Source organism: Bos taurus, chromosome 5 (genome assembly GCF_002263795.3).
Source record: "Bos taurus isolate L1 Dominette 01449 registration number 42190680 breed Hereford chromosome 5, ARS-UCD2.0, whole genome shotgun sequence".
Taxonomy (NCBI): domain Eukaryota; kingdom Metazoa; phylum Chordata; class Mammalia; order Artiodactyla; family Bovidae; genus Bos; species Bos taurus.
In genome coordinates this window covers 113,411,772-113,515,466 of record NC_037332.1, presented here as the reverse complement: position 1 = coordinate 113,515,466, position 103,695 = coordinate 113,411,772, and the positions used below count along the sequence as shown (strand labels likewise).

Here is a 103,695-nt window from a genome sequence, read left to right as displayed (position 1 = left end):
GTGCTTATCTTTATGGTTACTTTCTATTTCTGACGAGGGATCCTTGTCCTCTACTAGTGATGACATAGTTTCTTTTTTAAGGAAAAAATCAGTCAGTTCAGTTGCTCACTCGTGTCCGACTCTTTGCGACCCCATGAACCACAGCACGCCAGGCCTCCCTGTCTATCACAACTCCCAGAGTCCACCCAAACCCACATACATCGAGTCGATGATGCCATCCAACCATCTCATCCTCTGTCATCTCCTTCTCCTCCTGCCCTCAATCTTTCCCAGCATCAGAGTCTTTTCCAATGAGTCAGCTCTTCGCATAAAGTGGCCAAAGTATTGGAGTTTCAGCTTTAGCATCATTCCTTCCAATGAACATCCAGGACTGATCTCCTTTAGAATGGACTGGTTGGATCTCCTTGCAGTCCAAGGGACTCTCAAGAGTCTTCTCCAACACCACAGTTCAAAGGCATCAATTCTTCAGCGCTCAGCTTTCTTTATAGTCCAACTCTCACATCCATACATGACCACTGGGAAAACCATAGCTTTGATTATATGGACCTTTGTTGACAAAGTAATGTCTCTGCTTTTTTTAACATGCTGTCTAGGTTGGTCATAACTTTCCTTCCAAGGAGTAAGTGTCTTTTAATTTCATGGCTGCAATCACCATCTGCAGTGATTTTGGAGTCCCCAAAAATAAAGTCTGACACTGTTTCCACTGTTTCCCCATCTATATCCCATGAAGGAAAAAAGCGAATGGATTTAAGGACTTAACAGAGGAGGTGGGGCTCAGGGGAGCAAGCCTGTCACCACCCCTGGGACGGCTGGCATTTGGGAAATGCAAGGCGTGCTCTTCTGAGCCTCCCAACCACCAGGTAGCTGGTATTGCCCCCTGCACAGATGAGGAAACTGAGGCCAGGAGCAGGGAAGTGACCATGAAAGTGAAAGCCCTTTGGGTGGGAATGTGCTTCCCTGGCCTCTCAGAGCCTGGGCCCCTTCTCATGGGGCCAGGAGCCTACACCTTGGCTGATACCTCGGCTTGGGGGCTGGGATGGCAAAGCCCTGGGGCGTCGAGGGCCTGAGGAGCAGTTCTGTTACCAAAGCGCTGGGCTCCTGAGAGGTACCCCCTGGTGGAGGAGGGAGCACAGACCCACAGGAGGGGTGTGTCCCACAGGGGATGTGTGTGTGTCATTGTCTCCACGCTGCAGCAGGGGAAACGGACTCCAGCCTGGCCATGCGGCCAGTGCATGGAGGGGGCGGGCCTTGAACCCGGGTCTGTTGGACGCCAGACCTGAGTTCTTCCCTGTGCCCAAGTCCCAGCTGTACTGAGGCTCTGAATCCTGGAGACCATGTCCTGGGGCACCTACACCCCTGGGGTCTCTCTGGACTCATTTCTAAATTTTTTCTAAATTTTATTTCGTTATTTATTTATTTTTGGTTGGGCTGCGCACGGGCTTTCTCTAGTTGTGGCGAGTGGGGTCTGCTCTTCATTGCGGTGCACGGGCTTCTCAAAACGGTGGCCTGGGCTCCAGGTTTAGCAGGCTTCAGTAGCTGCAGCGCTTGGGCTCAGTAGTTGTGGCACACAGGCTTAGTTAGGTGGGATCCTCCCAGACCAGGAATCGAACCCGTGCCCTCTGCACTGGCAGGCAGATTCTTAACCACTGGACCACCAGGAAAGCCTGGACTCATTTCTTTATGCCCTGCTTGTCCCCACGAGCTTGGGGCCAGACCCAGAAGCATAAAAGAGCCCCGACAGCCAGTCCACACACCAGCCGTGGGGCCACTTCTGCCCTGCTGTGGGCATGTCATGGCCCCCGGGAAACGGGGCTGTTAACTCTGTCTGTAGCCCACCCAGGGCTGCAGTGTGGGCCCAGGGGCGTGGCAGGCAAGCTGAGACTGAAACCCGGCCTTCACCGAGCTCCTCCCCTCTCCCGGACCCTGGGTCTCTCCCGTCCATCTCCCCACACAGCATGCCATCATGTGGTCAGGCTCCCTCTTCTCCCTGGTGGGACGGCGATGGTCAGTTAGTGAAGGAGCTCATGGACTCAGAGGCGCATGCGTGCCTCAAGCAGCTTGCCTTAACTGCTGTGAGTGGACATTCCCTCGGAATTTGCTGATGAGGACCCCAGACGTCTCTGGAGGTTGAAGCTGCTGCCTGGAGACAGGATCTTGCTTTTGCCCTAACCCACCCTCACCAGGTGGGGCTTCCCTGGTGACTCCATGGTCAAGAATCTGCCTGCCAGTGGAGGAGATGCGGGTTCAATCCCTGGGTCAGGAAAGTCCCCTGGAGAAGGAAACGATAACCCATTCCAGTATTCTTGTCTGGGAAATCCCACGGACAGAGGTGCCTGGCGGGCTATAGTCCATGGGGCTGCAAAAGGGTCAGACACGACTGAGCAACTATACAATAACCCCCACCAGGCAATATCTGGGACTTTCAGGCTCGGCTCCCAGGGAGAGCTCGAATCTTCAGAGATTTGAGAAGCCATCCAAGTGCAGAATTAAGCAGTCACTTCACCCACCTAATTTGCAGGGTTTTGGGGGTTTTTGGCTGCACCATGCAGCATGCAGTATCTTCATTCCCCAAGCAGGGTTCGAACCCAGGCCCTCTGCAGTGGAAGCATGGAGTCTTAACCACCAGGCCAGGAGGGAGGTTCCCGTCCTGCAGAAACTTTTTAAGCAAGTTGTCTTTATCAAACTTTTCCATGGGATTCAAGTTTGTTTCCACAGAAACCCCCACAATTCTGTTAGCCCTCAAGTCTCAGCAGCTTGTGTAACACTGAATTTCTTGAAAGGTTACAGTAGAAAGGACGCAACAGGCACAAACCGGTTTGGGGACAAACATCCTGGAGCTGGCTCAGCTGGGGGTGACCTGGGGAGGCGCACAGCAAGGCTCCTGCAGGCTTGGAGGGACAGGTTTGTCAGAGAAGCGAGCAGGTTGGGCCTGTTTCGTGTTGGCTCTTCAAGCCCAGATACCCTGATAGTCCCCACTCCTTTTCTATGGGCCAAGTGAGCCCTCCAGTACCCCCCGACCCCTACACACACCAGGGCATCCACCCCACCGGAGCTGGGACTCATCCTTGTGGCTGCCACATTCTTATCGCACATCTGGTGAACAAAACTTCTGGGAATTGATAAGACGCCCCCTCACTGCCCCCCGTTCATTTCTTTAAAACTAAGGTCAGGACTGGGTGAAGCCAGAGAGGCTGTCTCCTCAGGCCCCAAAATGAAGGGGTGCACAAAAGCAGTGATTAAGACAACCCAGTTAACAGTGGGCAATTCCCTGTAGCTCACGTGGTAAAGAATCTGCCTGCAGTGCAAGAGACCCAGGTTCAGTCCCTGGGCTGGGAAGATTCTCTGGAGAAGGAAATGGCAACCCACTCCAGTATTCTTGTCCGGAGAATCCCATGGAGAGAGGAGCCTGGCGGGCTATAGTCTGTGGGGTTGCAAAGAGTCGAACACGACTGAGAAACTGACACCACCTAAAGCTCAACATTCAGAAAACGAAGATCATGGCATCCGGTCCCATCACTTCATGGGAAATAGATGGGGAAACAGTGGAAATAGTGTCAGACTTTCTTTTCCTGGGCTCCAAAATCACTACAGATGGTGACTGCAGCCATGAAATTAAAAGACGCTTACTTCTTGGAAGGAAAGTTATGACCAACCTAGATAGCATATTCAAAAGCAGAGAGGTTACTTTGCCAACAAAGGTCCGTCTAGTCAAGGCTATGGTTTTTCCAGTGGTCATGTATGGATGTGAGAGTGGGACTGTGAAGACAGCTGAGCGCCGAAGAATTGATGCTTTTGAACTGTGGTGTTGGAGAAGACTCTTGAGAGTCCCTTGGACTGCAAGGAGATCCAACTAGTCCATTCTGAAGGAGATCAGCCCTGGGATTTCTTTGGAAGGAATGATGCTAAAGCTGAAACTCCAGTACTTTGGCCACCTCATGCGAAGAGTTGACTCATTGGAAAAGACTCTGATGCTGGGAGGGATTAGGGGCAAGAGGAGAAGGGGACGACAGAGGATGAGATGGCTGGAAGGCATCACTGACTCGATGGACGTGAGTCTCAGTGAACTCCGGGAGTTGGTGATGGACAGGGAGGCCTGGAGTGCTGCGACTCATGGGGTCGCAAAGAGTCGGACGTGACTGAGCGACTGATCTGATCTGATAGGGTCTGAATGGACATTTCTCTGAGGTACACAGAAGTCCAACAAACATATAAAAAGATGCCCTTGAGACCATCAGCTCTTAGGGAAATACAAGTCAATACCCCATCATACCCACTAGCATGGCTATAATTGAAAAGACAGATGATAACAAGCATTGGTGAGAACATGGAAAAATTGGAACCCTCCTACACTGCTGGTGCTTATGGAAAATGGTGCAGCTGCTTTAGCAAACTGGTGGTTCCTCAGTAAGATACACATAGAATTATATGAGCCAGGAACTCCAGTCCTTGGTATGCCACCAGGGGAAATGAAAACATGCCCGCATAAAAATTTGTACACAAATCTGTACACAGATGCTGTTCATAGTAGCATTACTCATAATAGCCAATAAGTGGAAAACAGCCTGCTGCTGCTGAGTCACTTCAGTCATGTCCGACTCTGTGCGACCCCACAGACGGCAGCCCACCAGGATGCTCCGTCCCTGAGATTCTCCGGGCAAGAATATTGGAGTGGGTTGCCATTTCTTTCTCCAATGCACAAAAGTGAAAAGTGAAAGTGAGGTCTCTCAGTCATGTCCAATCCTTAGCGACCCAATGGACTGCAGCCTTCCAGGCTCCTCCATCATGGGACTCTGCAGGCAAGAGTACTGGAGTGGGGTGCCATTGCCTTCTCCAGAAAACAGCCTAAATATCCATAAATAGATGGATGGATAAATAAAGTATTTATCCATACAATGGAGTATCACGCAGCCAGATCTTGGCTTCTAATGCCATTCTCCAATAAAAGGAACCTGGTCTCCTTGGAGAAATGCCTGATCCTAGAACTAGGGCAGGGATTATACAGAATGTCTGGGCTTGTCTGGGCTTCCTGTGTAGCTCCTGTGTCGGTAAACCATCTGCCCGCAATGCGGGAGACCTGGGTTCAATTCTTGGGTAGGGAGGTTCCCCTGGAGAAGGAAATGGCAACTCACTCTGGTATTCTTGCCTGGAGAATGCCATGGACAGAGGAGCCTGGCAGGCTACATTTCATGGGATTGCAAGAGTCAGACACGCCTCAGCACTGAATTTCTTCTTTCTTATACAGAATGAGCCTGGAGCACTTTGTAATGCCAGAAACTACGGAAAGACTCACACACATACACAGATGTATACTGTGTTAAAGGGACACGGACCAACTAACTGAAAGAGCTCCCAGTAAGCAAAGGTTGAACAATCTGAAAGAAGATAAGAAAGGAAGAAAGGGAGGGAGGAAGTTTCAGATGAGGAATTGGGTGGGAAGAGCCTCGGTCGCCAGTCCTCGGAGGCTGCTGGTCACGTGTCTTCACAAATCAGCATGGGGGGCTGAAACCGAGCAGCTCTTTGCTTCTTCACCACCCTCGTGTGCCCAAGAGGCTTCTCTGGGGAGACTGCCTGGGCCCCAGTGGCCCATGTAACCGGGAGGACCCCTGCACTATGGCAATATAGCCCACCGGGAAGCAGGCGCAGTCAGAACCGTCTTGTCTTGCTGTGCAGGAACCCAGTGGAAGCGGGAGTGGACACCTAGCTCGACACCCAGTGTGGTCGCTCACCAAGCCCTGGGTCCCAGCGTGGGGCCGAGGTGGGGGTCTCTCCCAGAGAGGTGCCTTTCCCTAACTCACACAGGGCGTCCCATGGGCCAGCACTCGTGCTGGACGCAGACCCCTCGCCCTTCGCCTCTCCCCTCTTGGTGCAGCCCTGGGTCCATCTCTGCAGGCAGGGCTGGGAGTCTTCCCTCCTCCATGTGTCCTTAAGGAGCCCTGTGCATGCCGGCAACCCTCCCCCTGGCCCAGACTGCTGGCTTTCCGCTCTCCCGGCCTTTCTGCTGGGGCAGTGAGCACATGGAAAGGGAAGGAGAAAAATGCAGGGGAAATGAGAGAAAGCAGAGCCCAATCGACGTCTCGGGTCCTGTTTCTCCACACAGGCAAAGTGCCTGGCACCGGGGGCTGGCCCCCTTCCCCCTTGGTTTGCACGAAATCACAGTGGTCTTTGGTTTTTTAGTTTATTGATTGATTGTATTTGGCTGTGCTGGGTCTTTGCTGTTGTGTGTGGTCAGTCTCTAGTTGCGGCAAGCAGGGGCTACTCCACGCTGCAGTCTTCAGGCTTCTCATTCTGATGGCTTCTCTTGTTTCTGATCCTGGGATGTAGGTGCATAGGCTTCAGGAGTTGTGGCACATGGGCTTAGCATATGGGATCTTCGCGGATCAGAGATCAAACCCATGTCTCTTGCACTGGCAGTGGGTTCTTTACCGCTGAGCCACCAGGGAAGCCCAACAACAATAGTCTTTTAATTTGCTTACGGATGTGAAATTTGAGCAGGGCTTGTGGGGGGTGGCTCATCTGCTCCACAAGGTGTCAGCTGGGGTGCTTAATGGGGTGGGGGTTGGGGGGCGGGGGCTGGAGGTCCTGCTTCCAGGATGACACACTCACACGGCTGGCAAATTGGCAAATCGCTGTTGACTGTTGGCTGGGGAGCTCAGCTGAGCCGAGAGTCAGACCTCAGTTCTTCTCCACATGGACCTCTCTATGGACTGCTTGGGCTTCCTCACAGCAGGGAGGCTGGGTTTCAAGAGCTAGCTCCTGAGGGGTGGAGGAGGGGGGGAATACGTTGGAAGATTGGGACTGACAGAAACACACGATTATATATAAAATTTATAATTAATCAGGACCTACTGTATAACATAGGGAACTCAGTACTCTGTAATAGTCTACATAGGAAAAGAATCTAAAAAAAAGTGAACATACGTGTGCGCGTAACAGATTCACTTTGCTGTACACCTGAAACGAACACAAGGCTGTCAATCAACTATACCCGATAAGAATCTGAAAAGAGAGCAAGCATCCCAAGAGACGGGAAGTGGAAGCCACCAATCTCTTACGGTCTGGCCCCCACCAAAACGGCAGCATGTCACTCAGTCAACAGAGCTTCTGTTGGTCAAGAAGTCACAGAACCCAGATTCAAGGGGAGGGGACACACACTCCCATGTATCAGCGGATGGAAAGTCAAGAATTTACAGATACGTTTTAAAACTGCTTTAGGGCTGCCATGAGGATTAAGTCAAATCATGTAATCACGGTCTCAAAAGACCACTCCATGGATGACATTAAATACAAAGAAGGGGGGAAAAAGACCTTTATAGGGAGAAGCCTGGCAGACGTGGCTGGGCCAAGTGATCAAAGGTGGCCTTACAGTCAAGAAACAAACTCACATAATTGCTGCTTCCTAAAGGAGCCAAGCGCCCCTGGCCGCCTCAGGGCCTTTGCACTTGCTGTTCTCACTGTGTGGCATGCTCTTTCCCCCGTTATCCACAGGGCTTGCTTGTTGAATTCCTGCAGGTCTCTGCTTTAATAACATCACCTCTAGAAGGCCTCCCTGGCTCCTAAATAAAACAGCAACTCCCCCGCTACTACCTGTGTCCCTGTGACTCTGGTCTGCTGTTCCTTTTCCCAGTGAAGTCACATGTCTATTTTTAAAACTTATTTTTTATTTACTCTCCACCTACCCCCAATGCCAGCTCTTCCAAGGCACTTTTGTCTGTCTTGTTCACTGCTCCAGCACCTAGAATAGTGCCTGGAACAGAGAAGGGACTCAGTAAAGATACGGGGAATGAGGGAATTCCTGGTGGTCCAGTGGCCCAAAAGCTCCACGCTTTTGCTGCCGAAGGCACGGGTTCAATCTCTGATCGGGAACTAAGATCCTGTAAGCCACACAGCATAGCTCCCCCCACCCAAAAAAAGATATGAGAAATGAATGAATGAATGTCACCTCCTTGATGAGGTCTCCCTTGATTTCACTTATAAGTGAAAGACCCAGACCCGGGGTTCCTCCCTACTGTCCTCGGCTCGGGCCTTCTGTGTGTCTCTGGGGACGAAGCCTCATTCAGGTGTGATTCCTCAGCCTAGCGTTCAGCATAACATAAACACACAGGTAATGATGCTTCTAGTTTCCACCTGTCCATAGAGCTGGTTTTGTAATGCAGGTTGACACCTGACGTCTCGATTCATCTTTCCCATAGACTTTTGAGATGGGTGTGTCATCCCTGTTTACAGTTATGGCTTGGAGAGGGCTGCTGACTGGCTCAAGATCAGACAGCTGATTAGGAGCTGAGCCATGCCTAGAACCCATCTCCCGCTTCCCTGGAAGCAAAGAGTATGGAAATTACACCGTGGGAGCACCTCGGGAGGATCTTAGAATCAGCTGCACCAGAGGTTGTGACCCCAGCATCTGCAAGGCCTGTAGCTGGGAGCTGGTGTGGCAAGAGCCTCAGATTTGTCACAATAAGCCAGAAATCCTAACTTGGCAATTGACTCAAATGAAGCTTAAACCCAGAACAGACTCTGACGTGGGCAGGATGCCGACCTTCGGCCAACAATTTGCCACCTTTGCTCTATCGGATTCTGCTAGATTCTAGATAATCCCTCAGTTTATAGCCGATAAAACTGAGGCCCAGAAAGGAGAGGAATTTGCCCAAGGTCACACAGCAAGAATCAAGATTTGAAAATCTCTGTTCCGGAGAAGGCAAGCTTTGGAGGAAGTGACACAGACCCCCTCAACCCCTAGTCAGTCTCTGACCTTCTCTGGAAGGTGGTTCAGGCCAGCAGGGAGTAGGAAAACACACGCCTGATTCCAGGGGCAGGAGGCTGTGGGGAGAGCTGAGTTTCAGAAGCCAAGAGACTTGGGTTCAAACTCCATTCCCAGCCCTCGCCAGCCTTGTGACTGGGCCAGGCTCTTCCCTCTCCGAGCCACGGCCTCTCCTCTGTAAGATGGAGACCAGATGCCCTGATGACTCACTCTCAGGCTTGCTGGCCCAGAGGCGCTGACCAGATGCCACTGGCTCCATGGGGTTTGGGATCCTGCCGGCCGGGCCTGTGCTGTGAATACCTCTGGAGAACTTGGCGCGGTTGCTACAGCACACGCAGGGCACCAGTTCCTGTTGCATCAATGCTCCGGCTCCGCTGGCACGGGGACTGCACCAGAGCAGACCGTGTGGCTTCCAGAAAGGCCTCTGCGGGACAGGCTTGGTGACACCGGAGCCGCCCTCCGGTCCCAGCGCCCCCTCCCTGCTGAAGCCAGTTTGCAGCCTGAACAGGTGCTTAATTCTACCAGTTAGCCTCAGTCACTGGCTAAAAAGCGATTCCAGTCCCTGCTGCTCCTTCCATCTTTTAGACTGAGCGACTGAGCACGCACGTTGTCTTCGGATTGCAAAATGCGCAAGGAGATTAATAACATCAGCTCCCAACATATCATCTCACCAGTCTCTCCAGGCACTCACTCTGAGTGCAGGTAGGCGGGGGGTGAGAATGGTTCTGGTTGCATCCCCTCCTGCCTCCAGGAGCCAGGAGACACAGCCCTCCTCTCCCAGGGCCCTTAGGTCCAGCCAGCTCCTCCTATAGCAGAAATGTGGCGGGGGAACACTTTGGGCAGAAATGCCTCCTGGGCAGTCACTCCACAGTCCACCACCCGCCCTAGCTCTGTGCCCCTCCTTCCCTGCTGCAGGGCCACTCTCTCCTCCTTCTGAACTTCAGATTCTGGTCTCCACTGCCTCTCAGATTTTCCCCACCCCCTCCCAAAGTCCCCCCGAAACTTGCCCCCTCACATGCCAGGCCAGAAGCCTCCTGCCTACTCGCCCCAGCTGGGGGACCCCGGGCCCCATCAGTCCTGCCTCCTGAATGCTCTCTGCATCCGCTGACCACTGGCCTGAGCCTCACAGCATGTCGCCGGCCACCACAGTCTCCCCCGACTGGTCCCTGGCCTTTAGTTTTGCTCCCCTCTGCCCATGCTCCATAGTCAGAGAACTTTCTAGAACTGTTTGGCAATGGACCTCCAAGGTGTCATCCTTTCTTTCAAAGCTGTAGGCTACTATCAGAAGCGCAGCTCAGCCCAGCATTCAAGGCCCCCACTGACTTTACCTGCCTCATTTCCTACACGTGGTAACAAGTGCTATACATTTTTAAAATTTACGTATTTATTTTACCAAAATTTATGAGATCACCCTCTGCCCCTTTGGAAAATGCTTTCTTTTTTTTTTTTTTAAAAAAAAAGGAAAACAAATTTATCTGGCTTCCTTGGGTCTTAGTTACAGCAGGTGGGATCTTTCACTGCAGCGTGTGGACTGAGCAGCTGTGGCACGCAGGCTTGCTCCTTCACAGCATGCGGAATCTTAGTTCCCCGACCAGGGCCTGAACCTGCGTCCCCTGCATTTCAAGGCAGATTCCTAATCACTGGGCCACTGGGGAGGTTCCTAAAAGTGCTTTTGACTCTGACTTCTTCCTGGTGATATTCTTTCTTTCTTTTTAAACTGAGGTATAGTTGCTTTACAATGTTGTATTAGTTTCTCCTGTGTAACTAAGTGAGTGAGCTCTAAGTGCCACACATTATTTATTAATGTGGCCATTTCACCCAGCATGTGAAACCTTACTTCCCCAACCAGGGGTCAACCCATGCCCCCTGCAGTGGAAGCCTGGAGTTTTAACCACTGGACCATATGGGAAGTCCCATATGGGCCATACATTTAATTCCCCATACCCGGGTGAAAAAATTATTCACTGTTCCTCTGAAATTAAATTTGAACTGTGTCCCATATTTTACCTGGCAACCCTAATGTTAGTCCAAACACCCTGGACATCTTGAGGTTTTAGTTTAATTTTTTAAAATATAGGTATGTTTAAGTGTATAGGTATATATACATATGTTTAAGGATTCCCAGGTGGTGGTAGTGGTAAAGAACCCACCTGCCAATGCAGGAGACATAAGAGACTCGGGTTTGATCTCTGGGTTGGGAAGATCCCCTGGAGGAGGAAATGGCAACCCACTCCAGTATTCTTACCTGGGGAATCCCATGGATAGAGGAGCCTGGTGGGCTGCAGTCCATGGGGTCTCAAACGAGTCAGACACGACAGCGACTTTCACTTCATGTATAAGTGCAATATCTTGGAATACTTGAACCAAAAAATGACTCATCCTTTAACTGAAATTCAAATCTAATTGGCAGTCCTGAAATTTTATCTGCCAAATCTAACAACCTAGGTCCTACATAGGTAACAGAGACCAGGGGGGCTGGCAGGGGTTGGATAGTCCCAACCTGGATTCTGATGCTCTGCCCCACAGTTGGCCTGGAAGCCTCCTTTCCAGACTCCTGCCCTGGTCCATGGAACGGACAGGAGCCCAGAGACGCCTTGGGAGGAATTAATCCACAGCTTCCCCCTTCTCTCCTCTCTCTGGACCTAGTTTCCTCCTATATAAAAGGTTCCTCCTAAACAAAAAGAAACTCAGGGTTTCTCTGCCCTGTTCCCCCGCCTCTCCCAGGGATCTGAGACTTGAGTAGACAGGGGATTCTCATCCTACCCTGAAGGCAAACAGGCTTGTGAGAGTTTCTGTTCTTTGACTCACTGAAGGGCCTTGAGGAATGACTAAGACAAAGGTGCTTTTTTTCCCCCCGCAAAGTACCTTGTAAACCTGGCTTCCTGGCTCAGTGGTCAAGAATCCATATGCCAAGCAGGAGTCGTGGGTTCGATCCGTGGGTAGGGAAGATCCCCTAGAGGAGGAAATGGCAACCCACTCCAGTATTCTTGCCTGGAGAATCCCATGGACAGAGAAGCCTGATGGGCTACAGTCCATGGGGTCAAAAAGAGTCGGACATGATTTAGCGACTAAACGACAACCTTGTAAACCAATTAAACCACCTTAATGAGAATTGTTTCAGACAAAGATCATCAACGGATGCTAAAACCATTAGATGAAAGTTTGTTGAGAATTAGGACATTCACACGGTATCAAAGGAAAAGTAACTTTTACAATAGGGAGACCAGGCAGGCGCCAGCAGACCCGTCACCTGCCCTGTGATCCAATCTGTCCACTGATTAAAGGAGACTAAAGATACCTGCCAAATAAACTTGCCAAACCTGACCTGGGATTAGGGCCTGGGCCAGAAAAAACAATGGCTAGAAAGGACATTATGGAGCAACTGGGACGAGTGGAATGTAGACTGGAGATAAGATAACTGTGCTGTTTCAGTGTTACATTCCCTGAATTTGATGCTTGCATAGTGGTATGTAGGAGAATGGCCTCATTCTTGGGAGATGCATGGTGAATGGTTCAGAGGTGAAGGGCCATTTGTCTGCAACTAACTTTCCATGGTTCAGCCAAAGCAAACAGATAGATAGGGAAGAAAGAAGGAAGACGTCAAATGAGGTTGTTGTTGTCATTCAGTCGCTAAGCTGTGCCCAACTCTTTTGGACTCTGTGAGCTGTAGCACACCAGGCTCCTCTGTCCTCCACTATCTCCCAGGGTTCGCTCAAATTCATATCCATTGAGTCAGTGATGGCATCCAACCATCTTATCTGTCACGCCTTTCTTTTCCTGCCCTCAGTCTTTCTCAGCATCAGGATCTTTTCCACTGAGTCAGATCTTCGAATCAAGTGGCCAAAGTATTGGACTTTCAGCTTCAGCATCAGTCCTTCCAATGAACATTCAGGGTTGATTTCCTTTAGGGTGGACTGGTGTGATCTCCTTGCAGTCCAAGGGACCCCCAAGAGTCTTCTCCAGCACCACAATTTGAAAGCATTGATTCTTTGGCGATCAGTCTTCTTTACGGACCAACTCTCACATCCATACGTGACCACTGGAAAAAACAGTTGGTGAATCAGACAGTTCATCATACTGTTCTTGCAACTTCTCTGTACACTGGACATTTTCCCAAATACAAAGCCTGAAGAAGGACTTCCCTGGTGGCCCAATGGTTAAGGATCTGCCTGCCGACACAGGGGACAGGGGTTTGATCCCTGGTCCGGGAAGATTCCACGTGTCCCGGGGCAACTAGGCCAGCGTGCCACAACTACTGAAGCCAGCTTTCCCTTTGTGCTCCGCAGCAAGAGAAGCTGCTGCAGTGAAAAGCCTGCACACCACAGCGAACAGTAGCTCCCACTCACCTCAGCTAGACAAAGACCCAGTGCAGCCAAAACAAATAAATAAAACAAGATTTTTTAAAGCCTGAAGGAACGCCCACACAGAATATAATATCAGAAGTGGCCCTTTCCCAGAGAGAGAAAGGTCTTGGCCTGTGGTCACGTAGCGAATTGGCTGCTGAACCCGCCCCGCTGGGTCTGAGTCCCCAGAGTAAGGATGGGCCACCTAATCAATGTCACCCCTCGTTCTTCTCATCGCTCCTTCTCACTTGCCAACATTCTGTCACTGAGGCCACCCTACAGTCAAGCAAGAGGTGAACAGCCCCTTCGGAGTTTGGGGAGAAATTTACCCTGTAATCCTACAAAGAAACTGGGCCACAAGTCCCGCCTGCGAGGCCAGGCCTGGCATGCGGGTTACTTTCTAGAGAAGCCTTCAGATGTAAGCAGAAGTGAAATCCCCTTTTGCACTTTACAAATATAAGTGTGTCAGCGGGGTGAGGTGTAAACACAACAGGTTTTCCTGTGGTGAGAGTAAAATGCTTCAGTAATTTATATTGATTGTTATCTGGTTAGATGACATCACTGACTCAATGGATATAGGTTTGGGTGAACTCCGGGAGTTGGTAATGGACAGGGAGGCCTGGTGTGCTGTGGTTCACGGGGTCGCAAAGAGTCAGACACGACTGAGCAACTGAACTGAACTGATTGTGTAAATTTTATATATCAAAACAATTATGAAAAGGCTCAAAAAGATAAACAGGAAAAGAAATGGGCAGTTAATATGACCTTAAGAGAGGCAACAACAGCAATGATAACTTTAAGAGAAAAGCTATTTCCTTTTTGAGTCTACAAGTGCATATAGTAATTGAAGTGAGAATACAAGACAGAAAAAGAGATTCAATCTTAATTGTAAATCTGTAGGATTTTTGTTGTTGTTGGACTAGTGTCTATAGCTTTGATCTAAATAGGATTTAAGATTTGTTGATTTAATGCCATTTAGGTGATGAGTCTTTAGAAGAAAAGCCCTGTGGGAATTCTTCATGGCTTGTGAGAGAATGATTAAAAGGAGAAAGCCAACTCCAGATCAGATCAGTCGCTCAGTTGTGTCCGACTCTTTGCAACCCCATGAATCGCAGCACGCCAGGCCTCCCTGTCCATCACCAACTCCCAGAGTTCACTGAGACTCACATCCATCGAGTCAGTGATGCCATCCAGCCATCTCATCCTCTGTCGTCCCCTTCTCCTCCTGCCCCCAATCCCTCCCAGCATCAGAGTCTTTTCCAATGAGTCAACTCTTCGCATGAGGTGGCCAAAGTACTGGAGTTTCAGCTTTAGCATCATTCCTTTCAAAGAAATCCCAGGGCTGATCTCCTTCAGAATGGACTGGTTGGATCTCCTTGCAGTCCAAGGAACTCTCAAGAGTCTTCTCCAGCACCACAGTTCAAAAGCATCAATTCTTCGGTGCTCAGCCTTCTTCACAGTCCAACTCTCACATCCATACATGACCACAGGAAAAACCATACCCTCGACTAGCAGAGGTTGGGGGTGTGACCTGCTGCTCTCCTGGCCTCCGTAGAAGGTGGCTCTGGAGAGGGTACCTGTGCCGTGGGTAGCCTAGGAAGCACCTAGCACTGGGAACTTAGCGGCTGCACACGCTGATGTCAAGCTTTCCTATTTGTAATATGAAAACTGTGATTGTTAAAACTGAAAGAACTCCTAACTGATCTGCGGTGACATTCACCCTCATGTTCTACGGCAAGAGGCCTCTCTCCCCATCCTTCTCTCCATGCTGTGCCCAGTGTTCCCTTCTTCAAAATGATTGACTCATTCATTTATTTATTTTTGACTGTGCTGGGTCTTTGTTGCTGAATGCCGGCTTTCTCTGTTTGCGGGTGGTGTGGGTTTCTCACTGCAGTGGCTTCTCTTGTGGAGTACGGACTCTGGGCGTGTGGGCTTCAGTCGTTGCAGCACGCAGCCTCAGTAGTTGTAGCTCATGGGCTTCGTTGCTCCATCACATTATGGAATCTTCCCAGATCAGGGATTGAACCCGTGTACCCTGCATTGGCAGCCGAACTCCTAACCACTGGACCACCAGGGAAGTCCCAGTTTTCCCTTTCAAAACCAGCTGGTCACTCCCCCACCTGCCAAAATCCTCCAGTTAGTTAGTTAGTTAGTATTAGTTGCCCAGTCATGTCCGATTCTGTGTGATCCCATGGACTGTAACCCGCCAGGCTCCTCTGTCCATGGGATTTCCCAGGCAGGAATGCTGGAGTGGGTTGCCATTTCCTCCTCCAAAATCTTCCAGAGCCCCCCACAACCCCCTACATCCCAGTTCCCTCCACCTGGGTCCCCACATTGCTTCACCCTGACCTCACATCACACCAGTGGGAGGGACCTGGAGGTCCCACTGTATCAGCCCCTCTGGTCTTGCTGACCCTGCATCTGTCCACCTCTTCCCCAGGCTCTGCCCAGCTCCTTCTGCCAGGAAGGCCCACCTGTCCTCTGCCTGGGCAGCTCCACACTGCAGGAGCACACTGCCTGCCACAGGCTGCTGACCACAGTACCAGGAGCTCACGTTCCAGTCCAAGACCATTCCAGAAGAGCAAGGCTAGATAGCCCCGTGGGGCCAGCATGGGTTTATCCAGAACAGGTGCCCACTGCCTGTTTTTAAGTCACTCATTCAACAAGTATTTATTGAGCACCAACTATATGCGACTGGGCTTCCTAGGTGGCTCAGACGGTAAAGAATCTGCCTGCGATGTGGGAGACGTGGGTTCGATCCCTGGGTTAGGAAGATCCCCTGGAAAAGGGAATGACTACCCAGTCCAGCGTTCTTGCCTGGAGAATCCCTATGGACAGAGGAGCCTGGCGTGCTACAGTCCATGGAGGGTCACAAAGAGTCCGACAGGACTAAGCGGCTAACACAACCCTTTCACTTTTTTTCTGCCCGCCCCCCGCCTTCGCTACCATGTGCTCTGTGCTAGGCTCCAGGCATGCAGGCAGCCCAGAGTTCACTGTGATGGGCAGGCCACCCTTGAGGAAACACACAGGATGACTTCAGCTCAATGCTAAGTGCTGGGAAGACCACCAGGGGCGGCCTGAAGGGGGCGGGAGGGTCAGGGCAGGTCTTACTGAGGAGAGAACATCTGACCTGATGCCCAAGCAATAAGGCGGCACTGACCCTGAGGCAAGTGGGGATGGTCTTCCAGGGAGAGGGCAAGGCCTGGAGGTTGGGAGCCGGCCAGTTTGAGGAACGAGAAGGCCCAGGGGAGGCTCAGGGGCGCGATCAGAAGTCAGACCAAGCGGGGGCCTCCTCCTGCCAGCCTGGGAAGCCACAGAGTTTCCGGATTTTATTTTAGAGCCCAACAGTGCGGGGGGAGGGGGGCGGGGGGCGCCATCTTCTCCCCTTAGGGGACGGCCAACGAGGCCCAGAGACGCCAGCGTCCCACTGGAGGCCACACAGCGGGTCGGTGGGTGGGCTTTGGGGCGGGGGGCGGTAGCCAACAGCGCCGGCGGCCACGCGTTCCGCCGGCCCCTCTCCGGGTACCTTCTGGCGGCTGACGGAAGCGGGCGGGGCGGGGCCTGGAGGCCGGCCTCCCGCCCCCCGCGCGCCGCCACTGGGCCGGGCTCGGCGCGCCCCTCCTCCCGGCTGACGCGGCCGCGGGCGGGCCCGGAGCGCGGCGGTGTCGGCGGCGGAGCGAGCGCAGCGCGGCGCCAACATGGGGGCCCAGCTGAGCACGGTAGGCGGGGAGCGGGGCGCCGGCCGCCGCGGGCCGGGGGGCATCGCTGCGGACCGGAGCCGCGGGCGCCGGGCCTCCATCTCGGGCAGCGCCGACTGCGGCCGGCCTCGGGGGCGGGGCGGGGGGGCCCGGCTCGGACGTGGGACGCAGGACCCCACCCGGCCCCTCCCTGCCCGCCGCGCCCCGGCCGTCCCCTGGCGGCCGTGACTCAGGCACCGGGCTCCTGCCCTCCGGCCCGGCCCTCCCGGCCGAGGGGCGTCGCCCGGAGCCGGGGTTAGGGTGGCGGGGGTGGCCGAGCCTTCCGGGGGAGCCCCGCCCCTCTGCCCGGCCCAGGAGTGCGGGTGTGCGCGCCAGGGATGGGCGAGTGCAGGGTGGGGGCGGTGAAGGAGACTGGTGACCCCGCGTGTGAGTTCATGCGTGTGAACACGTGTGAAGTGTGAACGGGCGCTTCTGTGCGAGTGTGAGATGTGTGTGTGACCGGGGTGTGGGTGTGACGTGTGCATGTGCAACCGTGTGTTTAGGGGTGTGTTTAGGTTTTAGGGACGGTGAGTGTGCAGCTGTGCGGGAGTGTGAACAGGTGCGTACCTGCGAGTGTGTGCGTGTGGAGTGGGTGTGTGTGTGTGCACACGTGCAATGTTGCTGGATCACGGAGTGTTTTTTTTTTTTAACCACCCACCACCCCTGAGCCCTGTTCTGGGCTGCATGCTGGGCTCTAGTTTCTTTTAACCCATGAAACTGGCGAGGCCCCATTTTACAGACGAAGAAGATGCCGCCGGGGCCTTGGCCACCTGCCCGGCTGGCCGAGTCTGAACTCCAGGGCCGCAAAGTCCACTGTCACACTGGCATGTGGCCGGCCCAGGGCCGCCTCCTTTGGGCTTCCTCAGAAGCCGCAGTGGGGGTGGGTGGCCTGTGTTTCCCCTCCAGGCTGTGGCCAGGTCTGCCCCCCACACTCTGGTCCCTGGGGCCCGCTGGGGTCCTCTGGGAGCAGGAGGCCCAGAGCCTCTTGCCTGGCCTCCTCCCCGCCTCGCCCTCCGGCTCTCTGTGGCCCCCCCTTGGGTAGGAGGCAGAAAGCCCCTGGCCTGGCCAGTTTGCTCTGGGTGAGCGGCCCAGCCTGGGACTCAGGGCCCTTCAGACCGAGGGGCAGCTTTACTCAGGGCAAGCCTGGGGGCATCGCCCCAGCTCCGTGGAACGTCTTGACCGTGTTCCCAGAAATTGTCTTCCTTCCTTACCGCTCAGCCTTCTACCCCCCAGGCCAGACACCCCCCACCCCTTGCTGTTTTCCCACAGGGCTCCTCACCTTCTAGCCATCCACGTTGCCTGGATTTGTCTCTGTGTCCCTTCGATGAGCTTCCCTGGTGGCTCAGACAGTAAAGAATCCACCTGCAATGCAGGAGACCTGGGTTCCATCCCTGGGTCCGGAAGATCCTCTGGAGGAGGGAATGGCAACCCACTCCAGTATTCTGGCCTGGAGAATCCCATGGACAGAGAAGCCTGGTGGGCTGAAGTCCACGGGGTCGCACAGAGTCAGACATGACTGAGTGACTAAGCACGCACCCTGGGATGTGGCTGCTCAGTATTTTTACTGAGTAGCCAAGGACCCCCTGTAGCCCCTCCGTGAGGGACAGAGCCCCATCTGAGCGTCAGGAGACCTGTCCCAACTCCTGAGCCTCCTCTGTCCAAGGGGTGGTGGATGGTCCCTTCCTCGTGGGCCCTGCTGGGGTCCCCGCTTGGCCCAGAATACCCGGAGCAGACCCCAGCCCTGCCTCCAGGCACAGAGGCTCCACGCAGTCTGCCGGAGGCCCGCTCGGGCTTGGGGCGCCAGACTTTTTATCTGGGACGTGCAGGCCCTGCAAGAGGCCTCCTCCCACTCACGGAAGAGGGGTTAGCTCTGGACTCTGCCAGCCACCGGTGGGTACACGCTGGGGGGTTTAGCCGGTCGGCCCCAACCCTGATTCCCCTGCCCCCAGCACAGATGTGAGCGCTCAGTGGATCCGGACAGGCCGCCACCACAGGTAGAGTCCAAGGCTTTCTCCTGCCCCCAGCAGCCCTGTGCCTAGTCTGGTCCCAAACCCCCTGCCCCTGGGCAGCAGGGCTGGGTCTCCCTTGCAGAGGGCGGATCGGCTCTGCACCCGCCCCTCCTCCTGGGTTCCCTTCACCCCAAGCCTCGGGCCAGGAGCCCTTCGCTGCAGGACTTCCTCTGCACCCTCCCACTTCCTGAGAAGGGGGCTATGAGGGAGGTGGACGCTCAGATCCCAGCCGGATAGCTGGCGGGCAGGCAGCAGGCAGGTAAGCCTCAGCACAGGGGGCTGGCACCTGGGGAGGAACACGCCTGCCAGGTGGAGGTCCTGGCAGGTCCCTTTGCCCGCTGAGACCTGACCTGGGTAGAGAGGATGGCAGGGTCCCAGGGTCGGGGGGGGGGGGTGGAATTCCAGGGGGTGAGCAGCTGGCAGGGTGCCGCATGGGGTGGCAGGGCTACCCCGCCTCTCTGCTCTGTTGGGCAGGCTGGGGGCTCCCTGGAGACACCCTGGTGCCCCATTTTCCTCTCCCCGTCCTATGTTATCAGAGGCAGGGAAAGGCAGGTGGGTTCCGTTGGGGGGCAGAGTGTAACCTTTGAGGCACCAGGTCAAGGCCTGGGAGGCAGCTGTCCCCTAGCCCCCGGGGTGGCCGGGGGGAGGTGGTGTGTGTATATGCGTGTGCGCACATGTGTGTTCAGTGCACTGAGGAGCTGGGGTGGGGCCTTAGCCTCGTCCATCCTGTTTACTCTGCCCACTGTTTGCAAGGGTGGCAGGGCGTCCCAACCCCTTGTGGGTCTGGTAAAGCCTCCAGTTTCCCAGAGACAAAGCTTTGACCTTTCCACTGCACTCTTTTCTCTGCCAACTGTGCCCACTGGGCTTTGTGTCCTGAAGGACCAACTGACAGTGAGAGTCTGCCCACAGCTGCCACTTGGAAAGGAATTTGTGCAAAGCCCACCCCTGCTCTCTTCAGTGGCCACACTGTCCGCGGGGGCAGAGTTGTGGTCGCGGGGCTCAGTGTGCAGACCGAACTGGCTGCCAGTTCTCACCCTGCCTCAGTGTCCTCACTGAAGTAGGGTGGCCGTAGTGCCTGCGTGCTGGGCTCGAGGACCTGTGCTCACGCGGAGCAGCCGGGCAGAGGGACTGGAGGAAAGGCCGCTTATGTTTACCCATCAGTCCCAGGCCAGCTCCTTCCAGCAGCGGCTCCAGCCCCATGTCTGGGAGGCAGGTGTGTCCGCCAGGAATTCAGGATCCACCCATCTGGCCAATGCCTGGTGGAGGGCCGATTCCTGCCCTCCCCCTGGGGGCATCTGGTCTCTTGTCTTGGTTACTGAAACATTCGTATAAAGTAAGAGAAGTCAGAGAGACTGTGGGGTAGCCGCTGGTGCTTGTCCCCATGTGAATTAATCCACAGATATTTACCAAGTCTCTGCTCTGACTGCTGGAGATGAGACACCAGGGCCCTCGCGTCTCTGTGTCTGCCATTCTGCATTGTGATCGCGCGTGGGGAGCTGGCCCAGGCGTGTGAGCCCCAGGCTGGCATCCAGGGCATACGGAGCTGGTGCCTGGAATGTGCAAGTTCTGTGCGAGGGCCAAGGTCAGTGTTGAGGGCTCGCCTTCAGAGCTGTTGACGAATGAGCCTTTTTCACGGCTCAGCACCTACCCTGGGTTGGCATTTGGGGCAGGTGAAAGATTGGAGGAGAGAGACAGGGGATCCGGAGCGCAGACTCTACTCTGGGCCTTGCCAAGCCAATGAGGAAGGCAGCTGGCCCGTCACCCACGGCTGAGGGTCAGTGAGGAAACGCAGAGGAAGGTGCTTTGCAGACTGCACATCGAACTGCAGCTCAGGGGTGTATGTGAGTCGCTCAGTCGTGTCTGACTCTTTGTGACCCCATGGTCTGTAGCCCGCCAGGCTCCTCTGGTCCATGGAATTCTATAGGCAAGAATACTGGAGTGGGTTGCCATTTCCTTCTCCAGGGATCTTCCCAAACCAGGGATCGAACCCGGGTCCCCTGCATCACTGGCAGATCCTTTACCTGCCAGCCAGGGGTCTTAGTTATCAAACCTGGCTGTGCATGCACTGAAACAGCTGTGCTGGGAGGAAGGAAAACTCCAGGGAGCACAGCTCCACTTGGCTCTTAATGTCATTTAAGTTTATTTCCAGGGCTGCCGACAATAGTGATTTCCTGCAAATGTAACTTGGCTCAATTTTTTTCCTAAACAATGTTCCCGGTGGATATGCCTTCCCTGATAGACGTGGAAGGGGCCTGGAGCAGAGGAATCATCAGAGTGCCCCACCCTCATCCCCAGGGAGTTGGCAGAGGGCAATGGGGGCTCTGGAAGTCTGCTAAGGGCTTGATTAGCCAGGGAGGGGCCTGGCAGGTGAGATTTGAGGTTTGAGCTGGGCTCTTGGAAGCTAAATAGGAAAGGAATGTGCTGGTTGGATGAGGGAAGGGTGTGCAGAGGCCTGAAGCAAAAAAGGCTGGTGACAGGATGGTAGGGACCTTGAGCGTAGGCAGTGGGGAGCCACGTGGTGGGTGTTTGGGGGACGGGGGGAGCGGCCTGTTGCTTTGGGCTGCTGGGCCCTGGCTGCGGGAGGTGGGAGATGGGATTTCGGTGGAGCCGGGGATTTGGGCTGTGGGCTCCAGGGCATCTGTCTTGGGAGGCACCTCCAGAAGAACCAGACTACACAGGACTGGGTTTCATGGCGGTGAGCAAGTCACTTAACCTGTCTGAAAAATGGGGACAGCAGTCTCACTCGTTTTGAGCGTGGTCCCTTGAGGACAGACTTTGCTTATCCTTGACTGGATGATAGTCACGGTGCTGCAGCCTGGGACTGAAGTGAGGATTAGCTCAGAGGATTCACCGCCCACTCGTGGAGCAGTGCCAGCTTGGGGCCACGTGTGCTTTTGGGCCATGTGTGCGCATGGCCTTTTCCAGCCTTGATGCCCTCCCCGGCCTTAGGTGGGACCTTCCTGAGGAAGGCGCAGCCTGGAGAGGTGAAGATTCTCTCCTGAAGTCCTGAGCTGGGTCTCAGCCCCGGGTCTCCTGACCCTGGAGTCCTGGGCTGCCAACGGGCCTTTTTTCAATATTTATTTTATTCATTTATTTATTTGGCTGTGTCTGGTCTTAGTTGTGGCACATGGGATCTAGTTCCCCGACCAGGGATTGAACCTGGACCCCCAGCGTTGGGAGCGAGGAGTCTTAGCCACTGGACCGCCAGGGAAGTCCCCCCAATGGGCCCTAAATAAAATTCAGGGTGGGAGAAATAGCACATGGTGGTCGGGACATGGTAGGTGGTAGGTAAATGAGCAGGAGACCAGAGACCCTTTGTGAGGTCTGTGCAGGCCAGGGGTTGGGGGGTGTGTGCTGGGGTGTGTGCTGGGGCCAGCTCCCTCGGGCCTTCCCTTTACACCCGCTGATACAGACCAGGGGCCCCGTGGGATGAGGCCTTGGTTGCACGCAGCCTGGAGGCCCTGTCTGCCGGAGAGGCACGAGGCACTGTCGATGGTGTTCTGAGCCCCACAAAAGGCCTGTAACCAAAGCTGCAGCTGGGCAACTTGAAGCTGCTGGGCCGGTTTGGGGGGCAGGGCCAGGCCTGGTGTGGAATCCTGGTGCCTGTGTTCTTGCTTCGCTTGTGGTGGGGGCCCCATGAGGGTGGTAGAGAAAGCTCCTGTGTGTGTGTGTGTGTGTGTGTGTGTGTGTGTGTGTGTGTGTGCGTGCACGCACATGTGCCCACACTCCCCAGGTTATAGTCTGTGACCTCAGCCCCCTACCTCATCTCATGTCCCAGCTCCCCTGGGTGGTAGGCCAGTCAGTGGCCCTGACCTTCTTTCCATAGATAAGAACACCAAGGCTCAGAGAGGCCTCAGGTACTGGCAGGGCTTCCAGGAAGGGAGGGAGCATTGAGACTGGGCCTAGAGAGGGGAAGATCTTGTCAAGAGGTCTGCAGAGGAAGCAGAGAGGCCTCCCTGCAGGCAAGGAACTTGGCCCTGAGCTTCCTGGCAGCCAAGGAAAAGGGGGAACTTGCGTGGAAGAATATGCACGGTTGTCTACCGTGAGAACCAAGCTCAGGGAGGTACCCTAGGGAGGCCGAGTGAACAAGCTCTGAGACCGTTTCCTTGAGAACCAGTGTTTGGGGAGAACTTTGGGTTCTTGACCTCGCTGTTTGAACTGCTAGTGTGGACTGCCTTCTTCACTTTTAATTTTGAAATAATTTCAACCTTCCAGTAAGTTTGGAAGAGTGCATAAAAGAGCCCTTATATACTCTTCACCAAAATATACCAGATGTTAACATTGGTTGTATTTATCTTATTATTGTATGTGTGTATTTGTAACCGTTTGAGAGTAAATGACATTATGTTAATTCTTTGCTTCTAAATACTTGTGTCTGTCTCTTAAGAACAAGGACTTGCTTTTGCATAACTGCAAGATGGTGATCAAATCGGAAACATACAGTGCTATTGTCTAATCCATGGGCCTTAATGCATGTTCTGCCAGTTGTCTCAGGATTGTCCTTTACAGCTGTGTTCTCTTCCCCCCTGGCCCAGAATCAAATTCAAAACTGCCCATTGCATTTTTTCTGCAGTTTTTCTGTCCCTTTGGCCTCTGTACAGTAAGTCTCCTCCATACGAACCTTGTCCCTATTCCTCAGGGGAAGTGGCGGTTTTCCCAGCGACTCAGAACACAGAAACACAGGGGTATAGAGTTCATCCCTTACCCACGAACCTGTAAGTTGCAGACTTTCAAAGATGCGAACGTGTGTTCCATCCGCGTGAGGCGTGAATGAGAGCACACTGTCTTGCTCGCCCTCCGTCTCCTCTGCTGGCGGTGCTTCAGCTCCACCGTTTCCCACCTCTTCTCCCGCCTCCAGTCCGTGACTCTTCTTGTCGGTTGACTCAGTGCCAGGCCCTGTGTGCCAGCTGTTGTACTGGAACACTGTATTTATCAAGGCGCTCTCCTGTAAGATTTTAAGTGTTGTCTTTATTTTTTGTTTGTGTATCATTTGTGCGAGAAGTATTATAAGCCCAGTACAGTACCGTACAACATAGCCGATTGTGCGAGCTGGGTGCCTGTGTCAGACTTTCGAACAAATTGGACTTCACAAAAGCGCTCACGGGACGGAACTTGTTCGTCGGTAGGGGACTTCCCTGTCTTCATTTCCTCTGACTGCATATAAATTGTCACAAACTAGGTGGCACAAAGCAATGGAAATTCCTTCTCCCACACTCTGGAGGCCTGAAGTCTGAAATCGGGGTACTGGCAGGGCACGCTCTGGAGGTCGAGGGGAGGGTCCTTTGCTCTTTCATGCAGCCCTCTCCCCTGAATCTTCTCTCTCTGAGAAGGACGCTTGTCATGGGATTTGGGGCCTGCTGGCAGAATCCAAGAGGATCTCAAGTCCAGGTTTTTTCCTCCCGGTTAATTTATTTCAGCAGCACTGGGTCTTCATGCTGTGAGAGCTTTCTCTTGTCGCGGCGAGCGGGGGCTACTCTTCACTAGGGTGCCCGGTTTCTCACGCGGCGGCTTCTCTCGTTGTGGAGACGGGCTCTTGGGGTGTGTGTTTCCATAGTTGCGGTGCGGGGACTCCAGGAGGTGCGACATGTGGGATCTTAGTTCCCCGACCAGGGATTGAACCCCTGTCCCCTGCATCGGCAGGCGGATTCTCATCCACTGTACCACCAGGGAAGTCTTCCTTGGTTTAACTACAGCTGCAAAACCCCTTTTTCCATCCCCACGATCTGGGTGGACAGGTCTTTTGGGGGCCACCCTGCAACCCACCAGAGCCTCCTTTAATCTGGAACCCGTTCCTCAGCCTTCGTTTCTCGTGGCCTTGATATTTTTGAAGAGTCGTGCCAGTGGTCCCAGAGGACGGCCCCTCGGTGTTTCCTCGTGTTGGAGGTGGGTCCCAAAGAAGGCACGGGGCAGTGCCGGCCCCTCTCGCTCCATGTCAGGCGTTGTCTGGTGAGCCTGGCCCCTTTCCTATGCTGCTCGCTGGTCAGGGTGGGGTCTGCCAGGTTCTCTACTGCAGGGTTGGTCTGAGCAGTCTTGAGGCTGTTCTTGTCTTCTCCTTGGGTCTCGCTTGTGGTCTAGTTTGTGGAAGCTGCCCAGGACGCGACTTCCAGATGGCCCAGGGTAGCCGCTGCACCCATGTACGCGCCCAGTGAGGTCACAGGCCTGCTGGGGGACAGCCTGGGTTAGCCGCTTTCCATGGCTGAGTTCCGTCTTGACAACCAGGAAGTGTGTTTTCTGATCCCCATTTCACCAACAGAAGCAGGGCAGAGAGGCTCAGTGGTTTTGCTTCCCAGGGACAAACACAGCTAGAAAGAGCAGCAGGCTAGTTGTCTTTCTTTGCAAGGATGTCCTCCCCAGGTAAAACCTAAGCAGTTTTATCTGCCCATGTGATTTGAGTTTTCTCTGTCTTCAAAGTATCCAGACCACCTCTCAGGGTCTTTGTGAGGCTGAGAGCACGGGGCAGGGGTGCAGGGGGCTGGCGAGGAAGAGCCCCTTAGAGCCACATAGCAGGTTGAGCGTGATGTTGAGGGCGAGGACTGATGTTATAAGAGCGTGGCTGGGGAGGCAGGTGGACTAAGGCTTGAATTCCAGCCCCCCATCTGCCAGCTGTGTGCCTTTGGGTGAATTGCTTCGCCTCCCTGAGCCGTTCCCTTGTCTGTAAAGCGGCAGTGACGTCAGCACCTTCTTCAGGGTCGTCGTGAGGTTAACCCCCGTGTGGGGCTCGGCACGGTGCAGAGAGCTTCGGGGGACCTTGCAGATCACCTTTGTCCAGTTCAGTTCAGAGGAGGGGAAAGGACTCCACCAGGGTCACCCAGCCAGCAAGGAGCAGAGCTTCCCAGCGTCCAGCTCAGTGCCCTGGCTGCCCCTCACACCTGAAAGCAGAACCCCAGGGCTCAGGGGTTTGTCTGTAGAGAGCTAGGACTTGACATCACTTAATGCAGGGAGATTGACTCAAGGAGGGAGGAAGGGAGCACAGATACACAGTACTCAAGGTTAAGCACAGGTGCTTGGGAACTTTGTTCTGAGCTTCCTGGCAGCCATAGTGAAAAGGGGCTACATGCTCAGTTTCATAGCTTTCTTTGTCCCTGTTCCTCAGGGGAAATGGAGCTTTTCCAGTGACGTAGTAACACCCTGATGGGTTTCATGAGTTTGAGTTTTGTATTAATAGCGTCTCCCAGCTGGCACCAAGATGGAGCCAGGGTGGGGATGGTGATGAAGTGGGGAGAGGGTGTTCCTGGCAGAGGAGTGGTCCAGAGCTGTGGACCAACTGGTGTGTTTGGGGGAAGGGCAGGGGGCAGACCCTCCCCGGGGCCAAGCTGACCTCTTGGGTCTGCCCTGTCGTTTCAGTTGGGCCACGTGGTCCTCTCCCCAGTCTGGTTCCTGTACAGCCTGATCATGAAGCTGTTCCAGCGCTCCACCCCGGCCATCACGCTCGAGAATCCAGACATCAAGTACCCGCTGCGGCTGATTGACAAGGAGGTCAGTGCAGGGCCTGAGGGGTCCTGGGGCACGGGCACCTCTCTCTCCTTCTCGGCATCAGAGCATTTCATGGGCATCTACTGTGTACTTAGGGCATGGACCCTCATGAAGTAGATCCTATTATTTGCCCATTTTACAGATGGGGAAAGTGAGGTGATGTCCATTTCTAAGGTCTTCCCAGGTGGAGCTAGTGGTAAAGAACCTGCCTGCCAATATAGGAGACATAAGAGATGTGGGTTCAGTCCCCTGGAGGAGGTCCTGGCATCCGACTCCAGTATTCTTGCTTGGAGAATCCCATGGACAGAGAAACCTGGCGGGCTGCAGTCCATGGAGTCACAAAGAGTCGGACATGACTGAAGCAACTTGGCATGCATGCATGCATATCCATTTCTAAGGCTACCAGTAAATTACTGAGGGATTTGAACCCTCAGAGCAGGTTCTCTGAGCCACACTTACTATCCCACAGAAAATCAGAGTAGGAGGGATGCTGTAAGGATTTTTGGGTCCAGATACCCATTTAACAGATGTGAAAACAGAGGGCAAGAGAGGGTTAACTCGGGTCACATTGTGAGTTAGGGGTTGGGTTAGGACTCAGGCCTAGGCCTCGTGGTCATCCAAGGTGCTGCATCCCAGGGCCCCTTCCTTAAAGACAAGGTCTCCTCCCCTCTCCTTCCCTCACTCCCAGGCCCACCCACTCAGGGCCCCTAGAGTCCTGATTCCCTGCATGTTCCCGTGATCTCGACTGTGGCTGGGTCGGGCAGGCTCACTCCTGCCCTTCCCCTCTTGCCCTTCCCCCCTTTTTCAAACCTCCGATCGTAGTTTTGATTTAAAACCATCCTCTCCCCATCTTTGCCCAGACGCCCACCCTGTAGGGCCGCCTCCCTCCTCACCATCAAAGCCTCCCCCATGCTATTTCTGGCCACAGGCAGCTGCCTCAGAAGGGGTGTGGCAGGGAGGAACTGAGTCATGGGGCAGAGAAAGCCAGTCACCTGCTGCAAGCCTGAATCCCAGGCTCTGGTCTGTGCCCCGGGCTCCATGTTAGAGCTGGAGCGCCTGTGACCGTAATTGTACCAGGAGTTCTTCTTAGAAGTCGAAAACAAGAAAGAGGCCAAAAAAAAAAAAAGACCACTTCCCAGATGAGACCAGACTTATCCTTTCAATATATCCTGTACAGTTTCTTCCTACTAAAATGAAATCACAACGTTTTGAATCCTTTTCCTTTCATAAAGTTCTTTTTCCTTGTTTTTTTTTTACCACGTGGCTTGTGGGATCTTAGTTCCCGGACCAGGGATCGAACCCCAGCCACGGCAGTGAAAACCCAGAATTCTAACCCCTAGGCCACCAGGGAACGCCCTTGTTACTGTTCTTTAATTCCAGAAGTAATGTATGATTTACATGTGCTCACTGTAAAAATTGTACTTTTGTAAAAACACATATTTATATGTGCCCTGTTCTCAAGGTGTGAATGTTCCCCTTCCCTGCACCATGACCCCTGTGCAAGAGGGTCCCATTCATGGGTCATCACGAGCCTTTCCTGGTGTCACATTGGTTACGTACATGACGTGTGGACGTTCAGATGTGTGTATACTTAGTTTCTCTAATAACCTGATATTTTTACCTGGCTGTACAACATGGACTTCCCTGGTGGCTCAGACAGTAAAGAATCCGCCTGCAATGCAGGAGATGCAGGTTTGATCGCTGGGTCGGGAAGATCCCCTGGAGGAGGAAATGGCAACCCACTCCAGTATTCTTGCCTGGAGAATCCCCATGGACAGAGGAGCCTGGTGGGCTACAGTGCAGAGTCAGACGCGACTGAGCGACTAACGCTTTCACTTTCACACACAGCACAGACGCCTTTTCATGTCTAACCCAAAGCTGATTCATTCTGATTGACAGCTCTCTGGTATTTTGTCACAGGGATGTCCGCAGTGGACCCTCCAGGCCCCTTTGATTGAGCAGGTGGCGAGTGTCCTAGCAGTTACCCTCCCCCATTGTAGCCTCCTGGTGGCTTTGCAGGGTCAGCAGGTGGGCTTGCTCTGGCTACTTGCTATGGCACAAGGCAGGGTCCCAGCTGCCCGCCCTTCCCCTCTCCGAACGGGACTGGACCAGGTGCTGGGCAGGGTCGCCCTGAGCCCTTAGAGTCTCCTGCTCAGCTTGTCATGGCCAGCGGCTTCCTGGAAGCAGCGGCGTGCCACGCCCTCTCAGACGTTAGCCTGGTGACTCTTGCTGTCCTGGGCTAGAGGCTGTCGAACACAGTAGTCATCAGGGTCTTTGCCTCATTTCTGCTCTTCCTCCAAAAACGTCTGGCATGTGGATTTCTGACCTCGAACCCTAGGACTGCTTGATAATCCTGGAATCCACTTGCAGGAGGCCTTGGGCCTCTGTTTGCAGCTGGACTGTGGGGCAGAGAGACCCACCGGCCTCCAACAAGCCCTGCATCCTGAGTGGAGGCTGGGTGCCGTCTTTCCTGAGGTCCAGGCCTCCTGCCCCAGCTCGCTCACTCCAGTGATGCTCTGGCCCTTTGGAGGTCTCTTGACCCTCCCTGGGTGGTGGCACCGTCCCACTGGGCCTTGCCTCCTGTGAGCACGAGCACAAGTGCTGGGCTGCTGGCTGCCTGTCTTTCCAGTGGCCCCTCCACAGCCACCGCCCTGCAGCGCCTGGTGCAGGGGAGACCCCCAGGGGCCTTCTGGAGCCCAGTCAGAAGGACCGGGTTCACGTCCTAGCTCTGACACTGTGGGACACTTGCCTCCCTGGCCTCTGTTAAGACCAGCCCCCATCCTCAGCCCAGCCTTGGTCCTAAGCCGCCTCTGCCCCGCCCTGGAGCGGAAATGGCCTTTGCCCGTTGACCATGCCCTGGGTGCGCATGGCCATGTCCACCTCCCAGGCAGTGAGGCTGCCATGCCTCCTGCCCTGTGTAGCCCTGTCACAGTCATGCCATCCTGCCTTTTGGGGGCTTTTAGTTTAGTGGCTTCTAGAACCCCTCTCTCAAGTCCCAGCCCCAAGACTCACAGGAGCCTTGTCTCAGCCCTCCCCACTCTGTGGTCAGCCTCCAGGCTCTTCCTGCCACCCCAGGACAGGACACATCTCAAGCTATGGCAGAGGTGGTTCCTTCCCTCCTGCCCCTGGAAGCCCTGGAATTTTCTGGGCCATTTGGCAGCCTCCTTTTGGGATCTGGAGCTTGCTTCCTGCCCCAGCCACCTTGCTCTGTGGCCCTGGGCGGGTCACTGCCCTTCTCTGGGCCAACAAGAACAGAACACGTGCAGTGTGTGGCTGACCTCTGTGCCCTCACATACACACGTGTGTGCAGGGCATGTGCCACCTGTCAGTGTCATCTCTGGTGCTGGGGCAGGGTGGGGGCTCTGGGTCCTGTGGCCCCTCTGCCCTGGGTGTCGTCCAGCAGCTCAGCCTCCTTGCAGGTCATCAGCCATGACACGCGGCGGTTCCGCTTTGCACTGCCGTCGCCTGAGCACATCCTGGGCCTCCCTGTCGGTGAGTACAGCCCCGGCCCAGCCCACACGGAGCCAGCGCTGGGAAAGGGAGGTGGGGGGGCGGGGGAGTTTACATCTCAGTGAGAGCAGGGAGGGCTTCAAGGAGGAGGTATCAGCCATCCCAGGCCTTCGAGGATGAGTGTCACAGTGAGAGGGCAGAATGCTCCAGTGTCCCTGGCAGTGGCCCCAGCACGAGCAAAGGCAGAGAGCTGGGATGTGATGGAAGTCCCTGGGGTGGGGGGCGGTGAAGGGTACAGCAGGAGCCGGGGTCTGTTCAGGCTGTGGTGGGACGCAGGGAAGTGGGTTGACAAGATCCAGGGGACGCTGCGGGATGGTCCCGGGCCCAGACTCACCCCCGCCATCCTGCAGGCCAGCACATCTACCTCTCGGCTCGAATCGATGGGAACCTGGTTATTCGGCCCTACACGCCCGTCTCCAGCGATGACGACAAGGGCTTTGTGGACCTGGTCATCAAGGTGAGGCCTTGGGGCCACAGCTGGGTGGGGCGGGGGTGACCACATCGCAGCCCAGGCCTCCCCGGGGCCCACGTGCCCCAGAATCTGGCCTCTGAAGGCCCTGTGCTCTCTGAGCCTGGTCTCGGAGTGAGGGGCACCCTGTGGTTCTTAGCACAAGCCGAGCATGGGGGTCTCAGCAGAGGGCAGGGGGTGGGATTCAGGCTCAGTGTCTTCAAACCAGGACAGATGGTCTGCCGGAGAGGAAGCAGGCAGGCCCACCAGCTCACGCAGGGCCCGTCTTCCACTCGCAGACGGGGGAGGCCCGGGGAGCTGGGCGCCCGCTCACCCTTGAGAAGCACCCCACAGGCCCTCTGGGGGTGCAGTGTGGGGCTCATGGGTCCTTGTGTGGGCACTGGGGTGAGGGGCTCTCTGGGATCCCCCACCAGTCAGGGGGTGGGTGCACCCCACGGGGAAGACAGAGCCATTAGAAGCAACAGACCAGAGAGACACAGACAAGCCAGAAAGGATCTTAAAAAACAAGACGCTGGGCAGAAGGAGAAGTGACACTCTAACCCAGTACATTTTTGTGAAAATTAGAAACACAGGCTTTACAGCAGTGAGTCACTTTCTCTGATTACACACCCAAAAAGTGGGAACCTGCCAGAGCTGGTGGTGGGTGTGGGGTGTTAGACACCTTCCCCAGTCAAGGCCCAAACCACAACCCCCAGCCACAGCCACCCTGGCTCAGCATCCCCCTGGGGACCAGGCTTACTGTCCCAATGCTGCTGTGCGGGCCCCAGGCCCCCTCACTGGACCCCAGGATGGGGGATGGGGCAGAAACAGACCCCCGCTGGGCCGCAGCTTCAGCCCCGGGGGTTTCAGGGTCCCGGGCTGGGCGCTGGGTCTGTGAGGGCAGGAAGGGAGCTGGCCTGGCAGTCCTGGCTCTGGCCTGGGTCCCTTCTTTGCTCAGTGTCACTCAGGCCACACGCTGGGTGCCCAGCCCATCCGGCCTTGGGAGCCTGTTTTTGGCTGGAGAGTGGACACTGAACAGGTGGGCACACGCAGGTCAGTGTTTGTTCTGGGGACAGACACTGGAGCTGGGGCGGGGTGGTGACAGCTGTGCCCCCCACCTCGTCCCTCTGAGCAGGCAACTGTGAGGCGAGTAGGTGGAGATGGAGGGAGAGGACCCTCCCAGTGCAGAGGCCCTGGGGCCAGGAGGAGGCTTGAGGACTTGAGGGCCGAGAAGGGGAGAAGTCAGTGGGGCTGGGCAGAGCCTTGGAGGCCCTGCAGGGAGGGGCGCTTTGTCCAGAAGGAACGGGAAGGTGGTGGGGGTTCATGCATCTCTTCTTGCTGAACTCACCCCAGCCGGATGTGGAGGAGGTGTTGGGGCGGGGGGATTCAAGTAGAGGATGAAACGCTCACGAGGACCAGGTCCTTCCTGGCTTGGAGACCTCGTGGTCCCCTTGGTTCACCCTGGCTAAAGGTCAGAGCGCTGGCCTGGCACAGAGTGAGCTCTGCCCACTCTCCTCCCCGGCCCCAGACACACAGACATGTCGGCTGTCTTGCAGCCACGAGTTCTCCCCTCCACACCCCAGAGGCTCCAAGCCCTGTGAGGCCCCTGGCCTTGGCACACCCTGCCCTGCCCCCTCTCTGCCCACTCCTGCTTGCCCTTCAAGGCCCAGCACAGATGCCGCTCTGTCCTGGAGCTCCTCCTCTGTCTGCCCGTCTCTTTTTCGAGGGTTGTAGCTGCATCCCTTTTTCCCAAAGCTGAAATCCCAAAGGGCACAGAAAAGGGAGTTGTTCCAAGAGTGATGTTTTCATGGCAGCACAAAGCAGAAAGAACTGAACAGCCACCAGCAGGGCCCGCACTGGGCTGACAGCCGTGGGAATCTCCTGCCGGGAGGGGTCACAGACACGGGTCTTGGCAGAACATTACACTTCAGGCCCTCGGGTCGGCTGCCGTGGACACCAGGCTGGTGCTTTGCCCTCCAAGGGGACGTTACGGGGAAGGCAGGCCCCCGGGGGGGACGGGGCACAGACAGGTAAGTTCTGACGGGTGGGAGGAGCCCCGAGTGAGCAGGCCGCACGCAGCCGCAGAAGATCCCGGAGCTCACCCTGGCAGCCTGGGAACGGGGGCTGAGGATGGTGCGTGTGTCTCTCAGGTTTACTTCAAAGACACCCATCCCAAGTTTCCCGCTGGAGGGAAGATGTCCCAGTACCTGGAAAGCATGAAGATTGGCGACACCATTGAGTTCCGGGGCCCCAACGGGCTGCTGGTCTACCAGGGCAAAGGTGACCTGGGCTGGACTCCCCAGGGGCCCGGCGGGTGCGGAGGATGTTGGTACAGGTCCCGCCCCTGCTGCTGCCTGGAAGGGTGACTCCTGTAGGGCAGGCCACCTCCTCTCCGGGGCCTCATTTCCCCAGCTGTTAGGGATCAAGGTGGCCGGTGCAGGGGTTGTAGATCAGCTTTGGGGGGCACATCCAGCCCACAGAGTAGCTCTGTCAGGCTGAAAGCAAACCAGGGGAGGGCTGAGCTGGGGCCCTGTTTCTCCAGCTTCCTGCTGCTCTTGGCATTTGAGCTGGCCCTAGTCCCCCCGCTTCCCATCCCCTTCACCTGACTGGCTGGGGGGGTAAGGTGGTCGCCACACCCAAACCCTTGAGATGGGGCAGGATCTCCAGCCCGTCTGACCCCCAAGCATGGTGTGTTTGAGAACTGGGTCTCACCCCGTCTGCTCTCCCCAGGAAAGTTTGCCATCCGTCCAGACAAGAAGTCCGACCCTGTCATCAAGACGGTGAAATCTGTGGGCATGATTGCAGGAGGAACGGGTATGTGGACCTAGATCCCTGCCTGAGTCCCTGGTGGGCGGAGTTGTTGAGTCGGGGGCAGGGTGTGGGACACCACACAGGTTACGAGCGCCCGGGAGCTGCATGAGGTCAGGGTTGTCCTGGCACCTCCCCGGGCATCTGCCTGGTGCTGTATGTATGCAGCAGGCACTCACACAGCGTGTGGGGGTGGCTCATTTTGCAGGCATCACCCCAATGCTTCAGGTGATCCGCGCCATCATGAAGGACCCTGATGACCACACCGTGTGCCACCTGCTCTTTGCCAACCAGGTCAGTGGGTGGTCCTTAGGTCTGTATGCCCGAGGGTAGGGTGCTGGGTAGGCACTGCTCAGGGGTCTGCAAGGCACTGTGGAGATGCTCACGATGGCTGGAAGGTGTGTTGAGTGTTTTGTGCACAGCAGCCTTGCAGCAGCTGGTGAGGTTGGGCAGAGCTAGAGCGTCTGACCCGAGCAGGGCTGCTTGGTTGGGGGGGTAAGGCCCCTGGAGCACCCCCACACCGAGACTGGCTCCCCTGGCCGCTTCCTCGGCACCTCAGCACTCTCTCTACCGCACGTGGAATTTGGGACCCACCAGGGACGTGGGAAGAGCCTGAGGGTGCATCTGCACAGATGAGGTGCAGAGGACGCACCCGCACGAGGTCCCTGAGCTGGGGGTGTTGGGATCGGGTTTGGACCTGGGCTGTCTGGCTCCCGAGCACATGTCCTCCTCCCCACGCCTGCCGCTTGCCTGCCCACCCTGGCCTGCTGTGTGGCCTTGGACAGGTCATTCTCCCTCTCTGGGCTTCCCTGTCTCCCTGAGGAATGAGCCGATAAAGCCCGGTCATCACGAGGATCTCTCCAGGCTCAGCGTTTCATGACTGAATATGTGGATTTTGTAGTGAGGCCCCTTTGTGGGGAGGCTCAGACGGGACACCCCTTGCCTGTGTGGGGGCGCGTGCACCAGGCCCCCCACACCTCTCAGATACGGTTCAGGTCAGCCTGCCCTGGGTCCGTCTGGCCCAGGCTCTGCCCCGTCCATCTGCGAGGACGCTGAGCCCAGAGGGGAAAGGTTGGCCTGATGTCCCTGGACTCCCACACAGCTGCAGAAAACTGCCCTGAGGTCAACCAGCGCGGCCTTGACCAGGCCCAGGGGTGGGTGGACAGAGCCAGAAACGCCAGGCTGGCCGGTGGGGTGAGCGGGTGGGCTGCACTCGGCTTGGTGGTGCTGGGCAGTCTCCGTGGAGGCCTTCCGTCACCTGAAACGGCGTCATTTTGCCCGTCGGTGGGGGCAGTGGCTTCCGTCATCTGTTTCTGTATTTAGTCAGTGTGGTGTCACAAGTCACGTAGCCTCTGAAAGTTCCACTCCACGCTTGTGAGGGAGCGAGAGTGAAAAAAGTGCAAAAAAAAAAAAAATGTATTGTGTGAAAATTGTTCTGACCTCAGGGTCCCGCTGGAGGGTCTCAGGGACCCTGGGGTCCGCAGGGAACCCCACAGGGGGAACCACGGCTTTGCTCCAGTCGGGCTGTTGCCTCTCCCTCCTTCCCCATGTGCCGTGCATGCTTGGCTTGGACGGGGGCCGCAGCTGCTTCAATTCCCCATCTGCAGTGTAGGGTAACGGGGGCCCACCTCTCAGGACCCGTGTGAGGACTGAGGTGGCCTGGGACAGGAGCGCTTAACATCGCAGATGCGTGCGTTCTTCCTGGAGGCACCGGGTGGCCGGGAGTGGAGGCCGGTGGGGACCCAGGACGAGGAGGGAAGCCCCGCTTTCAGAAGGGCGTCAGGGAGACAATAAACAGCAGGGCAGCCTGGTTCTTGGGCAGGGAGACTGATGTTCTGAAGGCATCGGTTCTTCAGAAAGTAATACTCAGAAGTCCCAGTAGGATCATTTTTTTCCTTTTATGATATGACAAAATGATGCACTGTGGCCTGGAAGACAAAGTATACATGGGCAGCCAAGAAAATTTTGAAAAAGAAGAGAGACAAGGAAGAATACTAAGAAGTGTCAGTGATGAAAATAGCGCGGCTCTGGAGCCGCACGTGAGACCTGGGTTTACTGGACTAGCTGTGTTTCTGGGTAACACAGCGGGAAGTCTGGACTGTGCTGGAACATGCTAGATATGTGGCTGTTTACACTGAGGCTAGTTAAGATGAAATAAAATGAAAAGCTCCCTTTCCCAGTCTCACTAGGCACATGTTGTTGGTTCCATAGTCTCCTGTGACCAGTGGTTAGTTTCCCTCTTGGATAACACAGATCTAGAACATTCCCATCATTATAGAAGGCTCGGTTGAACAGCCCTAACCTAGAAGCAGACCTGAGTGTAAATGAGACTCTATATCTGATGCAGGTGACATGTCAAACCTGAGGAAATGAAAAGGAGTGTTGGGTTAGTTGCTGTGCACTTGGGAAAAGTGAAGTAGGTCCATACCTTACCTTATAGAAAAATGAAGTATGGGTTAAGGATATATGTGTGAAAAAGTGAAGCTTTAAAAGTAGAGGGCGAGCCTTTTTAAATACAAGAAGTATTACTGAATGAGTGAACAAAGATGGTCAGGCTAAGCAAGACACTGGAGGAGAGCCCGTCAAAGACTGATGGAGTCATCTGCTTAAAAATGAAAAGCTCCTCTGGGGAAAAAGTTCGCAAAGAGTCGGACACGACTGAGCGACTGAACTGAACTGAACTGATAAATAAGGTAGAAAGATAAACAACTGAGGATGAGACACATAATGTATCATCAATAAAAATATCCTTCATATAAAAAGTTTTTACAAACTAGTAAGAAAAAAATATGAGCAGACCAGTGACAAGCTTACTAATAATAAAAGATAAAACACAAGCTTTATTTTCCATCAATCTGATTGGCAAAGCGTAAATGAGTATTACCTAGTCCTGGTAGAGGTGTAGAGGGGTGAGTACCCCAGGACTCCCTGCTGGCGTGTGTGTTGGTTGTAACCTACGTGGGGAATAAAGCAGCGGCTTGTATTGAAGGCCCTAACTATGTGGAGTTGTCTGCCCTGGACTCCACTTCCTCAAGTTGATCCTAAGGAATTGACAGGGCTCTGAGGGTGGTCAGAGAGGTGTTCACAAAGGAGGATGTTCAGAGGATTTCCATGCCTCTCGTTGCCTGCCTGTCCCAGCGGGGGGCTCAGGAGAGGTCAGTGAGCGGGTGACCTTTGCTGGTTGACGGTGCTCTTTGTCCCTAGTTTCACAACAGTCCTATGAGTCAGTCGTGCCCTCACTGACCGGAGGAGCCAGATCTGAGTGACCTGAAAACATTCCAGGCAAATCTATGCTTAGGAATGGAAAGAGGGAACGTTTCTGGAGTAGATTGCTAACACTCCCTGGGGGTCTAGGAAGACTTCCTGGAGGAGGTGAAACAAGCTGAACTCTACAGGGTCGCATGGGGCTGGCTGAGTGAAGTCAGCAGGGTGAAGGTGGGGAGCTGCACGCCAAGCAGAGGGATTGGCGTGGGCAAGGTTGCGGGTTGTGTGATGTGGGGAGCTGCATCTATATTCCCTAAATTATGGACCTATTGATACATCCTGAGATGCCAGAGCATAAAAAGACTTGGACTTGCCCTGGAAGCTTTGCCAAGCGTGTGGCCCACGGGTGGGCGGGATGACCAGGGTCTCCAAGGGCAGTCCCTGTCGCTATCCCTCCTGACCACTGGGCCCTGTCCGCTCCCCCAGACCGAGAAGGACATCCTGCTGCGGCCCGAGCTGGAGGAACTGAGGAACGAGCACTCTGCACGCTTCAAGCTCTGGTACACGGTGGACAAAGCCCCTGAAGGTGAGTGTGCCTGGGTGGGTGGGCACGCTGGCCCATGCGTGCCTGTGCTGCAAGCCCTCTGCCAGGTGGAGCCTTCTGTCCACGAGGTCTCCCTTGGTCCAGCTCACGGTGGTCCTGTGAGAGGAGGGCAGTGAGGAAAGAGGGATCAGAGAGGGGAGGTAAGTGCCCCACAGTGCACAGCGAGAAAAGCCCAGAGCTGGGACTTGAACTCTTGTCCGCCTCTTATGGAGCCCTAGGCCTACCCCTGCCTGCACTGCTGGACATAGAAGACTGGCGTTCTCCCCTCGAGCTGGGGCCAGTGCTGGGGGCGACGGGTGATCGTTTCCACAGTGCAGTCACCAGCCCTGGGGGTCGGGCTGCACTGATGTACAGTTCCCTTCACTCTGCCTGTCCAGGTGTTTGGGCTGTTTGCCAAGGACTCATAGGAGGCAGGGACTGAAGGCTGCCCCAAAACTCGAAACAAGGCTGTCCTCTGGGAGCTAGACCCTGCTCCAGTCTCCTGCCAGCAAAAGGCCTGGCCGCACTGTTAGTTGGAGAAGGGCATGGCAACCCACTCCAGTATTCTTACCTGGAGAATCCCATGGACAGAGGAGCCTTGCCTGGGCTACAGTCCATGGGGTCGCAAAGAGTCAACAGAAAAAGACACGACTGAAGTGACTTAGCATGCATAGCATGCATGCAAGCACTGTCGTGGACACCGCCCTCTGGTGGTGGTACCTGGCAATGCCGAGCCCAAAGTGCCTCCTCCTAGGAACTGTTTTAAGAGGAACCAAGTAGCATGGCCCAGGAAGAGATACAGTTAGGTAGTTTTCTGGTATTTTACAGTTACGTTTATTATTACCCTGACCACGATTCGAGAGTAGCTGGCGGACTGCTGTACCATCAGGTATAAACTGGAAAAGGCCGATGTTGAACAAGAACAGGGTACCAGGCCAGCGTGGTGATTGTGGGGCTAGAGGAGTTGAGGGAGGGGCCCGCTGACCACGTTTCCACCACAGTCTCTTTCAGTATACACACAAGAGAAATACTTGCCTAAAAAAAATCTTGTAAAACAGATGTATCTTATACACCTGTACATTTCATATACTAGCAAATAGGGTTTAATCCCATGAAGTTTTTTACAAAGTACTTGGAGATCCGTTAATAAAATGTGATCTACCTGTCTATGTCCTGCCCCATTCCAGGGGGATTTTAGGCAGCTTATAGAGACTTACGGAGTGAGTCAGAGTGAAAGAAAAACACGGGCAGGCCCATAAAATAGAATCTAGAGTGAGGTTTGTACAGGAGCGTGGGCTGTGGTGCACCCTCCCAGCAGCCAATGTGAAAGGGGAGGTGTGGTCAGTGACTAAGCACAGTGCCGGTGAGGTAGAATATACCCCACTGCTCAGCACAGAGGAGGCTTCCTCATCCAGGACCAGCTGAGACCGACTTATCCCCCTCCCTCAGGGGACACCCCCCGTCCCTCCACCACCCCACCCCCGCCGTGGAGTGTACAGGGCATGACACAGGGAGCAGTGTCCATTTAGACAAGATCCCTCGGTGACCTCCGCGTGACCTTGGACTTCCGCAGCTGCGTTTCTATTGGTGTCAAAGGCTTTAGTGAGGTTCTTCCAAATTGTGAAGGACAGAGAGAAGCCAGATAATTGGGTGTTTGGAGCCAGAGGGACTCAGGGTGCAGGCCTGGTGGAGCCCTGCTCGTCTGATAGATGCAGTGATGCTCTGTCTGCTGCTCACGCTGCCGCGTGGCCCTCAGTTTACTGTTTCACCGGAGCAAAGCCAGAGGGCTGGCCTGGGTAAGCCCCCCACTCACTGGCTGGGGCTCAGGCTGGCCTGGGGTCAGGTGCCCACCATGGGATCAGGAGGTGGTTGATGGTAGCTTTTCAGAGGGGAGGGAGCAGGCAGCGGGTGGTGGGCATCAGGCAAGTCCCTCTGTTTGTCCCTCCGGGGTTGAGATCCTGCTGAGCTGCTCGGCACGGGTCATTTGAGAGCCTAGCATGTGCCCTCAGTCCCTAAGCAGTGTTTGTCCCGACTGACCGTTGAAGAACTGCGGAGCAAGGTGAGCTTCAGACCGGGTTGCTTCTCACGCGTCTGCAAAAGGGAGTCACGTTGTTGGGCAGTACAGGTGATGGGGGCAAGGAGCCATGTGCCAGGACTGGCTGGTCCCCATCCCTGAGCAGCCCCCATCAGCGGGTCAGTCCTGAGGGTCCGTGTGGGACTAGAGTCCTGCCAGCCCCGGGGCGTCAGGTTCTCACCATGGGCACCTGCAGTCACTGGGAGGAATAAAAGGCAGCTCTGGATCTCAGGTGAAACCTGGAGACACAACTGCGCGTGTGCATGTGCAAGACAGGGAGGCAAGCAGGACTTTGAGGAGGCTGCTGTTTTGAGGATCCTGCATCTGGAACCTCGGCCTGTGTCCTGGCCTCACTGTTTTCTGGCTCATTTCAGTTCAGTTGCTCAGTCGTGTCCGACTCTTTGTGACCCCATGGACTGCAGCACGCCAGGCCTCCCTGTCCATCACCAGCTCCTGGAGTTTACTCAAACTCATGTCCATTGAGTCAGTGATGCCATCCAACCATCTCATCCTCTGTCGTCCCCTTCTCCTCCCGCCTTCAATCTTTCCCAGCATCAGGGTCTTTTCCAGTGTGTCAGTTCTTCACATCAGGTGGCCAAAGTACTGGAGTTTCAGCTTTAGCATCAGTCCTTCCAAAGAATATTCAGGACTGATTTCCTTTAGGATGGACTGGTTGGATCTGCTTGCAGTCCAAGAGACTCTCAAGAGTTTCCTCCAACACCACTAATGCTTATTTGGGACACATTCCTTTGTTCATTATTTATTGAGCAACTACTCTGTGCTCGGCTGTCTAGGCACTGGGACTACAGCTGTGGACTAGAGATGGCTCCTTGTGGGCCAGCGCCCCATGGAGGGAAGAGTCAGGCAGTAGGCACGGGGCTGGTAGGTAGCAAGAAGAGGGGTGGGGGGTAGGCAGCATCACCCTGACCAGCCTGGCACTGAGCACTGGCTGGGGGGCCTCTGGGACCTGGGGTTAATGTCCCAGCCCTGTCCATGCCTCACTGTGTGACCTGAGACAATTCTGGGTCCTCTGGGCCTCAGTTTCCACACCTGTAAAATGGCATCAGTAAGCCCCGCCCTGTCCATCCACGAGGGTCACACAAGAGGCCAGTAGAAGTGAAAGGCTTTGCAAACTGTAAAGTATGGTTAGGGAACCTTGACAGGCTTGCATTTGTGAGCCAGGTGAGCCAGGCAAGGGGGCAGGGGATCAGAGCCAAGGTCTGCTCCATTCTTCCGTGTTTGTTGAAAGAAAGGAGGAATTCACAGGCACAGCAGCTTCGTCATAGAGGAGGGGGCGGTGGGCAGTTGGTGGTCAGTCACACGGCCACCCTCAGGCTCACCTGGTCTCCCGTCCTGCAGCCTGGGACTACAGCCAGGGCTTCGTGAACGAGGAGATGATCCGGGACCACCTGCCGCCCCCAGAGGAGGAACCGCTGGTGCTGATGTGTGGACCCCCACCCATGATCCAGTACGCCTGCCTGCCCAACCTGGACCGCGTGGGCCACCCCAAGGAGCGCTGCTTCGCCTTCTGATGGACGGGCCCTGCTGCCCGCTTTCACTGTACCCTGGCCACACCCACCCCTCCTGCCGCTGTTCATTAACACCACCCGCCCCACGTCTCCAGCTGCGGCCGGGTTCAGCCTGGCCTGCCCGTGCCTGGGAGGTCACCCCGCTGGGCTGGCCCCTGAGGGGCCCCTTTGGGAGCAGGTGTCTGTTACAGGTGGGCTGCTGTTGGCCACCTTTAAGACAGATTCCTGTCTAGGCCTCGCCGGAGATGTTCCTTCCCTCTCCGCCCCCTCCAGCATACACACTACTGGGTGGAGGCTGCCAGCACCATGCTCCCCAACCTCCCCAGAGCATCCCACACCTTGGAAATTAGCAGAAATGTACAGGCAACCCTTAGCTACAGGCCGCAGGCCCTCACCCCAGCTGCAGACCATCGCCTGCCGCCCCTGCCTGCTTTAGGGCCACGGCCAGGCTTCCACAGCTGACACTACATGGTAGCTGACACCAGTAAGTTCCCATGGCAGGGGCTGCTGGGGTGAGAGGTTGGCCAAACCACCCAGAGCCCAGCAGGTCCAGTCAGCAGGGAGGTGGGCTTGTCCCTGGGGCTGGTGTGGGAGGAGGGGGCTGGCCGAGGGCCCTTCCAGCTGGCACATGGGCTCTCCCAAAGCTTCAGCAAAAACACCCAAACATTCGGGCAGCTTTGGAAGTTCCAAGCAGTCCACCTCCCATCAACTGCCTTAGCGTCCCGGGCAGCCAGCCCTGATGGCAGAGCTGAGATGGTGTGCGTTTTATTCATCCGTCCCAGAGCACCCGTGCTGCCCCTGCCCCAGGTCAGGGAGATTTCGAGTAGAGCCCCTTGTTGGAAGGACATTCACAGTGGCCTCGACGTTGCCTTAGACACAGCGTGTTAGCCTCTTGCATATCGGCTTTTTCAGAGTCATTTATGAGCAAACAACATTGAAGTAAAACTTTGCTAGTTTGAACCCTTTGGAACTCCTGGAGGCTCTGTGACCTGCGTTGTTGGGGCAGGAGGGGGAAAGGGGCTGTGCAAGACCTGGCATTTATTTCTGAGGTTTGTTTGGGGAACTCCCTGGCTGTTCTTCCACTCCGTGCTTCCACTGCAGGGGGCACGGGTTCTGTTCCTGGTCAGGGAACTAAGATCCCACAGGCTCTGCAGCACGGCCAAAGAAAAAAAGAGAAAATTTGTGGCGAGTACAGAAAAATAGACACAGGAAAAGAAATAGTCACAGGAAAAGATATATATATGCAGTAAAAATAAAAACTATACCCAGGAAAATAGTGGACATCCAGAGGCAAACACGTAAAACTGAGATGAAACCACACGGTCCGCTGTGCGGCCGCAGCTCGCCTTAATGGCAGGTATGCTTTCCCTCTGTGGTCAGAAACGCCATAAGCCTGATGGATCATGGCTTTTTATGTAGCAGATCCCTGCTGTTGGACAGTAAGGCTGTCTCCAGTTTGCGGATTTTGTAAATCACAGTGGCTATCTTCAGCCTCCTCTCTGGTGGTTTCTTTTAGGATAGATTCCTGGAAAACAGTGTGGCCCCTGGGAGTTAAGCATCCCTCACACCCAGTCTTGCACAGATCATCTCTGCTGTGTCAGAAGGTGTGCCCAGTCCTAACTTCAGACAACCCCATGTGACCCAGTCTTTTCCACTGTATGCTCTCTGGACACCCTGAAAGAAGTAGGAAGAAGTTAGTAGCCCCCCTCTCCCACAGAGAGACTGAGGCTGAGGGCAGTGAGTGGTTTTCAGGGTGTGTGTGGGGGGGCTGCCCCAAGGTGAGGCAGGTGTCACCTTGTCCTGTGGAGGCTACAGGTAGAGAAGGGAGTTCCTTCATTCAGGGTCCAGGTAAAGAATGCCTGCAATGCAGGAGACCTGGATTTGATCCCTGGGTCAGGAAGATCCCCTGGAGAAGGGCATGGCAACTCACTCCACTATTCTTGCCTGGAGAATCCCATGGACAGAGGAGACTGGTGGGCTACAGTCCATGGGGTTGCAAAGAGTCCGACCAGATTCAGCAACTTCCACTTTAGGTGGCTCAGAGGTTAAAGTGTCTGCCTCCGATGCAGGAGACCCCGGTTCGATCCCTGGGTCGGGAAGATTCCCTGGAGAAGGAAAGGGCAACCCACTCCAGTATTCTTGCCTGGAGAATCTCATGGAAGGAGGAGCCTGGTAGGCTACAGTCCACGGGGTCACTAAGAGTCGGACACGACTGAGCGACTTAACCTTCACTTACTCTCCTGAAGTGAATTCACAGATGATAGATATCACCTACCCATACAGAACTTTTAGGAAGTCAATGCAAAGCTCCAACTATACTATAAAAGCAAAAAAAAAAAAAGTAAAGGGGGCGATCCAGTAGGTTAAGACTTAGTGCTTTCACTGCAGCGGGTAGAGTTTCATCTCTGGTCGGGGAACGAAGATCTCATATGCCGTTGGGCCATAAAAAAAAAAAACAAGGAATGTATAAAGTGATGCACATTTCAGCATGTCAGTGCTGGGCGCAGGCCCCGGAGGAAGCACCGGCCTGTGCCCAGACACGCTCCGCCCGGTGCAGTCTCGCCTTCCGGGCACTGCCTCCCCGGTGCGGTTCTCCCTGGCCCGGGCACAATCCTTGCTTAGTCTCCAAGCAGGACCCAGTACCTTTGGCTACAGCGCAGCTGCACTGCTGGTAATCCATGTGTGTTCTCACCGGGCAAAAAGTCCTGTGTATTCGTACAAGAAACGGAACGAAACCCCTGCCCAGAGAATCGTAACCCGCACCTCCAGCTCCGGGACGTCTCGGGCGTAGGAGGGCCAGCGGGACGCCCCACCCCGTGCACCCTTCACGTGACCGGATCCCCGCTGCCCGGGCCGCCAAGTGCGACCCCAGAGTTACGAAATCTTCCTAGTGGAGGGCTATCCCGCTCACTGTCAGATATGGTATCAGTTAAGGACCCTACTCTAGTGGTAGTTTAGGGGGGCGGCACCCAGTCTCGGCAGTGCAGAGGCGACCTGGATTTCCCCCCTCCGTCTGGAGCCCAATCTCAGACCCCCTCCGGCTTCAGCAGCTCGTTTTTCCACAGACCTTCCGACGCCGGATTTTTTTATTGTGTTGCGCTGCTCTGTCAAGAGTAACTAACTCCACTCGCGGGACTTAGAAAAGAATAACAGTAGTGACTCATAGGGCACTCAGTCCGTGCCTGGCACTGTGCTCAAGGCATTGCCTGTATTTTCCATTGATTGTGTGTGTTAATGTCTCAGTCGTGTCCGACTCTGCGACTCCATGGACTGAGGCCCACCAGCTCCTCTGTCCTTGGGATTCTCCGGGCAATAATACTGGAGTGGGTTGCCATGCCCTCCCCTTCCTCCAGGGGAGCTTCCCAACCCAGAGACTGAACCCGCGTCTCCGGCATTATACGCACATTCTTTACCATCTGAACCACAAGGGACCCGGGTTTCATTAACTGCTCAGATACGATTGACTACCCATCTCATGCCAGGGTCAGTGTAGGCGGTTCAACTAAAATGCAATTCCACATGTTGCACCCTTAGATCGCAAAAAGCCTGTGCTGTTTGCCCCACTTTCACAATACACACCAGGAAAACACAGGCACACACATACACAGGAAGGAAAAACGGCTGGCTTTTGAAGGTTATTCAGCTTGGAAATACGACACGTGACAGCGGGAACTGCTTGAGCCGGTGTGCTATATTCAAACACAAACAGCTAACGTTAAAAATATTAGCCGCTCACACAATGCCCTTTAAAAAACAGGAACAAATTGTTCACTACAAACTTAATCCACAACAAACACACTACCAATCATTAGTTTTTAATTTAACCCCGTGCATACACACCCAAACAATTCTATTTTTAAAAATATAAGTGGGACGGGCAGATCGCAACTCCCAGGCATCCCGCAAAGTAGGCGGGTCACCTTAGGGGCAACCTTTACCCGCTCAAAAATTCGTCTCACATTAGCAGTGAGGATTCGGGCGTCACCCCGAATCGTTATTTTCCTTACTCATAAGTTTAAGGCATAAAGACGTTCCTGGCTTACTTCCTAGGTAATGAATCCCATTCTCATTTGCAATACGGTGAGTATAAAAGTGGAACGTTAAAGCCCTTACTTTGTTCGTTGAAGGTTGCCTTATTCATTTCATTGTTTTATGTCGCTTTTCATTTTACTATTTTTCAGTTGCGAGAGAGGGGGAAAGGTAGGACCACAATATGCAGATAAGTAACCGGCTCGCAAAGGTTCACGGGGAGAGCCCCGCCCCTTCCGGTTCCTTTCTCCGTCTGAACTGTCGCGAGAGTTCATCTGGCGAACGCCGGAAGCCGCTAGTCGCTCCACAGCGACCTTAGGGGCGGGCTCGGAGGCTGAGGGAACCTAAGCTGCTCTCGGCTCGTTCGGCGGTGCAAGATGGCCGACATCTCTCTGGACGAGCTCATCCGAAAGCGAGGAGCTGCATCGAAGGGGCGGTGAGTGGCCTTTTCTCCCTTCGGGTTTCAGGGTCCTCGTCCTAGCGGGGCTTGGGGCGGAGAGGGGAGCGGCCCGGGAGCGACGCGGAGGGCCAGTCTGCGCCCGCCCCCTCCCTCAGCCGCGCTCCTCATTGGCCCGGCCGCCGCCGCCGCCGCGGGCCAGGTCGCCCGGCCGCCCACTGGCTGTGGGCGCCGTCGCTCCGGCTGGCCGGAGGAGGCTGGTGCGGCTGGCGCCGAGGAAGGGGCAGGCCTGCTGGGCTTGTGCGAGCGGCCCGCCGGGGGCGGAGCTGCGGGCGCGGACGGGACTCGCTGCCCCGCGGCCCGCCTGGCGTCCGGAGGGTCTCCCCGGCGCAGCCCCTCCTCCTCTGAGGAGACGGGCGCGGCGCCGAGGTCTCAGCGCGGCCTTCGAGTTAGGACGCCTGGAATTTCTCGGGGAAGTGACTTGCTAAGACTCTCCGGGTCTGTTCCTGCCGAAACCGCGACCCAAAGTCAGCCCTTTAAAATTTCCCAATCCTTCTCCCGGTTCCCCGCTCTTCACACTCGCGGCCCTTTGTGAGGCGTTTCAGGCTCTCGGGGGCGCTTTGCCGCCGGTGCGCGGTCCTGTCAGCCAGCTATTAATGTTTTCCAAATGAGGGGCTTGAGGTGGAATTTGCCCGCGGCCGAGGAGAGCTCAGAGCGGGGCCGGGCGCGCTCTGAGAGTTGGCCTCAGGCTTGGGCGAGACAAACTGGCGGGACGGGGCGGCAGGCCGGCCGTTTCTTGATGACTCGCAGAGAACCCCTGTTCTGTGTCGGGGTGAAGAGTCGCGGAGCTGGTTTGCCGTTCCGTGACCCAAACTTCCTCTGGACCCTCAAAATATTGGTAGTCATTTCCAGACTCTATAGGGGCTCCAGTTCATCTGTGTGAAAGAGATGGGAAACCTGGGCCAGTGGTTTTCTAGCACACGTTAGATTAGTTCACATGTCCTTGCGGAGAAGCCAGGCTGTAAAGAAGGATGTTGTTTTCTCCCGCAGTCGTTCACTCGGCAGATGTTTATTAATACTGCCTTGTGTGGTGGCTCGAAGATGGATTCTTTTCACTGTGTGAAAAGTATCCCTCACCCTCAACCTGTACACACAGATCCGCCACAACTGCTCCCGCCCCCGCCTCATTCCCCAGCCAGCCCTTCACGAGGTTTCTGGTTCATAATGGGCACGCAGCGTTAATTTTCTCTATCTTTGTTGTGGTTGTGTTGTGTGCTCAGTCGTGTGCGATTCTTGGCGACCCCACAGGACTGTAGCCGGCCAGGCTCCTCTGGTCCATGGGATTTTCCAGGCAAGAATATTGGTTTGTGTTGCTACTTCCTCCTCCAGGGGTTCTTCCCCACCCAGGGATCGAACTAGCATTTCTTGTGGCTTCTGCATCAGCCAGCAGGTTCTTTACCACTGCGCCACCTGGGAAGCCCTCTTTCAGGTCTACCCTCTAGTAACTGGCGGGGAATTGGTACTGGGTCCTCTGGTCACGTCTGAGCCCATCCAGGTTTCACAGAGTTGCTGAACAGTTGCTGGGGCAGCCAGCTTCCCACTACCTGGGCTTCCTGCAGGCACTCCCTTAGTTCCCGACTGCAGGCAGTCTGTACCTGCGGTTGATGTTGATGTGTGCAGTGTCTTGTGTTGGGCCTTGAATGGGACTGCAGGGAAGGGAGGATGTGTGGATCCACCACAAGAGCAGAGACTGCAGCCAGGCAGACCTGGTCCCTTGGCGGGCCCCATTGTGGGGTTCTGTGCTTTTGTGGCCTGATGACCTCTGATTTAGGCATTTTGCTCGTTTGTAATAATGGTTCCAGGTAGGTGGTTGAGAAGATTAAATATGAGGATGTAAGAGTGTATGTTTTAAACTGTACCAGATAGTAAGTGTTCAGTAGATGGCTTTAAAGGAATAGAAGCCCAAATCCCTCCTTTAGGGGACATAATAAGTAAGCATTGGGGTCCTAGAGTCAGACTGCCAAGTTTCAATCCCACTTGCCATATGAAACTTACTTAACCATGCCATGCCTCTCTTTTTTATCTGTAAAACGTGGGTAATATTTACTGGGTATTGTCAGGACTAAATGAATTAATGTATCTAAAGTACCTCAGAAAGCATCTAGTGGGTACTAAGTGCCCAGTAGATGTTAGCTCTCATCATTATTGTTAATGAAGGCTTTTAAGGAAAGAAGTAATATCCAGTCTTCAGTGTGAGAATATTGTGTTGCTATTTTGTAAAAATTGAATTGGGGGAAATGCAGGCAAAGAGACAGTGTGAAAGAAACTGGACCACATGCTGGGTTTGGATTAAACCTACTGGAAACTCCATTGTGCTCGCACAGCCAACAGAGAAAAACTAGATCGGGGGTGAGGGGGTTAGGGTTCTTGTCAAGAACTGTGAAAGGTCTGAACAGATGGTATTTCCTACAGTAAATAAATACTGTTCTACTTGCTTCTTAGAAGAAATCTCTTTACTGGCACCTTGGTGTAGTATAGGGATGTCACAGAGACAACTTTGTGCTTAATAATTTAGGAAGAGCCTATGACCATCTCAGAAAACTTCTTTTCTTAAAGGAAATAGCAAAGGACTGAGCCTCTGCAAGTGTAAATAACCCCTTCTCAAAAGTCGTGGAATGTGCTTTGTTCTTTAGAACAGCTATTCTGTTTTGTCTTCATTGTACTGTGTAAGTCAAGAAAGGTGTCATTACCATCATTATTATTTGGCCCTCAATTAATCATCAGAAAGTTCTTTGATTAACATGAGATTCAAGAAAGTGGGGAATTATTTTATGATACTTCATCCAGGCTGTGGTGAGGTGCTGTCCTTCCCCCAACACAGCATGTCTCTATTGGTTTCAGTTGTTCAAGACCCACAGATGAGTCTCCTCAGGTAGCACTGGGCACCAGCTGCAGTGTGGGCCTGCCTCTCTTGTCAGTTTCTTCCTTTGGATGTAATTGGTTAGTCAAGTCACCCTCCTCTTTGGTTTGCTTAGTTCAACTGTCAGAGGATAGCTGTCACTGCTTCCATGCAGGTAGATGATGACCGGCAGTCTTAGTGGGGAAGTTGGGCCTAGAGTGTGCTGGAGGTGAGTGGCTCTGAGCTAGATACAAATATGGAGAATCCTTGGAGCTGTGGGGAGAGGAGGTTAGGGAATTTTCCAGTTGAAACCAGGGCTCTGCTCCCATACTCTCTGCTGGTTTCCTATTGAAATAAGGTAAAAGAAATTAGACCTAAAACAAAGAGGAGGGAAATGAGTTGTTACATTAGCTTGGAAGAGAAGAACTATAATTTAAAATGAAACATCGGCACAAAGGTAAGGGGATCCTGTCTTGTTTTTCCTTGTGTCTCTAAAGCACATAGTTCAGAATTAACCCTCAGTAATTGTTAGAACTAAACTCTATTTTCTAAGATGACCTCAACACACACATTCTAACCCAGAGACCCCATGGGTTAAAATCCACTTTGAACAATTCAGGGTCCCTCCATATCCTTTGGACTGGACATCTGTCCAGAGCCAGGGGCCACTGTGCCCTCCACAGGCAGATCCAAGAGGGTGAGGCATTCTTAGCCCCAGACAGACCTTCCCTGATCATGTGTCTGCCAGGTTCCAGTGGAGGAGGGGTGCTGGGGGAGAGGGCTTAGGCTCCAGTAAGTGTCTGCTCTCTTGCCCATACTGCTCTTCCTAGGACCTGGTAGAGTACCTGGTGAGCGCCTGGAAGCAGTGCACAGTTGCACTGTTACAGGTATCATGAGGCAGGGCAGTAAAAACACTCCTCTCTCTCCCTCCCAAATGTTTACTGGGGCCAAAAACCCAGAATGTGTTCAGGAACATCAGATAGTCTGCAGTGGGAAGGGAGGCTGCAGTCTGTGGGAGACAGACTGGGGGTTCCACTGAGGGGTTGCACTTTTTTTAGGGAGTCCTTAGCAGTTATTGGAGCCAGGAGGGGAACAGAATTGGCTCAATGTTTTAGAGACCTGCTCCTAGCAGGAACGTTTACTTGAAAAGTTCCTGATGACTAATGCCTGCCATATAAGCAGTACCGCTGCCTGCTGGGATGAATAGCTGTCTTCTCACGCAGGGAGAGGAGCAGTGATTAGAAAAATCCTGAACACTGAAACCCCCCTAAAGCTGCTCATGAAAGGAGTTGAGAAGTGATGTAACCAGGGAACCGAATATATGTAATTGAGGGAAAGTAGCTTATTTAGGCTCCTACATCCACAACTGTATCACCTCCCTCCTGAAAATTTACCTTTTGTGCTCTTCAAGTAGATAAAAATAGCAGCATGGGCCATCATGGTGGCATTTCTTGCCAGACAAGGAGTATGGTGTATGGGTCTCTGGTGAGCCCACCATCCTTAGTGTGTGTGTGTTCACCCTCTGGTCACTAGAGGGTGCACTCTGTCCCTGGATGTAACTGGTGTTCTCATTTTTTTTCTTAGTTTGAGGACAGTATTCACCCTTCCTTAACTTTTCTAGTCTTGTTCGTTGTTTTTGACCCATGCTTGATTTATTGGTATTTTAACTAGGTGTGGTGGTGGTGGTGGTGGTTTTGTTGCTAAGTTGTGTCCAATTCTTGGGACCCCATGGACTGTAGCCCACCAGGCTCCTCTGTCCATTGGATTTCCCAGGCAAGAATACTGGAGTGGGTTGCCATTTCCTTTTCCAGGGGACCCAGGGATCCCCTGGGTTGTAGGTGGATTCTTTACCGACTGAGCCACCAGAGAAACCCTTAATTAGGTATCAGATCAGTCGCTCTGTCGTGTCCGACTCCTTGCGACCCCATGAATCGCAGCACGCCAGGCCTCCCTGTCCATCACCAACTCCCAGAGTTCACTCAGACTCACGTCCATCGAGTCAGTGATGCCATCTAGCCATCTCATCCTCTGTCGTCCCCATTCTCCTCTTGTCCCCAGTCCCTCCCAGCATCAGAGTCTTTTCCAATGAGTCAACTCTTCGCATGAGGTGGCCAAAGTACTGGAGTTTCAGCTTTAGCATCATCCCTTCCAAAGAAATCCCAGGGCTGATCTCCTTCAGAATGGACTGGTTGGATCTCCTTGCAGTCCAAGGGACTCTCAAGAGTCTTCTCCAACACCACACTTCAAAAGCATCAATTCTTCGGTGCTCAGCCTTCTTCACAGTCCAACTCTCACATCCATACGTGACCACAGGAAAAACCATAGCCTTGACTAGACGAACCTTTGTTGGCAAAGTAATGTCTCTGCTTTTGAATGTACTATCTAGGTTGGTCATAACTTTCCTTCCAAGGAGTAAGTGTCTTTTAATTTCATGGCTGCAGTCACCATCTGTAGTGATTTTGGAGCCCAGGAAAAGAAAGTCTGACACTGTTTCCCCATCTGTTTCCCATGAAGTGGTGGGACCGGATGCCATGATCTTCGTTTTCTGAATGTTGAGCTTTAAGCCAACTTTTTCATTCTCCACTTTCACTTTCTTCAAGAGGCTTTTGAGTTCCTCTTCACTTTCTGCCATAAGGGTGGTGTCATCTGCATATCTGAGGTTATTGAGATTTCTCCCGGCAATCTTGATTCCAGTTTGTGTTTCTTCCAGTCCAGCATTTCTCATGATGTACTCTGCATGTAAATTAAATAAACAGGGTGACAATATACAGCCTTGACGAACTCCTTTTCCTATTTGGAACCAGTCTGTTGTTCCATGTCCAGTTCTAACTGTTACTTCCTGACCTGCATACAGATTTCTCAAGAGGCAGGTCAGGTGGTCTGGTATTTCCATCTCTTTCAGAATTTTCCACAGTTTATTGTGATCCACACAGTCAAAGGCTTTGGCATAGTCAATAAAGCAGAAATAGATGTTTTTCCTGGAACTCTCTTGCTTTTTCTATGATCCATCAGATGTTGGCAATTTGATCTCTGGTTCCTCTGCCTTTTCTAAAACCAGCTTGAACATCAGGAAGTTCATGGTTCACATATTGCTGAAGCCTGGCTTGGAGAATTTTGAGCATTACTTTACTAGCGTGTGAGATGAGTGCAATTGTGTGGTAGTTTGAGCATTCTTTGGCATTGCCTTTCTTTGGGATTGGAATGAAAACTGACCTTTTCCAGTTCTGTGGCCACTGCTGAGTTTTCCAAATTTGCTGGCATATTGAGTGCAGCACTTTCACAGTATCATCTTTCAGGATTTGGAATAGCTCAACTGGAATTCCATCACCTCCACTAGCTTTGTTCGTAGTGATGCTTTCTAAGGCCCACTGGACTTCACATTCCAGGATGTCTGGCTCTAGGTCAGTGATCACACCATCGTGATTATCTGGGTCGTAAAGATCTTTTTTGTACGGTTCTTCTGTGTATTCTTGCCATCTCTTCTTAATATCTTCTGCTTCTGTTAGGTCCATACCATTTCTGTCCTTTATTGAGGTCATCTTTGCATGAAATGTTCCTTTGGTATGTCTGATTTTCTTGAAGAGATCCCTAGTCTTTCCCATTCTGTTGTTTTTAAAGCTCAAATCACATTATAGCTCTATAATTTGAAATAGTTATTCTCCTTGAATTTGTTTCCCCATCTATAAAATGTGGATAATCTAATTCTCAGAGTTGTGAGGGTTAAAGGAGGTGAGGCAAAGTTTATGGATCTGCAGTTAAGTGCTCAAAACGATTCGTTGAGAGTGCTTCCATTGTAAAATCTTTTCATAAACCGTAGTAGCCAGTTGCCCCTTATTTGGCCATGGTAGACATTGCTTATCAAGCACAAACTCCTGTGAATTCTCAGTACTGACATTTCAAACAGCCATTACAGTTTATCAGAGAAGGGAAATTGTTAAGGAATATGAGTAAATTAAGGTTGCAGAGACCTAATCTCCCTTGCTCCTCCTACTGCAAAGGTTTACTGTTCAGACCCAGTTGGAATGAACCAGAAAACTTTGAATCTGCCCCTTTCCTCATCTTTTGTCCAGGGATATGAATTTTGTTTTCAAGAATCTCATTGTTTCTTTAATTATTCAAAATAGTTGCTTTCAACAGCTTTTTCTTTTCCTTTGTTTCTTTTTTTTGGTAGTAATGTTTAATTGATTGGTGAAATTGGGTAACTAGATTTTTTGAAAGCATAATTTATGCCACGGGGTCTAGATTTGCCCAGTTTTATGGTGTGGTAAGATCATTTGGCCACCTGATGGAAAGAACTGACTCATTGAAAAAGACCCTGATGAAAAAAAAAAGAAAAGAAAAAGACCCTGATGCTGGGAAAGATTGAAGGCAGGAGGAGAAGGGGACAGCAGAGGGTGAGATGGTTGGATGGCATCACCAACTTGATGGACCTGAGTTTGAGCAAGCTCCAGGAGCTGGTGATGGACAGGAAGGCCTGGCGTGCTGCAGTCTATGCGGTCGCAGAGTGGGACGTGACTGAGCAACTGAACTGAACTGAAGATCATGGTGTATTACATGATAAGATCACCGCACCTCCTATAGTTATAAATATCAGGAGCCTGTGGTAGGGGTACCCTGGTGATGAGAGAAGACAGATGAAGATAGGAGATCTTCATTCAGGACCTGCTCACATTTGTATGTGGATGTGTCTGACCCCTCCTGTGTGGTGGACCTGGTCATCAGTGATGCCTTCGTTGTCAGCGTTTATGTAGCTTGGTTCCCTTTGTAATGTCCACTCAGTCAGAGACCAGCTGCTTTCTCTTCTAGAAGGCCTTTCCTGAAGTGCCTGCAGTTCAACAAGACCCTTGTGGGTCCACTTTTTGGGTAAGGACCAGAGGGGCCCCTGTGCCATGGCTCTGTGGGTGCCCTCTCTCAGCTGGGAGAGCAATTGGTGGCCAGGATCCTAGGGCACAGTTGAGGACTGCCTTTGCAGAGGCAGTCTTCTCTAGGAGAAGCCCTTCCAGGGCAGCCATCCTTTCTCCCATCTTAACTCCCCTGAGGCTTGGAGTAGGAAAGAGGGAAGCTTGAAATCTGTTATTGGAAAGACTGTGCTCTTTGATTTGGTTTCTCCCCTATAAGGTGGACCTGATGGCAGGTAATCTCAGAGATGGTGAGCCTAAAAGGAGAAGATAAGATAGAAGCCCTGTGGATCCCTGACAGAGCTCTTAGAGCCTTTGTCGTTCCCCTGGGGCATTATTGATGTGGAGGAGGAGACACAGGATCTACCCTCAGAAGCTCTTAGTCATGTGGGAGATGCAGGCTTGTAAAAATCTTTGTGATGCTGCATGGTAAGTGCTTTGATAGAAGCTTTGTCCAGTGTTTTGAGGGCTCCAAGAGCAAAGAAGCTGCAAGCTGTGGGCTGTTGGGGGTCCTTTCCATATTTGGAAAAGGTCCGTCTAGTCAAGGCTATGGTTTTTCCAGTGGTCATGTATGGATGTGAGAGTTGGACTGTGAAGAAAGCTGAGCGCCAAAGAATTGATGCTTTTGAACTGTGGTGTTAGAGAAGACTCTTGAGAGTCCCTTGGTCTGCAAGGAGATCCAACCAGTCCATCCTAAAGGAGATCAGTCCTGGGTGTTCTTTGGAAGGACTGATGCTAAAGCTGAAACTCCAGTACTTTGGCCACCTCATGTGAAGAGTTGACTCAATTGGAAAAGACTGATGCTGGGAGGGGCTGGGGGCAGGAGGAGAAGGGGACGCCAGAGGATGAGATGGCTGGATGGCATCATGGACTCAATGGACATGAGTTTCGGTGAACTCCAGGAGTTGGTGACGGACAGGGAAGCCTGGCGTGCTGCGATTCACGGGGTCGCAAAGAGTTGGACACAACTGAGCGACTGAACTGAACTGAGGATGTCCTTTGACACTACTCTTTCCAGAAATCTTGGAAGGCTGCCCATAGCCCACAGACCTTGGCCCTTCCTCTCCTAGAGTGGGAACATGCTGATTATTTGTTGATCTGTATGTCCCATCTGCTCCACCCCACCCCATAGTTTGGCATCCCGTTCCTCACTGTGCTCCTTTTGGTACCCAAGGCCTCTGCCTTCAGAGGGTTCCAGTGCTTGACGAGTGAGGAATTTCATCTGGAATGCTTTCCACTAACTCGGGTTTCATCTGGATGTGCATGTAAATGTTGATCCAAATCTTTTTCCCACGTTTTATGAGTAGACTTTCAGTAGTAGACCCTGGTCTGAACCGACAACCTGTTGCTTTTCTTTGATGGGCATCATCAACAGATACAGGGAGTTGAAAGCATTTTAAAAAACACCAAACAAATCTCAGTGGAGGCCTTACCTGCCATTTGGTCCTGGGGACAGGGCTTTGTTACAGAGTTTCTCCATAAATACCAAGGGCCCCTCTGTAGCTACAGTTTTCTGTGCTTACCACAGAGCATAGCCTCACTATTTCCCATGGCTTCACAGGCTACAAAGCCTAGGGTAGCCCAGTTCAGGGACGAATAGATGCTCCTGCTGCACACAGCTGTTTCCCTCTCCCTGACGGTGCTTACTGGTCTCCCTAAACACCTCATTCCTTTGGGCCTTGCTTTTTCTAGCACCTCAGTCTCCCAGAGACTACATGGGAAAACAGAGCAGGGATGCACAAGCAGTCCCACCCACCTTCAGCCTAATCTGATCGATTCTGTAAATGACCCCTTCCACTCTCCCACCTGTTTTTTGTGTAAACCCACTGGAAAGTACTTAAATCCTAAAGTAATTTGTCGATTTTCAAAGTAAAATGGTACTGTGCATCACTGCTTTAGGTCTGGCTCTGGCCTGTTAGAAGCAGCAGGTATTTTTCCGCTGTGCTTGGATAACAAGATGAAGGTCCAGATTTTCTTTTACTGGTGCTAGGAAGACTCACCTTTGGGTGTGCTTCTGCTCTTAGCAGAAGAGCTGAGAAAGTCTCGCTCCAGCTTCCAGCTGAGGAAGCATGAGGCAGTAGGAGAACCCAGAGGCTTGCCGGTGATGAAGAATGCCTCCTGGGAGGCTTGGGCTGTGATGTGGGACATGATGCAGGAACTTGTTTATTCAGCAGTTTTGCCTTAAACTCCAGGCCAGAGAGTCTCAGCACTGCTATCCTCCAGGATCACCTGTGGAGTGAAAAATGCATATGCCCAGGCCTTTACACAAATTTTGGACTCAGTAGCTCTGGAGTAGGGTTTGGAGAGCTGTATCTTTTTGTTTTCTTTCTTGCCTTTATTTTTTTAAAGAGAGAGCTGTATTTTTAAGAAGCTCCTTAGATGTTTCTGATACTGAGCCAGGTCTGAGCAACATTTACAAAGCACGGGGCTCTGAAACAGGAGTGATCCCCATCTGCCCCTTCCCTCCCAGTCCAAGGTGGGGAAAGAAAAGAACAACACAAACAGTCGTGATAATAGGCACAAAGGAGGGCTGTCTTGGAAGGATCAGAGAAGGTTTCCCAAGAAGGAGATGTTGCTTTGGGAGTCTGTGTCCCCAGGCAGGGCACCTGCCACAGGAGGAGTGTATGTGTGGCTGGAGGCTTGTGGTGGTGTGGGCAGGTGGGGTGAAGCAGAAGCCCGCAGACCCCCTGGAGGACTTTAAGGATTGTACTTGAAGGGCTCTTCTGTTTACTCTAAAGTCATTGAAGAGCCAACAAAGGAGCCCCAGAAGAGAATGGGGCTTATTTAATGGAGTTTTGTTCCTTTCCAATTTTAAGTTTCTGAACTTCATGTTTTTGTTGTGTCAGAGTGTAATAAATATATATTTGGTCTTTGTCCCTGGCATACAGTTTCTAAAACCCTTGGAATTTCCTGAGTGGTAAGGGCGTTAGGAGCATCTTTTGTTCTAATGAGGCAGCTCTCAGTGGGCCCCTGGATTGCTTCAGGACAGAGGCTGGCCTCCAGAAAGATGGAGGCCTGCTTAGCTTGTTGAAACTTGCAACTCCACCCCCACTCTCTGCCCTGGACCTCCAGGGAGAAAAGAGGATCTAGAGATTAAGCGATTATCATCTGTGGCCAGTGATTTAATCAATTATGCTAGGTAATAGAACCTCCATAGTCACCCTTATACAGTTGAGTTTGAAGAAATTTTGGGTTGATGAACATATCCATGTGCCAGGAGGGTGGTGTTACCATACCCTTTCTCCATACAGTGCCTTATACATCTCTTCTATTTGGCTGTTCTTGAGTTGTATCGTTTGTAATAAATTGGTAATAATAAGTAAAGTGTTTTCCAGAGTCCTGTGAGCTACCCTAGCAAATTATCTAACTTCAGGGGAGGGTTCTGTGAACGCTCCATTTTATAACCTTTGTCAAATGAACAGGAAGCCTAGGACTTGAAATTGTTCTCTGAAGTGAGGGCAGTTTTGTGGGACTGAGCCTTTAACCAGTGGAGTCTGTGCCAGCTCTAGGTAGGTAGTGTCAAAATTGGGCTGTCAGACACCCAGTTTGTATCTCGAGAGTTGGAGAATTTGTTGGCATGTGGAAAAATCCTACACATTTGAAGTCACAGTGTTATGAATAGAAACAGTTCAGGCAGTGGTTATTTTTCTTTTCTTCCAAGTCTTTATGTTTTTATTAGACCTCAGACTCCGAGACAGACCCATGTGTTGACTTTCTTGGTCCCAGCCCATTGGGGGTGTCTACCTGCCCTGGAGACATGAGACTGTCATAGGCCAGCTGGGCGCCCTTTGTTGATCATTGAACCTCTCTAAGCCTGTGTCTTCCACTGTAAAATGGGCATAATACTGCTTGCTTCACAGGGTGTTGAGAGGGCTGATGGAGAACAAGGAATGAAAGAATTTTGGAAACTAAAGTTAGTCTTTCGCTGTGTGGGTTTACGATATCTGGGAAATATTCTTATTTCATTTGGTATTGTTTAGAGGTTATTATCCATGATAGTGTCTCAAAACACCTGGTCTGGGGTGCAAAGCAGTCTTGCCTAATGATAGAAACCACCAGGCCCTCCTCCCTTTGTTTACCATGCAGACTTAAAAGGCATAAAACTGTGAAAGAAGTCTCTGTATAGACTGAATTGTTTCCTCTAAGAGGAAGCAGCTTTCTGGTTTCTCCAGGACCTCCTTTGTTCCCAGTATTACCACGACTCTACTACTACCACAGGCTACTGTTGATATCCAGATCTTCTTAATATTGCAGTTTTTATTTGCAGGCTCAATGCCAGACCAGGAGTGGGAGGTGTCCGATCGCGTGTTGGGATCCAACAGAGCCTTCTTAGCCAGCCAGCACGCACAGCCACCTTCCAGCAGAGGTTTGATGCCCGGCAGAAAATTGGCCTCTCAGATGCCCGCCTCAAGCTGGGAGTCAAGGATGCCCGGGAAAAGCTTTTGCAGAAAGATGCTCGGTTCCGGATCAAAGGGAAAGTGCAGGATGCCAGAGAGATGCTGAACTCGCGCAAGCAGCAGAGCACAGTGCCCCAGAAGCCCCACCAGGTTGCTGATGCCCGGGAGAAAATCAGCTTGAAGCGGAATTCCCCTGCTGCCTTCATGAGCCCACCCATTGGGACAGTGACCCCTGCTCTGAAGCTCACTAAAACCATCCAGGTAGGTTGAGACTCCTGCCAAAAACTCCTCGAAACCAGTAACAACTGTGGAATCAGGCAGAGACCAGGTGTGTTTAAGCAAAATGACAGTCCCCCCAACTGTTTGAAGAGTAACTATATGTGGAGGCAAGATATCATCTCAGTTTTGTGTAAAAGAAAATGGGTGGGGTGGTGGTGGGGATTTGTCCAGAGAAATTAAGTGACTTTCCAGGTGAAATAGTGGTAGAGGGAAGAGAGGAGAGGACAGACTAGTTGAGCTAGTGCTGTGTGCAGACACTGAATATTTATTCCTCATGCAACCCCAGTTATTACCACAGTTTATCAAAGGAGAATCTAAGTCTCAAAGATGTGAATCTTTGTGCACAGTTACACAGCTGGTCAGTGGACGCATCAGGATAGAAGCCCTGTCAGACCTGGCTCTTAGTGCAGAGTCCTGGCCACCTGCAGAGCCACTGCCCCAAAGGGAATAGAAACAGTATCATTTAATCTTCACAGCAACTTTGGTAATAGGAACTACTGAAGCAGTGAACATTTATTAAGCCAGGTTCATTGAGCCCTGCAGGTACATTGTTACATGATCTCTGGGATGATGAGTCTTCCTGTCGCTTTCCTGCTTTGCGAATGAGGCACTCTGTAGGACCTTTTACTACAGACCAAAACTGAATGCCCACCATATTAAAGTTCATTTATCCCCTACTTGTAGAGAACGCATGTAGGCCAAGTGGGATGAATTATGACCACTGGGTGTTTCTAGGTTCCACAGCAGAAGGCCATGGCACCAATTCATGCTCATCCTGCTGGAATGAGGATCAATGTCGTCAATAACCACCAGGCCAAACAGGTGGAGTGTGTGTGTGTGTGTGTGTGTGTGAGAGAGAGAGAGAGAGAGAGAGACTGCCCACAAGTGTGTGTTTTGATGTGATCTTCCAAGTGGATTAACTGAGGCCTGGCCCAGGGTTCCAATTTGAAGAGTTGGAGGTTGACACTTTGCAGTTTATGAGTTTTGAGAAGAAATTTCTTGAATGCATAGAAGCAGAGAGGCATGTTGAAAATCTTTTTATTTTTTTAAAGTAAAAGTAGTGTGTGCTTACTATAGAAAATTAGCAAAACAGAAAGATTGGGGGGGATGGGGGTAGTTCTTATACTATGGCTCTCCATAGTGAGCCCCTGTTGAAATTCTGCCCTGAATTCTTCCTGTGTTTTTCTTGTTTGTGTGTGTGTATATGTGAGAGAGATTATTATTTATTTAATGCAAAGCTGTAGTTGTGATTATGCTATTATCCAGTTTCATATTGTTCTGTTTTCACTTTATAACTCAAGCATTTTTCTGTGGTTCACATTTACTGTAAACATTTTAATAACTGCTTGATCCATTGAGTAGACATTTAGTTGACTTCAACCATTTTCCTGTAATTTTCACTGTTAGACATCCTTCTATGAACATCTTGGAGGATAAAGCTCTTTCTACAGTTTGAGTTTATTTCTATAGACCAGATTACCCGGCACAGACTTTCTAAGCCAAAGGATATAAACAGGCATTTTAGGGATCCTTAATAGATATTGCCCACTTGTAGAAAGGTACTTCTGATGTACCTGAAATTTCACAGCTTTTTCATTTGGCTCTTACGGGCAGGGAGCCTGCCAGAACTGAGCCCCAGTCACCCAGGCCAGTTTGCCCAGGCACTCCACATGTACATACTTCTCCCTACGCCTTGCTTAATTACTCCAGCTCTCATCTCCCTGCTGTCCTTATTCCAAATGTCTGCTGAGAGCCTGCATGCTACATTAGCATGTATTTTTTTATTTTCAGAATTTATACGACCTGGATGATGATGACGATGTTATAGCTCCCATTCCTACTAAACAGATGAAATTTGCAGCCTCAGGCAGCTTTCTCCACCACATGGTATGTCATCTTACATTCTTCTTAACACTCTGTGTGTGTCTGATCAGGTGCATGGGAGATGTGGTGGAGAGTAGGATCTTTCAATTCAGAGATATTTCCTTATTTGGGTCCTAAGATTATTAGAACCGGAACTAATCCAGCCCCTGGTTTTTATAAATACTGAGGCTTAGCATGTCAGCGGACTTGTTCAAGATCCAACAGACAGTGAAGTGCAGACTTTAGTTCCCAACTGCTGTGTTTGGAGACTTCAGGGGAAATGTGAGTGATCCCACAGGACAGAATCACATTTTATTTCCTTTAGGGCAGGACATTCTGCTGGTTCCCTTCCTTCCGTGGTCATCAGCTCTGGCCCCATCCTTGAGTCTGGATTCCATTGGTTGATGTGTTAGCAAGAATAAACTGAACCTTTCCTGAAAGCTCCACCAGGTGCCGCCTGCGTGGAGGGAAAGTTTGATGGATGTTCTGCCATGCAGAGAAGGAAAGAAAGCGGTATATCTGGGAACATCAGGGAGCTCTGCACTGCTTGGCTCAGTGCATGGAACCAAATCACACATAGGAGGCGAGAGGGTACCCACGCTAAAGACATGGGTACCCATGCCTTTATTTGGTCTTCAGCCACCCAAAGACTCAGTTTTAGTCACTGCACTGAATATGTGGACCAATTTCTTGGTTACCCTTGAAGCTCTTAACTTTGAAATGTGAAGCTGAATGATGCCAGTTTGTTACAAAGGGGCTGAGCCTTTCTAGTCATTAGAGTGTTTGTGTCTGTTACCAGGGCGGCTGTCAGCTAACTGTTAGTTAGTGGCTAACCCTAATTGGAAAAATCTGTTTATATTAACTTACTTAAAAATGAGTTCCCTCTCTCCCCACCCTGTGAGATGGGTACTGTTACTACCCCTATTATATGGACTAGGAGTTAGACACAGAGAGGTTAAATAAATCTGCTCAGCTTGTAAGTAGTGGATCTAGGATTTAAGCCTCAGCAATCTGGCTCCCAGGCCACATTTTAACCACTGCACTCTGCTGGCTCTTGAAACTCGGGAAACAGCTTGAGAAGTGTGGGATCCACACTGAGTCACCTGGGTTGGGAGAAGCTGGTGAATTAACTCTGTTCCATCATCTGTCTCTCTGGCCGCTGCATTCCTCCTTTCTCCATGAATCAATGCCTGGTAGACTGTCCTCAGTCAGCAAGACCACTAACCGCTTCTGCCTCACACATTTTTTTTCTCCAGATACATTAAAACCAGGCACTTCGCTGGTTTATATTTCTAAAGGATCACTTCCCCAGTTAAGGGTAGCAGGGGAGGGAGGGAGGGAACGGTTTCTGCTGATTTGCACGTGCTGACTCTGCTAGCCTGCACCTGACCATCTGGGAGCTGCAAAGGTGAGCTACTTGTGGTTCCTCTATATGACTAGAACAGGTACCAAAAAGCGGGGGTCTGGGCCTTCTTCAGAGTAACTTCCTAGTCCCAGCCAGCCCATGGTGATAGAAGCATATCTGGGAATGAACTTGACTCCAAGCTTTTGGACTCTAACTCCATATTGTAGGTTTTTATCAAATCTAAATGGTATGACTGAGCTGTGGCTTCTGTTCGGGAACTGCCTGGATGCTTCTTGCCAAGGGCTCCCTACATTGGAACGTGGCTTCTGTGAGCACGTGTGCAGTCTACTTTTTTCTCCTCCTGTCCCTTCCCTGGCAGCTGGTATCTTTCTGGCTTTAGATCAGTAATGGAACTGGGGAGGTAGGAGGCCTTGAGATTGGGGGTCGTCAGTCACCTAGGGTATCTGGGTCCCTGGCTTCTCAGATTGCTGTCTGCCTCTTTGTTTAGGCCGGGGTGAGCAGTTCCAAGCTGTCCATGTCCAAGGCCCTTCCTCTCACCAAAGTGGTTCAGAATGATGCGTACACTGCTCCTGCTCTCTCCTCCTCTGTTCGGACAAAAGCCTTGACCAACATGTCCCGGACGTTGGTGAACAAGGAGGAGCCCCCCAAAGAGCTGCCGCCTGCAGAGGTAAGGTGAAGGCGAAGGAGAAGTGTTCACACTAGTCAAGAGTTAACCTGAGCTGGGTGGGCAGTGTGCATCTCGTTGGGTCCTCATAGTGCCTCTGGGAGGTAGGTGTTGCCACCTCTGTCTTACAAATGAGCAAACCAAGATCCAGTAGACCCCGCCCTCAGAGAGCCCACAGGCAAGCCAGTAGGGAAACAGAGCTGCAGATAGAGCACTGTGTCTGCCACAGCACAGGGCTGCCAGGAGCACCGATGAAAGAGCCTCTCATTCCACCGGGGATACAGGAAGGCTTTAAGGAGAAAGTGCCATTTGAGCCGGATGGTTCTTGAAACACGAGTGGCATTCTGTGCAGAGGTTCAGGCCTGGAAGGGCCTGGAATATTTGGGAAACATGAGAAGTTCCATTCCTTAGCATAAGTTGACTGGGACATGATTAGAGGGGCCCAGCTGTGGTAGGAAACTCTCCATAGAGGTTTCCTCTGGGCCTTCCTGGTCGTTTGCTGAAATGAGTTCTGCCGTTTGAGCACAGCTGTTGTCTGGTAACGTTTTGTTCTCTGGTAACTTCTGGTAACGTTCTTCTATCTGTGGCAGCCTGTCCTCAGCCCTTTGGAAGGCACCAAGATGACCGTGAATAATCTGCACCCTCGAGTCACCGAGGAGGACATTGTTGTGAGTACTGTGGCCTGCCAGAATTTCAGATCTCAAGCCACTTCTGTTCCAAGGGTCCCCAAGACCACCCCCAGGTTAGCTGATTGTCTAAGAGGACTCACAGGGCTTAGCATAGAGTTGTGTCCAGGCTGAGATGCATTACAGGATGCAAAGCAAAATCAGCAGAGGGAGACAACTTGTGGAGGAAAAGCTAGAGGATAGCAGACTCAAACTTCTGGAGTCCTCTCCTAGGGGAGTCACACAGGATGCACTTACTCCCCCAGCAGTCAGTTGTAAAGACCAGGGAAGCTCATTAGAGACTCAGTCCCCAGAGTTTTTCTCAGGGACTAATCACATATGCACCGTCTGCCTGCCACATACCAAAATTCCAGACACAGAAGGAAATCAAGTGTTTGGCAGGAAGCACATTGTTGGCACAATTTAGTTGCAAGTTGCCACTCTTACCAGTTATGGTGATGAGCGCCCTCCCAGAATCCAAGATCCCAAACGTGAGCTAAGGGTCAACTTTGGAAGCAGGACTTCCAAAGGAGAACAGGCAGGCCAGATATGTTAACCCTTTTTCCTCATAGCCTGTAAACCAGAGCCAGAGGAATTCCCTGGTGGCCAGTGGTTAGGACTCGGCATTTTCACTGCTGGGGCCTGGGTTCAATCCCTGCTTGGAGAACTAAGATCCCACATACTGCACAGCATGGCCTAAAGTAGATCTTTAAAAACAATAATAATAAAATTAGGATCACACTTAGTATTCAGTTTTGTGTCTTGGTTTTGATATGTACCATTTTCCCTTTTATTGTTGGAAATCTTTTCAACGACGTTTTCACAGATCTTCCCTTTGTCCTCATTACAACCTTGTGAAGGCAGTTGCAGGTGAAGAAATGGTGTGGTTGTTAGTTAGCCTTTGCAGTCTGTGTCCATACTGTGTTCCCTCTCTGACTTCAGTCTCTTCATCTGAGAAGTGAGGGATGGGAGTAAAGGATGATGACGACACGTGTACAAAGCACTGCCTTGAAAATGGTTTCAGTTGAAACCCCTCAATCTTGCCAACCAGGATAATTGGTCACCCTGCATTGAACTGCAGAATTTTGTTTCTGATTCCCGGGTGATATATTAACCACTCTTTGTCCATCCATGTGGACATCCACTGGAGTCCTACATGTCCATCCATTTTCATGACACAGCACTCTTGACAGAAATACCATATTCCATAACTATTACCCTTGTTGAGGAAGTGGGCACTGAGGCAGGAGGACTTTGGGGGTGACTTGGAGTCATAGGGATCACAAGGCCCAGCACAACTCGTCCATCTGGCCCCAGATTGAGGCTTCTGGATGTCCCAGGAATACTACCTGACATGGAGCCTTCCTGAAATCTTGGCTGCTTGGCATGTTCAATCAGAGTGAAGCCACCTGTCAACCCAGAGCCCTGTCTGAAATGTGTGAATTGCAGGCAGGGAGAACAACAACCTGAAATTCTTTCCCAACCCAAGCCCTCTTGCTTTTCATAGGAGCTTTTTTGTGTTTGTGGAGCCCTGAAGCGTGCTCGGCTGGTCCATCCTGGGGTAGCAGAGGTGGTGTTTGTAAAAAAGGACGATGCCATCACCGCGTATAAGAAGTACAACAACCGGTGTCTGGATGGTAAGTCAGAGAAAGCAGCCTCCTCACCTCGATGCTCCTCGCCGCTCACAGCAGGCCTTCGGGGGAAGCCCTCCTCTGGGACGAGTGGGTAGACATCTACCTAGTGCTTTAAACTCTCCAGGGCTTCCTGTGTACTAAGAATAAGCAGTGATGTTTTGTTTTCAATTGAAGTGTGGTTGATTTACAATGTTGTGTTAGTTTCAGATATACAGCACAGTGATTCAGTTATATATATCTTCTTTTTCAGATTCTTATCCCTTAAAGGTCATTACAAAATACTGAGAATAGTTCCCTGTGCTATACTATGCAGTAGATCCCTTGTTGGTTATCGCAGCCTTTGCCTTTTGATTGTATTATTTAATCCATTTACATACATTTTATGTGGCCTTTTTGCATTGTATAAGTATTTTTTAGTGTAGCATTTTAGTTCCTTTAATGATTTTTTCCACTATATTTTTTGAGTCACTTTCTTTTCTTAATAGTTGCTCAAGGATTTATAGTATATATTGTAGGTTATCAGAGTCTATTTCACATTAATATTAATGTAGCCACAATGAAATTTAGAAATGTTACTCCAATAAGGCTCTATTCCCACTTTCCCCTTTTTTTGTGCTGTTATTGTTATACTTACTACATAAAATGCAAAGTGGGAGTCTGGTACTTGTAAGGTTAATCTTTCATGGACAAAGTAGAAATCTGAACATACGCTTTCAAATTTTTTTTCACTTAATTTTGTACCATAAGCATTTCCCCTTTCTACTTGCTTCACAACCAGTCTGGGTTGTTACATGCTGTGTGTACTTTCTCCCTTACTTTGATTCTGATCTCCTCCTGCACAAAGCAGGGTCTGTTGCCAGTTTGCTTCTTGACACTGTCATTACCGAAGTTTCATGGACCTCATAACCCTCATAGTCTCTGGGCTTTGCTGACACCTGACAGCCCCAGCCTTAGCTGTGAAGCCAGAGCTGCCAGCGGTGGGTGCTTTGACTCCTGATAACAAAAGTGGCAGTCCCTGTCCTTCCATGAGGAGCTGAGGGCTCATGACAGAGCTTTTTCTTTCTTGGTTTTTCAGGGCAACCAATGAAGTGCAACCTCCACATGAATGGGAACGTTATCACCTCAGACCAGCCCATCCTGCTGTAAGTTCCAAAGGCAGAGGTGCTGGGGACCATGTGGGGCTTTTCTGCTCGCTTACTGGGCATGATCATCTCTCTGTTCTGAGGAGACACATGCTTGCATCACAGCTCCATTCCATTTCCTCTGCTCTGAGAGCAGCCAGCCGACTAGGAGGCTTAAATTTGTACAGAGTGGGTTGTTATATCATTTCTACAGGAGATTGACCCCACAGGGGCTAACTTAACTTCATTCCCTGCCTTATAATTTAGAAAGTGGAGAGCAGGCTGGTTGTGTCTCTGTTTGCATGATTGGGTGTGCATCTTCAGATGAGCAGAAAACCCCCCTCCTCATGATTGACTCTGATGGGGATTGTGCTGGGTGCTCCGCCTTATTTTGTTACACACCCAGTGTACATGCCTGGCCCAGGACTGAGGACTTTTTGAAGCCTGAGATGCAGAAAATGTCTAGATTGATATGTAAAAGGAGGTCCTTTTGAGGAGGAGACAGAGACCCAGGGAGAATATTAGGCTTGCCAACATGGGTGTAGTGAGGGGCAGGCCTGTAATAGACTTTGAAATTTAGAAAGACTGCAGTTTGAATCCTGGATATTGAATTGTGTGATTTAGATGAGTTTCTTAAACTGTGTTCCAGGATTAAGTTGTATTCTGAAAAATGTGGGTTTTATGACCTAGTGGATTTGGGAACCACTGAGCTAGACCCAGTTAAATCTACTGGGCTTCTCAAAATGTGTGATAAGCTGATGTGTGTTTGGCTATCCTTGAGGCTTAAACTTAAAAAAAAAAACCCAGATCTTAGCAGGCTGCATCTCAACTTTCTTAGCAAATTTAAAGAATGGTAGGTTTGCTATAAGAAATAGGGTAAAAGGGTACGGAAAGCATTATGTTTGGTGCCTAGCTTATAACAGATCTCCAGCTAATGGTGGGACCCTTCTCCACTGAAGGGGAACCTGACGAAGATTTTGACTCTTCTCTGCTCTCTACAGACGGCTGAGTGATAGCCCCTCAGTGAAAAAGGAGAGTGAGCTGCCTCGCAGAGTGAATTCTGCCCCCTCATCCAACCCTCCAGCCGAAGTAGATCCTGACACCATCCTGAAGGCGCTTTTCAAGTCATCGGGGGCCTCTGTGACCACACAGCCCACAGAATTCAAAATCAAACTTTGAGCGGGGGAGCGAGACAGCCAGAAGCGGGGGCGGAGGAGGGTGGCTCTGTTTCCTTAAACGAAAGTTGTGACCAATGGGCCGTTGGCTGGGGGCCCCCGCGTGCAGGAAGAGTCACCGGGGGTAGAAAGCCTCCTCGCTGGACGGCAGCCGCCTTTCTGTGTTGTGTTCTGCCTGTGCTCTTCTATGTGCTCACATTTCCTGTAGTGCGTTTCTTCTCTCTCCACCTCATCACCAGGGTAGACTTGTGTTGTTCAGAGTGTTTCTCCCTAAACTCAGCCCCAAATAGATTTTTTAAAATCTGAAAATGGTGCCCTAAATTCTCTGAGTGGCCTTCTTGTGGCCCCATAGAACTCGGGGCAGGGGCTATTTGAAGGATACTGCTTTCTTCAGGGTGAGGGTTTGACTCCCCTTTCTCTTTTTAAAACTTTTCAAACAAAGTAGGGAATGGAAGCCCCTGCCATCCTAATAGGAACCACATCAGCTCAAAAGCTCTGCCACTCACTCTCCTGGTCAGTGGAGATGGCCTAGGTGGGGATCAAGTCACGGGCTCCTTGTCCTCTCCCCGCAGTTGGCTCCAGACCAGTGCTTTCTGGAGAGAGCCCTGTGGTAAGGGCAGGGTGAGGCTACTGCTCTGCCAGGAAGAGTGTACCCTAGCTCTTGGTTTGGGGGACCCTACTGTCTCAGTCAACCCAGAATAAATTCTCAAGCTTACATTTCCCCTTCCCCTGAGTTGTGCCGAGTGGCCCAGCCCAGCTCTCTTGGCCTTCTGAGTGTCACTGCTGGGCAGGGCTGCCTTGTTAGCCCCCCCATTTCTCACCCAGCCTAGCACTCATCACACTTGGTTTTGGTACAAATGCCAGCTCTCTGCTAGTTGGGTTTTCAAAGGGTCTGCCTCCTGTTCTATGACACTGAGGACCTTGGGGTTGTTTGAATAGGGATGTTGGCTTGCTCCAAGATGTTTTTTCCCTGGCCTCAGGTTCATGCAATAGTCAGGGATGCTGAGAGGTGGCAGATATTCAGCAGCCACCAGAGGGCACTGTCTCCACTACTATGAGTGACCCATCCATCCATCCTGACCAGAGGGGCATTTTCCTGCCTTGACTGAGGTGGGAGGGGAGCAGGGGGCGGTGGGGAGGGAGTTGAGAGAGCGGAGCAGCCTTTGCAGGCAAGTGGACAGGTTGTCCCCTCAGCGTGCTTCCAGGCATTGGGGGCACAACTCTAGAACCAAAGGGGAAGCCCTGAATACACCAGAACAGCATTACTCCAGGGGTGTTCATCCTCAGTTTCTTGCTGGTTTGTTGGGACTGTAGAGGGAATCCAGCCTAGCAGAGCTGGCAAGTCTTGGGGAGCAAGATTCTGTAAGTAAATAGTGTAAAAGGCACAAGCCTAGAAAGTGTAGGGGGGACCTGAGACAGAGTCTTTGATGACCTACTTGGGGCCAGTCCAGCGAAGAAAAACCTGGAAACTCAAATTTCCACAGAGTTAGATCAAGCAGCAAGGACCCAGGTGTGAACTCAGCTCAGTCCTCCAGCTCTGAGGTTGCCCAGGCTTGGGAAGTCCAGGGAATGTGCCTGATGGTGGTCCACTTTCCAGTACTTTGAAGAAGGCTGCTTTTGTTCTCTTCTCCCTCTTTGAATGGGTGCAAACTGAGTTCTCTTCATCAGCTAGAAGACATTCCTCCTACACTTTCCCCTTCTTGACCCCAGAGAGTGTCCATAAGACACTAGGAGCTGGCTTCTCAGGTCTGGAGACAGATCACTGCTTGGACTCTGCGTTCAGTAGGGAAGGTAACTACCCTGCCTGTATGCCTTTATCTTCCCACCGGCCCTCTGGACCTTGTCCTCTGGGTGGCTGTGTGGTCCACTGCAGGGTAGAGTCTGTTCTCCCCCGTTCTACAGGCAGGTGTCATCGTGGGAAACAGAAGAGAAGGTGGTAGGCCAGTCCTTGTGTCCCTCTCCACCTCGCACTCCCCTACATTCCCCGTCTTGTCTCTTTTTTTTTTTCCAAAAGGAGAGGCATTAAGGGATGGAGGAGACTATGTGTTACTTACCCATTTCTGAATAAACGTTTGTTATTCCTACTTTTGAGCTGTCATTTCTTAAAAGATTACGTTAAGGGGCTTCTTGGAATTTGGCACCAGAAAACAAGAGATTTGCCTCTGCTTTGCTGCTCACCAGCTATGACCTTCAGACAGTTCCTCACAGGACTCTTTGAATTTTGGTCTTCACAGTTGAGAGAATATGAGCATGAATGTCTGGGAAGGACCTAGCACAGAAACTCGGTACCTCCTGGGCCTAAAGTGCCTCACGAGTATAAGCATGGTCAACTCGAACATAGGTCTATTCATAGGGAACAGGGGAGTCGCTGCCTTGAAGTTACACTTACGGGTAAAATTTACCTCTTAGATCAACTGCATACTAGAAAAAAGTTAGTTGGTAGGTTTTTTGATTTTGTGATAAAATATACATAAAATTTATCATGTTAACTGTCTTAAGTGTAACTCTGGTATTAAATAGATAAAATATACATAAAATTTATCATGTTAACTGTCTTAAGTGTAACTCTGGTATTAAATACATTCACAAGAGTTGTACTACCATCACTACCATCCATCTCCAGAGCTTTTTCATCTTACGGAGCTGAAACTCTCCATTAAACACCAGCTCATTCTCCTTCCACCCTCCAAGCCTCTGGCAACTACTAGTCTGCTTTTTGTCTTCATGATTTTAACTACTTGCATAGGTGGACTCATACAATATTTGTCTTTCTCTGACTATTTTCTTGGGCTCCAAAGTCACTGCAGATGGTGATTGGATTGCAGCTATGAAATTTAAAGGACACTTGCTCCTTGGAAGAAAAGCTATGACAAACCCAGACAGCATATTAAAAAGCAGAGACATTACTTTGCCAACAAAGTTCCATCTAGTCAAAGCTATGGTTTCTCCAGTAGTCATGTATAGATGTGAGACTTGAACTATAAAGAAAGCTGAGCACTGAAGAATTGATGCTTTTGAACTGTGGTGTTGAAGAAGACTCTTGAGAGTCCCTTGGACTGCAAGGAGATCCAACCAGTCCATCCTAAAGGAAATCAGTCCTGAATATTCATTGGAAGGATTGATGCTGAAGCTGAAACTCCAATACTTTGGCCTCCTGATGCGAAATTGGAAAAGACCTGGATGCTGGGAAAGATTGAAGGCAGGAGGAGAAGGGGATGACAGAGGATGAGATGGTTGGATGGCATCACCAACTCGATGGACATGAGTTTGAGCAAGCTCTGGGAGCTGGTGATGGACAGGGAAGCCTAGCGTGCTGCAATTCATGGGGTTGCAAAGAGTCAGACACGACTGAGCAACTGAACTGAATTGACTTTCACTTAGCATAATGTCCTCAAGGTTCATCCATGTTGTAGCATGTGTCATTTCTTTTTAAGGCTAAATAATACTCTGCTGTGTGTCTATACCGTATTTTGCTTATCCATCTGTTGGACACTTGGGTTTCCATGTTTTAGCGAGTGTGAATAATTCTATGAACGTGAATGTACAAAATCTCTTCAACGACTCTGTTTTCAGCTCTTTGGGTATATACCCAGAAGAGGAATTGCTGGGTCATGTGGCAGTTCTATTTTTAATTTTTTGAAGACTCAACCATTTTGATTTCCACAGTGGCTGCACCATTTTACATTCATTTATGGGAGGATGGAATGCAAGTATTTTATTCCTATCCTTTCCACTAAATACAACCTTGTATATTTTACATAAAACATAAGACTGGAAGGTGGAAAGAAAAGAGACTGGCTGGGGACCCAATGAATGACTGGCATTGAGTTCCCTGGGTTTCCTTTTTGCTTCATATATGCCAAGCTGGGTGCTGAATAAGCAGACCAACAACCAACCAAAAACCCAAGTGAGGACCTGAAAAGGGATAGCTTAACAAGACTGAAAAAACTAGTGAAACACCACAGGAAAAACTGCAGCCTCACCTTCACTAGTAAATGCCAAGTTGAGTCCTAGATATGCATCCTCCTTCACTAGGCTGTACTGGGGGCACCCCCAAATCTGCAGGGATGGAGTCAGAGAAGGCCAAACAGGGAGCTGGGACTTTTAAGTTGATGTCAGTGAAGCCCACAGGAGGAGAAATGGGCACCCCCCACAGCTCCTCCCAACCAGGGTATTAGCAGAGGGTCTAGGATGATGGCGCTCACTGCCACCCATAACCTGGTAGTAATGAAGCAGTTTCTTTCCATGCCCATTAGAGGAGGTGTGCTGTAACATTTAAATAAGATACAGAGCTTTAATAATGCCCATGTTTCAGTCAATAGTCAGTCATACTAAAGATCAGGAAAATTTCACCCTGAAGGAGAAAAGGCAATGGATGTTAACTCCCTGATGACAGAGATGTTAGTTACTGATAAGGATTTAAAAGCAACCATTAAAAATGTGTCAATGAGCAATTAACATGAAACAATTGATGGAATATTTGAACTTCAAACAATCGAAGAATAAAGAAATGGAAAACCATTTTAAGTTGGTTTCAAAGGTAGAGAAAAACCTTTTCAAGTTGAAAAATACACCAAATTCCCTGGAGGTCCAGTGGTTAGGACTTTGCACTCACTGCCGGAGCTGTGGGCTTGATTTCTGGTTAGGGAACTAAGATCCTACAAGCCACACAGTGGAGCCAAATAAAGTTGAAAAGTACAAGTACCATTCTCCCCCTCCCGCCCCCCCAAAAAAGCAATGGAGAAGAATCCGTGAACTTGAAGGTGAAACAATAGAAACTACCCAATCTGAACAATAAGGAAAAACAGACTTAAAAATAGTGAAGGACTTTGGTACTGTAACAAAAAGTCTAAAATCTGTGACATGAGTCCCAGAAGGAGAAAAGTAAAAGTCGAAGAAATAATGGCTGTTGGGAGTTCTCTGGTGGCCTAGTGATTAGCAAAAATAATAACGATGTTCTCAGTGAATGTAAAGGAAGTATTTAAAACAATTATTTTATAAATGGGAAAGGACTGAGGGATATCTAGAGAAGGAATGTTTCTGCACTTAGAAATATCAACACTGATAAAATATCAACAGTAGTATACTGTGGTAACTTTTTAATATATGTATTTACATAATAAATATTTACATATAAAATAATGTTTACATATTCATGTATTGTTTTACATGTACATAATATAATTATTTACTTTAAGGTAATTCCTTATTCCAAGAATTGGCGATGGACAGGGAGGCCTGGCGTGCTGCAGTCCACGGGGTCGCAAACTGTCGGACACGACTGAGCGACTGAACTGGACTGAACTGAAGGTTGGGCCCTGGGAGGACCGAGGGAGGGGGCAGGTGGGGAGTAGGGGTCGCAAGAGGCGGGCCTGGAACCGAGAGGGCGGGGCCCCAGGAGGTGCCGTCATCACGGAAACGGCCACCAGCGACTAACTACAACTCCCAGCATCCCCCGCAGCTTCCGGTCGGCAAGATGGTGGCGCGCAGAAGGAAGCGTGCGGTGCGGGAATCTGATTCGGGGGTTCCAACCCTGCCCGGCTACTCAGGTGAGGGAATGCGGGGCGCGAGGCCGGGGAGCGGCCATACTTCTCCACGAAGAGCCCGGGGGCTCGGCAGTGGCTCAGGACCCCGAGGAGCCGTCACACGCTTGGACGTGAGCCCCAGAAGGTTCTGAAGCCCCGGGCCCCCTTAGCCCACGCGGCGCCTGTTCTCGTCTGGCTTTACTTGGCTCGGGACGGACCTAGTTTGGCCAACGCTTTCCTTGATGAATGCACCTCCGTCTACACTTTTCCAGGGCGAACTTGTGTCTGTCTACATTCTCTCCCCTGAGATACACGCATCCACTTATCAGCCCCTCTTTGCAATTTCTGGTCCAGCCCGCTCAGCGCTCACCTCGCCTGTTATTATGTGTCCTCCTCACTGGTTCCCCTGCCTTCTGTTTTTCACTCAGCTGCCAGAATAACTCAGATCTTGCCTCACACGCCCATCCCCGACGAACTCTCTTCAGTGATTAAAGTTAGCATGTAAAACAAAATCCAGACATCACATCACTTCTGTCCTGGCTCTAGCTAACCTATAGCTCTGTCTGTTTCTCCGAGACAACAAGCTCTTTACACCCACAGAGTTTTTGTACTTACTGTGTCTTTTTCCTCTGAGTTCCTCAGACAGCTCTGCTGTGTTACAGGGCTTCGTGTCATTCTGGTCGAAGCTTTAATGTTACTTCCTCAAAGAGGTCGTCCTGATAGATGCCTGTCTGAAGGCCTCTGTCACCCACTACCCTGCACTACTTCACTCTGTGTGTTTCCTTCCTGTTTGGAATTTTATTTATTTTTGGCTGTGCTGGGTCTTGGTTGGTGCTCGGGCTTTTCTCTAGTTGCCAGGAGTGGGGCTGCTCTCTGGTTGCAGTGTGCTTCTCATTGCAGTGGTTTCTTTTGTGGAGCATTGGCTCTATCTAGGTAGGCATGCAGGCTTCAGCAGTTGCTGCTCCCGGGCTCTAGAGCACAGACTCAGTAGCTGTGGTTCACAGGCTTAGTTGCTCTGTGGCATGTGGGATCTTCCCGGATCCGGGATCCAACCTGTGTCTCCTGTATTGGCAGGTGTATTCTTTACCACTGAGCCTCCGGGGAAGCCCCTGGTGGAGGCTTTAATGTTAGTTCCTCAAAGAGGTGGTCCCAAAAGGCCTCTGCCACCCATCAGCCTGCTCTGCTTCACTCTGTGTGCTTCCTTCCTATTTGATACCAGCTTGTTACATGCTGACTTGTTCTGTCCTCCCACTTTACCACGTGAGCTTCCTGAGTGCAGGGCTTGCAGCTGGATCGTCTCCATGCTCTCTGTGTCCGGAGAGGTGGTGTCTGGAAGTTTGCATCTCTTGTGACAGGATTAAAGTTTATGGGAATGCCAGCGATTATCCAAATCATCACACAGCAGGGGGCTTAGAGACCGAGAGAGATGTTAAGGCACAAAGCAGGTAGCTCTAACCTGGCATGCAAGGCTCTCCCAAGGAAGTGAGGACCTGAAGAATGGGTGGAAGGATGAGGGCTGATGTTTCAGAGCAGCATGGGTGAAGCCCTGGCTGATTGGAGGAACAGAGAGGAGGCATGTGGTGTGGAGAGGGGAAGATGGGGTGAAGAGAGGCTACACAGGGAACCGTGGTAAGGATTTGGGGTTTACCCCCAGAGCAGCAGAATTTGAACCTCTCTCCTTTCGCATCTCATTTACATTCTCTCTACTACCGACTGGAGCCCCTCCTGGGCAGATGGTGTTCGTCCAGCCGCGTAGCCTGCCCAAGCATCTTGCACAGGCCTTGCCTAGGAGAAGGGTTCAGTGAAGGATGGATGGGTGGATGGGCAGACCGACAGGCACACAGGACTAAAAAGGGACAGCCTGAACCTGACTCGTGTGTCGTCCCTCCCCGTCCCCATGTTCCTTCCAGCCATTCCGATCAAATTCTCTGAAAAGCAGCAATCCTCTCATTACCTCTATGTGAGAGAGCACAAAGTTCGAGAAGGTACCAAGTCTCCCTGGCCTCCGAAGCGGACCCTTTTTGTCCTCAACGTGCCCCCGTACTGCACAGAGGTAAACGGGTGTCTGGGAGGGAACCTGAGCCTGGGGCAGGGGCTCCTGCGGGCCCCTCACCTCCCCCCAGTCCTCAGTGATGAGAGGGAAGCAGCTAACTGAAGCCCTGGTGTCTGGAAGTCTGCATCTCTTGTGACAGGAAGTTGGCTTTTTAAAGGTGTCCTTTTTTAAATATAATTCTTTAGGGAGCCCATAACTTTTTATATGTTACCCAGAATTGTTTGAGTTACGTGTTTTTTCCGCCGATTATAAAATTGATATGTGTCCATTGCAGATAGTATTATAGTACAGCCGAAGTGTTCTGTTGCCTAAAGCAGTTGCTGCATAACTATGTCTGCCAAGCATAATTCCACCCGAAGACAGAGACACTTGAGACTGAAAGTGTTAGTCGTTCAGTCGTGTCCTGCTCTTTGCAGCCCCGTGGACAGTGGCCTGCCAGGCTCCTCTGTCCATGGAATTCTCCAGGCAAGAACACTGGAGTGGGTTGTCATGCCCTCCTCCAGGACAGACACTTGTTCTCACATTTTTTCTTGAGTATTGTGAAGGTTGTGCTAACTACTTGTGTGAAGTCTGACAACATAAACATTCTTTTTTTTTTTAATTGATACGCATCCATAGTAAAAAAAATAAGAAAGTAGGAGAAGATAAAATTACCTCTGAGTCTACTATTCAGAGTTTTCCCAGGTGGCGCTAGTGTTAAAAAACCCATCTGCCAATGCAGGAGACAGAGGTTCAGTCCCTCCAGGAAGATCCCCTAGAAGAGGGCATGGCAACCCATTCTAGTATCCTAGCCTGGAGAATTCCATGGACAGAGGAGCCTGGTGGGCAACAGTCCATAGGGTTGCAAAAAGTTGAACATGACTAAAGTGACTTAGCACGCACGCACTACTATGCAGATATGTCTGTTATTTTTTTTCTTCATAAAAGTTACTAAATTTAGTATTTCTTTAATTTACAGAAGAGAAACTAAAGGAATGGCTGGATTTTTGATGATTTTTTTTTTTTTTAGAAAAGAAATATTAATTTTTAAAAGATTCCTCTGCAGTTAAGGAGAAAAACAGTGAGAGGGGAGGATGTCGTTTTTAATGTGTCCTGAAGACTAGTGTATGAATAGAGAAGCCTAGCACTCACTACACTTCACAGATTGAGCAAATCTGTGTCATCAGTGCCCAGACTGAAAAACAGAGCATCACCCACACCCCAGAAATCCCGCTGCACCCCTTCCCCCTGCCAAGGATAACCACCAACCTGATTCCAATAGGGGAGATTTAATTCTTTCTAAATGGCTGATTCAGGTAGTAAAATTTCCCCACCTATTCTGAGAGACTTGGGTTCAATCCCTCGGTCAGGAAGATCCCCTGGAGGAGGGCATGGCAACCCACTCCAGTATTCTTGCCTGGAGAATCCCATGGACAGAGGAGCCTGGAGGGCTACAGAACATGGGGTCGCAAAGAGTCAGACACAACTGAAGTGACTTAGCACATATGCATTCTTGTAATAGTGGGAAAAAGAAAAGTTGAGAACCCACTTCTCCTTTGGAGATCCTTCAGAGACATTGACAGGGGAAGAGAGATCTTTCAGCCAGATGGCCTTTCAAAGGGAGCAGTCCCTTTCCGGAACAGACAGAGCATACCCTGGGCACATGCTTCCAGCAGGGTCAGGTCATAAAGCCAAAAAATTATACTTGAATTCCGTCTCCCCTCTGTATCCTCCTTCTGGAGTCCCTTTTTACCCACAGCTTTGAACACAAAGTCAAAAAAGGTGGCCCCCTTGGGCCGTGGGGGGCTGGGGTTGTGACCTCGGTGTTGAGGAGCTGGGTGGCGTGCCCAGGCTCTCTGTGCGCGCCCTGCAGGCTGGACTCCGGGCCTCTGGTGTGGCCGGCGGCTCACCCTGCGCTTCTCTCCGCCCTGGCAGGAGTGCCTGTTGCGCCTCCTCTCCCCGTGCGGGCCCGTCCAGTCAGTGGAGTTACAGGAGAAGCCGGAGCTTGCTGAGAGCCCAAAGGAGCCCCCGTCGAAGTTCTTTCACCCCAAACCAGTTCCTGTAAGCCTGCAGGACCGGGCCGCGCCAGTGAGGGTGTGGGCGGGGCCGAGCGGTGTCCCCGGTGTGTGAGGGGAACGTGCATCGGGGGTGGCCGCAGCAATTAAGGTGTTCCCTGTGGTCAGGCCCGTCCTGACCTGTGTGGTCTAGGAGTCCTGTCAGCTGAGCGGCCTCCACCCGGATTTGCCACGTCCTAGAGCCTCCCTGTCGGGCTCTTTCCATCATCCTGGGAGTGGGGAAGCTCAGAGACATCTCTGCTCCCCGCCCGAGGGGCCTCCCCGAGCACCCCTGCCGCTGGCTTCCCCCCGCGGAAGTCGATTCTTCCTTAGGCTCGGTGGCCCTGGTCTCCGTTCTCTGCGTCCGGTGCCCACACCTCCTCCTGTTGAGGGGACTTTGCGGGCGCCCCCCCGCCCCATGTGTCCATCCACTCCTGGCCCCGGGAGAGCACACCCTCCCCTGAGTCCCTCCCACAAGTGAAACAGGGGCCCCCAGGGTCCACTGCTCCCCGGTGAAGACGTGGGATCAGGTCACTCTTAGCAGAAGTTGCGTAGCTAGGAGTGTGGGCACCCCACGCCTGGGTTAGAACAGCCCTTCTCCTCCTGGTTCCGCGACAGTCAGGCTGAGGGCGGGTGGGGGGCCCTGGGGTGAGTCCCCCTGGGGAAGGCTCCGGCTGCTGACCTCTCACCTCCTCCAGGGTTTCCAGGTGGCCTACGTGCTGTTCCAGAAGCCAGGCAGCGTGTCAGCCGCCTTGGCCCTGAAGGGCCCCCTGCTGGTCTCCACTGAGAGTCACCCTGTGAGGAGCGGCGTCCTCAGTCAGTACCGTGGGCCCCGGGCCGGGAGGGCAGCTTTGGGGGCCGCGTCTGCCCGTGTCACCTGGCCCTCAGGGTGGGCAGGGGTGAGGGCCCCCGCTCGCCGCCCCCGGATTCGTCCTCAGGCGCGAACCCGGGCCCACGCATCAGCATCCCGGCGGCCTGGGCGGGGAGATCCCGGCCCGCTGCCAGGTCCTGGGGGGGCCCTAAGGGGCGGGCCTAGGAATCCCCGTCTCCCTCGCCCCCTTCTCCCTCAGAGTGGATCCGAGATTACACGGACTCGGTGCCGGACCCCGAGGCCCTGAGGGTCGAGGTGGATGCCTTCATGGAGACATACGACCGGAAGATAGCGGAGGTGGGGCTTCTGCACGGGCGGCGGCTGGCTGGGCCTCCCTGCTGGTAACATCCAGCCGGAAACGGTCCTCTCGTGAGAAATGGTCTCTGGCGGGCCGGGCGGTCAGGGCTGGAGGGGAGCAGCGTGAGGGCACGCGGTGCTGGGCGCGGAGGGAGCAGCCGAGGTGGCAGCGTGGTGCCAGGAGAGTGGAGAGGAGGTGGCGAGGGGCTCCTGGGGCCACAGGGTGGGTCCCACGCGCCCGCCCGTCACGGGCCCTGTTCCCTGCAGGAGGAGGCCAAGGCCAAGGAGGAGGAAGGCGTCCCCGACGAGGAGGACTGGGTGAAGGTGACCCGCCGGGGCCGCCGACCGGTGCTCCCGAGGACGGAGGCGGCCAGCCTGCGGGTGCTGGAGCGGGAGAGGCGGAAGCGCGCCCGCAAGGAGCTGCTCAACTTCTACGCCTGGCAGCACCGCGAGACCAAGATGGAGCGTAAGGCGCCCCAGGGCCCTGTCCTTCACCCCACTGCCTGCGTGCCTGGGCCGTGGTCTTGTGGCCGCTCTGCCAGCCCCGGCTGCGCGGAGCTTCCTGGTCTGTTAGGCTGGGAGAGGGGTCCTAGGGGTCTCCCAGCACCCCCAAAGCCTTCTTCCTTCACCTCGGGGTGTGTGTTGGAGGTGGAGGGGATAACAGAGGTTGTGTTCTTTTTTATTTGGTTTTGTTGGGTCTTAAATGCAGTGAGCAGGCTCTTAACCGTGGTGGGTGGGCCTCTCTAGTTGAGGTGCCTGGGCTCGGGTGGTTGTGGCATGAGGGCTTAGTGGCCCTGCTACGTGTGGGATCTGAGTCCCCAGCATTGCAAGGCAGATTCTTAATCCTTGGGCCACCAGGGAAGCCCCATTGACCTGGTAAAGTTTCTGTCTGAAACCTCAGGCATGCCATCTTCTCCACTTCAGCCTGCATCCTCTGACTGGGTTGCGGCCCAGTTCCATTTCCTGGCAGCATCTGCACCGTTGCCCAGCACAGAGGCAATGGGGGAGGCTGTGCTGAGCGCCCACCAGGGGAGTGGGGGCTGAGGGGAGGAGCTGCTGTCCTCTCCAGTGTGGGCTGCGGGGCATAGCTCCTGCCCCGCCTGCCGTCTCACCCCGGTCCTGTTTCCCTTCCTGATCTCTCGCCCCAGATATTGCGCAGCTGCGCAAGAAGTTCGAGGAGGACAAGCAGAGAATTGAGCTGATGCGGGCCCAGCGCAAGTTCCGACCCTACTGAGCCTCTCCCGTCCCCACGGGCCCCGAGGCAGGAGGCAGTGTGGCCAGTGAGGACCCGGGGTCCTGGAACACCTGTCTCAACGGCTGTGCCCAGGCCGAGGGGCCGCTGTGTGAAACCCCAGAGACCTGAGCCCACGGGGTGGGTGAAGGACAGAGTCACCCATCGGTTCCCGTGTGCTTCAGCTGTCCTAGGGCCCGGAGCGAGGACTTGGCCTCTGGAAGCCCCTGGCCCAGAGCTGGCTCCTTCCCTGTCCTGGGTCCTGTCCCTGCCTGGCTCCGGACTCTCCTCTCAGGGCTGACTGTCCCCTGTGTTCGCCCCTTCCTCCTGATGGAGAAGCCCCTGTGGGCAGTGAGACGGCCTCACAAGCAGAATACAAGAACGTTTTATTTTTCATGCAGCTGGGTGGCAAGAAAGCACTACAAAAGCCAGCTGGGCCTATCTCAGGCCTCACACATGCCCTCTGCGCAGTCACAAAACAGACACCATCCCTCCCCCCGGAAGTCACAGATGTTAAAGTCAGAATCTTAGACCCCTCCGTGGCCCCACCCCCAGCTCTGCCATAGCACTCGCTTCTGGCCGTGCTGGTCTTCGGGACCAGGGGCCCTGTCCCCAGCACGCTGGCCTGGGCTCGGAAGCTGGGAGCCCGGTGCTGAAGCAGGCGGCTGTAGCTCCAGGCCCAGGGCTACAGGGAGGCTGGGGTCCCCTCCTTGTTCTGTAAAAAGGAGCTGATGACACGAGCCACCTGCTGGGGTTGGTTCATGTGGATGTAGTGATTGCCTGGGACTTCAAAGTACTGGAATCTCTGGGGAGGGAAGGGGACATGGGATGAGGTGACCCAGTGGAAGGCCGCCTCCCAGCAGTTCCGCGTGTCCACAGCTCTGCAGGCCCTAGTCAGTCAGGGGAGGGGACAGTCAGGCCTGGCTCGGAGCCAGTGGGAAGTGCCTTCCTGGGAGGGAAGTGCCCAGCCCTTGGGTTCTAGGCCATTCTGAGCTGAGGTGGTAGAGCTCGGCTAGGGAGGGGGCCGCAGTCCAGGGGCTGCTCCTGGGTCTGGTCATCAGATAATACTCACTTGAAGAAGGAACAAGCAGCCTTTCCAACTGGCCCAGAAGAAAGGCCCACAGGGCAGGAAGAAAGACATTGAACATTGCCTGGCTAGCCACACAGGGGCTTCGCCTTTGTGATGACGCCCGGCCATCTGCTCAGGCCCTAGGGTCAGCTGTCTACTGGATGATGCTCCTGAAACGCCAGGTGCTCCCAGGAGCCCAGGCAAACATCAAAGTCATAGCACACATCCCAGCCCTCCAGCTTGGAGTCTGGCACCGACTGGTGGGACTGGTCATCTGTTCCCATTTGAGACCCTAGGAAATTGTAGAACCACTCAGTTGGGCATGGCCCAGGAATACAGGAGGACAATAAAACCAGGGGATTCTGCCAATGAAAAGCCTGCTTTCTGTGCTGATTTATATGTGATTCCAGGGACCATAGTAGCAACATGAGGCCTGGTTGCTCCTGGGGTTACCTGTTAGACCTGGGGCCAGAGCAGGGGTCCCAGTGCAAGAAAAGAGATGGACAGGTGGAGCCCAGGGCAGCCTGGCAGCCCCTGCCGACCCCAGCTGCCCTGAGCCCTGGGCACCCACCTCTTTCAGGACAGACTTAAGTGAGCTGACCACGAACATTACGGTCTCCTTGTCGGCATCGTCCTCTCTTCTCAAGGCATAATATCCTTCGGTTGCTCTGGAAGATGAGAAGGAAGGTTCACCTGGGACCGCTCCCTGCATGCTCTGTCTCTGCCCTGGGCTCTGAGATTGGCCCAAGCCCGAGCATTCCTCTAACCTTCCCACCGCCGCCGGGCCCTTCGAGCCCAGGTTTAGTTCAGGACTGAGTCATTTAGTCCCCACTGGCCCTCGCAGCTCAGCGGGACCTGCACAAGGTTAATCTCAGGATCTTCCCAGGGTTAGCCACTGAATGGTGGAGCCAGGATCTGAACGGGCTTCTGAGTGCATGCTTTCTCTTTTTTTTAACAGCTTTATTAATTCCACCCATTTAAAATGTACAGTTCCATGGATTTTGGTACATTCAGAGGTGAGCAACCATCCCTACAGTTGATTTTAGATCCTATTTATCACCTCAACTGAGCCACAGGGGGTCCTGCAATGCAGGAGGTCCAGTTCCTGGGTGGGGAAGATCCCCTGGAGGAGGAAATGGCAGCCCACTCCAGTATTCTTGCCTGGGAGATCCCATGGACAGAGGAGCCTGGAGGGCTACAGTCCACGGGGTCACGGAGTTGGACGCGACTGAGCACATGATGGATGTGGACTTGCAAGTGAATGGAATCACACAGTACGCAGGCTCTCCTGACTAGCTTCTTTCAGCAAGTCTAATGTTTTCAAGGTTCCTGCCTGTTGTAGTGTCAGTGCGTCATTCCGTCTCGTTGCGGCATCAGTCCATCATGTGGTTGGAGCCTATTTGCTTGGCGGTGAGCTGAGGGACATCGGAGTTGCCTCCCACGCTCGGTTCATTCTGTTCTGAAGGACACCGCTGTGAGCCACCAGCACTGGCTGTGGTGTGGGCAGATGCTGGGTCACATGGTGATTTCAAGGCTTGAAAAACTGCCAGACCTTCCCAAAGTGGCTGCACCGTTCTACAGTCGCACAGCAGCCTGGCAGGGTTCTAGTTTCTAGCTCCTCCAGGCCCTCAGCATAAAGTCTAGATGTCCCAGAGGGTGCGCAGCGTCCCTCCCTGGGGTTGGGATTTGCCCCCCATGAGTCCCTGCCTTCTGAACCCCTGTGCTCGGCAGACGAGTCCCCGGAAGTCACAGTTCCTGCCAGGTCCCAGGTCCAGGCTGAATGCAGTGGAGCAGGGGTGGCACCTGAGCCCCCGCGAAGGATGTTCAACGGGCTGTGGGTCCCGAAGGTGGCGGATGGCCTCTGACTGAGGATGGCGGAGAGGGGACAGCAGATGGAGGCACAGGGCCGGCCTGGGGGTGCGCGGGGCCCGGTGTGGCTGGAGGGTTTGGGAGGATGGGGCCAGGCGGTACTGACTGCTGCTCCCTCTGCCACACCTGAGTGTGCCTTGCCGCCCAGACACAGATACCTGTGGAAAGGTGTGGTGCTGTCCCTGCCCACCCCTAGTGCCCTCCCCCGTGCCCGTCCCCTCGCCTGCCTTCCACGCACCAGCGACGGGGCGGGGGCGGGGGGGGGGGCGGCGCTGCCCAGGAAAGATGGCAGAGTGGTCTCATACCAGGAGACCTGGGCATTCCTGAAACTCAGGTCTGTCTGGGGAGCTTGGTTCCAACTTACTTGACGAGCAGGACGCGGGCCTGCAGATTTTTGATGTAGTGCATAAACAGCTCCCTGCTGACGAAATCGAGGCAGTGCTCTGCCTGCAGAGACAAAAAACCCCAGTGAATTCTCGCCACGAGGCCCCAGGCGCTGCTGTGAGTGGAAACCCAGCTCTCTTGGGAGCAGTAGACACCCACCTCGGGCACCCAACCAGGACCAAGCCCACTGCCTAGCCACATCACCACCTCAAGAGAGGCTTCACCTCCCTCAGACTGGAGACTTTAGTCCCCGTAATCGTTCTCCCTCCTCCTGGGCTCGTGGCTGCCCAGGCAGACGACATGTCCAGGCCCCCCTCTGCCAGGTGAGGCCATGCAACTACATGCAGAGAAGTGACCCGGGTGCTTCGGGCCAAGGTTTTAGGACGGAGGCGTGACACGGGAACCATACGTGGCTGCTGAGGGCTTGTCCAGCCTGAGACATGCTGTCTCACTGGATTTTAAAGACTTAGTGTGAAAAAATAATGTCAAATATCTCGACTATTTTTTTATGTTGATTCCATGATGAAGTGACAACACCTTGGATACACTGAGTTAGAAGGTATTATGAAAGTTGACTTCACCTGTTTCTTTTCACTCTTTTTGTATGGCCACAAGACGGTGAGACTTTAACATGAGCTCACATCATACTTCTATTGGACTGCGCTGCTCTGGGCCGAGAGCCCTCTGAGGGAGGGCACTCAGGATTTCCTGTGTCCACAGCTCTCGGCACATGTGTGACAGGCACGGGGTTCAGTGAGTGTGTGCCGAGTGGGTTAATTCAAGAGCGCCCCCACATGGACTGACTGTTAATGTCCAGTTCCCCTACAGCATCTAGAGGAAGCTGCACGCACACACAGCCAAGAAAACTCATCTTTGTTCTGCTCTGACCCCTCCCAGCTATCTCCTTCTCCTCAGAGAAACAGAGGTCCCCCTGTCAACCACAAGGCCTGCTGGGTGAAGATTTACTGAGGATCCAGACATGCCACATGTTATCCCCTCCCCAGAGGATCCGAAAGGCAAAGCAACTGTGTCTCAGTCAGCAGCTGACCGGCTTCCCAGGTGGCTCAACGGTGAAGAATCCATCTGCCAAGGCAGGAGAGGTGGGTTCCATCCCTGGGTTGGAAAGATCCCCTGGGGAAGGAAATGGCAACCCACTCCAGTATCCATGCCTGGAAAATCCCATGGACGGAGGAGCCTAGCGGGCTATAGATAGTCCATGGGGTCACAAAAGAGTTGGACACGACTTAGCGACTAAACAACAACCGGTGAGACAGGAGATGGCGCCAGACTCAGCTCAGCATGGACTGCCCCCCACCCCTAGTCTTTTATTTCAGTCGGTTCAGTCACTCAGTCATGTCTGACACTTTATGACCCCATGGACTGCAGCACGCCAGACTTCTCTGTCCATCACCAACTCCCGGAGTTTACTCAAACTCATGTCCATTGAGTCAGTGATGCCATCCAAGCATCTCATCCTCTGACATCCCCTTCTCCTCCTGCCTTCAATCTTTTCCAGCATCAGGGTCTTTTCCAGTGAGTCAGTTCTTTGCATCAGGTGGCCAAAATATTGGAGCTTCAGCTTCAGCATCAGTCCTTCCAATGAATATTCAGGACTGATCTCCTTTAGGATGGACTGGTTGGATCTCCTTGCAGTCCAAGGGACTCGCAAGAGTCTTCTCCAACACCACAACTCAAAAGCATCAATTCTTTGGTGCTCAGTCTCTCAGCCTTGCTTTAATTTTGCTTCTCCCAGCAGGACTGGGACCCTGTGGCTTGATGGCCCAGGCAGGCCCTCAACAGAATTACAGGCAGGTCTCTGAGGCAGAGGTTGACGGATATCACCTCCATGCACGTCTCCAGATGTGAAAACAGAACACAGATCTGGGTTTGTGGAGCGCTTTCCTCAAAGGCAACCATATGAAGGCTCCAAAAAGCCTTTGAGGACAGCTGCTGGCCGCATCTTATCTCCTCCGTCTTTTTTCCTTTTCCTCTCCATCCCTCTCTGACCGTCTTTTCCCAGTCTGCTTTCATTCCCTGATCTCTCCTTTTCTTCTGTAAGTCAAGTGTGAGTTTCCCAGGTGGCTCTGCAGTAAAGAACCCACCTGCCAATGCAGGAGATTCAATGGGTTTGATCCCTGGTATGGGAAGATCACCCGGAGAAAGAAATTGCAGCCCACTCCAGTATTCTTGCCTGAAAAATCCCATGGACGGAGGAGCCTGATGGGCTATAGTCCATGGGGCTGCAAAAGAGTCAGACGACTTAGCAACTCAACAACAACAATAAATTCAAGTATAACTTATAATGAAGTGCACAGATCTGAGTGTTACCTCATCACGGCCTCTGACACACGGATACATGTGTCACGTAAGGATGTAACCATGACCCAGATGGAGGCTGGAACTGCTCAGCAACCAGCCGGCTCCCTCTGGGGGTCTTCTCCAAGGATACCACCTGCTCTGACCTCTAGCTCCCTAGATCAATTTTGCCGCTGTTCGAACTTCATATAGGAGGAGTCATAGTGTTCTTTTTGAGTTCGGGCTTCTTTTGGTCTGTATGTGTGTTTTTCACATTCCTGTATGAATGTGTGGCAGTATATGCATTCTGTTGTTGATAGACATTTGGGTGATCTCCACTTTGGGGCTATTATGAATCAAGCTGCCGTGTCTTCTGGAGCACACACACGCAGTGCTGCCGGCTGTATATCTAGGATTGAGATTGCTGGGCAGAGAATTTGCATATATTTTCCTTCGGTAGTTACTGCCAGTTTTCCAAAATGGCTGCATCAACTTACACTTCCTCCCGCAGTGTGGGACAGTTCTGGATTCTCCACATCCCCACCGAGACTTGGTATTTACTGTCACGACTTCGGTTTTAGCTGCTCTGGAGCGGGTGTGGAGGTCTCTCGCTGGGGCTTTGATTTGCGTTGCCCTAATAACTGATGGCGTCCAGCACCGTTCATGTGCTCACCGGCCATCTGGATGGCCTCTTTCAGAAAGGGCCTGTTCAGATCTTTCGCCAGTTTTTAAAAATGAGGTTGTCAGCCTCTAATCTTATCGATTTGGAGAAGTTCCTTACATATTCCAGACATGAGTCCCTCAGCAAACCTGTGTATTTATTTACTTATTTGGCTCTGTCGTGTCTTAATTGTGGCACATGGGCTCTAGTTCCCTGACCAGGGATCGAACCTGGGCCCTCTGCATTGGGGGCGCAGAGTCTTAGCCACTGGACCACAAGGGAAGTCCCCTTTTTCATTAATATTCTGTTTTTTAAAAAAATATGTATTCGTATTTATTTATTTGACTGCACTGGGTCTTAGTTGCAGCATGTGGGATCTGGTTCCCTCACCAGGTATCGAACCCAGGGCCCCTGCATTGAGAGAACAAAGTCTTAGCCACCGGGGAAGTCCCTCTTTTTTTTTTTTTTTTTTTTACTATTCTATTTTGATGAATAGAAATTCTAAATTTTAATAAAGCTGTATCTATCAACATTTTCATTGATTCATGGTGTGTGTGTGTGTGTATTAGTCTACTTAAAACATATTTGTCTACCTCAAGGTCATGAAACCATTCCCTAATTTTTCTTCTAGAACATTACTGTTTCACCCTTCATATTTGCTCTACGATCCATGGTGAATTAATTTTTTGTATATTGTGTGAGGCAGGGACCTGGGGTCATACTTTTCCATCTAGAAAACCCACTGCCCGCCCCCCAGTGAACTGAGGTGGTGTCTTTATTATAAGCTGGGAGAGCCTCATTCATAACTTTCATAATTAAATTCCCAAAGTATTCTACAAATTCATCCCAATATAATTTTTAACAGAAGTCAATGATTCTAAACTTCATTCAAAAGTGAGAATATGCAAGAAAAAGCAAGAACATGTGTGAAAGAACAAGGAGAGTGGACTAGTTCTGGTATCAAAACGTGTTAGAAAGAAACAGGAATCAGAACGTGTGACTTGATGCGGACAAAGAGATTGATGGGACGTAAAAAGCAGGGACAGGCCCATCCTAGAATTTGTCTCTTTGGTGATTTAGTTTCTGCCCCAAGGGGAGTCTTCCCATCTGTGGGTGGCCCTCTCCCTTGGGCCCTGTGATGACCACACGGCTCCCCCTGCAGAACAGCTGTGGGCACAGTCCCCGAGGCTGGAAGGGCATTTCCAAACACCCTCAAAAACAAACTGACTTCCCTGTGGTCCAGCGGTTATGAATCTGCCTCGCAATGCGGGTGATGCAGGTTCGACCCTGGGTGGGGGAACTAAGACTCTAAGCAGAGCAACTCAGCCCACGCACCCCAACGGCTGAGCCCACAAGACACAGTGAGGACTCCTTGTGCTGCAACTAAGAACTGACGCAGCCAAATAAATAAACAAGTAAATAAATAGTCTAAAAAATAATAAACTGGCAAGAGTAGTACTACTGCAGAAACTGAAAAAAAAAAACCCAAACTGCTCTGGGAAGCGGACAGCTGGGACAGCAGCCTGACTCAGCCCCAGGGGGGCCAGCCAGGAGACTCCCTGGAGGAAGACTTCTCCATCAGGGCCTCCAGGATCCTGCTGATTAGGATCGAGCCGTGAGCTCCGCCTCCCCCGCCAAGGATGGGCACCCAGAAGACAAGCCACAGAGAGTGAGCCCTGTGCTGGGGACGGCCCTGGATAACTGGCGGTGGACCCACTGGTGTTCCTCTGGGGAAGAAATGAAAATGGATCCCTACCCCTCCACGGGCTTCCCTAGTGTCTCAGCAGTAAAGAACCCACCTGCCAATGCAGGAGACCTGGGTTCAGTCCCTGGGTTGGGAAGATCCTCTGGAGGAGGAAAGAGCAACCCACTCCAGTATTCTTGCCTGGGAAATCCCATGGACAGAGGAGCCCGGCGGGCTACAGTCCATGAGATCACGAAGAGTTGGACTCAACTGAGCAACTGAACAAACAAACAACCCCTCTTTGCTTGAGAACAAATTCCAGCTGGATCAAAAACAAAACTCGAACATTCCCATCCCCTTGGCTGATGCCCTGGTTCAGGCCTCGTGTCCACGCCTGGGCCTGGGTGACAGCTCTCAGCAGGCTCCATGGGGCCAGAATGTCCCTCCTCTAATGCTAGCGTCTCACAGTGGAGAGCATTTAACCCTCTTACACGGTCGCAGAAAGAGCCTCATCTGTGAGCGCCGGAAGCGACGGCACGGTGCCTGGTCACTCAGCACGTGACCTTAGCTAGTCTTCACAGCTACCCCAGGAAGGCATGCACAGGGGCTGGCACCTCCTGGCGGCTCACCAACTGGCTGCATGGATGAATAAATGGACGAATGCATTTTCTTTCTGCACACAAGACAGCTGAGGCTCAGAGAGGGTAAGTGCCTTGCCCAAGGTCACAGAGCCTCTCTGTGGCAGAGACGACTGAGTTTCTAGAGTACTCCTGTCACACACCAGGCTGCCTCCAGGCTGCCTGCCAGTTTCTGAGGCCTTTAGTTGGCTTGTTTTTTGGCCACACCCTGCAGTTTCCAGGGGCTGAAGGAGGAGGACGGGGGAGGTGGTGTTTAGCGGGTACGGAGGTTTCACTGGGGATGATGAACAATTTTGGGGTGGTGACAACTGCACAACATCGTGAATGCATTTAATGCCACAAATGGTTTGAAAATGGTTATTTATCATGCTATACATATATATCTCTTACTACCATAAAAAAGGAAAGAGGTTGACAGGCACTGTGAAAGGTCGAGAAGACAGCAGCACTCACCCAAGTGATCCTCCGATCTCTGTTCAGCCACACACCTGGAAGGAAGCAGAGAGACGTGGACTCAGCACCGCCAGTTGCAAGTGGAGGGGGGTGGAGACACAGCTCAGTTCTCCAGGGACCCTGGGTCCTTGCAGCCAGGGCTCATCGCTTCAGTCTGGGCCCGCAGGGACCACCCTGAGCATCCTCTCGGGCTTCCTCAGAGCAGAGCTTGCCCATAGCTACCCTGCCATGGACTGGAGTGGCCCAGGCAGGTGCCTCCGAGCCATCCTGGAGGGAGCACAGAGTGATGGTGGTGGTGGGAACAACTACCCACCTGGCATCACAATCTCATCTCTGGGAGCCCTGAAATGTTCACTGGGATCTTTATGTTCCAGGAAGTACCAAAAAGCTAAGAAGAACATCATCACTTGTTGGAGAGAAATTGAGCCAAAAAAGAAAGGTTGTGTGTCGGGGGAGGCCTGGGTGGTCCCAGCTCCACCTGGGTTCTCTGCCACGGTCCATATGGGGGCCACCTATCCCGTGTGGCTCAGACGGCAAAGAATCTGTCTGCAGTGCGGAAGGCCTGGGTTCGATCCCTGGGTGGGGAAGAGTCCCCAGAGAAGGAAATGGCAACCCACTTCAGTATTCTTGCCTGGAGAATCCCATGGATGGAGGAGCCTGATGGGCTACAGTCCACGGGGTCGCAGAGTCTGACACGACTGAGCAACTAAGCACAGCACAGCACAGCGACATATGACCCAGCAATTCCCACCTGGGCAGTGTCCCCTCAAGAAAGGGCTGCAGGAGTTAGGATGGCAGCCGCCATCAGCTCATGTAGCCGAACACTGCCAGCTATTCCGTCACCAGTGCCCATGTCCCCAGGGTGAGTCACAGCCACCTCATGCTGGCCTAGGAGACTCTCTAAGACCAGTAGGAATTAAATCAACAGCTGGAAAGAAAGAAGTGGAAGAACCCGAAAAGAGAAAGACAATTGCTGAAGAAAAGCACGAGGGATGCGTTCAGAAAAAGAACCCATTTTTTACAGTGGGGATTCTTATCCAGAACCAGCCTTTTATAACCCCATTCCATGGAAACCAATTCCTATGCCCCCTCCTAAAGAAGTGAAGGATGTCTCAGGAAAGAAGGCTAAGAGGCCGTGATGAGCCGGCCACACGGGTCATCCTCTCTGGTAGGGCATAAAGCTAGAAGCAATCTTTGCCTCGGAACTCTGTGCAGAATACAAAGATAATAGATGTGGGAAATTACATGGTTTCACCTGGAGCTATTTAATTTTAAAATCAGAATTTTTTTTTTTTACTGCTCAGTTATTAGTAGGGCAACATTTTGATGGATCATTGATAAGTTCAAGTTTTTGCATTTGTATACTGAGTCTTTAGAGTTAATTGAGGACTCTAAAAATGAAAACATTTTCATTTGTATAAATGCTTCAAGGTTCATCTTGGCATGTTGTTCGGCAAGATAAGTGACTGAATATCTAACAAGCTTATATTAAAACTACCCTCTAATACCAATAAAACCAACAGTTTTCCCTGCATTCATACTTAAAAAAAAAAAAAGAAAGAGCTGCAGGGTGTCAGGGAGGGTACAGAATCTCAGAGCCTGGAGGCAGCCTGATCTGAGTAGTGTAGGACCTGAGTAGGGGAGAGAATGCGTGACATGGGTCACCCCACAGACGTGCTGCCTGAGAGAAGCAAGGCTGTTCCCTCCTTCGCACGCGCCTTTGCACAAACACCACGCTCCCAGCCAGGCCTCCGGGACCTTCCTCCACACCCGACCTCCCTGCACAGATGACTTCTTTCTCTCCATTCTCCCCAGAAATTTCTAATGCCTTCTGTCATCTACCCTCTGTGCTTCTTTCCTCTACTAGGTCACAGCTTCCACGAGGACATGGAGATTTGGTCTCTTTTTTGTCCACAGCTGATTTTTTAAAAGTCTTTTTGCCTGCGCTGGGTCTTCGTTGCTGCACTTGACTTTCTCTGGTTGCGGGGGCTGCTCCCGCTGTGGTGTGGGCTTCTCACTGCCGTGGCTTCTCTTGATGAAGAGCACGGGCTCACGGGCTCAGCTGCCCCTCGCCAAGTGGAGTCTACCAGGATCAGGGATGGAACCCATGTCTCCTGATGGGCAGGCGGATTCTTAACCACTGCCCCACCAAGGCAGTCCCATAGCTAATTGTTGGTAGGGGTTCTTAGGCATTCGTGACTCAAAATACTTAGAAGGAGCATGTAATTGGAAGACTCTCTGGTCACTGCGCTACTAGATCACTGCTGTCTGATGCAACCACGGCCAAGGCCTCTGGGCCGCCTTCGTCTCCGGCCATGACCTTCCTGCACAGATGACTGGCTCCGCTGTGTGTGCAGGACTAGAGCTGACCCCTGGGTCTCCTGGCCTCCAGGCTCACTGCTCTCCTCCCTCCTCCAAGCCTGAGCTTCTGCTGCTCAGAGGATGTGAAAAGACTTAAAAGGGGGGGTTTATCTTGGGGGTGGGGTGACCCCCAAGGTACTGAGGACTCCACAGTGCTGTTTTCTCTGCCCTGAGGCCCTGCCCCGCCCTGAGGCCGTCCTCCGTCTCTTCCAAGCCTCGCCTCCAGCTGACACCCACCCCGCCTGGACACTCCCGCACCTGTCTGCTTTTCTGCTTGCCTCTCCTGTGACAGTGACCTTTGTGAGGGCAGGAACGGTGTTTCTCAGACTGGTGGGCCACAGCAGATGTCACTTAAATAAGAAGTCCAAGCACCAGGTCCAAAAGCAAGTGGCCCTGGTGCTCCTGGTCATGAAAGAGACTGGTGCGTGGTGTTTTCTCAGTTAGATTCCAATCCCACAGTCACCACGTGCCAGCAGCCATGAGCAGGGCTTTGGGCCAATTCACCTCATTTAATTCCCTCAACAACCACACAAAGGCAGACGCCAGCATCTGTTTTACTGGGAAGGAACCAGGGAGGGTTGAGGTTGAGGTCGGCCTGGCGGCTGGGACCCCTCAGGCTGGCCCAGCCCCTGACTTGTGAGGGACGCCTCCTCCAAGGGTTTAGAAATCCCCGGAAAGTTGCATGAAATGTACATTTTATAAGAAAATAGTTTTGAAGGCAGGGGATGTTATGAGAACCCTAGACTCCCCCCTTTCTTGCAACAGCCGATAGTTAGAGACTGTGCCATGGTGATATAATACAACATATTTTTGAGTCCTGCTCTTTGGCTCCTGGCCAGAGCTCCTAAAAACTGTCCCTTCCTAAAGCGGTGGAAATGCTAGGGGCATCTTTTGTCCTAACAGTTGGTCTCTGACACAGAACTCCTAAATTCCTTGGGATTTCCTGGGCAGTAGGAATGTCTTTTGTTCAAATGGGGTGATCCTGGGTGGTTCTTGGATGGCTTTAGGATGGGGGCTGGTCACCAGGAAGATCGAGCCATGATTAGGAGCTTGGAACTTTCAGCTCCACCCTGGTCCTTTGGGGAAAAGAGAGGGACTAGAGGCTGAATTGGGAGAAGGAAACGGCAACCCACTCCAGTATTCTTGTCTAGAGAATTCCACGGACAGAAGAGCCTGGTGGGCTGCTGTCCCTGGGGTCACACAGAGTTGGACACGACTGAAGCGACTTAGCATGCCTGCATGCATTGGAGAAGGAAATGGCAACCTACTCCAGTGTTCTTGCTCGGAGAATCCCAGGGACAGGGGAGCCTGGTGGGCTGCCATCTATGGGGTCGCACAGAGTCGGACACGACTGAAGCAACTTAGCAGCAGCAGCAGCATGCCTATTGGGTAAAGCCCATAGAAATCTCTGCATTTGGAGAGCTTGCGGGAGGTGTTGGGAAGGTGGCACACCACTCCCTTTCTCTGCTGGGACCTGCCAAGCTCATGGACTCAAACACCCACAGGAGCTGGGCAGAGCGGGCGCTGCACCCACCGGCACATGGAGGGGTCTCCGTCCACCTGCTGTTGTCTATGGGGAAGGTGTTGCCAGCTCTTTGCGTTTTTCAAAAGAAAACCTCCCTGATGGTCCAGCGGCTAACACTCTGTGCTTCCAACCCCGGGGGGCCCAGGTTTGATCCTCGGTTGGGAAACTACATCCCACACTCCACAGCTAAGAGTTCACAGGCCACAACCGAGACTGGCACAGCCAAACAAACGAACAAAAAGAAAGTGGAGCTCTCCATTTTCACACAGTCTTTCTATTCTAAATACAAGCCATCTATTCAAAATTCCCCTCGGGTCAAATTTTTGTGTTTCAAGTGCACAAGTCAAAACAAATCAGGCTTGCAGCCCCAGGGCAGCCCAGCTCGTGACCGAGTCAGAGCTGCAGCGGCCGGGTGCTGACATGGGACTGTCCGTGGTCACGAAAACCACCCGGATCAGGACTCTCCCCACCTCACGCCAACAACTGAGCTTGTTTCTAGACAGCCTGGGCCAGGGCTGTGACAGGAACACGGATAAGAGGCAGATAAAATCGGAGCTGACCTCCCTCCTCGCCCTGCTTGCTGCCTCCTGCTTTTCCCAGAAGCCCAATCAAGCTCCTGCCTCAAGCCTTTCCTGGAGGTTTCCCTGCATCCCTGAAGGGTTCAGAGGTCACCTTCTCCATGAGGTAAACCCAGGCCCTTCTATTGAAGAGAGCAAAGGACAAGCTCGACCCCAACTCTGGCCTCCCTTACTCGATGTTTTTTTATTTTTTTCTAGAGCGCTCTCATCTCAGACTCTGGGAAGACTTGGGGAGAAAGACGGCGCCACACATGGGCCAAGGAACGCCTGAGGCCACCAGAAGCCAGAAGAGAGGCTCGGACGGCCTGTCACAGCCCTGCCAACACTCTGATCTTGACTTCTGGCCTCACACTGTGAGAATAAATGTCTGCTGTGTAGGCTGCCCCGTGTGTGCGGCTTTGTATTGGCAGCCCTAGGAAAGAAACACACATCCTGGGGGGTTGGGTTGGATGATGGGGGTGTGGCCTGCTCCAGAATGCAGTGGGGGGCTGTCAGGGGGTCGGGACTCAGGAGGAGCCTGGAACATCAGTTCCCCGGGGTCACCCTGTCTGATTGGGTCTGGGAGGCTGCTTGGTCTGCTTTGGGGTTAACCCCGGGCCTCAAAGGGCCCCAGTAGCACAGAGGGGCTTGTCCCGACACAGCCATCCAGCCGCCTGCTCACTGCCCAGGACGCCTCTCTCCTCTGCTCTCACCCCGTGACACCTGGCTCAGCGTCCGCTCACCGTCTCACATGACCCTGGGCTGCCCTAATCGGCTTCCCCAGCCTCTGTCAGGCACCCGCCAGGCACCCTGTCTTATTCCAGATTAGCCCACTTCTGCCTCGGGGCCCCTCCAGTCTGCCATTAGGGGAGCCGGAGCCCATAGGCCTCTGCACTCCACCTCCCTTCTCCATTATGGATTTGCAGGGAGGGGCAGATATGGCGACTAAGACAAGAACAGGTTGCCAAACCACTCAGGGATATTCCCCTTGACCTAATGGTGGGTTGGCAACTTCTGAGAAAAACTACAGCACAGCAGGCACTTCCCTGGTGGTCTGGTGGTTAAGGCACCGCACTTCCACTGCAGGGGGCCCAGGTTCTATTCCTGGTTGGCGAGCTAAGACCCCACATACCTCACCAAGTGGCCAAAAAGAAAAAAAAAATTACAGCACAGCAGACCTTTGGCTTCTCTTGAGCAGCTAGAAATTCTGGCCACCCAAGTCCCCACATGATGACCACTGGGGGCTGCCCTGCTGTCTCCATTCAAGGTCCCTATCACTTCCCAAGGCCCCACCTCCAGCAGCTGGGGTAATTCCACAACTCCTTGAGCCCCCCCCAACCCCGGCCCCGCCCCACCCGAGGACACTTGGACTTTGGACTCTAGCCTCATTTAGTTCTTCATAAACTGAAGTCACCTGGGAAGGTCTAGGAGTCTAACAGCAGGAAGAGCTTGCCCACGCTCTCTGAGCTCCTCAGGGAGTCATTGCCAGCGAGGGCACTTGTGGATGGGGCCCCCTGGGGTTGTGCCAGCCAGGTGTCGTCTCTGGCTCACCACCCTCGGGGCTGGGCACAGAGCAGACTCTGGGTGAAGGTTTCCTGATTGAATATATTGGGAAATAACACGCAGAAAACACAGGCCTGATGCTGCCCTGAAACCAAGGTGCCACCAACTCAACTTCTCCATTCTGAAAAACATCTTCAAAGTCCCCTGCCCTGTGGGGGTCCTCTAAGCCTTGCCTCGGACACTGGGCGCCCAGCACACAGGGTTGGCAGACCAGGGCAGCGTTGTGCCTTGACAATGAGCCCCCAAACCCCTGACCAAGTTTCCCACAGGATGTGACTTTCTGGAATGTGCAGCAGCCGTCTGACCTAGCATAAGCTGCTTGGCCCATCTGAGCCTCCATTTCTCCTGCTTTAAATGGGACGAGCATAGGGCAGTGGGCATGGCAACCCACTCCAATATTCTTGCCTGGAGACAGAGGAGCCTGGCGGGCTACAGTCCACGGGGTCTCAGAGTCAGACACGACTGAAGCAACTTGGCACGCATAAGTCAGTAGGAGCATTAAAGGAGGTACTTTTGCAAAGTGCTTAGGATCACGCCTGGTCCAGAGCAAGCAGCAGTAAAGCTTAGCCACTGCCATTCCTCAGAAAGGACAGTGCCCATAAGCAAAGGCCTTGGACAGCGAGCCCCTTACCCGTGGCCACCTGTGTGGTTCCTCTCTGCAGGAGATGCTTCCCGCACTCCTCGCCTGCGTGGCTGTTCTTTTTCAGTAACCTGGGGAAGAGGGGACACTGGGTGCCTGGGGCGGGGGCGGGGGCCCAGGTGAAAGGAGAGGAAGGTGCGGGAAGGCCACCTGCCAAGGACACGCGCCTGCACCAGTGGGGATGTTTGCCTCAGTGCTGTGAGTGTGCGTGTGTCTGTGTGTGGGGGGGTACTGGGCGTGGCAGAGAGCTTGTGGAGGGGTGGGGCAAAGGGCACAGCTACAGGGTGGGGTGAATGAGGGCAGACAAAGTCCCAGCCAGGGTGGCTAAGGAGCGCCAGTGAGCACACAGAGAAACAGGTGTGCTGCAGATTTGGGACTAGGAGATGGAGCTTCCTCCAGGCCCCAGAGACTTCCCCCCTCGGTGGTCCATAACTTCCCCAGATCTCTGACTCCCACCGGTCCCACCTGCCACTCACCTCTGCAGCATCTCTTCCGGGCTGACCACCTGCTCGGGCTTCCTGGAGGCCTCCACCTGCAGCACGTGCTCTATGGCCCTCCGCTTGTAGGTCAGCAAGTTGTCCATCTCCTAAAGGCCCATGGGTTCTGCTGGGCGGGCGGGGACCCAGTTCCTCGCCCAGCCGCACCCTCCACTCAGCGGCACACCCTCTTAGCCCGAGAATACTCTGAACCCGAGAGAGGCAGGGCGCAGGATCAGCCCCTGCCAGTTAGCCCTGTGACCTGAAGCAAGTTGTCCACCTCGGTCACAGCCACCCAGCCCAGCCTGCAGACCGGGAAAGCTGGAGGGGTCAGGCTGAAGACGGAGGGGAAGGGAGAGCTCTGTTAACTGCCAAGTGCTTTGCAAAGGTGCACTATTAGGGTCCAACTGAACGGCAAGTTCATCTGTTCTAATTGACACTCTCACACTACATGGTGGAGAGGAACTTGCGGAGGGGGTACAACCTAACTCCAGTGCACCCATTTCCAGCCCAGCTCACTCTCAGCACAGCCTGGCCTCGTCCAAGGCCTACTGCCTGGAGCAGCAATGGGAAGTGACACCTCCATCCACCCCGGCAGGAGCAAAGAGTCACCAGAAACTCCCAAGGAAGCCCCCTGGGGCACGGTGTTTGTCAGCTCAGTGGGTGAAACCAACAAGGACTCCAGAGTGGTGGTTACCACAATCTCGGAGATCCTACTGTAACCCACGAGCTCTCCACTCACGCAATGCACTTATTGAGTGCTTACTGTGTGCCAGTACTGGGTGTGTGGTGGTAAAGAGACAGCTGTGGTTCCTGCCCTTACAGAATCTGTGGACATCTTATGGACAAGAAAACTGAAACTGATAAAGGAGCTGTGTGAGGCTAAGCCCTCGGGAACAGGAAGACTCCCGTCAGAGCTGGAGGGTGCCTCCACATCATCTAGTCCAGGGGACCCCAATCTTCCTGGTACCAGGGACCAGTTTCGTGGAAGACAATTTTTCCTTGGACCAGGGTGGGGGAGGGAGACGGTGTCAGAAGGAGTCAAACGCTTTACACTTACTGTGTACTTTATGTCTATTATTATTACAGCAGCTCCACCTCAGATCATCTGGCATTAGGTCCCAGAGGCTTCAGACCCCTGCCCTAGTCCAACCTCCTCATTGTACAGGTGAGGAAACTGAGGCCCAGAGAGGCAAACTGACCTGCCCGGAGTCACACAGCAGGGAAAATGGCAGAGCCAGGACTCAGATATAGAGACAGCCCTGGTGGTCGTCACTGGTGGTGCTGGTGAGAGGGGTCAACGCTTTGCCCACCAGTCCCTACTCAGGCCTCCTGTGTGCAGTTGTGTGGTGCGTGTACACTGTGAGGGCACTTGAGTGCAGGTGGGCCTGCCCAACTGTGCACCCCTAGGGCCTCCTCAGCCCACTGCTCCTCCCCTCTCCCATCCCTGCCTGGCCTTCTGCAGACTCCAGGCCACAAGCAGGGCCTCCAAGGATGACACAGGCCCGTGACCCTGTTCCCTGCCCAGTCCGAGGGAATACGTAGCACAACCCTGCCCTCAGGGGCGGTGGGGGTGGGGAACCCTGAGCCCTCTTGTCCAGCGTCTGCCACCTCCTCCTGCTTCCCTGGTATCTGCCAAGGCGGGCAGGGCTGAGGACACTATCTGGGACCCGGGTACCCCAGTGACACCATGTGCACAAGCCCCGTCCTTACGTTTGTGTCCAGGACAAATGGTAAGGACTCCAGCAAGATGAGTTTATCCACCATCTCGGGGAAGATACAGGAAAACTATGATGCGACACCGAAGAAAGGAAGCATGAAGAGGAGAGGAAGGAGAAGGACTCAGACTGTCCCCTGGGGACACTGGCGTTCGGGTGGGGACAGGGTACTGACCACTAGGCCACCAGGAATCTCTTATCCTTTCAGGGCACCTTTCTCTCCCCTCCTCCCCACAGTCCACACCCAGCATTGACCCCGGTGATGGCTGGATTCTCCAGGGTTCTCTGTGACAGAGGGGATGGGCAGTGGAAACACTTAACTCCATCAGGAATGTCCTCACAATAGTGATCATCATGGGTCCTTCCAAAGGAAGCTGGCACAAGCCACTAATGCACTGCCTGCTCCTACTCTTTACCCCTTCCTGCTCCTACTCTCCCCATCCCACCGGGAGGAGGGGCCAGAGGTGGTCACTGCAAAGCCATCTACTCACCATTCCACCCACAGCACCACCTGGGGGGACAAAAGAGTATTTGGCGGATATCCCCCAGCTCTCCAAGTCCTACCAAGACTCCTTCCCAGAGGTGGACCTACCACCAGCCAGGCCCCCCAGCTCCTGTCTCCCACCAGCAGGCGGGGCTCTGCATTCACCATCAAACTTGAGGCTCCCTCTCTGGGGCCACGCGGCCCCTACATCGGACCTGACTCTGTTTCCCTTCTCAAATCAGGAGACAACGGCCATCCATGGGGCCACCTGTCCCTTAGGGGGTTGCCTGAGGCCACTGGGCATGGTGCCCACGGGTCAGTGTCTAACGAACTCCTTTATATCTCCTTGCAGTTCCCAGGGGTGCAGGGAACCTGTGTACTAGTCCTCTCCCTCTCAGCCCCACAGCTTGAGACCAGCGCACTCACCAAAACTGTGGCCCAGGAGGGAAAACCGGTTCCATTTCAGGGCTGAAAAGACATGGAGCCAGGTTGGGGTGGGCCCAGCCTCCCCCACCTGCCCTCGGCCCCGCAGTCCCTGTGCCCTGGGATGCTCCACTCAGGAAACACCCTGAAAGGGCCCCCAGGGGCACTGAGGGGTTGGAACTCATGGGAAGAAGCGAGCTTTCTCCAGCTTGCACAAAGTCACCCATGAGTTGCTGGCAGAATTAGGGCCAGACCCCAAGGCACTCTCAGGCCAGCGTTGCTTCCTGGCCATCACACCCCATTCACAGAGCACCTCCCCAATTCCCTACACCACCCCACCCCCGACCCCCACAGACAAACACACAGGCTCTGTCTCTTGCTCACCTGCCGCGACTCTCCGGACCTCACTCACAAAGTTTTGATAGTGATACGGGAAACCTGGGCTGTAGTGGGATGAGAGCCCATGACCCCCGAAGTCCATGGCAACATAATTAAAGTCTGAGACAGAGGGAGAGGGTGGGAGGGGGCATCCAGGTCAGCCATCTCCCCCACTCCTGATTCTCCTACAGACCCGCTGCCTTACCCCATGGCTTCCCTTCAGCCCCCAGGCCCACCTTTTGGGAGAAGAGGGATGAGTCTGTCAAAGGAGTTGGCATTGTCCAGCCACCCGTGAAGGCAGAGAACAGGGGCGGCTTGATGGGAGCCCCAGGCTTTGGCTGCAATGTGGCCCCAGGGAACAGCGAGCTTCAGCTCTGAGATGAGACCTGAAATAAAGAGCCTGATGTGAGTGTGTGGCTACCTGGAGGACGGAGAGGTAAGCTGGGTCCACTGGGTGAGGAAAAACCTTGGGAGGGCTTCACAGTAGAATTTTGTAGAATAAGTTGGGGGTGGGGGTTAGCTAGGCCTAGGCTCTGTAACTTATGGCTGTGCGACCTGGAGTAAGTTACTAAAACCTCTTGACCTAGTTTTCTTTACTGTAAAACTGGAGTAAACAGAGTAATAAGCAATGGCCAAGGTTTTCTAAGCCTTCGCGGAGGGCGCGATGGGGTGGCCCATCTCCCCACATCTTCACAGTAAGTTGGAACACTCTCGCCCTCCCTTCCCAAACCCAGAAGCTGAGGCACAGGAAGTGCAGTCCATGCCCTAGGTCACACAGGGGCAATCAGGTGGAGCTTGGATTCAGCGCGGGCGGCGCGACCCCAGGCCCCTTGCCCTGACCCCCGGGGCACCGGCCCGCTCAGGTCCGGCTGCCTCCTATAGGGCTGACCTTTGCACCCGCAGGCGCTCCTGGCCAGGCCTGAGACACGCGTGCCCCCAGAGCCCCCGCGAATTTGCTTCTCTAACTTGGGGCTCCCGGAATCCTGAGAGACCACGTGCGACCCATTCTCGGGGCCCCACCCTCGCGCCTGTGGGACTGGGCCTGCTCTGCAGGCTGCAGACAAGGACGTGCTACCGCCGGGAGGGCGGCATGCCCACCCCGCTTCCGCGGTCCCAAGCAGGTGGGTGGCCTCGCCCATCCCACTCCGGTCTAGGGAGCCCGGGACTGCGGAGCCTCACCCATCGTTCGCGTCCCTAGGTTGCACGGAGGCCGTCACTCCAGCTAAGTCTCCCCGCGTGCGACAGACACCTGCGTTCTGGCTCTGGCTCCTAGGGAGCCGGCCCCGCCCCGCCCCGCCCCGCCCCGCCCCGCCCCGCCCACCAATGGTCGTGGCCCGCCCCGCCCATCAGCTGTCGTCCCCGCCCCAAACCCGCCTCGGCCCCGCCCATAAACCGCCCGTCCGCTCTGCCCCGCCCCCGCCCACCAGGTCCATTCTCCCGCCCCGCCTTCGTCCCCGCCCACCAAAGGCCTGCCCCACCCCGCCCTCGGCCCCGCCCACCAAAGGACAGTCCGGCCCGGCCCGGCCCCGCCCACCAGCGGCCGTTTCCCTCCGCCCTCGGCCACGCCCACCAATGGTCGGCCCCGCCCCCGCTCCCACGTGCAGAACTTCCGGCGGGCTGGCTGGATTCCTGCCGAGACCTGATCCCCGATCGTGCTTGCAATGGGAAGCCCCCACGTGCCCACAGTGGGGCTGAGCGCTCAGCTGTGAGCAGAGCGGCTGGGGGAGCCCGCGGGCTCTGGCCAAACGACCTCCAAAATCTTGGGCTGCACCCGGGGCCGTGTCGCAGGTAACAGATCTGGACAGATGGGACCAGACCCTTGCGCAATCCCCGTGGCCATCCTTACACCCGCGCGGGAGCAGGAGCTGGAGAAGGCCCAGGAAGCTGCCCCAGCGATCGGGGCACCCCCTGGGTCCTCATGGACCCCCACTGGAGGGCTAACTGCCTCCATTGTGTTCTCACGGTGTCCTGGGGTCTTCAAGGTGTCTGGCACGAGCCAGCCTTGATATTGGTTGTACCAGTGAACCAATGAATGTGTAAATTGGGAACATGGAGGAACCCCCAGGTGAGGGAGGATTATAGACAATGACATTGAGCTTGGAGAGGATCAAGAACTCCAAATCATGAAGGGGATATTTGGGGTACCAAATCCTATAATAAAGGTGCAAAAGTGCATCCTTTGAGCCTCTTGAAAGTGACAGGTCTAGGACAAATAAGGGGAAATACTTCCTCTTTGTTTAGCACCATTTGCTAGTTGGAAAGCCTAGGGCCCTGAGGTGTCATGGCCCAGCAGAGCCCCTAACTGGAGCCCAGAATCTAGGTGGCTGAGGGCTAAAGTGAGAGCTGTACAGTGAATTCTTCCTGGGATGTGGGTGCGTGTCAAGGGCAGGAGATCAGAGACCCAGGCTCTGAAGACAGGGCTGGTGGGGGATGAGCTGGCAGGGTGTCAGTGCAGGGAAGGGTGTTGGTGGCTGGACAGTGCATGAAGGTGAGGATGGGGCCGAGCGTGGAGCTAAGGAGGTTGGACCTTACTAAGTGGTGAGGGTCAGCTGGGAGCTGGGGTTGACAAGACCATCTCTCAGTGGGTACATGCATGGTGGTGTCCATGAGTTCCAGAAATGCTGTGGCCTCCTGGACAAGTTAAGCAGGGGTCACAGACCCTGAGGTATAGAAGCCACAGGGAGGGACATGGCCCCTGTGAAGAGGCTCCTTCCTCCACTGCCCTGGGTGCCACCTCTTTGTCATGGATGATGCCACATTTATACCTGGCACCAGGCTCCAGCCTGGCCTCTGAGCGGGGACTTCTCTAGCTAGCACATTGACCTCAAATTCTCTTAGTCCACGGGGCTCAGTGGGTAAAGAATTGGCCCACAATACAGAGGACACAGGCAGACGCAAGTTCGATCCCTGGGTCGGGAAGATCCCCTGGAGGAAGGCATGGCAACCCACTCCAGTATTCTTGCCTGGAGAATCCCATTGACAGAGGATCATGGTGGACTGCAGAACATAGGATCCCGAAGAGTCAGATGTGACTGAAGTGACTGAGCATCCATGCACCTCTCTGCACTCCTCAGTCCAGTCGGCCCTTCCTGCACAGACCTTATCTGCTGCCTCAACTCTGTCCGTCAGGCTCCCCTCAGTCACCCCACCACATCCGCTTCCTCATCCTCACATTCACATCTAGACCGGGATCCACGGCACCCTTTCACTGCCTGCCTCTGACCCCTCCCATTCCAGTGACCCCCTGGGCTGGGTGCCCATCACCCCAAGAAGACAAGGACTCCCTTCGGCTAGGCCCCCTGCTCCAACTCACACGTCCTGCCGCCACCAGCTCCCCCTGCTGCATGGCCGCAGCTCTGACCTTTGGCATCACTGCCTGCTGGAGGGAGGTGGATCTCCCGCCTAACACTAGAGACTGTCTCTGCGGCCGGTCTTCCCTTCTTCTTTTTAACGTTTACTTATTTGACTGTGCTGGGTCTTAATTGTGGCATGCAGGATCTTTTTTTTTGTTTTTTTGACTGTGCTGGGTCTTCGTTGCTGGGCATGGGCTTGCTGTAGTTGCGAAGAGTGAGGACCGCTCTCTAGTTGTGATGTGGAGGCTTCTCACTGCATTGCTTCTCTTATTGGGGAGCACAGGCTCCAACTTCATGGGCTTTAGTAGCTGCAGAACGTGGGCTCAGTAGTTGCAGTTCCTGGGGACCAGAGCACAGGTTCACCAGTTGTGGCACACAGGCTCAGTTGTTGCCCAGAGACACGTGGGATCTTCCCGGACCAGGGATCGAACTGGTGTCCCCTGCATTGCAGGGCGGATTCTTAACCACTGGACCATTGCGTTGTGGCTTGCAGACTTGCGGGGAGCGAGCTCCGCCCCTGGCAAAGGTCATGAGGAAGGAGGCTTGGCATACGCAAAGGCGGGATCAAGCCTCAGGAGTCTCCCTGGAAATTCTCGAGCAATCTACCCCCAAAACCAGAGTCTGCCTACTTTCTGCTTTGTGCTTTCACCTACACCTCTGACTTTACGGGGGGCTGTCCCCCACTACCTCTCTCTGAAAAAAGAGTTAGCTTAGAGCTCCAGTTAATAATTCCTGGGTGTGACAGTGTTTCAACCTACAAACTCCTTTGGAAATCCTCTAGCCTGCCTGAATAGGTTTTTCCAGCCACATGTGATTGCTCAGAGCCTCCCAACTGTGAGAGGCATGAGATGTTCTAAACTGTCTAAACACAGATTCCTTTGAGCAGTTAAAAGATTGATTAGAAATTGTATTGGTGAAGGATTTTCACTTTTTGGGCCAATGTTTGCTGCTAAGCTTCCATATCCCTTACCTGCTGTGTCCCTGGCAGTGTATTGATTAATATAATTGGTGTAAATAGTAGCTTTAATGTTTGTAACCTGGGACCCTTGAGTTAATTCTTTTTCTTGTTATAGCCCACCACACCTTTGCTCTGTAGGAATGCAACTTTATCTAATGCTTTTCGAGGGTGGCGCTTGATTTATCACCTTTAGAGAAAAATAAGTTTTCTGAAGAAAGGGTCTTAAAATGTTAACAGGCCTCCGGGCCAGAAGATGATGCAAATCACCTAAGCTTTTGCATATGATAAGTTTGCAGGAAGAAAGCCTGGCTTGCTGCATGACTCTACCCCTTCCCCCATTCTCCTCTATGCATAACTTAAGGTATAAAAACTACTTTGGAAAATAAACTGCGGGCCTTGTTCACCGAAACTTGGTCTCACCGTGTCGTTCTTTCTCTTACCTTCTGGATGAATTATTCAGCCTCTTTTCTCCACTGAATTTCCTCACTGAGCTATCCTCATTCTATTACTCTTTATATCCTTAATTAACGTTTAGTTAAGCAATTGTTTCCTGATCTTCGCCTACGCCGTCCCCGCTTCGAATTCCCTGGATCCACCGGGGCTGGACCCCGGCACAGACTCTTAGTTGCGGCACGTGGGATCTAATTCCCTGACCAGGGATTGAACTCAGGCCCCTTGAGTTCCTTGGGAGTCCAGAGTCTTAGCCACTGGACCACCAGGGAAGTCGCCTGTCTCCCTGCCTTTTGGGGCACACATCCAGCTTCAGGAACCCCAGGCTGTGGGTTCTCTGTTTGTGCCCACATTTTCTCACTGCTGTGCCTTTGTTTACCCCATTTCTTTGGTCCAGAATACACTTCCCTTTTGCCTTGCCATTGAAACCCTACCCTTCTTTCAAAGCATGGTTCGAAAGTCACCTGCTCCAGGAAGCCCTCTTCAGCCCTTGCAGGTGAGACGCGTACCTCCTCATCTCTTGTTTTTGCTGCCGGTACACCACCTCTCACCCCCTTATGGTGTTGTATTCAACTGGGTCCACTCCCTAGATGTCAGCTTCTAAAATTAGGAAAAGGTCTTACTCAACTCTGTTTGCCCCTTTAGCATCTACCAGAGCCCCTGCACACACTAGAACCTCAATCAACTTCTGCCAATTGAATTGGCTGAGAATTACAAAGAACATTTCCTCCCAGCCTGTCCCTCTAGACTCACAAAAGCAACAGCCCAGAGTTGGGGAGTCAGGGAGTAATTCTTAAGGTCTTGCGTCCTTACTCCCTTGGTTACATTCCTCAGGTTAGAATGCTGTCCACATCCAGAGAGGTAGGAATGTATTAATAAGTGAGAGGCAGAAATGTTCCCAGGAGTTCCTAGTCCATCAGCAAGGGGAAATTTCCCTTGGTTAAGTTTATGAAATAAAGGCAATCTCTGACACTAAATGTAGTGTGGTATCCTGGATCGGATCCTGCAACAGGAAGGGACATTCTTGGAAAAACTGGAAAAATCTAAAATCTAGGGTTTAGTTCATAGTAACATCCTAATGTTAATTTCTGCCTTTGTATCATGGTTATTGGAGGTGTTTACGTCATAGGGAGCTAGGTGAAGGACATAGAAGAAATTCTGTACTATCTCTACAGCTTTTTCTGTGAATTAAAATTATACCCAAACTTAAGAGTTCCACTAAAAAACCAAAAACCTGACAAGAACCCTTGATTTATAATTTAGATATGATTAAATACATGAGGGAATAGCAAGTATGTTGCACTGTGAAATGTTGTCAGCCGTTATTAACAAGCCTGTTTTGCTCTGTTCCAGCTTGTTTTAACTTAAAAAAAATTTTTTCCTTGTATCCTATTTACCGAATTTAAAGCTTTAAGCGTTTTTTTTTTTTTTGGCGGGGGGTGGGGGTGGGTGGGGGTTGTGGGTGTGGGGAGTTGCATCTCAAGGCATACGGAATCTTAGTTCCCTGACCAGGGATCAAACCCGTGCCCCCTAAAGTGGAAGCATGGCGTCTTAACCACTGGACCACTAGGGAATCCCCTAAAGCTTTACACTTCTAAAGATGATTTTAGCTATGTCCTATACGATTTGACATTGTGCATTTTATGTCTCATTAAGTTATGCATATTTAAGTTGTTTGAAGCGATAAGGCACTCCTGTTCAAAGAAGGACACGCAAGAAGGTATGCAGCGGGGCATCGTGTTTTTACCCCATCCTTGGCCAACCCACTCTTACCACTCAATTCAGGAAACTTCTGTTAATTTCTTAGTAGTCCTCAGTTTTTTGTTTTTTAATGTACATGTGGACAAATCTTTCCCACTTTTCCCATGATGTTGCTAGATTTCCGC

General features: G+C 52.7%; 4 protein-coding genes and 1 non-coding gene across 16 annotated transcripts; 3 read left to right on the top strand and 2 right to left on the bottom strand.

The window, feature by feature from the left end:
* Positions 1-16,749: 16,749 nt before the first annotated feature.
* On the top strand, positions 16,750-41,447 carry CYB5R3 (cytochrome b5 reductase 3). 3 transcript variants are annotated; one of them, XM_024991727.2, is made up of 9 exons: positions 16,750-19,103; positions 26,189-26,320; positions 29,737-29,809; positions 30,178-30,284; positions 32,426-32,555; positions 33,006-33,089; positions 33,292-33,377; positions 36,774-36,873; positions 40,304-41,433. In XM_024991727.2, the coding sequence occupies exons 2-9, from the start codon at positions 26,237-26,239 to the stop codon at positions 40,474-40,476; spliced, it is 837 nt and encodes a 278-aa protein (XP_024847495.1). In that variant the 5' UTR covers positions 16,750-19,103; positions 26,189-26,236; the 3' UTR covers positions 40,477-41,433.
* A 2,900-nt stretch (positions 41,448-44,347) lies between these two features.
* LOC112446886 (U12 minor spliceosomal RNA) lies at positions 44,348-44,497 on the bottom strand. The gene has a single exon (XR_003034969.1). It is a non-coding gene; the product is annotated as a U12 minor spliceosomal RNA (small nuclear RNA).
* A 311-nt stretch (positions 44,498-44,808) lies between these two features.
* Positions 44,809-67,945, top strand: POLDIP3 (DNA polymerase delta interacting protein 3). 3 transcript variants are annotated; one of them, NM_001103183.1, is made up of 9 exons: positions 44,812-44,938; positions 56,964-57,354; positions 58,108-58,194; positions 59,164-59,259; positions 61,089-61,268; positions 61,856-61,933; positions 63,438-63,567; positions 64,640-64,706; positions 65,687-67,945. In NM_001103183.1, exons 1-9 carry the CDS (start codon positions 44,880-44,882, stop codon positions 65,862-65,864), a joined length of 1,266 nt encoding a protein of 421 aa, NP_001096653.1. In that variant the 5' UTR covers positions 44,812-44,879; the 3' UTR covers positions 65,865-67,945. The 3 variants fall into 3 exon arrangements, with proteins under 3 accessions (XP_005207445.1, XP_010804050.1, NP_001096653.1); XM_005207388.5 differs by lacking the exon at positions 58,108-58,194 and having other exon boundaries at positions 44,809-44,938; positions 65,687-67,944; XM_010805748.4 differs by lacking the exons at positions 58,108-58,194; positions 59,164-59,259 and having other exon boundaries at positions 44,809-44,938; positions 65,687-67,944.
* Positions 67,946-71,317: 3,372 nt separating this feature from the next.
* On the top strand, positions 71,318-79,314 carry RRP7 (ribosomal RNA processing 7 homolog). Of its 2 annotated transcripts, XM_005207387.4 has the most exons (7): positions 71,318-71,409; positions 73,296-73,438; positions 75,353-75,478; positions 76,170-76,287; positions 76,542-76,639; positions 76,907-77,105; positions 77,788-79,314. In XM_005207387.4, exons 1-7 carry the CDS (start codon positions 71,337-71,339, stop codon positions 77,871-77,873), a joined length of 843 nt encoding a protein of 280 aa, XP_005207444.1. In that variant the 5' UTR covers positions 71,318-71,336; the 3' UTR covers positions 77,874-79,314. The 2 variants fall into 2 exon arrangements, with proteins under 2 accessions (XP_005207444.1, NP_001103544.1); NM_001110074.1 differs by lacking the exon at positions 76,907-77,105 and having other exon boundaries at positions 71,336-71,409; positions 76,542-76,557; positions 79,191-79,308.
* Positions 78,240-98,498, bottom strand: SERHL2 (serine hydrolase like 2). Of its 7 annotated transcripts, XM_024992805.2 has the most exons (12): positions 98,228-98,476; positions 97,285-97,434; positions 97,055-97,168; positions 96,674-96,715; positions 96,255-96,274; positions 95,759-95,833; positions 94,046-94,155; positions 93,561-93,640; positions 86,924-86,958; positions 81,173-81,255; positions 79,511-79,607; positions 78,240-78,675 (listed from the first exon to the last, which is right to left on the bottom strand). In XM_024992805.2, exons 1-12 carry the CDS (start codon positions 98,229-98,231, stop codon positions 78,556-78,558), a joined length of 930 nt encoding a protein of 309 aa, XP_024848573.1. In that variant the 5' UTR covers positions 98,232-98,476; the 3' UTR covers positions 78,240-78,555. The 7 variants fall into 7 exon arrangements, with proteins under 7 accessions (XP_024848573.1, XP_024848576.1, XP_024848570.1 ...); XM_024992808.2 differs by lacking the exon at positions 95,759-95,833 and having other exon boundaries at positions 98,228-98,474; XM_024992802.2 differs by lacking the exons at positions 78,240-78,675; positions 79,511-79,607 and adding an exon at positions 79,874-80,804 and having other exon boundaries at positions 98,228-98,498.
* Positions 98,499-103,695: the final 5,197 nt, after the last annotated feature.

Coding starts and splice junctions, on each gene's coding strand:
- CYB5R3 (XM_059886398.1), top strand. CDS start 20,400: ATGTGCAAGTTCTGTGCGAGGGCCAAG. Junction 20,427..26,188: donor AGTTCTGTGCGAGGGCCAAG/GTCAGTGTTGAG, acceptor CTGTCGTTTCAG/TTGGGCCACGTGGTCCTCTC. Junction 36,874..40,303: donor GGTGGACAAAGCCCCTGAAG/GTGAGTGTGCCT, acceptor CCCGTCCTGCAG/CCTGGGACTACAGCCAGGGC.
- POLDIP3 (NM_001103183.1), top strand. CDS start 44,880: ATGGCCGACATCTCTCTGGACGAGCTCATCCGAAAGCGAGGAGCTGCA. Junction 59,260..61,088: donor GCAGCTTTCTCCACCACATG/GTATGTCATCTT, acceptor CTCTTTGTTTAG/GCCGGGGTGAGCAGTTCCAA. Junction 64,707..65,686: donor TCAGACCAGCCCATCCTGCT/GTAAGTTCCAAA, acceptor TGCTCTCTACAG/ACGGCTGAGTGATAGCCCCT.
- RRP7 (XM_005207387.4), top strand. CDS start 71,337: ATGGTGGCGCGCAGAAGGAAGCGTGCGGTGCGGGAATCTGATTCGGGG. Junction 76,288..76,541: donor TGTGAGGAGCGGCGTCCTCA/GTCAGTACCGTG, acceptor CTTCTCCCTCAG/AGTGGATCCGAGATTACACG. Junction 76,640..76,906: donor ACGACCGGAAGATAGCGGAG/GTGGGGCTTCTG, acceptor TGTTCCCTGCAG/GAGGAGGCCAAGGCCAAGGA.
- SERHL2 (XM_024992802.2), bottom strand. Junction 96,716..97,054: donor GGTCCGGAGAGTCGCGGCAG/GTGAGCAAGAGA, acceptor ATGTCTTTTCAG/CCCTGAAATGGAACCGGTTT. Junction 95,834..96,254: donor GTGGTGCTGTGGGTGGAATG/GTGAGTAGATGG, acceptor GTCGCATCATAG/TTTTCCTGTATCTTCCCCGA.